The sequence below is a fragment of the Leucopleurus acutus genome (genome assembly GCF_964270905.1).
Source record: "Leucopleurus acutus genome assembly, chromosome: 13".
Classification (NCBI taxonomy): Eukaryota; Metazoa; Chordata; class Mammalia; order Artiodactyla; family Delphinidae; genus Leucopleurus; species Leucopleurus acutus.
In genome coordinates, this window is record NC_139155.1 from 88,249,889 (window position 1) to 88,394,067 (window position 144,179).

The following is a 144,179-nucleotide window of genomic DNA, read 5'->3' on the forward strand; positions in this document are numbered from 1 at the left end:
CTAGGTCGTTTGCATTTCTGTATAATTTTTTATTCAGTTTATCAGTTTCTGGAATAAGCCTGCTGGAATCTTGACTGCCATTTCACAGAATCAGTAGATTTACCGGGAGGAACTTGGCATTTAACAATACTGAATCTTCCAAGCCATTAACATCTCTTGTATCTCTATTTAGGAGCTTTTTCATAGTCTTTAGGCAATGTTTTACCTTTTTCAGTATATAAGTCTTGTATGTATTTTGTTAAATTTGTCCCTAAGAATTTCATGTTTTTGATGCTACTATAACTGCTTATGTTGATTTCTTCCTTTATTTTATATCAGTTATATCTATATTTTAACTTCTGTCTAATTGTTCCCTGCTGGGGAGATTGATACAAAATATGCAATTTATACAGAAATACAATTGACTTTTGTATGTCGACCTTGTACCCTGTCAGCTTGCCAAATTCACATATTAGTACTAACCGCGTTTTGTAGATACCCCTTAACATTTTCTGCATGCAGTCGTGTCATCTGCAAATAAAGACTGTTTCACTTCTTCCTTTCAAAAGTGTATGACTTTTCTTGCCTTATTGCAAGGCTAGAAACTCCAGTATAGTGTTGAATACAAGTAGTCAAGTGGACGTCCTTGTGTTGTTTTTGACATAAAGGGCAAGTGGTCAGTCTTTCATCGTTATGTATGTTGACTGTTAACTTTACCAAGTTGAGGTAAATTCCTTTCTTTTCCTGGCTTCCTGACAGCTGTTGATCGTGCCCAGTGCTTTCCTTGCATTTATTGAAATGACTGGGCAGCTCTTCTCTTCTGTCCTGTTAATACAGTAAAACACCTTGATTTTCCTTCAGAGTGTTCAACCGACCTTCATTCCTGGGTTGAACCACAGTTAAATATAGTGTATCGTCCTTATAGACTGTTGGATTCAGTCTGCTAATGTTTGGTCAAGGATTTTTTTTTTTTTTTTATCTACATTCATGATGCTGTTGGTCTGTAGTTTTCTTACAATGTCTTTGCCTAGTTTTGGTATCAGGATAATGCTGGCCTCATGAGTTTGGGCATTTTTCTTTCTTCTCTCTTCTCTGGAAGAATTTGTGTACAGTGGGCCGTATGTATTCCTTAAATGTTTCATAGTATTCACCAAAGCTAATAAGTCCAGTTCATTATCACTTTGGGCTTGCCTACATTTTCATATTTTAGGAAATCTGTAAATGTGTTCAAAACGTTTAACCCTGGCTACTTTTACTGATTTTATTTTATGTTTTTGGAGAAACTGTCATTAATTTCTTTTTACTGTGGTAAAGTATATGTAACATAAAGCTTACCATTTCAACCATTTTTAAGTGTGTAGTTGCATTAAGTACATTCACACTGTTGTGCGGACTTTAATTTCTTATACTGGTATTTCTTAAACTGGAATATTTTTAAATTAAAGACATTCCATTTAATCTAGCATTTCAGCTTTTTTTTTTTTTTAACTTAAGATCTCCAGAATGGATATCATCTTGTGTAACTGAAACTTTGTGCCCTTTGACCCACATCGCCCCATTTCCCCCACCCTCAGCCCCTGGCAACCACCATCCTACCCTCTGCTTCTAAGTGTTTTTGACTGTTTTAGGTTCCACGTATGAGTGAGATCATGCAGTATTTCTCCGTCATCAGTTATTCAAACATCACCTGTTTTGTAAATGCGTTAGGTGAAAACATAGTTCGACGTGAATGACATTATGATAGCGGTTATTTTGTGTACTTGTGTGCAGTTTCATCAAGTTACGCGTTTGAAGTATATTTGCACCTCGCACGTTGGTTTTACCTCCTAATGATAATAAACCCTATTATTGGGAGAGTTTTACAGTAATTAAGGATTTCAGGAAAATGCTCTGTATTTGAAAAATTAAGTTGTGTTTTATTAGATTTAGCTGGTGTAGCTCTTTATTCAGATCACTTGAATTCTGGAGTTGCCAAAGGGAGATGTTATGAATATGGTTTGAACTCACTCTCGACATCTTTGGTGCACGTGCGTAGTACCTTTCTTTTGCCACTGAGTGGATTGTCACCAACAATGCGAGAGTGACAGCACTTTGTAAATGACTCCCAAAACACAGGTCAGAATTACTTTAGAAAAACAGGAGTGCCAGAAAAGGTAACGTTATAGAGTTTTTCTTGTACGTATAGGAAAAGGAATTCAGTTATGCTGCTATGATTTAAAAAAAAAAAGCGTTCAAAACAAACACAGAACAAATGGCGTTGTATAAAATAAGAAATTTTATTTCTATAAAATATTTTACACTAGCTGTACACATGCACACACCCACACAGAACTTAACCACACATTGAGTAATTTCCTTTTAATAAATCTACCACATACTATTATATTACAATTTACAATATAGTTTTTGAAGACACAATGGGGAAAGCGTCATCATTCATTTATAAACCTCCCATAAATTACAAAAGAAAGGCAGTCTGAAAAGTATGTATAAAGAGTAAAAACAATTTACAAGTGGACAAGGATTACAAAATAGTAACCATCAAATACGTCTGCCAGCAACTCTGTAAATCTTTGTTGTTGCTGTTCGGGTGCCAATGGTGAAGACTGGTGGGGAGTCATTTTGAACAGACTTAAAGTTAGTATGTTTTCCGTGTGGCTTATGCATTATGTGGATTGCTTTACGTGTAGGCTGTTCACTGTTGATTATCTGTGTATGGCATTTTGACAAATAATGAAAGTAACGTAAGTCCATATGCCACAAAATGTAACACTGAAAGCAATGAGTATTACCAGCTTTTTGGCAGGTTGGAGTAGTGGTACTTTACCAAAGTTACTTCCTCTCCTCTTTTTTAAATGATTTGAATAAGTAAACATTTCCTGTGTGTCGCCTGGCTTGCTTCGAAAGACAGAAAACCAGGATCTTATCATTGCACAGCCTGTGCAACTTGGTCTCAAAGCACTGTGTCTGTGAGGGTGGAGGGCACTGAATGCACAACACATACAACGTGTACACTGTAGCTTTTATTGGACAGTACAGATCACTGTGCATTTATAAGGCAGGACATCAAGGCGGTTAAACTAGGAATTTCAAGACCAGAGTTCAAGTGAGAGTTATGCGTCATGAGGCAAGCATTTTTGAAAAGGGAGCGAGGTTGGAATCATTCCTTCAAGGGCAGATGACAAATGCACAAAGGCTGGGGCCCCAGGTAGGGAGTGAGCTACAAAGAGCTACTGGCCGCCCTGTGTGCTCACGAGACAGCCCAGCTCCCGCCAGGGCCCGGCAATAACAAGAGCGATGGGCGCGGAGGCCCGGCGGGAGTACCAGCAGCTCTGTGTCCTGGCGCTGGGTTTAAAGTGGACGGTAGTGCAAAGAGCATTTCTCTACTGGTGTCAGGGGAGAAGATTGGTTTTTTAGGAAGTACTTGAGTCATGAAAGCCCTAGTTTGGAATTAAAGAAAATTACATAGATTTGGAAGTTGTCCGGAAGCACGTGAATCATTTCACTGCACCCAGCTTTTTCAGCAGTTTCTTGCCTTTGGAAAGCAGCCCCTTTTTCTTTCTCGAGGACATTTCCCTGCCTCTCCCAGGACTACCAGTACCCATAGATGACGTAGGTGGCCCAGAATGGAGATGGGCTGTGGGAGATGGTACTCTCCTTGCTGTACCTGAACCCTCAGGAGGAACCTAGTAGGCACATTGGTACAGGTCACTGAGTGCGCGAGCGCCGGCAGCACCCCTCCGCTCGCCGCGCAGCATCAGTGACGCCACACGGCCCCGCTTCCCACCAGGCAAGGTGAGCGTGGTTCGTTTCTTCTCTGAAGGGTTGAAGTATCCCGTGAGAGGCACACGGCCCTCCCACGGCATAGCTCAGAGAGGGGGTCTGAGGGCCCCCAGACAGGGCCAGCAGTGTGGGGTTTTCGGTTTCTTTGCGTTCGGGGGAGGGAGTGGCCATTGCTCTGGCAACACAGAGCTGGGTAATCACTGACTTTGTAACTTAAGACCAGAAGCAGGAAGAAGGAGTCATTTTGAATTAGGTTGAGAGTAAGACTGGCTGAGTACCCGTCAGTAATCTTAAAAGCAAAAGTTCTTAGGGGGAATTTCGAATTTGAAAACTGCTTGGGCATGTGAGATCCTGACGTTGAGTACATTCCTGGGTTAGTATACTAGAGAAATACTGGAGATGGCGCACCGGTTGAAAGAAAAATAAATAAAAAAAATAAAATGAACCTTAATTTCAATCAAAGAAAGCTTAAAGGCCCTTATTGTACGCTCTCATTATTTCCAAGGTATTAAAGGTGCGTTTTTGTCGATACAGAGCACATGGTAGGGTTTCCGTGCACTCGAGTGCTTCCCGGTGCCTCACAGGAGCGGAACTGTATTCTAACGCGGGCATGACGACATGGGCTCACCCGCGTTTACGGTCGCATGCATGCCTGCGATTACATAACACCACCTTTCCTCTTGCTCCCTTACCCCACCAGAGCAAAGCTCTTTCTAATACGAGGACTCGTTATTCATCAGGCAGACAGGAGCCCAGGGGCTTCAAGCTTCCTTGGATTTAAAATCAGGGTCTAATTCTAATGGAGAACACCTACTAAATCATCCCAAAGTACACCTGAAGATACCATCTATTCCATCTAATGCAATCATTTGAGCTGCATGTTTCATTAAACTTGGTATTGCATTGGTATACCAACAAAGCAGTCTTCCAGCCAAACGCCTGCGTGTTCAGGACACTTGCTTGTGCTTTGAGGAGACGCATCAGCTCTCCCGTAAGGTAGAGGGACGGTCACTTAAGAAAAAGCTGCCTGCCATTCCAGGCAGCATGGGGAGCGTTCAGAGGCAACTCTAGATCACCTCGTGTTCACTACTCATCCGCTCGATCTTGAGTTGCGGGGTTTTTTTTTAGGTAAAATTTCCAGAGGAAACATTTTATTAGGTTGTGCTTTTCCCAAGAGTGGCTAACAATGCAATATGCAGCTTGAATTATGACTAGACATTGGAACACTGTGTAAACAAACAATTAGCCTGTTAAGAAATATGTTCCCAATGTTGGCCTCTTCCAAATATTCTTAACGTAAATCGTAGGAAATGATTATCAAAGCTGATTTATTTCTCTACAAATTCAGTTGCTTTACAACTGAGACCAATAACACTTTAGGTCCAGTGAGCTTTTGAGACATATTTCTTCTTTTTTTTAGCCCCCCAGTGAAGCCTTAAGTCTACCGCATTGGTCCACTGCAGGTAGCTTAGGTTGCTATGTTTACAGGTATCTTCAGTTGCTCACTTACGTGAAGGCTACATTGCCTGATTAAGGGGTGAAATGCACACTCTTCTTCTGTTTCCAAGCAGATGAGCAAAGAAATAAAATATATATAAAAATATAATATATAAAAACTCGCAGTGATGAAATAAAATAAAAATGAGACACCAAACAAACGTAATCGGACAGTTACATGTGGCCGAGAAGTTCTTTGGCCTTTGCTGAGAAGATCTGCTAAAACCCTGACAGGGCGGACAGCCATTGCTGCCCACCGAGTCTAAGGACTATCGCCATCCCCGTTTCACTCTTAAACTGGACTGTGCGTCTGTGACGTAGGATGGCAAGTTCCTTTGTGAGCAAAGCAGACTGATTAGATTGAAAGGGGCATTTTGGTGAAACAAGTAAACTTGATTTGGAATTAGGAATTTTCAGGCACAACCCCCATGGGAGGGCAGAGGAAAAATTCAGGGTATATGCTTTTCGACCTAAGACATAAAAAGCAATGCAAAGACTGCAGTAGACCGTCTGTGGCGGAGTGGGACAGGGGTTAAAAGTGCTGAACACACGTGCTTACCCTTTTCGTCTTCGAGCGCGTCGGCGTGTCCTGCGGGTAGTGGGGCGGCGCGTCAGAAAGATAGACTTCTACGTCATCGGGTACTTCTTCTAGGAAGTTGGAGGGTACGAGGCCTTTCTGCCCATTAAGCTCCCCCTAAAAACACAGGGATGAGAAGAACAATTGACTGTTTTTCCAGAAACCTGCTTCTTGCTTTAGGTAAAGGAATACAGCTCAGAGCAGCGAGTTTCTTCTGGCTCAGAAGTGGCAGACACACCGGGACGCCAGTGCTTCCGGACTCCCCTGACCACAAGAGTGAGCTCGGCCACGTGCTCGAAGCGCAGGGTCCCGGCGCCTGCCCTGAGGTCTCGAGCTGGCCTGTCTGGAGCGGAGCTGAGGACCTGTTTCGGCCAAGGGGCCTGGGTGGTTCTCAGGGTCAGGCACGCTTAGGAACAGTCCTGGGGAGCACCTCACTTAGAGGTTCTCAGCCCTGACCAACCTCTGAGTCCCAAGGGAGCTTGCACAAATAGCGTTGCCTGGGTGCACTGAGAGAGGGGAGTGGGGGGCGGCTGTCACATGCGGGGGCAGGACTGAGGGGGCCGACCGGTTCCACCTGGTATCTTTCATCCTGTGCGTCGCTCCAGCCTCGCTGTAAGAATGCACCCAAGAGGGGAAGGTGAAGGCGTTGGCACCTCCTCAAGGTGACTGCTTCAGGTTGGTATATATCCTTCCGGACCTTTCTACGCAGTCACGTGTCCATGCATGGAACACAGTTCCAACTGCCCACTGGACGTCAGTCCCGAGCAGCTCACAGCCCACCACATCAACCCCCCCAGTGCCACCTTGCCCCACAGAACCCAAAACCAAGCTCAAAACTGGCCCCAGACAACCTGGGAGTGTGTTTCTCTGTCTAGTAGGTGTAGGAGACGGTGGCAACTTGAAAGAGACAGCCTACAGCATCAAAATGAAAAACTGTGCATCCAGGAACGTGATGAACAGAGTGAATGGGAGAAAATGCTTGCAAGTCATATATCTAGTAAGGGGTTATAAAGGATATATAAAGAACTTCTACAACTTAACAAAATAAACAACCCAATTAAAAAGTGGGCGAAGGACTTGAACAGATAATTTCCCAAAAAAAAAAAAGAAGACAGATGGCTAAGTAGCACATACAAGATGCTCAGTCAGCATCACTACTCATTAGGGAAACGTAAATCAAAACCTCAAGACACCACCTCACATCCATTAGGATGGCTACTATAAACATATTTTAATGTTGGTGTAGATACGGAAGAATTGGAACCCTCGTGCACTGTTGGTGGGACTGTGAAACGGTACAGCCACTATGGAGGAAACAGTACGGTGGTTCTGCAAAAAATTAAAAATAGAATTACCATACGATATGATCCAACAATTCCACCTCTGGGTGTTTACCCAAAAGAACTGAAAGCAGAATTTTGAAGAGAGAATTGTGTACCTATATTCATAGCAGCATTCCTCACAATAGCCAAAGGATGGAAGCAACCTAGCTGTGCATCAGCGGGTGAATGGATAAACAAAATGTGGTACAGTGGAGGGTTATTCAGCCTTAAGAAAGGAAGGATATTCTGACCTATGCTACAACAGAGACGAACCTTGAGGACATTATGCTAAGTGAAGGGTCATAAGCAGACGTATACTGCGTGATTCCACTTACATTGGTCCGGAGAGCAGTCAGAGTCTAGAGACAGAAAGGAGAAGGGTGGGCGCCAGCAGGAGGGGACAGTGGGGACTTGGTGTTTGATGGGGACAGAGTTAATCTTGCAAGATGGAAAGAGTTCTGGAGATGGATGGTGGTGACGGTTGCACGACAGTGTGAGTGTACTTAACGCTGTTGAACTGTACACTTAGAAGTGATTAAGATGGTAAATTATGTGTATTTTCTCACAATTAAAATTAATTCTTTTAAAAGAGGCAGGTCCAGGTACCCCCCACGTCTTCCTGTGCGATAATCCCTCCTGAGCCCGACAGCCACGTGCCCAGTCGCCCGCCAGCTCCTTCTGCCTAGACCCTGAAGATCCCACCCTCCTGTTTACCTGTGGCCGCTTCAACCCTTCTTCCTCAGGCTCCACCGTTAGCTTGTCTTTCTCCGTTGGTGTTACTTAGGCACTCTTTCTAGGACAGCTTTGCTTTTTGCTGTACATGTCTCCCTGGTGATTTCTTCCACACCAGCGCTTGCAGACAACATGTATATATGCAAAGGCGCTGGAACGTCTGTCCAGTCCAGACCTCTCAGTAGGTCCACCAGCCAGATTTTCCCTCCAGCACCAGAGGTAAGCACCAGACGGAGTAGCTGGCTCGTGGTGGGGGCTACATTCTATGAAAAGGCACAGCTTTACACACACATCCCCATCAGCACCGTGTTCACATCTCAAGAGGCACCTGTGTGAACCACGACCGACAGGGGCCTGCGTGTTCAGGCTCCCGGGCTGAGCCCTGCCCTGGGCTCCCCGATCCAGCGGTGGAGGGAACTGCCTGTGCTCTTCATTGTTTCCTCTCTCCTCTTGAGCCTCCCAGCACAGTTCTGCTAAATCACACGTCAAAAGTGCACACGACACGACTTCACTGTTGGCGTCCACCGCCACGTACCCCGGCACAGGACGTGGTCGCTAGAATCACGCTCCTGCGTGAGTCCCCCTCCACGTTGGAGAGGCTCTGTAGCCCCAAGCTCAATAGTTTCTAAGCCGTGTTTTCCTCGCTACCGTGTCCTCATTTCTGTGTTCCCAAGGGCACCCATCGGCTGCGGCAGAATCTGCAGACCCTCCTGGAAGATGTCACAGCTACAGATCTGAGCCCTGCGCGGCCTCGAGCCTATCTCTGTCAGCCTCCCCCGTCACCGTCTCAGTGCAGGCCCTTGCCCGTCACCTGGGCCGTTCCATCGCTCGTCGCCTGGCCTCTTGGGACTCGCACCTCCCTTAAACGGTCCACTTGCGAAGCCCTTGACCATAATAACATCTCCGCCACTTGCAGACCCTTCACAGTCTGATCTCTGCTCCTCCTCAAGCCTCATTTCTACCGCTTTTGTGTGTGAGGCCGGATACGAACCGTGTGAAGACCTCACAGTTTGAACAGAATTGGAATCCGCTGGGCTGGGCTGAGCGGCAGAAAACGTTACAGTCTACCCGGCCCCTTTGTCCCCATGCCCGGTCAGCACAAGGCCCCATCACACTTGCACACTTCTCCTCCTTTGCTTCCTTTAATACTTTAGAATGCTACTGTACGGCCTGCTTCCCTCTGACCTATCGAAGTATATGATTTAAGAGTTTGGGTGTTGAAACACTGGGCACTGCAAGCATCTATCTGGCTAACACAGCGTGAGGGTTAAAGCATTGTGGGGTGCTGGGAGTCTCAAATGACTGGAGACAAGGCAGGGACTTCACTGGGGATGCCGTGAGTTGTGGAGGGGAAGGCCCAGGTAGACAGCAGAGGCCCCTCTGTCTACACTCTGTTCATTATGGGATGTGGTGGAACCGAGGAGAGACTAGGAAGACATGACAGGACGAGGTCCCATGAAATAGCTGCAAGTTAGCTCTCTCGAGAGCTTTTAAGATTGCACATGATGTGAGACAACGCAAGTGTGGCGAAATTTAAGATGTTTGGTATTAAGTTAGGTATCCGCAGTTCTTGTTTACCAAATAAAAAATAATAACTGCACTGGGCAGTCTACTCAGCAAATTTGACCAACAAAATAATACTAAAGCCATCTGGTGGAAAGAACTAAAACGTGTACATATCAATTTAGATCTGATTCCTACTATCATATAAAATTTAGGTAGGCTGTTCAAGAAAATAAAGTAGATAAAACAATGTAGGAATGGGAACATGCAGATCGTATTAGAAAAATATGTTTAAATTACCAGAAAATACTATGTCCAGTTTTGTCTATATGTTTGAAAATCTAAATGAAAGGCATGGCTTTCTAAATATATATAAAGTATTAAAAATTGACTCAATAAGAAGATAATTATTTAAGCAAGTGAAAACTTTTGTACAACTGCATCCTAAAACGACACTGGACCTATAAGATTTTTAGGTAGGTTGTAATAACCTTCATGTAATTGTAGGACCTTAACTATGTCATTTAATCTGTTCGGAGCATGAAAAATACTGGAAGCTTACCAGTTCATTCATAATTCTAGCATAATCCTGATACCAAAAGCCACAAAAAAGATACTCCAATAAATATAAATCAATATAATTTCTGGAATATAAATATAACTTCTGAATAAAATGTTAGCAAATCAAACCCAGTGCTTTAAAAATAATTGTAAAAAAAAAAGTTGTACACCATGGTCAGTAATTTACTGACCAAAAAAAAATAAGTTCAGCAAATGAAAAACAGGATGCTTAACATGATAAAGACCACCTATCTTTATCGATAATCTAGCCTAACACACAACAGTGTAAAGATTAGTGATATTCCTACTAAAATACAGACTGTCAGGGATCCCCCGTCCCTGTCATTCAGAATTGTTTTCAATGATGCAATAATAAGACAATAAAAAGAGATGACTGATAGATACTGAAGAAAAGACAAAATGTCATGATTTGGGGAACCCGAGAGAACCAACTGATGACAATGGATATAAATGCATTCAGAAAAAAGATTTGCAGGGGATCATAAACACACATGCACATAAACAGGCACACAGTGCATACATATGCATGCACGTAAACACACGCACACATACACACACATGTGCACACACATAGGCACGATATATACAATGCATGCACATGCATACGCACACACACGTGCACATAGGCACACGATATACACACATACATGCACATGCACACGCACACACACGTGCACATAGGCACATGATATATACACATACATGCACACGCACACACACGTGCACATAGGCACACGATATATACACATACACGCACATGCATACGCACACACACGTGCATGTACATAGGCACGTGATATATACACACATGCACATGCATACGCACACACGCGCACATAGGCACACGATATATACACATACACGCACATGCATACGCACACACACGTGCACATACATAGGCACACGATATATACACATACACGCACATAAACAGGCACACAGTACACACACATGCACACACATGCATACTCGTGCACATACATAAACACGCATGCACATAAATGGGCACACAGTACGTGCACATAAACATGCACACACATATGCGTGCACACGCAATATACACGCGCACATACAATTCATGTACACATGTACAGATACATGTATACATATGCACACACGTGTACGTTGCACACACACTCATACATACACACATACACACACACACATTTCCAACATATTTTCTAAATAACCAGTAAAATATATACCAGAAAAAAATCATAACAGCAAGAACATAAGAATGAACTTTGAAAGATATATAAAAGGATGTGCAAGAAGAAATTCATGAACCTTCTGACAGATGAAAGGGAAAACTTAAAAAATGTCAGACACACCATGTGTCCAAATCAGAAGACAATATTATGTCAAGTTCCCCCCAGTTTAACCTAAAAGCTAAATGCACCTCTGAACAAAATACTATGGGTTTGTCGTAGGCAGGCTCTTTACAAAAACGGTTCCTCCCAAATATGAAAATGAATTATAAAAATACAATAATTGACATAGTGTCAAGTAGCACTGAAGTCCAGAAACACTCTAGGTAGGAATGCAGTTCATAGGAGAAAGATGGGCTCTTTAACCAGCGGAGAAAGGACGGATTATTTAATAAGTGGTGTGGGGACATTAGTTTCTCCAATTAGAAATCAAAAATAAAGTTAAACACTTGAGATTTACATGTGAAAATGAAGCTATAAAAGTGAAGAACCAAAGCAAGATAACTTCTATCAGTCGCCTTGAAGGACTTTTTAAGCATGACTCCCAGGGGCAGACGAAACTGACTACGGACGCGTTTAAGAACTCCTGCTTCATAAAGGAAAACAAAGCAACAAAACCACACACACACACGAGGAAAAGCTACAAAGCGGACCGTGACCTAGAAAAGAACGATCTGCAACATACGGGACAAAGTATCGAGACAGGCTGGGACCTGGGACCTGGGACCCTTTGCTGCAGGGCTTGTACCTGGACAGATGTCATCTCCTCAAGCAACAAAATACAAAGAAACTATAAGGGACTAAGAATAACCGCATGCATGCACAGTTGGGGCAAATTATGGACAACAAGGTACAAAAAGACCAAAAAAAAAAACCCCAACTGCCCCTTCTGAAGATCCGGGAGCAAAAACAGGGTGTCAGGAGCAAAAGCAGGGCACCGCGCATGCCCCCGGCACTCAGCACCACCAAAGGGGTGGGCAGACCTCCTAAGCCACGCCTCCAGCCCCACCCCTGGACACACCCCCATCCTCACCCCATAGAAGGAACCAGCTGGCCCCCCGCCCTCGGGGAGTGAGCGAGCAAGGGAAGCTGTTACTGGTTCCCGCTCCCCCCGCTGCAGCAGGGGCCCCAGTAAAGCCTTGCCTGAACTTCTTGTCTGGCCTCTGATCAATATCTATTGATTAAGGGGGCCGAGAACCCTGGTCGGTAACGGTATGAACAGTCTCACTAAAAACTATACTCTTAAAACTCAGAAACTGCGCAGAGAGAGCTTTCAAAGGCCACGTGTGCCTGAGTTTGTAAAATCCCTTTGACCCCAAGAGAAACCTGCCATAGAGTTTCTCAGCTACTTTGATTATTTTAGAAAAAGAAAAGAAAAAGGAGGAAGGTTGGACTCTGATGCAAGATGGTGACCCCACTCCCAAGGCAGGGGACAGCGGTGGGTGTCTGCCAGGCAGGAGCCGCCAAGATGACCACCTTCTCTTCCTCGGGGATTAGCGGGAGACCAGCTCCTCCACGGGAAGGGGAATGAGAAGGAAGGAGGCTGGCGCCGGCGCAGAGCCAGCACTGCCCCCCAGAGGCTGGGTCCACAGGGCTGCGCGCAGGAGGTCAGCGAGGAGGCTTTTAGTTAATTAATTATGCTTCTTTGTATTTCTTCCTTTTCCTATTTGAAAATGTATTTATGACCTACGCAGTAAGTAATCCAGAACATTAAACTGTTTGGTAAAGGTCTGGATGGAGGAAATTTTAAGTGTAAACACGTGAATACCCTTCCTTTGCTGACAGCTTGTATACGTCGAAAATACCCCTGTTAGAAAAGAAGGAACCGTGAAGATTACACGACTGCCGTCCTATAGTATGTCCTCAGGAAGGGAGACAAGCAAATTAGCCAACCCGTCAGCAAGCCATACAGAGTTCATACACGATTTCAGGGGAAACAACAGACAAGCAAAATTATATATATATACTTGACGCTTCAAAACTTACATAATAAAATCCATCTTCATCAATTTCACCGAAAACAGTAATAATATCTCCAGTGCAAAATGTAAGTTCAGCCTGTAGAGATAGAACATAAAGTTAAAAGTGTTCTCCTGGAGACAGGAGTTGCTTTTTAAAAAAAAAAAAAAAAAAAAGTTCTTCATGATTTCTGGTATGATTTCTCTTTTTCTCTTATTATTTTGGTATGAACCTATTCTTTCAGTCAAATAAGGAGGAAAGGTACAAATCTGATGAATGCCTCTGTCCCTAGCCTCTTAGAAAGTAAGGATATGTCATGATGACTCCAGCCTACAAGAAAAGGGCTGCCGGGCTCTGATTCTCGGCCAGAATTCAAGGTCGTCCCCATGTTCTGCTGGCGGCACGTCTTTAGAACCAAATAGTCAACTTACAAAACCCGGAGCCTCAAGGAGATGTTCTCTGCAGTGTAGGGACCACTGCACAAACAGCCTTTCACTGAGTGTAAAAAGAAAATCAGTAATTAAATGTCTATTTATTAAGTGTCTACTCTATGCCAGGCTCCAGGCTAGAGGTGGGTGCACAGAATCCAGCAGAGGATACCAGAAAAAATTGCATTTTTATCTCTCGACGCGGAAAGAGGGACTAAAGTTCACACGTAAGAGCCATCAGGCATCGTACGCGCATCAAGCCTGTAGAGATGTGAATACACCTGAGCTCTGAATCGGAGCCACGAGCTGCTCGCCCGTCAGGCGGAACAGAAATACCGAGGACCAGGGATCGGTACACATCTCGCCATCTAAGAAAGCGGCCCCACGGACTGGAAACCTAATCGTTCATTTCTGAAGGCAAATCCTTTTCAGTTTTCACAAGGTTCCTAGGACCCCAAAACTCCATGCACGGAGAACACCCATCCTTTCTTCTCTATCTTCCTTGAGTGTGTGTGTGGCGGCCATGAGGGTCAGTGGCCACATGCAGGGGGCTTTGCTTTCTCTCTCCAGGACGACCCATCACCACCAGGTGTGGGTCACAGGGCTTGCCCGGCGCTGGTCCAGGGAAACCCTATGTCAGTGGCTGCCATGTCCTGAGCGTGTCACCAGGCTCACGACCTCTCTCCTGCCTGCCTGGGTCCCTATTTACTGGTCGGGTAGGCCTGCCCTCGGACGGGTCCAGAGAAGGCAGGGAGGGAGCAGTGCTGTCAGCAGAGGTGTGGGGCGCTCGGCCGGTACCTCGACATCGATGTTGGGCGAGCTCTCCCTCGGGTCGTAGTCGTACAGGGCAACCATCCTCCGCGTCGCCACCGAGGGCTGCCTGATGCTCCTTCTGTTTCTCTCTGTTCCCGTCACAGGAGAAGAAGAAAGACACCATGAAGTGATTTCAGAGCCGGGTCACAGATGGCCAGTGTGGCCGAGGCGACCACTGGGCACTAGTGCCAGCAAAACCAGGGCAGCTCCCACCCCTTTCTCCAGCACATCCGTGAACAAGGGACACTTAGACTGATCCTCTGCAACAGCCGATCTAAACCGTTCGGGCCGGCACCGGGTGGGTGCAGCACGGGCAGGACCACCGGGCCGGCTGGAGATTGGCACCTCGCTCGCAGGAAGCCCCGCAAACGCCGGGTCAAAACTGCTGCCCGTGTAGCTGCCGTGAAGCCACAGAATCAAGTCATTCTCGCTCAGACCAGAGGCACGGCCACCGGCCTGGCATCAAGAGAAGCAAGAGACCATAGAAAGCGGCACCCTCTCTACCCATCGCAAGGGTCCCTCCCACCGCTTTCCCCTCCAGCGCCCTGCCACTGTGCTTTCAACAGCTGCCCCCGAAACGATGCCGCCTGTGGGGAAGGCTCTGGGGAGGCCCCCTCCCCTTGCCTGGCTGTGATCTGCCATAGACGGAGCCCCAGGGCACTATCCCAGCACACACGGCAGCACAAGCCGGGAGGGAAGAGGAAACCCTGTGCAGAGCAGAGGTGAAAACTCTGAAAACAGCCGTTTATAAGGGTCCGTGGAGAACCGTGGGATCTGGCCTAGACTGTCGAACTCCCTGGCAAACCCGCTGTTGTCTGGAGTTCTAAATGATATTTCTCCTGGAGAAAGCCGGCATTGAAGCATTTCTTCTAAACACAGCTGCTTTTCACCTACAATGAATTTTTGGAATTCAAAACACAGAAATGAAAACTCTCAAAGGCAGGTGTTTTGAAAGCAACTAACGTTAGTTACGTGGCTTTGCAGTGGTTTGTGGCAGGTATAGGGCCTGCAGTGGGTGTGCAAAATTCAACCCTCAGCTCCTGGTCAAGAATCACTGCTTTCGGGGCTTCCCTGGTGGCGCAGTGGTTGAGAATCTGCCTGCCGATGCAGGGGACATGGGTTCGCGCCCTGGTCCGGGAAGGTCCCACATGCCGCGGAGCAACTGGGCCCGTGCACCACAACTACTGAACCTGCGCGTCCGGAGCCTGTGCTCCGCAACAAGAGAGGCCGCGATAGTGAGAGGCCCGCGCACTGCGATGAAGAGTGGCCCCCGCTTGCCACAACTAGAGAAAGCCCTCGCACAGAAACGAAGACCCAACACAGCCCAAAATAAATAAATAAATTAAAAAAAAAAAAACACAGAAGAATCACTGCTTTCATTTAAAATAAGCAAGCACACCTTTGCAGGACCTGCAGGACATATGTTTCCTTGAAGCAAAGTATAGTGGTAACCAGAGGTTAAGTACAGTGCTGCTAAATATTGCTGATTTCACGGGGGATGTTTTCTGCAGGGATGAATTTCTGAAGGGGGCAATAACAATATGCACGTTCTCTACTGAGGCGTAGTTTACATACAATACGATTCACTCGTTCTAGTGCCCACTTCAGCAAGTTTTGATAAGCTCACGCGGTCTTATAACCACCACAGCCGTCAAGATACTGAAGCTCCGTCACCCCCCAAAATTCCTTTATGCCCCCTGTTGTCACCTCCAGCCTGGGTAACCACTGGTCTGTTTTCTGTCCCAACAGTTTTGCCTTTTTCAGAATATTGTTTAAATGTCATCACACAGATACAGCTTTTGGAGACTGGCTCTTTCCTTTGGACAATGCATCTGAGATCCATTCATGTCACTGCATGGATCAATAGTTTGTTCTACTTTTAGCGGTGAGTAGTATCCCGTTGTACGGATGCACCATAGTTATTTTATCCATTTACCAGCTGGAAGACATTTGAGTTGTTTCCCCTTATCAGTGATTATTAGTCAAACCACCATAAATACTCACGTACAGCCTTTTGTGTGAACGTGTTTTCATGCCTCTTGGGTAAGTATACAGGAGTGGATAGGATTGGATTTTAAGTGTAGGTTTAACTTTAGAGGAACCCATACCTGTTTTGCAAAGTGGTTGTAGCATCTTACACTCCAGGGAAACCGAGCAGAACTCTACAGGGCCTTCCTGGGGACAGACCCCACCCCCTGCCACATGGTGTCCCCTGCCTCTTGTTTGTAGAAAAAGCTATAGCCTCCTAGGCCTTCCCCAAGTTCCAAAGAGCAAATGTAATCAGAAATGTGAGAAAATGTGGAAACAAGGGAAAAAGGTCAAGCAACACAAAATAACAATAGTTTAGCCAGAAAACAATGTCAAGGATCCTTAGTTCCTCCTCAAGGGTTATAGGTACTATTCTGAGAGCTGTTTTACAGATACTAAAACCTCCACCACGTGGAAGTAGTTAACTGCTGACCACCAGCACGTAGACCCCAGACTGGTTGGAACCAGAAGACTGATGATGTTGATTCCCAATTACCTCACCACCAACCAATCAGAAGGTCCACAAGCTGACCAGGCACCCTGAAGCCCCCTCCCTCACCTTGCTTCAGAGACCCTTCCCTGAAAGCCACTGGGAGTTTGGTTCATTTGAGCATGAGTTGCCTGTTCCCCTCGCTTGGCGCCTGCAATAAATGCTGTACTTTCCTTCACCACAACCTGATGTCAATAAATTGTCTTTGCTGCACATCAGGTGAGTGGACCCAAGTCTGGTTCAGTAACACCGCAAGCAAACGAGAGTTCCAGTTGCTCCACGCCTGCCAACACTTGGTATGAGCAGTCTTTTTCATTTTAGCCATTCTAGTGGGTGTGTTGGTTTCTCATCATGGCTTTATTCACTAATGATGTTAAGCATTTTTCCATATGTTTATTTACCATCCAAATATCTTTTTTGGTAAGGGATCTCTTCAGATCTTTTGTCAACATTTTTACTGGGCTATTTTTTTATTTGTTAATTGATGGTTTTATTTATTTTTTATGATAATTTTTTTTAAATTTTTTATTGGGGTATTAGTTGATTTACAATGTTGCATTATTTTCATGTGTACAGCAAAGTGAATCAGTTAGACATATACATATATCCACTCTTTTTTTTTTTTTTTTTTTAAGATTCTTTTCCCATGTAGGCCATTACAGAGTATTGAGTAGAGTTCCCTGTGCTATACAGCAGGTTCTTACTAGTTATCTATTTTATATATAGTAGTGTGTATATGTCAATCCCAATCTCCCAGTTTATCCCTCTCTCCCCATCCCCTGGTGACCATAAGTTTGTTTTCTACATCCGTGACTCAACTTCTGTGTACTGGGTTTTTTTTTTATTGTCAAGTTTTGAAAGTTTTCTCTGTATTCTAAATATAAATCCCTTTCTGCCGAGTTACTCGCAAATATTTTCTGCCAGCTTGTGGCTTCTCTTTTCATCCTCTTAACGGTGTCTTTCTAAGCTGAGAAGTATTTGATTTTGATGACGTCTAACACAATTTTAAAAATATATCATATCAAAGAAATTGTTGCCCTATCATCACAGTTTTTCTATGTTTTCTTCTAGAAGTTTTATAGTCTTTGTTTTTATATTTAAGACAGTGTTCCATCTTAAGTTTTTTAATATGGTGAGACTATGGCTTGAGATTGATTTTTGGCCCGTGGATGTCCAATAATTCCAGCACCTATTATTGAATAGACTCTCCTTTCTCCACTGAACTGCATTTTTACCTTTGTTGAAAATCAACTGACCGTGTATGTGTTGATCTCTTTCTGGGCTCCATTCTGTTCTGTTGATCTGTGTGTCTGCCGTTCTCCAATACCACATGGTCTTGATCAGTTTGCCTTTATAGTGAGTCTTAAAGTCAAGTTACATTGAGTCTTCCACTTCTGTTCTTCTAAAAAACTGTTTTAGCGATTTTAGTTCCTTTGACTTTTCATATGCATGAAAGATTTAGCTTATGGATTCTACATAAACCTTTGTGCAGACCTTCGTGGCAGTTGCGATGAAATCTAGAGGTCAGTTTGGGGATATCTGACATCTTAATATCTTAGCAGTATTAAGTCTATGAGCATTCTGTCTCTATTGACTCAGGGACTCTGATTTCTTTCATCAGTGTTTTATAGTTTTCAGCATACAGATCCCGCACGTATTTTGTTAGATTTAACCGTAAGTATGTCACATCTGCATCGTGTTATTGTTAAGTGGTATTACTTTTTAAATTTAAATCTCAAATTTTTCATTGCTAACCTATGGAAATACCATTGCTTTTGTATGCGTTGGCCTTGCTAATCTCACTTGTGAGTTCTAGGAGCTTTATTTATAGATATGTGAGATTTTTAAAGTAAAGTTTCATGTCACCTTTTCCTTCTGTGTACCGCTGCTTCCTGGCTCTCCCCATACTGCATGCTCTGCGCGATGCTGGAAGGAAGAGGTGAGGGCAGACATCGCAGCCTTACTCCCAGTCTTGGGAGGAAAGCACTCGGTCTTTCACCATGAAGAAGGCTATTTCCTAATAATAGAACCAAGCAGATATCTCAGCTTGGTTCCCTCAACTAGTCATATTTAGAAAACTAGAATGGAATAAAAAGACGTTTAATCTAACTGATCACGTAAATCAAGTGTCTGTTTTTTAGCAGATCACTCCTAGGCTCCCTGGGTCTGTGGTGCACAGAGCCCGCTCCCTCTAGGAACACTCACTGTCCACTTCAGGAAAGAAGACAGCAGTGCAAGGGAGTGGATGGTGTGAGGGGCTCAGAGAGCCGCAGTCTCGTGGATTTAATCTGGGCAATTTAATCACATGAAACCTCGACTATTCGACGTGGATCGTAACTTGAGACCACGAGCTCATGAATACCAAAAAGTCTGAGGCGTTTTATTTGACTTTGTGTTTATCCTTAAAACCACGCATATTCTTTAACCACTGAATTCTGTCTTTGGAGTGTCATTTAGAAGCGAATCTAATGTTTTGAAGTATTAAAACTTTAAATATGAATGACATAAAACAGGTATATCTGTCTACAGCTATTTAGAAAAAGTAGAGGCCTTTTGAATGAGGAGATTTTCCTTGCACAGGGGAAAATTTAAAGATCGTAAGTGTAATGTTGCTGAAAACAGTTTTGCTATTGGTTGGCTCACTGGTGCTGCAGAGTGGTTCAAGATAAACGAAGGCATTTAGTATCCAAATTAAAGGGTAAAAATCTTTTATGCCTTTTGGATAAGCAAAATTCACCTGAAGAATGGAAGGCATAACACTACCCCATCATCCTTTGAAATTTATCATAGATACGCAATGTTCAAAGTATATTACCAGTGTCTTAGTCCATTCAGGCTGATATAACAAAGTGCCACAGACTGGGTGGCTTAGACAACAAATATCTATTTCTCACAGTCCTGGAGGCTGGGGGTCCAAGACCAAGGTGCTGGCTGACTTGGTGTCTGGTGAGGACCTTCTTCCCTCCTTCCTGGCATACAGACGGCTTACTTCTCACAGTGTCCCCACATGAGGGAAGGGGTGAGGGGCCTCTCTGCGGTCTCTTCTATAAGGGCACTAATCCCATCCAGGGGGCTCCACCCTCATGACCTCATCACCTCCCAAATGCCACACCTCCTAATCACACTGGGGGTCAGGATTTCAGTGAATGAATTTGGGGGGGACACAGTCAGTCCAGAACAACCCAAAAGCAGTTGTTTATTTTCTAGATGTGATAAACCTTTAGTAAGCAAGGCTGTACTTCATCTTCCCTGAGAAGACCATCTGTGGTTTCATAAATATTTAGATGCCTATACGTCCGTATCGCAGCAAGACTATTACAAGCCTGGTTTACCGAGTGGGTTTTGCCCAAGAAAAGCCAATGGTTAACACTCGGATTTCCCTTGACACATTCAGATGGTGCAGGTGGGATCCTGCGCAGCGCTGTCTCCTGCTCTGAGCTGGTGTTTTTGCTATGAAACCCTCAGGAGGGCAGGAGCCTCGCAGCCTACAGATTCACGGGTGAGCCAGGGGTTACCTCTTACCTATTTTCTCCACAGGTGTGTTCAGGGGGAGGAAGCCTTGTCTGAGGAGCTGCTCCATCACCTCTTCATCGTCTGCCTGGATTTCAGAGACCATGTTACAAGGGATAAGGCCAAGCCGGGCGCAGGTTTCCCCGCGGTAGAATCCATCAGCATCTTTATCACCGTAGACCTGGAGCCGTGGGAAGAAGTTAAGGCATTGGGATGGGCTGGTTCAGAAATACATCAGCTCTACTCACGGTAGTCACACCTAGTCAGAACCAGACTTGAAGGACACCCAAACGGCCGGCACGTGGGTGTAAATGTGTACACGTAGCCCTCGCCCTACACATCTCTACCTCTAAGAACCTGTTTCTCCTCCAGGGTGTGGACAGCCCCTGGGCCTCCCATCAAGGAGGGGGGCTGCTGGCTGAGGCCAGGTGATGAGACCCCACCCCACTGAGAAGTACAAATGGTTCTTCCATAAGAAGACAGTGCCACTGTCGGATATTCTAGAAGTGAAAAAATCTCAACTAACAGAGATTCTGCGGGTACCATTCTGTGGGGTAAGCATCACCATCCTTTAAAGGCCCCGTTTTATCAGACACACATTAGGACCACTTTCAAAGGCGAGTTGTCAGTGCCCTTTTGGAAATTTGCAAACTTAGGACTCAAGGCTCTTTCCCCTCTCCCGGGGAGCATCCTGTTTCTTCGTTCCGACTGCAGACTCAGGCCCCCTTCCTCTGCTGAGAGGAAGGCTGAACGTCGAATGCAAAAGAAAGCAGCTTGTCGTGTGATGTGTGAAGGAACTTGGGTCTGGCGAGAGCCCCTCCCCATCCTTCCCCCTTACTCCCCCCTCCACCGTGCCCTCCCCATCACCCCCAGCCATGCCCCCACCTTGATGATCTGCCCTTCTTTAAAGGGAAGCTCCTCTTCCGCAGCATCTGGGTTCGGGGACATGGTGAGGGGATCGTAGTCGAAAAGAGCCACAAAGATCCGAGGTGGGAGCTCCTCCGCCCCAGGGTCCGTCTCCGACTCTTCGTAGAAGTCTGGAGAAAGCCGGTTCCGCCCACCGTACTCATCTGGGAGCGTGTGGGATAAAGGACAGGGTGCTAAGTAATTCCCGCGGCCACCCCCCAGCTTTACCCAGAAACATGAGCTGTTACAGGAAGTGTGGTTTTAGAAACGCCCACACTTTGGGAGGCTGTGGCACTTTAACTTTTGTCTTTTTAAAAACATGGGTAGCTTGGTATGCAGGCAGAAGTGGATCATCTCAACAGAGATGGGTTTGACAAGCAAATAACTAGCACACAACACAGGCACCAGCATGACCCTAGGTGTGCTGCGCGTGAAGACAGGGAGAGAGATAGAGGACTTTGTGTCAAAGACCTCCCTGCAGGGCAGGCCTGAGCGCCAGGGGCGGCAGGTGGGCGAGCCCTTGGGATTAGGACGCGGCCGCACAGGCCTGTTCAGGGGCCAGAGACCCGGAGCCCCTCTGTGTGTTTCCGTAACAGCCGAGCCAGAGTACCTGGACGCTGAAACGCATCTGTGTATTAGTCCAAGTTTGATATAGGTGACCAAGCTGATCACTTAGCCCCAAATAGCTAAGTGGCAACAAACGCATTACAGCAAATTAATGACTTCCTAGCGGGATTGAGTTCCAAGTCTACCTACCATCGAGCTTCTAAAGAGCATTCTTTTTGGAATCCTTATATGCACATGTATTATTAGATATCATCACACATATGCATATATCTCACTACATATGCATACATTTAAATATAGAGAGAGAGAATGAACATCTGCTAGTAAATTATACTGTTCTGACCACAAAACAAGGGCTCAGAACACCAGCGTCTTTCCATGAGTGGCTGTGATGTCACTGCACTGTTTCCTCCAGAGAACGTATACTAGAGGCTGTACGAGAATCAGACCTCGTGGGGAGAGAATAGTGGCCTCCGTGGAATGTGTCCATGGAAATCTGTCTTCTCAGGGACCAAAGTGGGCGACCGAGAGGTCCTTCTCCTTCTTGGTGGCAGGCTAGACTCAAGGAAGAACTTATCTCCAGCTGCTGGTCTGACCTGGGAGTGGGCGCTCCCCGCTCTGCCCTGATGTGGAATGTCCTGGCCCAGGGTGGGAGGGGGTCTTTGTCAGGAAGGAGGAAGGGTCCGCACGCCATGTGCCAAGCCGGGGCTCGTGACTGGCCCGTCGGCTCCCGAGGCCACCTGTGCTGCGAATAAACATCGTCCTTTACAGGTGAACTGCTTCCCTCACTACCTGACCAAGGGCACTGCTTCCACTGTCACTTCTACGGAGGGAAAGGGGGTCACCTATGGAACATACTTTACAGCTGTTCATCTTCTCCTTGCAGGGAAACCGGGGAGAAGAGTCTCCTTTCTAGAGGGCCAAGTTTTGTTTCTTTAGTTATTCATTTTTCTCATCTGGACACAGAGAAAATGCGTTCCATTTCCTTCTGCTCTACAAGGTCAGTAGCCAAAATAACTGGGGAAGATGGGGCGGGTGGGAGGGTGGAGACCTGCACAGTCGGTCAGCAAGAACAGAGTCCTCCTGTTTAGAATGGTATATACCCTCGGGCCTTTTCACCTGACAGGTAAATAACTAGATAAATGCAAAGACCAAACATTATAGAGGAAGAAACCAAACCCAGTGAAATCCTCCTTTGGGGTCATTGATCAATGTTATGAGGCCTTCCTAATGCTAATTACATGATTTAGAATTTATGAGATGTGGAGCTACATAATTTTTATCTTTTTAAATCAGAAGGGGCATTGTTTTCTTAATTTAGGAAACCCAGGGTATATTAAAAGTACAGTATATTTTAATTGTGAATACATTGCGTATTAAAAATATATTTAGGAAGCATATGGTCTACAGACTTCAGTTCCTCTGAAAAAGAAAATGGATCTCTTGGAGTACGGCAGGTTTCTAAAGTATTAATCGCTGACATTTGCACAAGAAAAATATAACTGAACAGGTGAAACAGAGCAGGGCCCTATGGTCCTTGCCCGCCCCGCCATGTCCTCCGCCTGCCTTCTGTCTGCGGAAAAGCTTTTAGCAAAAGAAGTTTAATCAGAGAAGTGAGAAAATGCGGAAGCAAAGGAAAACAAAGGAGACCAAATAATAATACTTCAGTCATTAAGCATAATCAGGGACCTTCAGTTCCTCCTCAAGGGCTATAGATCATATCCTGAGCCGTGTCCTGGGAGCCGTCTTGTAGACATGGAAACCCACACCAGGTGGAGAAGTGAACTACACGATGACCAGGCTGTAGCCATGACATGAGCTGCCACAATTCCGAGAACTGGCCTCAAGGAAATGGGAACAAACCGACCCTGGAACTGAAGACTCACTGTACCTAAAACCATCAAGATGACGCTGGTCAGACGACCGATGACCAAGTTCAAGATGCCTGTCGGGGCTGCCTGTGCTGGTTCTGCACAGAGCCCCCTCCCTCCATCTATAAAAGCGCTTGCCCCTGACTGTCGGGGGAGGGGGGAGTCGGCCTTTGGACAGGTGTCCCCCGCCACCACCTGGTTGCCAGCTTCCAAAATAAAGCAAACTTTCCTTTCCACCAACCTGGCCTCTTTATTGGCTTTTGAGCAGCGAGCGGCTGGACCCCACTGCCGGTTACACAGGGACTAGATCGAGGAAAATAGTCTGTTCACACGTCACTGACTGTTCACTTCCTAGGGTTTGGGGCATGATTCTCTTCTTTTTTGGTAGCTGCTGAACACGATTCACTTTTTTTTAAAATATATAAATTAATTTAATTTTGGCTGCGTTAGGTCTTCATTGCTGTGCATGGGCTTTCTCTAGTTGCAGCGAGCGGGGGCTACTCTTTGTTGCAGAGCGCAGGCTTCTCATTGCGGTGGCTTCCCTTGTTGTGGAACACGGGCTCTAGGCGTGCAGGCTTCAGTAGCTGTGGCTCGCGGGCTCAGTAGTTGTGGCCCGCGGGCTCTAGAGCGCAGGCTCAGTAGTTGTGGCGCACGGGCTTAGTTGCTCCGCGGCATGTGGGATCTTCCCGGACCAGGGCTCGAACCCGTGTCCCCTGCATTGGCAGGCAGATTCCTAACCACTGCGCCACCAGGGAAGTCCCACGATTCACTTTTGTCTTCTGAAATTATAATAGGTTCTTCAGTCTGTGTATGTATATATGTGTATGAATATATAAAGTATTTGATATTAATTACGCCTTTTACATGATTTCTTGCATTTCTCCATGATGAGAAATCAGGTACAATGAAAGCAACTGTATCACGGATTTATTTAACATGTTTTGAATTCTATTATTAACAGACCTTTTGGCTGAGCTGTTACCACAGCACTACTCTGTTTTTGCCAACGTAGCTGGTGTGTTACCGAAATTAAGACACGTGTGCAGCCTTCTGCATTCTCTACCTTAAGACAACACTGACTGAGTGAGTGTTAGAGACTCCGATGGGGAGGCGGTGGGTCCGCCGAGGTTTTCCTTTACGCCCCTGCCCAGCTGGGAATTTGTAGCACTGTTATGTTCAGTCCTGTGGACTCTCCTTCTCCATCCTAGGAGACCGGAGCAGGAGACCCACGGGACGTCCTGCAGAGCACACCCCTGCCTGGTGCCGCGGCATTGACCTGCAGCCACGGGAAGGGTGGCAGCTCACGTGATGAGCATTCACTCGTTACAGTCACAGTCGAACGAGGACTCAGGAACCAAGCTCAACAGGAAGAACAGTCTTGAACTGGTCCCCACCTCGCTCCTCAGGACAGTCAGTCTGGACAAGTCATTTACTCTGCAAGCCAGGAGCACCTCCTTGACCTCCGTAATTGCTACAGGGGGAATTATACACACATCAGATGAAGCTCTGAGCGACGTGGCAGCAGCTTACAACACTCGAAACCAGAGCGAGCTCAGGACACACAGGACGCTGCTAGTGCGTCTGCAGTAAGTGAAACGCGTTTTCCAGCTGATTTTGTTTATATTTCGGCTTATTTTGCTATTTTTCAGCTAAATGAATACGCTCCGTGTTTTCAAAGGTCGGTTAACAGTCTGAAATTTTTTACTGATAAAAATAAAAACATTCTAGGGCTTCCCTGGTGGCGCAGTGGTTGAGAGTCCGCCTGCCGAGGCAGGGGACGTGGGTTCGTGCCCCGGTCCGGGAGGATCCCACATGCCGCGGAGCGGCTGGGCCCGTGGGCCATGGCCGCTGAGCCTGCGCATCCGGAGCCTGTGCTCCGCAACGGGAGAGGCCACAACAGTGAGAGGCCCGCGTACCGCAAAAAAAAAAATAAAAAAAAAAAAACAAAATAAAAACATTCTAAAAACTGTAAAGATGGAAAAGGAAACTTTTGTTTCCCTATTGTTTGGACTCCATGAGGAAGACACGCCTGAGAGAAGGACGAAACTTCAGGGGATCTGTATTGCTGTATAAAGTCTTTAATTATTTTTGGCTGATGTGAACAATTGTCTTTTAAACCTTAGCTATTTAAATGTGATTGGGGCTGTGTTTTCAGGTGTCTGGACCTCCATGGGTGGTTTTCCTTGAGCCCCGTCTCGCCAGATCAAGATGTTTTGCTCTCGTCTACTTCTGTTCCATGAGTGGGTCTCTTGCTTTGTTTCGTGTGTGTGTGTGTGTGTGTGTGTGTGTGTGTGTGTGTGTGTTTTCACACAAAGCTAGTTTATTTGTGCTGATTACCAGATTCCATTATCTTGTGCATAATACTTTCTGGAATTGTTTTGCCGGGGTTCATTCCAGTAGTAGAAAGATTCCCATCTGACCTTCAGCCACGTTCCCCTCTTAGCGGACTGATTAGAATGACTACAATGACAGCTTTCAGCACGGCTGGCTGAATTCCAAAAAGTCATTAAGAGAATGGAATTGGATGCCAGAGGATGACTCATGCACAAGGAGGTGACCAGATGGACGGGGTCAACGCACAGGTCAGGGCACACATTCAGGCCTCCTGGCGTTTTTCATGACTTTCAACCCCAGTTGCCCAAGGCTTTCACGCACACAGATAACTCTCCTTTGACTCAGGGCTTGTTTAGATATCTGGAGTTTGGCCGCCATCCCCGCCTCTGCCACTTTGACCATGAGCAACTCACGAGCATGACCTAGGAGGTGGGGAGGTGGCCCGCCACCGTCTCTTCAGTGCCTATCATGGCAGCCTCTGCAGTGAAAAAAGAAAAACTGGTAGGGAGAAGACTGCTGTCAAAAGTCAATATATTCTGAGAATACTTTAATTTCGGTTATATTTATCTTGTGCTGTTTCTGCCTTCTTCTGCCATAAATAACCGAGGGTGTTCTGTATTTAGTTGAAAATGCTATTCCTAATGACTTTTTTTTTTTTTTTTTTTTTTGCGGTACGCGGGCCTCTCACTGTTGTGGCCTCTCCCGTTGCGGAGCACAGGCTCCGGACGCGCAGGCTCAGCGGCCATGGCCCACGGGCCCAGCCGCTCCGCGGCATGTGGGATCTTCCCGGACCGGGGCACGAACCCGTGTCCCCTGCATCGGCAGGCGGACTCTCAACCACTGCGCCACTAATGACTTTTTAAAAATATTTATATGGAGGACCAAGCAGCCACGTGCTCTGTGCTTAAAAGAAAGAGGGAGGCCTCCATCAGGCCCACTAACCGGCAGACGGGACCATCATTGGCCGGGACCTGTGGCGGCTGGCACTGCCGTGGGGAAACCTCCGGCCCACGTGATCCACCCGATCAGCCCGTTCAGCAGTCACCGGGTTTCCTAAAATCTAAAGACAAAACAACAACACGGTCAGGAGGCTTGCCAGCCGCGGGAAGGAAAGAATTGTCAGCCAAATCAGTTCAACTTAGAAGCAGAAGCTCTAAAGGCAACTAAACTTAGCTTTTAACTGAAAGGTTAGCTGAATAACCTGGAAGAGGAAAAAGGGCTCACCCCAGGCACCCCGTCTTCTACAGCACACGGGTAGGGGCGAGAGAGCGTCCCTCGGGAGGCACCTTTCTGTTGCTGCTACTGCCGCTGACGCCAAATCTTTTGAGCCACAGTGAGAGTGGCTTAGAGACGACTCGTCACACCTTCGTCCCCCCTTTCCTAGTCTCAGCACAGCCCCTCCAGAGACCGCAAAAGCAGGGGAAACACTGCGTTTCCAGATGTCCCGCTTGGGCAAAGTTGCACGTGAGGTTACCGAAAACTCAAAGACAGAAGTTTCTGTGTGTAATCAGCTTGGAAGCTCATGGCAACGTCTCGGCCCTAATCCAAAGACACCAATCCCATTCCAGGGCTCACCTGAACGGTCCTCCTTTACGGGTAAGTCTGCCTCTGATTCACACTACAGGTTTGCATCGCATCATCTATGAGAATCAAAGCAAAACCTCCCGCTCACTGGTAATTTGAGTCAGGAAGTTTTCAGGGACACAGGGAAGGAACCGGGGTTGGGAGTGACGGAAATTAGTCTGTTACAGGCCGGGAACAGGGAGTGAGCTGCAGTTTGCTGGTGTCAGTGGGCTGTGGATCGGCGCCCTCTAGTGGACATATCACAAACTGCACCGGCTCAGACCCAGGGCCTGGAGCCCCGGGATGTCTCACCTGTGTTTTCATGGAAAAGTTCAGCATGACAGGAGCAAGTGTTCTGAAAAGAGGACACAATATAGAGATGAATGAAGCCTTGAAGGAATCCCTACTCTTGAAAACCACTCACAAGCCTGGAAGACAAGGCAGGGGGATGGGTCTAGAGCTGATGATGGAAAAGTCATTCTGAAAACTGGTCGCAGGAAAGAAACCGGGGGAAAAAAGAAAAAGAAAACCTTTGGACACAGATGCAAAAACGGGTCTCTTCAATCATTGTTCCCTATTTTTTTTTCAGTTATAGATGAAGGCCAAAACCAACCACAACCAAAAACCAAAACCACAGCGAGAGGAAAACTTTCAGTAATACCAGTAAGTCATAAGTAAGTCCCCACGGTTCGCTTTGCCAAGTACGTGTTGCCAAACTTTTGGAGAATCGTAGTTCAGCTAACCCTTAATTAAAATTTAGATTCAGTTGTCCTTTAATTAAAGCAGCCACACTCATCACTGATTTGGGGGTAGGCGGTCATCATTCTAAAGCAAAGTAAAGAAATCATCAGCGTGCTCCAGACGGGGAAGCTGCATAGATCAAAGATGCATGGGAAATGCAAGAGAGCCAGCAGAGAGCGTGCCCGGGATGGACACCAAAATAAAAGAAGGTGAAAAAATGAAAACGGATTGGTTTGGCAAGCGGATGTGAGCGGGAGGTTTACTTCACACACCAAAGGACCGTCTGCAACCCGGGGAGGAGGCTGGGCGTGTCGGGCACTGGCCCTACTGTCGGACATTTTTATGCTTTTCTTCCAGACATCCCGGAAGTCCTCCTGGCCCGCAGGCTCGCCCCAGCTGCACTTGCTGGGGGTGGACCGCTCCGGGCTCGGGCGGGCCTCACTGCTGCAGACGACATGGCCGGGCTCCGCTGGCTCCCCGACATCTTCTTCGACGCTGCTCTGCCGGGTCAGCGTCCGGCGCCGGGCCAGCAGGGGCCTCAGGCTCCTCCTACAGGGGCAGTGCCCGGGGCCGGGGCTGCACTGGGCAGCGGGGCTTCTGAAACTAAACCGTGTCTCCTCCTCTTCGCTCCCACAGTCCAGGCCGCTGTCCGGGCTCCTGGTGGCCGAGCGGCTGAACCGACAGCCTCTATCTTCGAACACGAAGTCCTCGGCCTGGGGGCCCCTGGGTCTGGCAGGGACCCGGGAGCCAAGCGGGGCCTCGTGCCCCTTGCAGGGCCTGGCGGGCTTGGGCTCTCTGGCCAGCCGGGTCCGGGCCCTGAAGCCCTGCTTGTACGAGAGCTCACAGGGCTCTCCATCCTCCTCGGCTACTTCAGGGATACTGAAAAGCTTCTTACTGTGCTGGGTCTGCTGGGGATACTCGGGCAGCTCCAAGAAAGCACGTTCAGTGGTCCTATTCTTAGAGCACTCCTTAAGGGGGTGGTGTGTTAGAACAGGTGCCGGGAGTCAGTGTGTGATCAGATATGAAGTGGGGCAGAGGGAAGGAAAGAAAATACAGACAGAATTAGTCTCCGAGGCCATGAGGGACAGAAAGCATGCTTGTAGTCGTGGCGGGAGGGGAGCGGAGGGGAGGGCGGATGGCATGCTCTGGCCGGGGCTCTGGAATGAGAACAGAATGGGTTAGACGGATGGGGCCGGAGCAGGGTGGGGTGGGCAGAGCACACGCAGAGCGGCCTGACACCCTCAGGACCAGCCATGCAGCCCCAACAAGGGAAGAGTGGCAGCTGGGCCGCGGGTGCAGGGAGGATGGTGGCAGGAGGCCTCACGCTGACCGAGGCGCTAGGATCTGTGACACGGCTACACCCAGAGGCAGGGACGTCTGAGTCCGCTGGCTGCACCTTCAGAAACTCGGAAGGCAGCTGCCGTGGGCCGCCGGCAACTGGAGATGATTCACAAAACGGGGACCCCAACCCGGCCACGCCACTGGACTCTGCACGTCCCTCTAAGCTCTCAGCACCCTCTGAAATCCATCCTCATGTGCAGTAACCTACGGCCTCTCTCCCTGGCTCAGATCTCAGGCTGTGAACGCGGGGACCTTGGAACCGGGTGCCCCAAAGTCACGGCTCTGGGGACGGTCTTGCTCTGTCCGTGTCTGCAAAGGCTGCCTGTCTCTCCGCCAGACCCCGGACCTCGAGGCCCCCAGCGAGGAGCCGCGTCCCCGCCAGTATGGTGGCTGGCCCACCCAGAGGGGCCTAATGGACATCGAGGGGCGGACACCCCACGGCCACCGTCCCGGATGTGGGTCTCTCTCCGGATTTGCCCTCAGCCCCCTCCTCTGGTCCCGCTGAACCGGCCCGCTGGACGCCCCTTCCGGGACACTCCAGCGACTCCACGAAGCCGTAAGCCCACCGTCTGCCCTGCCACGGGCCTCCAGGGGTGCGCGTTAAAGACGCCTCCGCGGGGGAGCACCGGATTTGCTTCCCTGCCCCCTAGCCCACTGGCCTGTGCGCCCCTCGCGCACGGGGACCTGGCGGGGTCGACCCAGGGCCGCGTCTGCCGCGGCTCTGGAGCCCACGAGGGCCAGGCGAGGAGGGCGTGGCACACACTTCGCTCATTTGCTCACGAGCGCCCCACGGAGGCCGTCTACTCCGGGGAACACGGAGGTGGAGAGGGAGAGCGAGGAAGCAGCGACCCAGCCCCGGGCGCCAAGCGGGGCGCACGTGAGCCAACGGGGCTGCCACGTGGGAAGGTAAGCCCGCGGGCCGGATCCCCAAGTTAAGTCTTGGAATTTCTGAAGAGAAACTAGAAGTCCAGATCGCTGAACTTGCCCTCTAGGCCTTCTCCCCGGGAGCCATGGTGACCTTTGTTTTCTCTGCTAACGCGGCGCTGGAAGTACCATCCCAGAAGCGTCATGGGGGAGGGGAGGGGAGGGGAAGCAGATGCGCTTCGCCGGCCCAGCTCGTGGGGAAGCATGGGGAGCGGGTCAGGCTGGACCGCGGGCAGCTTGGGACCTTCCTCCAACAAGAAAGGTCACGGTGAATCCTGCTGGACGGCGGCCCGGGGCGGGGAGGAGGGGGGCCGGTGGGGGGAGTAGGAGCTGCAGCCCGTGCGGGGTTTGCACAGGCATCTGCAGGTTCTCCAGCGACAGCGTCTCCGGGGCCCTGCGGGGGGCCTCTGCGGGGAGCTCGTCAGGCAGCCTGGTCTATGCAAGCGGGCACTGAGCGGGCAGTCAGATCTGGGTGTTGCCTTCCGTCCACCATTCAAAATGCGTGGCTCTGTGTTCCCAGAGGAAGGCCGGGGTCGGGCGGGGTTTTTCTCTCCGAGGCCTTTTTCACGTGAAAACTCCACAGCGGCCCGACCAGCTCTCCGGCCCTTTGTGTGTCTCCCGCGCTGGGCTGGGAGCAGCTGGAGGTCGGAGGTCATGTCCGTACTCATACCCCAGCCTGGCGGAGGGCCTGGCGCACAGGAGCGACCAGCTCGTGCCGAGTGAACAGATGCTCGGCTGGAACGGGCAGCGGCAGCAGCAGGACGGCTCCTGGTGCGTCCTGGGGCCTGGAGCGCGATCTCGGTCAAGGTGACCCCGCGTCAAACCCTTGGCTGACGGCTACGCCAGAGGCGGAAGCAGAGGATGCCGGGGCCCCTGGTGGGAGGTGTCTGAGAAGGGGCTGGTGTGTGGACGCCGCTGTCCTCCAGGAGGAAGGACCCTCCTCTGACCTCCTCTGACAGCCCCTCTCCCTGGCCCTCCCGCGGTCCAGCAGCGTCCACCTCGGTTGAGAATCTTTGCGCGACTCGCTCCCAGTCTCCAGTCTGCCTCGGAGGCGGACTCGCGCCCTCCCAGGCCCTGCCCCTCTGCGGATGGCCACGGAAGCCAGGGCGTTGGCAGGGTGGGAATCTTCTTTGTTCTATTCTTTCCGATTCAGTTCTTGACGCAGAGCTGGGTGCCCCTGGGGGTGCCCAGTGGATTCTCCCAGACTCCTTCACCCAGAATTTGGGGAAAGAGGAGGGACAGGAGACCCCGAGCGCAGACTCAACAGTGAGCGAAGCCCGTGCGAACCTGTGGACTGTGCTTGCAGGACCAGGTGCTGCCTCTGGAGCCGGCCTCGTGGCCTGGCAAAGGGACAGGGATGGGGCGGCTGTGGGGACGGCGGGGAGGGGCCTGGCGCCCCGGCACTGACCTTGAGGGCACTGCGGGCCGCACCGCCGGGCCGCCTCCGGGCCGCGTCCTCCAGCTGCATCTCCGAGCACAGTTCTTCCTCGTCTTCCTCCATGATGTCCGAGAGGTCGGACCCCCGGCTGCTCTCCGTGTGGTACTCGTCTCCATGGCAACAGTGTGGCTGGGCAGGAGAAGGGGATGCAGATGGAGGGGCAGCTCCAGCACGCGGGAGTACCCGGGGCCCCTCCTGGCTGGCCCTCCCCTGCTCTGCCCACTTCTGAGCTCAGAGTCGTGTCTGGGTGTCTGGGTGAGAGGTGCTCACCCCAGAGGTGAGGGAACCACAGTCCTCAAGCCCGTGGCGAGCTGGGATGGCAGACAGAGGACCAGCCCAGGCCTCCCAACTCTAAATCCAGACGGGGCCAGGCAGAGACCCCTTGGGCTCTTGGCAGGACAGAATGCCAGGGGGCTCACAAGACACACAGGAAAACATCGCTTTTCTGGGTACCGTCAGCCTCTCCAACTTCGTGGCTGGACAAAGGCTCAAGCGACAGGTCGTAAACTCAGGTGGCAGCATGACTCGAGGCCCCCTGTGAGCGTGTACGTTGCATCTAGGGTCAGGGAGCAGAGACTGCTGGGTGGCAGGGGTGCAAATGCACCATTAAGGGCGCCTAAGAGTTTTAAGAAAACTGTGCAGTCTGAAATTCACACACGTGCACACACTGGGTTGTCAAAGGACAGCCCGGTCCGGGTGGGGTGGGACCCCCCACCGTGTGGTGTGCCCACTCTGTGCCCAGTTTGGTCACTGACACCGGAGAAGGCCCGCTGCTGGGGGTGCTTGGGGAGGAGTCTGGGGACGGCGGAAAAGGGTCAACAGAAAAGCAAGGAAAAGTAGCTTGCTAACATGTAAACTGAACCACCAGCAGCCCTGATGGGGTCTGGGGATTTGGGGGCTGGTCCAATTCAGCCGTCCCGTCCCCACCCTCAAAGCAAGCGCCCATTATTCAGCGTCTCGAGTATTTGCAGCAACTCAAACTGCACACCCTACGAGCTCAGACTTATGAGCCCCAAACATGCATAAAGCTATTTTGTTTCTGCTGGATGGTGTCCATTAAAAGCAATTTCTTTATTCTCCTGGTGGGCGACCAGACAAGTGCCTTTAATAGCATCTCGAGACATGTTTATTAAAAATACCCCAGTTTCAATCACTCCTCTAGATAAAGACATGTCAGCACCTGAGTGGCACTAAGTTCCTGGCCCGCTGATGGGAAGGCAGCGTGAGTGCCCAGCTGGGGGTCCTGACCCAGCCGAGCCCTCAGAGAAGTGGCCCAGATGCTCTCAGCCTGAGAAGTCTGTGTGTCAGCATTTGAGCTGCTCCAGCCCTAATTCTTTCAATCAGGCACTGCAGAGAAGACGTAAAAGTGAACTGATTTTAAATGAATAAACAAAGATCAGGCTGGTTTGAAAGAGGTCTCCCCAAGGCAAATGGGAAGGAACTCTCCTCGAGAACACAATCTCACTGGATTCAAACTCAATGATGAGTTAGTAATAAACCCATGGGATGGAAGGAGGTGTCTGCTGTTTCCCAAATACATCATGGATAAGCCATTCATAGGACTCCTATTCCTCTCTTCTGCCCAGTGAGATGTCATGGGGAGTCTTGATGGAGCTTCTGGAAAAGATTTTTCTACCAGTTAAAAGAGATGTGCCTGAGGACAAAGCCCCCCTCCTTTTTCCCTTCCCTCCCTCCCTCCCTTCCTCCCTTCATTCCTTCCTTCCTTCCTTCTTGGGGTGCTGTCATATGAAAATGTGACGACTGGAGCAATGGCAGCCACTTTGTAACCATGAGAGAAAGGCTAAAAGAATGGAAGATTCAGAACCTAGAGCCAGGACACCACTGAGCAGCTGAATCAACCTTGCAGCCTCCTACCTGAGACTTCCTGCGATGTGGGAGAATGAAATGTCCTTGTTATCTTAGTCATTATTAGTTGGGCATTCTATTTCTTGTGTTTAAATGAATGCAGATAGAATTATTTTAATCTTTTAGATAAAGAACCTGATGGTTGGAGAAGCTGAGTCACTTGCCTCCTACTAGCAGTGACAGAGCCAGGAAATGAGTCCAAGTCTGTGAGATTCCAAGGCCTCTTCCTGGCTAGGTTGTGACACTGCCTTGCTGCAGAGCTGTGTGTTGAGGGAGCTGGAGGATCTGACATCTGAGGGGTCTTCAAGCTCTGACATCTCAAGATCTCAGGACTCTCCAGGCCCCACTCTTCCTGTTGCCCAGACTTAGGTCTTGACACCATTAAAGGACATTCCCATTAGAATATGCATAATCAGAAATTGGAGACCAAACCCACATTGGATGGATTTGTCACTTGTGAGCCCGGTCTGGGACAAGAAGCCCTGACATTTTTGTCCCTCCAAGGGTGGGATGCTGACCGTTTAATTTCTGAATCTCCCATGATGCTTAGCACTTAGCAAACACTCATCACACATCTGCCTGATGAACGAAAGTAAAGAAACGAACGGTAGGTTTTGCCTAAACTGAGACCAGGCGGTTACCTGGAGACTCACCTGAAACACAAAATCAGCCCATGAACGGATACTCATACAGGGCAGTCAGGGAGGGCAAAAACCTCACATTCTGACTTTTGAAACTGTCCCCCGGTGAGGTCACAAATGCACAGGCACTGTGCAATCTAAACTTTCCAATGGACTGTGACTGCTGTCATCCGGGACTTGGGGCCGTGCACCCAGGAGCTGCACTCACCGGCTTGCCTAGCTCCGAGCCTTTCAGAAACTCGTCCACCGACGCGCCCCTCCTCTTGGCGTCGGGGGACTCGTAGCTGTCTTCCTCGTCCGAGTTTGCGTACTGCCCACTGCTCCTGTCCAGGAAGACGCTCCTTTTCTCTAGCTTGGAAGAGAAGAGGGGAGGTGTCAGGGCAGAGGCCGCCTGGCCCTGGGGATGGGTGCAGGGGCAGGCGGCTTCCAGGCCCGACAGGGCTCCATCCTTTCCTCTGCCTCCTCGGAGCCACGGTGTGAAGGGACTTGGGGTGAGTGACCCGCACAGGCTGGCGGGCGTTTTCTGATGCTGCCCTGGGTGCCCGCCGCCCCTCCCATGCCCACCAGAACTAGCTCCTGCCTTTGCAGGAGGTAACGCATGAGTGCTGAGGAAAGGCTCCTCTCCCTCTGTTTGCCACCCTGGCCCGGCTGTTAATGTGACCAGTTAACCTTTTCTTGAATATGGAAGCTCAGAGGTTTGCTTTCTCTCCACACCTTCTAAAAGGGGAAGGCAGGCCGGGGGGAGGTGGGGAGGTGGCGGCTGTCCCAGGCATTCCTGGGCCCAGCCTCTGGCTCCAGCCTGCTCTCGGGGGTCCTGTCTGGGAGCTCAGGGTGGTGGGATGCATGGCTGCTACCTGAGAGGGCGGGGGTGTGTGTGTGCAGAGCTCCCCCCCCCCCAGCCCCTTCCTACACCAAAGCACCTGGGCTTCTGCTTTGCGGGAAATCAGGGCGGAGTGCCAGGGTGCCCGTAATAAAGGTGCACATTCTGAGGCATTTCCTTTAGTCAAGGGGACAAACTGCTGTGTAACTATTAACAAATCGGGAGATTCCACAGAAAGCCTGGATTTCCAGTTTCTCAACAGGCACTGAAGTGCTGTCACGGTACCTCTTACCCCTCCCGGTTGCCTGGCCGTGGCCCGCCTACCTCAGCTCTGACCTCTAGGGGTCTGGCCTCTCCTCAAGTTCCCGACCCAGCCTCCAGCCCGGAGGGGGCCTGGCCCGGGCCCGGGGATGCCCAGGGAGTGAGGGTCTCCCGGCACCCACATGGAGGTCTCCACCTGCATCTCAGAGAAGGCACTGCCAGGGGCTGCCGTCCAGGAGAGACCCCCATGGGCTGGCTGGGCAGAGCTGAGAAGACCACTGACCACCACTGTCCCCTCTGCCAGGGCCCTGACCTCGGGCTTGCAGCAGACAAGCTGGGCGCCCTGGTAGACAAGCGCACCCAAGGGAGAAATATGGGGGTTTGGCCCAGGCAGGGAGGGGCCCGCGGCCTCGCCCAGGTCCACACCCTCCTCTGCGGCATCACTTCAGGCTGCTTCTCACAATGTCTCGGCTCATTGCACATTTCCTCTGGGCCGTGGCCACACGGTCATGCGAGTACTCACCCCCACGGTCCAGGCGATTTCTAGCGATAGGCATGCAAATATACTTATGTGCATGCATTTCTACGTGTAGGTATCTATGTATACATACGTGTATATAAATGTGTGCGTGCATGTATGTATGTACACACACGTACGTACATATGTCTATCCATGTGTATACACACACACACAGGCACATAGCCACATGCGCAAACACACACACAGCTAGAAGTCTGAAGTGAGCCAGCCAGGAGGTGACCCTCGTTTAGGAAGATGTGCCCCAAGCCCACTCCCAGGCGGCACCTCTCAGATCCCCGGACACAGGCCAGTGCCTGGTTAGCGCGTTGTTAGCTCGTCTGCTAAGCCAGGCTGGTGGATAACCCTTTCCTCTGGTTATCTGGGTCTGTATCTACGCAATGGAAACACACGTTGATTCCGACAGGCTCAGGCCTGGAATGCCCTGGAATGCAGCCCTAGGGGAAAACTGGCGGATGAACACGGCATCCTTCTCCCCACGTCAAGGCCGCCACTCCGGGTGCTGAGTGTTCGGGCCGCGTCTCCCCGCCGACTCGGAGTGCCGATGGAAGGTCCCATCCCCGCTGGGCTGCAGGGACGGACCGCACGGCACGGGCAGCGGTACCGGCGAGGAAACGCCCAGCCTTACCCTGCTGCTCTCGGCCACCCTCTGCGCGGCTTCCCGGGCCATGGCCTTGGCGACGGAGGTGGAGACCGGGGCGCCCTGCGGCTGCGGAAGGATGCGGCTGGGCGAGGGCGACCGCCGCCCCGGGCCCGAGCCCTGCAGGCCGGGCGGCTCCAGCAGGTGCCCGTGGGCCGGAGCAGGCGCCCGGCCGAGCTCCCAGGCCTCATGCGCCGCGGCGTGCGGACCCAGGTGTTCATCTTTGGTATCGGGGGCTCCGGCATTTGCTAATGGCTTCGGTGTGGGAGCAGTTCTCAGGTGGGGGGCAGGAGGCACCAGGAGGTCGGGTGGGATGGCAGCGGCGGCAGAGTCTACGGACTCGCCCTGGGCGGAGAGGGTCCGCACGGTCACACCCTTGGCTTCGAGGCTCCGCAGCCGCACCAGCTCCACGGCCGTGCTGTCCGCCGTGGGAGAGATGATCTCAGCCACCTGCGCGCAGAGAGAGCGGGGTCAGGGGTCAGGGGTCAGGGGTCGCCCGGGCGCCTCTCCAGCAGCCAGGGCCCTGGGCCCCGCCTACATCCCCCTCAAACCACCCCGCCCGGCCCGGAAACCTCGCTAGGCGGCAGCCCCGCCTCCCGCCCGCCGCTGGAGGCCTGCGGGCGCCGCTGAGCACACCCTCTTCTTCCGCGTCCACAGCCAATCCGGAGCAGCCGCGGGGCCGTAGAGCAATCAGAATGCCGGGCGCGTTACTGCCAAAGCGTGGCCCCGGGGAAGTGCCGGCAGAGGCCAAAACGGGCTTCCGGCGTGGTGGACACGTGGCTGCGGCCCCTCCGGGCCCTGCCTGCTGGGCTTCTGCGGGGAGCGGGGAGGAGAGAGGGCCGTGCAGCGGCCGCTCTCACGGGGCGAGCTGGGACGCCGCCCGCGTCTGATGCAGCAGCCCCGGCCGTGGGGCTGCGGGGAGCACGGTGGGGAGCGGCGAGCAGGCAGAGGCTTGCTCCAGCCCCGCCTCCCAAGGGCAGCCGTCTCTGTTTCCTGTGCCCGGACCGTCTGGGGCTTGAGATTGCGGGCTCCCCTACAGCGGGCATTAACACTTCCCTGCAGCGTTTCCGGGGCATTTGGACTACCGTCTCGCCAAGAATCGGTTTGCTGGAATCTACTGAGTGGGCCCTGACATCGTGGGGCTCGAAAGATGTGAATTTTTGGTACCCAGGGGAGAACAAGAAAGGTCCGGGGCAGGACAGGTAGTCACTGCGGGAGGAGAGCAGAGAGCACTCTGGGCAGGAGGACGGCGCAAAAAGGATGGAATTCTCCGTGTCCTGCAGCCGAGCCCGGGATGGCGGCGCAGGGGGTGCTTAAGTAGCTGCTGGTGGGTCTTGGGGGCTGAGGAGAGAGGGAGAGTCGCGCGTCACTGAGCGGAGAGTGCTAGGGTCTCTGGGGCGAGCACTGCCCCCGCAAGGACTCACCCTCTGTCCTTTGGCATACACGCCGTAGCCGGTGACGTTGGCTCCATTGGACAGCCCCGTGGCCGTCAGCGCGGGCGGCTTCCAGGAGACCTGGACAGTGGCTGGGGTGGCCGCGGCCTGGACGGCAATGTCCTGGGGAGGGGCGGGAGGACCTGGGGGGCAGAGCAGAGGAGCTTTCAGGACGCGGCCCTCTGGCAGAAGAGCTGCTACCACGCCCGGCTGGGGGCGCCCGGAAACGAGATCTTCTGTCAAAGCCTCCAGGGGTCGCGGGCAGAACATGAAGCGTGAAAGCAGGGCAGGAGGGTGAGGAGGTGGCAGCTACCGGACACGCGCGGTGCCCTCCTGGAACCCCGCTCACGGGTGCCCCGTCCCCAGGGGAGCCCGTGACCCGGGCCAGGCCAGCCGGCCACGAGGACCCAGCGTTTGGCAGAGGAAAGAAATCCCTGCCGCCTCTCCATCCTCTTCCGCGCCCCTCCTCCCTCCGCCTTCCCTCTGTCCCTCCGTCTCTCTCTTCATCAGACTTGGGGGCAGTGAGCTGGACCGCACATCCCCCGTCTCACCGCCTTGCGGGACAGGACAGAACCGGAAGCTGGAGAGAGACGGTTCTGATGAAGCCAGCCGGCCCTGGACACCGGCTCTGCACACACCCTGCCCGGCTGACCAGCTGGGCCGCTTCCTTTGCCCCCGAACCCGTTTGAATCGCGCTCACCATGGAAGTCTTGGGCAGCTACTTCAACCAGCAAGGAGGCCAGGGTCATGTCGCTGGTCCTTCCAGGTGGCCCTTGGGGACAGCAGCACCACCTGTCTGCCCTGTAACCCACAGGCAGCTCCTTTCCCCCCGGGTCTGTCTGGTGCAAAACCCCCATAACTAGCGTTCTATTTGGAAAGGAACGTGTAACTTTCCGGAGGAAGGTTATGAGCTTCATCCTCCAAGACGCGGCTCCGGCCCGTGGATTTCTGGGGGGGGGGGGGGGGGGGGCAGTGGCGTTTGCTGAGGATTTTCTATGTGCAGCTCATTCTGCTACTCACTTTGGACTCTTTACGTCACTTGATCCGCACAACAGTCCTGTGGATTCAGCGCATCCTTGTTTTGCAAATGAGGAAGGTAAGGTTCGGGGGAAGCTGCTGGGCTATTGTGTGTTGGAAGCGCCGGCCTGCAGCTCAGTGCAGCTCATGAGAAGGGCTGATGCAAGCCACCCTCAACACACTGCAGTATGGGGCTTCTGAACTTCCCTACAACCGGCTTCAGAAGTTAAATTCTACCTGGACGGTCCATTCAAACATGACAGATGGGTTATTATTCTTAAGGGCGAAGGTCAAGAACTGAAACTGGCTTGGGAGTTTGCTGGGTGCCCACTTCTACCACAAGACCAATGACAGCGGAGGGCCGGGGTTTGTGGGTGGGGAAGACTTGTGTAGCTGTGACCTGCCAGCTCCAGCCCATCCCTCCAGTGGCTGAGGTGAGGGGGTCGCACTGACGTCCATCACGTGGGGACACCTGGTCCAGCCACGTGCCCGATGACGCGCTCACGCCGAACGAGGTTCAGGGGCTGCCCTCCCCATGCCTCTCACTTGTGACATTTCCACAGTCCAAATCCTCCTCTGCCAGGACAGGCAAAGGCACTAGTCTGCTGTGGACTGCATGTTAGCGTCACCCCCAAATTCGTATCTTGCAATCCTAACCCCCAAGGGGATGGTGCTTGGAGGAGGGGCCCGTGGGAGGTGATCAGATCATGAGGGGGGAGCCCCCATGAGCGGGATTCGTGCCCTTATCAACAAGGCCCCAGAGAGCTCCCTCACCCCGTCCTCCAGGTGAGGACACAGTGTCTTCACCGTCTAGGAGGCAGGAAGTGGGCCTCAGCAGACACTGGGTCTGCCCACGCCTTATCTCGGACTTCCGGCCTCCAGGGCTATGAGAAATAAGCGCGTGTTGTTCACAGGCCACTCAGTTTACGGCCTTTCGTTACATCAGCCCGAGCTAAGACAGCCAGGAATTGGGCGTGAACCTATGGGGACAGGCCCTGGGCTCAGCGTCTTCTCCTGGTCCCTCTCCATCTCGACCTGAGCTTCTCCACGAAGACTCTCCCGGCTGTCCCAACATATGTGCTCTTGCCTCTCCTCGGAGGCCCTGGGGTCTCTGGGTTTGGTGTCTCTGGTTTCTTCACCCCCCAGCACTGACCACAAGACTTCACACCAGGAACCAATGAAAAGCTCAAGTCCTCACTCGCCCAATATCCACGATCTGACATCCCGATAGGCAGGCGGGAAACCCAGCATCACCTTACAAGATGAATGAACCGACCCTTCATAAATGAGTTCCTACTCAGACCTGCTTCCTCCTTGAAGTAGTGTCGGTCCCGCCTGCCCCTGACCTTGCTGCTTTGTAGGTCAGACTCTAGTTGATGATGGAGTTCAAAAAGACGGGAGAGCACCATGGAATTAAAAGCAAATCCAGTTAGACGGAGATGGAAGGCTTTCGGCAGTTAGTGGAAATGATCCTGGAGAACCACTGGATTGTTTGCCAACCTGCTGACAGATGAGGTTGCGCAGAGCTGGATTAATTAATCACAGAAGACAAATCCGAGGAGAGTGACAGGCATTTTGCGGGAATTCTGTGAACATCACAGGACTAAAATAAGCCCTCCAGGTATCAAAATATGCCCTCACGTATCTCTGCAGACACAACCTTCTTTGCTCCAGGAGGGCTGCTCTTCTCCAGGTGTCCGGGCTCCCATCCTGCGCACAGCCGCCTTACTCAGAAGGGCTGCCCTGTACACGAGCCCCAGGCGAGATCAGCATGACGGAACCTCCTGGAGACGGCGGTGACGGCTGCCCCGTGGATAAATCGGAGGATGTCCATCTCAACCCATCTCTTTACAGTTTCCTGGGAGAGAGTGGGGGAGGGATGGGAGAGGGGCGCATTCCTCCTCCTGTTACAGCTGGGCGTGCAGGGAAGGAAGCAGACGGGTGCCCGGAACCCAAGATAGCATCCACAATGGAACATGTCTTCGCAGATTCACCCGTATGTGTGAGATATATATGCGCATATGTATGTATAGCAAAAGCAGACATGAGAAGAGAGAACAATTCTGAGAGCGCTGTGGGCACCCCCTCCATGGTTCCTCTCTGTGAGCGCACGGCCAGCAGTGGGTGACACGGGGGAGACGGAACCCTCCAGTTGCCCAGGGTGCTCTCATTTCCCCCGGTCTCCTGTAGGACGAGCCTCTTACAGACGCAAGCATTAAACATTTCCGACAACACGGCCCCTGAACAGAATCCAAGGTTTCTCTTTCCCTCTCTCACACACACAGGCGTGCGTGGGTGTATTCCGTGGTCCCCGGCTGATGGAAGGATGCTCTGGGACGGCGCCAGCTGTCGGCAGCGGCTCCCCTTCCGCTCCCCCCGCCCCTCCCCTTGCACAGGGTGACATCCCGGTGTCCCCTCCCTTGGGGACTACCTCCTCCCCAACCCCCCACCCCGGGAGGACAGCTCACCTGCCGGCAGCGTGGAGAACTCCACGAAGGCCTCCTTCCTCTCCCTCTGCTCCAGGGGAAGTTGCCAGGGCACCTGGTGGGGCTTGGCCAGGACCTTCACTTTGTAAGCCACATTGGGCCTGAGGTTGCAGAACTGGTACTTGTAGCTGGTGGCCCGGACAACGTCCAGCTCCTGCTCGTTGAGGAAGATGACATGGCTGTAGTTGCTGTTGGTGGGCATCCAGGAGAGCTGGGCGGAGACCTGCGTGATGTTGTCCACACGCAGGTGGGACGGTGCCACTACCACGTCCTTGCCCACCAGCAGCGTGCAGCGCAGCTCGTCCGAGCTGCCCCGGCTGGTGACGCACTGCACGGAGATGCGGTAGGTGCAGGCTGCCGTGTCCAGCTTCTCCACCAGGGCCTTGGTCCTGCCACCCAGCGCCAGGCTCAGGCGCGTCTCTGCGTCCACCAGCACATTGTAGGTGCCCACAGTCCCCCAGCCCGGGGGCACCGCCGGGGGCTCCCAGCCCACAATGACACTTTTGGCAAGTTGTTTGATGAGGGTGATTTTCCGAGGGTAAGGCACGATGTCTTCTCCGATGTCATCGATGTTCGTGTCCAGCGTCCCCGCCCCGTGGTCGGAGGGGCCGGAGTCCGTGTGCGTCGGGGAGTGGAGGTCCAGGATGCGCTCCCCGTCCGAGCCGACGCCGGCATGGTTGATGAAGTTCTGATCCTGGTCTTTCCCCAGAGTGCTTGCCAGTCGAGACTCGTCCTGGACAAAATCCACGAAGTTGGAGGGCACCAGGCCCCTCTGCCCGTCCAGGAGCTCGCCTGTGGGGTACGAGGACAGGGTTACCGCCCAACTGTCCCACGGGGGCCCGAGGGCCTGCAGTGGAGTCTGCGCCTCCCCGCAAGGGGACTGCTGTACGGAAAGCAGCAGGGTCACAGTGGATTCCTCAGCCCTTTACAGGAATCACTCCAGCATCACCTCTTCAGGACCCCCGCCCCTGCGTCAGCACCCCGCAACCTGCCATCTGCCACCCCACCAGTGAGGCTGGCTTCCCCCCTAGCGCCCAGCACACCGCGGCCAGCCACCCGCGTATGTGTGTCAACGCCCCCCTTCCAACGGGGACGAAGCTCTGGGAGGACAGGGAACTCTGTTCCCTGCTAGACCTACAGGCACACCTGGCACAGAGTAGGTGCTCAGTAAGGGTTTGTCAGAAGGACAGACAACATGCAAACTGCATGGGTTTGGAGGCTAGAAAAATGACACACCTTACTCTGATTTTTGATTAGGTGATCACACAAACAGGAATTAAAAGGTGAATTTCCTCCCCCCGCCCCTTGCAGAGCAATGTGTCTGTCTTGGCGAAATTCCCGACATGTGTCCGTTTGGTGAGAGACGATCAATTTGGTCCCAGAACCACCTGGAGGCTGAGTGGCCCGAAGAATGCCACCACACTAGCTCTCGTGGCTGCGGGCAGTCACGGCGGGGACCGCTTTTTATTTCATGAAATAGATCTCGTGGCTGCGGGCAGTCACGGCGGGGACCGCTTTTTGTTTCATGAAATAGCTCTCGTGGCTGCGGGCAGTCACGGCGGGGACCGCTTTATTTCATGAAATGGTCTAATTTCTTTGCGTTCTCTTTATTCGTGGGGCTTGGAAGCCTGCTGAGAGCAGAGCCGTGGAAAACTGAGACGCGTTCGGAGGAGCTTCAGAGATGACACCGTTTGGGTGACCTCGCGACACCAGCGGGAAAGGGCTGTTTCCCCTGGCGCGTCGCAGAAAGGGCTTGACTGGGGGTCCGGGGACCCGGGAGGCTGGGCAGCGTGGAACGAAGGGTGGGGTCTGCTCCCAGTAGACACACGCACATGTCAAGGGACGTGCGACGGGCCCGGGCGACAGGGATGCTGACCACTGAGTCAGTCCCGAGTCTCCCAGGATCAGTGAGGATCTGTTTCTGCTCCTGTCCCCAGGGGCCGGGTCTTGAGACGTCAGTCTTTGCCTCGAGGATGCTCGGAAAACAGCGTCATTTGACACAGGGAACACCGAGGAGGAGGAGGGTGGGAGTGACAGCAAGTCCTGTGTACCAGGCCGCATCCTCAGACCCCACGTCTGCTTCCTCATTTATCGCCACAGCTGCCCCTTAAGGTGGCCACCGCGACCTTCTGCATAGTGAGGGGAGGTGAGCTTGCCACTGTCACGTGGACAACGGAACGCTGAGCTCCGCCGCCTGCCTTCCATCCGGCCTCTGGAAAGTCTATGTGGGCACAGTGCCTGGCGCAAATACTCTAGAGAACTCCAACAAGGGTTACCTGGCAGCCGCCTTGGGCACACAGTTCTCCCCTGGTGCGCATATGGGTGACGGCAATGTGGATTTGTGTTAAGAGTTCAAGCAGCTTTGCCACCGGTTGTGGTGAAATTTCTCGGGAGGCCTACCCACAGCTGTGCCACTGTTTTTCCGGTAACTAATGGAAACCAAGAATTTCAATGACCCCAGTCTCTGGCACCTTCAGAAAAACAGCCCAGGCTGGGCTGCCGCTCACCGACCTCAGCGGAGGCCACCTGATCTCGGAGCCCATCAACCCCAGGACAAGAGTCAAGAGTGTGGCCATCAGCTCCAGGGAAACTCCAGGAGGTCACGCAAGAGAAACCTGCTAGTTTAGCAAGAAACAATTTTTTTCTGCTCAGAGGGACAGGAGGAAACCGAGACCCTTCTGTTAGGGCAATGGGAGAGTTTAGGGAACGGAGGAATCTGGATTTATGAAGCTCCTGGGGATGTCCCATGTTCATCCTCTAGCTACAAAAGTGACCAAGGTTATGAGTTTTGGGCAGAGGAATTCCCATTTCCTGATCTCACACTGCGCAAGGTGCAGGAAGTGGTCAGGCAGGACACGGGGCTGGACCACCCTAGGTTAACAACAGAGGCTGAAGGTCAATGGGATCGCTGTGAACCAGACGAGGTGCCCTGAAAGGGTCCCCGGCCCTGCCTCGGAGAAGGTGCTGGGCTGTAAGAGAGGCGGGGAGGAGGAGAGACCCTCATCTGTCAGCCCCACGTATCTGCGGGAGCTCCTGGGAAGCTCTGTGAACGTGAACATGAGAAGGTATCCACCCCGTGTCAGAGGGCTGCTTGGGGTTAAAAATAGGAAACCCCACTCAATCAGACAAAAGGGGAACAAACACCTCGTAACTCCCGAGGGCGGGAGGGTCAGAGCAGAGGCTGGGGCGGCCGAGAGTGATGGGCGGCCTGGCCCTGGCCTGGCCTGTGTGCGCCACCTGCCCGCCACGCTCTCACTGACCTTCATAGAAGCCGTCCTCGTCCATGTCTCCATAGACGTAGAGGTACTTCCCCGCCGTGAGGGGCAGCTCAGCCTCTGGGTTCTCATTTGGCCCGTCAAAGGGGTTGTAACTAGAGAGAGAGAGAAAACCCATTCAGTAATGCTCTGGATGGAGACTGACCCCAGCCCGTCCCTTGCAGAGCTCGGGGCCTCCTCCCTGCTGTCGCCAGGACACTTTAGACCCACGCGATGGTTCAGTGCTCGTGGATTGTGAATGCACTGAAAACTCAGGCCATCGGTAGCTCAACTCACACAGATTTCATGCTGAATGGTAGTTCTGGAAGCAAGCTGTACACTGAGTCCTTTGTATCAGATGACATTTAAATGACTCCAAATTATATTTTTAAATAAACTTCCAAATCAGCAAGCAAATAAAAAAGTAATTAATCCTATCATTGTTCAATATATATTATTGATCACAGGTAGCATCATATGACATATACTCTTCAGTCACCTGCTTACTTTTTACACTTTGCAACATGACATGATTATGTTTCCCCTCATGAAATATTCTATCATATCCTTTTTGATGGCTGTATAATACTCCACCGAAGAGATTAACATACTTTATTTAACCAATTTCCTGTGTTGGGCATTGATATTTCTTCAAACTTTTGGCTGATATAATCAGTGCTGCATCCAATATCTTTATCAACATATGTTGCACACCTGCCCACTTTCTTCCTAAAGATAAGCCCCTAGGTAGTATATTTGTTTGGTCAAAGACCTGCACATTTTAGAGGTCTTAGGCATGTACAGCCAAAATGTTCTAAAAATGGATGCACATTTTATCTTCCCCTCCCCACTAGGACTGTAAAATGCCCGCTTCTCAAATCCTCCAAATATTGGAATTAACATTTTTTTTAAAGTCATGTCCAACTTGCAGATAAAACATGTGAGATGAATTTTTCATTTTCTAATTAAAGGGTCAATTAATTTAAAATAACAGGAAAGGACTCAACAAGAAAATCCAAGTGACATCAGTGATCGTGGGAGATGATCACGTAAACAAAAAGAACAAAGGGTGTCACTCAGTGTCCTGTCACACAAAGGGTGAAGCCGCAGCAGCTCCCCTGGGGGCCAGCAGCCCCGTGAGGTACCAGCACTTTCCTCTGCGTGTTTTATCTGATCCCCACCGACGCTCAGCGAGGAGAGCAGAGATGATATTATTCTCATTCCCAATTCTCATGGCCAGCTGAAGTGCAGTGACTTGTCCAAAGCCACACGCTCATTAGGAGGTGGGGGTGGGAGCAGAACGAAGGTCTCCTGACCCTCACCCTGCATGGGTTTAACCACACCACGTCGCCCTGCCCCTCGGAGTCCAGAGGTCCAGGGACGCCGTCCAGCGCCCTGAGGGTTTTACTGAGTCAGTGACTGCTGGGGCATCTGCATCAGGATGGAAAGCCAAGCAGACGGATGTACGACGTGAAAGTCCAGCGGCTGGAGTGAAGCCAAACGTGGTTTCTGGCAGAGGGAATGGCACGTGCAAAGGCCAGGAGGATGGGAGCGGGGTCCCCTCAGCTGCTGGAGAAGGACGGGTGAGGGTAGGAGCGCCGGGGGCCGTGGGTCGGAGGGGCCACATCAGTGTGGATTTAACCTCCAGAGCTAACAGCTATCGGGAAGGAGGCGTCACCTACGGAGTGACGTGATCGCATTTGCGTTTTGCACAGGGGTCCCTCTGATGCTGTGTGGATGGGGTCTAGCTGGGCAGGGAGTGTCCTTAGAGGAGATGGAAGGGGGGGCTGCCTGGGTATGAGGGCAGGGGTGCAGGGTCCCGGAGGACTCGAAGCTTTCTGGCCTCAGGAGGTGCAGATGTGGGTGCAATTACTGGGCAGGGGCTGGCGGGAGCGGGGCTGGATGCGGGGAGACGGGAGGCCCAGGGTCCAGTTCCAGGCGCCTTACGCTGCCTAGGCTCAGAGAGGCTGTGGCTGCAGGTGGAGCCTGGAGTGGTCCACGTGCAGAAGAGGTCGCCCAAGGCGGGAGGATGGAGCAGGAAGACAGGGGACGGGGCCCAGGCTTCAGGAGGCCGCACATCACTCTCAGGAAGAGAAGTCTCAGCTGGTGGGAAAGAGGGTGGAAGAGGCCAGCATGGGGAGGGGACCGTGGGCACCGAGGGGAACTGTGCACCGACGACGGAGTCCACATCCATCGGGGGTTGACGGATAAAATACGGTCTCCCCGGGCTTCCCTGGTGGCGCAGTGGTTGCGAGTCTGCCTGCAGATGCAGGGGACACGGGTTCGTGCCCCGGTCCGGTAGGATCCCACGTGCCGCGGAGCGGCTGGGCCCGTGAACCATGGCCACTGAGCCTGCGCGTCCGGAGCCTGTGCTCTGCAACGGGAGAGGCCACAACGGTGAGAGGTCCGCGTGCCACAAAAAAAAAAAAAAATGCGGTCTCCCCAAAGTCCGCTGTGATCCGGGTATAGAAGGGGACAGAGCTGCAGCGGGTGAGCCTTGATGACACAATGCGAAGACGGGAAGGAAATGTCCAGAACGGGGAACCCACAGCGACTGAAAGGTTAGTGGTTATTTGCGGTGGGGATGGAGGGGATGGGCTGACACCTGAAAGGGACGGGGGTCTTGGTGAGCGGACAGGAATGTTCTCAACTTGACAGTGGCAAGGATGGCACGTACTGTGCGTTGCATCCAAAGACCGTCATACAGGGTGAAGTAAGCCAGAAAGAGGAAAACAAATACGGTGTCATATCGCTTATAGGCGGAATCTAGAAAAACGGTCCAGATGAACTTAGTGGCAAAGCAGAAAGAGAGTCACAGACGTAGAGAACAAACTGACATTGACCAAGGGGGGTCGGGGGGTGGGACGAACTGGGAGACTGGGATGGACACAGACACACTACGCAAAACAGAGAACTAACAAGGAGCTACTGCAGAGCACGGGGAACTCTGCTCAGTACTCTGTAACGGTCTAATGGGAAAAGATTCTAAAAAAGAGTGGGTACGTGTATATGTACAACAGATGCACTTTGCTGGGCAGCAGAAACTAACACAGCATCGCAAATCAACTGTACTCCAGTTTAGAAAAACGGGGGGACTGTAAGGTATGTGACTGACCCCTCAATAAAGCTGTTTAAAAGGAAGGGTGCGGGACGCCTGCATCGGGTGCCTGCAGAACTTCTGGAAAGGGGCCCCCTGGAGCCTCAGCGGGGCTCGTCCTGCTGTTGGGGGAGGGGACTCCGGGCTGAAGAGGAGGCAAGAGATGGGGAAGCAAGGCCGCTCCACAGGCGGCTCCTAGAGCAGAGGTGGGAGGAGGGGACAGGGCCACGGGGAGCAGGGCTTCTCCTGTTTCGAGTTTGGGGAAACTTCGAAGCAGGGTGCTGAGTAAGGACAGTGTTTAGCTCTGGGGGGGAAACACCCCCAAACTCCCCTTACCTTCGAGCCACTCCTCCAGGGATCCGCAGGGTGTTTGGGGAACTCAGGTCCGCGCGACTCTGTCTGGGACTATTGTCTGCGCTGCTCACCATGTGGTTTGATGTGGCTGGGCGTCAGGTGGAAAACACCCAGAGCGCCAGCAGAGGACGGAGGTGGGGCTCACCGAGCGCCCTGGCTGGGGACCGCGCTGTCGGCTGTACACCCGCTGACCGCCCGGGCTTTCTCTCTGCCTGCTTTCACGCTGGCTGTGGATCCAGCCTCTGGGTGCCTCCGCTCATGGGCACCTTCCCCAGAATAAGGTCTGGCCTCCCCAGGAGAGCGGAGGGAGGGCGTGCCCAGGGAGCAGGGGGCCACCGCAGCCTCGAGGGACCAGGCTCATCGCTGGGAAGGGCCCAGCTGGCGAGGGAGACAAACCTGGAAGGCAGATGGGCATCCCGGCCGCGGCCCCAACTGGCCGGCCCGGAGGGCTCTGCCTGAACAGCTGTGCCAGCCCAGCTCCACACACACAAAGGCGGAACCGACCTCCCAAGAGACATGGGGCGGGGCTGAGCCCTCCTTCCTGGGCCCCAGGACTGGCGTCCTCAACGCTCTCTCCAGTGATGTGGCGATGTCCCCAGGGACCCTATGAAGGATGCAGGCGGGGGGCATGGGGGGGGCCCTCCTCAGGGGCCGGCTGGCGTCCTCATCCATGACGCCCCAGCCCAGGGTGGCTACTCCACGGGCTTCCATTATCTGGACGTCAGAAGTGGGTTTGCATTGGTGAAATTAGTGGATCAGCGGAAAATAATCCACGGACAGGCAGCATAGTTATTAGAAACGGTTCTCACTGGAGAAGGCACACGGCACTGAAGGTGCGCAGACGGGCTCAAAGGAAGCTCGCCCCACCTCCTCCACGCGGGAAGATTTTAAGGATCTAGTGAGGGAGGCATCCACCCTCGGTGACGGCTCCTGAGGTCTGATTCCTCGACAGCTCTGTGCACAGTCCAGTCCCCTCACGGGGGACTCTGGTTGCCCGTCGCCCACTAAGAGGGCAGTGGCGTCTGCCCCCAGAACACTGCCCTTCCTGCCCGGCCAACCCAGGAGGCAAACAAAGGGTCACTGGGGCATCTGGAAACACAAGAGCCCAGGTCCTCACTGAGCATACAGTACAGGAGGTCTGACTGTTTTATGTCTGCTTTTGGTGACTATTCGATTCATCCGTGTCTGCACACCCGGCAAACTCTGGGCATTGTAACGCCTGTCGCATTATAACCAGGCAGGGAAGCTGCAGGGAGGTGGCTAACCTTCATCCACCTCAAAGTGTTCAGTGGTAACACAAAGAACCTGCGGGCCGTGCGTGAGCAGCCTGGCTCACGTTGGTGGACACAGACACCCAGGTCCTCCAACGGGAGCTCAGCTCTGCAGCTGTAACAGCTACGTGACGTGGCCCAGGCACCGGGCGGACAGGGACGAGGCCGGAAAGGCACCGAGCAGGGGGCTCTGGGCAAGGGGGCCCCTCTTTGAGTTTCAGCTTGCCGCCTGTCATGGGGTGAACTGCGTCCCCCAAAAGAGACGTTCAGGTCCTGGCCCCTGTGGAGGGGAGCTTATTTGGAAATAGGGTCTTTGCAGGTGGGATCAAGTTAAGATGAGGTCATATTGGAGTAGGGTGGGCCCTGATCCAAGGACAGGGGTCCTTATAAAAAGAAGAGGGAACACACAGAGACCCACAGAGAAGAAGGGCACGTGAAGACGGAAGCAGAGATTGGAGCGGGGAGCCTACAGCTGAGGGACGTCAGGGATGCTGACAGTCAGCAGAAGCTGGTCGTCCCCACAGCCTGACTTCCCACTTCGGCCTTCCAGAACCGGGAGAGCGCGGGTTTCTGCTGTTTTTAAGCCACCCAGTTGGTGACAGTTTTGAATGGCAGCCCTGGGAAACTAACACGCTATCCAAACGCTTGCTATCAGAACAGACAAACCCTTGCCACCCTCCAAAGCCCGGATGAACTGGCCGCTTTCTCTCGGCACCTGGGAAGGGTCCCCTCAGCTCACGGAGCGTTCCCACCCCCATCACCCCACCTGCCCAGAGGCTGCCCGTGCTTCCGGATGCTCAGAGGATGTGGAGAGGACCGTCGCTCTTACCTATAGCGGGCGACACACAAGTGGACCTTCCCCGAGTATCTCTGCTTGGCGGTACTGGAATTCCATTCATTATCCATCTGTTGGAGACACAATGGACGTGCAGGTCACTGAAGCTGTAGGCGTCACATTTCATGCCGGAAGCACGCAGGAGATCCCTTCCACGGTCCCCCTGGGCTTTTCAGCCTCAGATGGTGGGACCCCCGTGAGATGCGGCCACACCCAGGTTCTTGGTCTTGGGTGTGACCCAGAGATGGGGGCGGGGTCCTTCCCTTCGGGCTTCTTGGTCACACAGAGGACAGTTAGAAAGAACTTGTCTCCCCCAATACTGTATGATATCACTTCTATGTGGGGTCTAAAAAATAATACAAATGAAGGTATGTGCACCACAGAAACAGACTCACTGACACAGACGACAATTTTGTGGTTACCAGAATGGGGGAAGCGTTAGGAGTATGGGATTAGCAGATACAAACTACTATATATAAAACAGATAAGGATTTACTGTATAGCACAGGGAACTACAGCCATTGCCTTGTAAAAACTTACAATGGAGTATAATCTGCAAAAATACTGAATCACTATGCTGACACTGACACAGTATTGTAAATCAACTATACTTCAATCAAAATTGATGAATTAATTAAAAGCTACTTTTAAAAAGACCTCATCTTCCCACACCCAGATTGGACTCAAGGTTAGGACCATCCCCCAACATAATTTAAGGCCTGAGATGTCACTGCCCCAGACCCTGCCAGGCTCCTCGGAGGACACATTTAGGTAATGCTTTGTGCCCTCAGCCCTCAAGGGCTCCGTGCAGGGAGGGGAGCACACACGCGTGGATGGTGCCCGGTGCCCCCGGGAATCCTGATCAGGAAAAGGGACACGGGGGCTGCTTCCTCCCGATACCCCCCCGCCCCGCCCCGCTCCTCTCTGCTGCCCGAGTCTGCCGGGCACCGGGACGCTGCCTATAGGGGTTTCCTTACACCGGCTACAACTGTCTTGGGGTCGGGAGAGGGAGGAAAGGGCACCAGGGGAGGGTGGGAGTGACCATGAACCCCGCCCACCCCGGGAGAAGAAGGCCAGGTCCCTCCTGACACTCCCGCACCGGGGAGAGGGCTCTCCTGGGGGTCACAGCACGGCACTCCCCGTCTCAGGGCCTTCAGTGGTTCCCCCTGGACTTGAACCAAAAGTCGAGAGCTTCCCTGAGGCCACAAGCCCCCTCCCCAGCTCCCAGCTCCTCTCCAGCCCCAGTGGGCTTCCCCTGGGCTCCTTCTCACAGATAAACAGACCACGAGTGGCCAAGAAGGGCCGCCCTGTCCTTCACCTCGTCCCTCCGGGTCACCGGCTTGTTGGGTTCACGACATTCGCTGTTACCCGACTTTTAGGTGTTGACTTACTTATGGTCATTCAGCCCATGAGAGCAGGGACTCCCCCTGCCCCCATCTGTAAAACTGGGGCCACACGTCCTGGCACATAGTAGGTGCTCAATGAACGGGGGTGAAGGCAAGAAAAAGGGGGGCTGGGGAGAGAGGGGGAGGGCCGCCAACACCCACAGCCCGCATCACGGCGCACTGGGGCAGCTGCCTCAGCCAGGACAGGACTCACGTCGGATTCAAAGCTGCATCTTGGGCCACCAGGTCTCGACAGAAAGGTGGGCTTGATGGACAGAGGTTCTGGCTTGTCACCTGGGAGCGGGAGGGGCCGGATAGATTCACTGATCACAGTGCGGCTTCCAGCGGAGCTTTCCTGACCTGTACACCAACATCGGAGCAATTTGAGAGAAGACACGAAGGAAACAATCAAAGTGCACTGGTCACTTGCCTTCCCTGTGGGTCTTTCCCTGTCTTTGGCATCAGTCTTGGACTTTTATTTTGGGACCCACCCATGTCCCACTCTTAATCTACACCCCCGGCTCTGGGCTGCCCATCCGGCAGAGTCCACGCCTGGCTACACCAATTGTTTGGTGGAGATGGTGGTGTTGCACATGAGACGGGAAGGCCCAATCAGAGAGAACTTCATGGGAGTCACGGGCAAAGAGGCTCTCTTTTTCTCTGGCTTAAAATGGAGAGGAGATGAGACTCAGTGATACTGCAGCCACATTGCCACCAGGAGGAGGAAAGTCCATCTGAGAATGGAGACTGCTCATAGAAGGAGGAGCTGGAAGACGGAGAGGGAGGAACTGGATCCCAGTGGCATGGCTGGAGCCCCTGAATCCAGCTGTACCTGAGGCTAAACCCAGGCTCTTCACCTACTCTACGGGATAAATAAATTCCTTTTTGCTCACACCAGTTTAGGCCGGCTTTGCTGTCACTTATGACTGAAAGGGACCTGACTTACACACAAAGTGGCCAAATGGTCAGGTTTATGGCTAAAAATTATTCTTGAGACTCACTAGCACCAGAGCAGATCTGCCCATCCTGTCCTCACGGGGCTGCTGAGCCCCAGCCCAGTGACATGTGGCAGGGCGGGGAGAACTGAGCACCTTGACCAATGCTGGCCCGGACTGTCGGGTTAAGTCAGGCGTGTTTCTTTAGGACCGGATGTGAATTACAGAAGCAACCATTTCCCTTCCCCACGTTCTCACTGCCTGGTGGCCTGCGGATGCTCCTTTCTGGCTCTGTCTAGTCTCTGGCTGGCTGTGGCTCTCCCATCACAGGGACAGCTCCACTGAGGAAGACCACGCGCTGAGCCCAAATCAGGAAAAACATACAGGGTGAGAAGTGCTCCCACAAAGGTTGTGTAGAAGTCACCCCCAGAGAACCCCCACTCCCCTAGCTGATTAAGAGAACTGAGAACCTTGGGGGACCATCACTGCAACAAAGAATTGATGCTGCAGTGGACCCGGGGTCCCTGCTAGGAGGCCATATCTCAGAGCGCAGCGGCCTGGCTCTGGTCACTGCCCAGGACCCCTAATGACCACAGCAGCCAGTGCTTGGCATAGCAGGTGCAAAGTCAATATTTACTGAATTAATTGACTCCCTCAGAAAGCCGGCGGAGGGCGTGGCCTGGCTGCAGGGTGCTTCAGTGCTGCAGGGGAGGTGTTTCACCCCGACACAGGACTCGCCCAGGCCAACGAACTGTGAGTGGAAGAGACGTGTCCTGCTTTGGGGCAGAAGCCTTTTTGAGCCAGTGTCTCATTTGTTATGCTTCCTTTCCCTTGCCATGGAACATTCCAGATGGGAAAGGCTCAGCATTCCCCAGTGAAGAGAGTGTGGAACCCATTCCCTGAGCCAACCTGAGACGGATGTGCAGTGTGATCGAGAACAAGACTTGTTCTCTTTCAAGCCCCTGCGATTTGGGGATGTTTGTTACTGCAGCTGAACCTAGCCCATCTTGACTGATACACCGCTGCCGGGAATAGCAGGGGGTGACACCACCAGCAAAGGTGAAGTGAGTATAGCAGAGTCGCCTCACATTCCCATTTTAACTTGAACAAATCCAGTTGTCTAGAGCAAGATACTTTGTGGCATGTGGCATTTTACCTGCCCTTCTGCTCTCTGAGTGAACGCGAGATTAGAGACAGAATCATGCAGTGCCCTCAGCTGCACACCCTTCACGCTCGCGTGTTTCAACATATGCATTTTCTGGGAAATACGGCCACTAAGGTCAAATCAATGACTTTATCCAGTGTTTCACCAAAACCCAGCTCCAATACTGGAAGGAAACTGGCTGTGTAGGGGCAGCCCTGGGAGGTGGCGTGCCCCCTCCCTAGGAGATTTCTGGGGATGCTTCTGTCGCTGTGTGATTTCTGCCTTGCTGGTTGCAGATGTGACTACTGCACAGAAGGCGAGTCCCTTAGGGACTCACGGTCAAGCGGTCCTTGTCTTCCTCAACCTTGGGAGGACCCAGCCTCAGGCGGGAGGCCCCCAGGGGATGCACGGCACGCCTGCCGGGTCCTGCTCTGACCCTGCACTGGCCCTGCTTGCTCCTCTGCCCCCCCACCCTCCCCTCCTGCGTGAGGAGGAAAGGCCAGCCCAGCGGCGAGTTCCCTGTCACTCTCACCCTTAAAGGGGCCCCTGCCATCTGCCGTCAAGGAATGACTTGGAGGGGGGCTTCAGGCCTACCAGGCATTCCTCCCACGACCAAGTGATGCTGGCACACCAAGGATGCGGCAGGGAGGATGCCAAGCCTGTCTGGCTTTGCCAGCAGGGGGCCCCCGTGGGCGAGGTAGCGTTTATCAAATGAGCTGGTCTGTTATCACGATGGCTCTTCCACGGGGCTGAACGGAAGCCTCGGTGCAAACCTATTCTTCTACCGGGATCGGAGACAGCGTCCTGTTTGGGTTTTGCTGGTTTTGTTCTTAGCATCCATTTTCCTCCGTCGTGAATTAGATCCTTTCTTCCAGATCCTCTCAACACCGACTGAACCAGGTCAATCACTGCTCTCCTCCCCACCCCCGCTGACCCACGAGCTCGCCCTGGACTAACACATTCTCACGCTGTGCTGCAAGGAATTCGCGTAGGGGGCCCCTGGCTGCCACTTTTAGAAGGGGCCGCTCGCAAGTTGGGCTGGGCCGTATCCGGGAACACAGCTTCTGAAGTGTTCCTGCACCAATAGGAAAGGCTCCCTAAGTGACGGGGTGCTTCCCTGTAACCAGCCTGTATGCGCGGCCCGGTGTGTGCCGAGCGCCTGCCTCGCCCTGGGGGGCCTGGGGTTCCGGTGTGTGCCAGGCAGAGGTGCCCACGTGCCCAGCCCCCAGTGCACCCTGGAGGCTGCATCTCTACTGGGCGTCCCTGGGCTTCACCACCGCACGTGGGTGGCTGCTCGTGGGGCGCTCTGGGTGGTCCTCCCAGAGGAAAAAGGTACCGACTGTCTGCACGTGGATCCCCCCGGACGCCCGTCTCTGCGGGCCCACCGTGTGTCTGTCCTGTGTCGCCAGAACCGTTCTGAGCCAGGAGGACACAACGTTATGCTGAGTCCCGGGGCTTACCGACTGCTCGCGACCCGGGGACCCTGAAAAGCGTGCATGGCCGAGATCACGTGAACCTGCAGCCCCGAAGCTCTCACCCAGTGGGAGCTGGAGAAACGGTCTTTCTGGGAGGCAACCTTCTCTGACCACCCCGTCTAAGTGGCCCTGGGTCACATGCTCTCGTCACCTGACCTCCCGCGTCTGTCTGAGTGGGAAGCTGCCTAGTCACTCATCTGTCCCCTTGTTTCTTGTCTGTGCTCCCCCCACCCAGAGGGGCTCCACCCAGGGCCTGGCCATCTGCTCAGCATCGCGGCCTGGGGGGGTACCCTGTGCTCAGAACTTGTCTGTTGGGGGGGTGTCCAGACCCCCCTCTCCCCCTGTCTTGTGTTTCGTGGCCACTTAGCATTCTCCTAACGCATGAGCAGCGCGGGAAGGGAGCAGGAAGCCAGGAAACATGATTTATCAAGACACAGGCAGCATCGCCTTGTTTTCAAAATGAAAAGCGTCCAGAGAACTTACCCTACGTTCTGACAAGACCCAGGAGAGATGTGGGAACTCTCTCTCTTTTATGGAATTCCAGAGTGAATATCTGACACTCATCTCCAGTAAACTTGAAAACATCGACTGTTTTACAGGAGGATAAAACTGGGCCTGCGACCCGTTCCACCTTCAGTGGAGAGAAAGTTCCCTGACTGAGCAGGGTATTCTGTTGCCTACACTGGGAACCTTCCATGACGTTACATTCGATGCCTCTGGGATCAAAATTCCCCTCAACCAGGCAAATTCAAACCTCCCTGCCCCCCACCTCTGCATCCTAAACACAAATGTGATGGGAGGGCATTGAAATGCACCGCTGTTAGTACCGCTGCCTTTGTCAGAAGGGAGGTTCCAAGTACATCACAATGTCAACAAGCGGCCACTGGGTGAAAAGAGGGGAAACGAGGGAAGCTGAGAAGCCCACCTGGCAGATCCCAGCGTAGACCCCAGAGCCAGACCCCTGGGGCCGAGTCCCGGCTCACCCGCCCGGCTGGGTGGCCCACTAAGCCCCCCCACCCGTGTTGTCTGTAGAACGGGGCTCAGAAGGTGTGCGGAGCCACGCTGGTCGGCACCGTCAAGGGCTGAGGACGAGGTCTGGCGCGTGGGGTGGACGTGGGAGACGCCGGCTGGCCTGTACCGCCCCAAGGCCTGCTAGGCTGGTCACCGCCCCGGGTGTGGTGAGATGCTCTGTCACACACCTCCACCCCCGACCCTTGCCAGCGCCCCTTCTCCATCCCGGCCGCCGTGCGAGGGAGGGAGGGAGGGAGAGAGGGAGGTCGGTCGGTCCAGGCGCTTACCTTTGCCAATGGAGGGAGCCAGTCCGTTCATGAAGCTCCGGAAGGGCTTGCCGGGGGACGAGGGGACGTCCAGGGAGCTGCCTCCCTGCAGGTCGATCTCGCCCGCGTGCTCCCGGAGCCGACCCAGGTCCCGGGACAGCAGGCTGAACTGCTCACTCTGCGCGCGGCATTTCTCCTCTAGCTCCCGTGCCCTGCGCTGCGCGCGGAGACCCGGACCCGCGGTCAGCAGGCGGCCTGGCCTGCTGGGGCCCCGCGTGTCTGCGCACAGGTGTGCGTCTGTGCGTGTGTGTGCACGCGTGTGCACAAGAATGCATGCCACGTGTGCATGGGGGGATGACAGTGCGTGTGCGTGTGTACTGTGTGCATGTGTGTTGCATGGGTGTGCACAGGACTGAGTGCCGTGTGTGCATGTGTTAATGACAGTGTGTGTGTGTGTGTGTGTGTGTGTGTGTGTGTGTGTGTGTGTGTGTGCAGGAGGGCTGCCTCTTTCCTCCACGCGAGAACGGTGTCTGAACAAACTAAGCTTCCTGTGCACCCTGGCCGTCGGCCAGGTTTCCTCTCAGGGCGAACGTGGGAAAGCACAGGAGCCGAGAAACCTTGCAAACACTCAGATCCCAGCAGCCAACTGCGGGTTGTTCTGGGCTCTGTGTACAGCCCGGGCACTTTGCGGTTGGCACGCCTCACTGTAGCTGCTTGAAATTTGCAGCGTGAGGCGGTGACACAGCCCAGCTTTGCGGACAGCTCAGTTGCTAACCCCTGGATGCAGTTTTCTTGTAAGCTGCAGAACCCCAAAGCACCCCGCTTTGGCATTAAAGGGAAGTGCTGTTTGCTGGACTGGCTTAGCAACATCGCTGCCATTTGCAGACATCGGAGACATCTCGGGAGCACCAGGGAGCTGGGAGCGTCCCCTGGGCACACGCGGCAGGGAAGGGTGCCCTGGGCAGCTCCCCCCATTAACCCCCATCTCTCCCTGCTCTGGGTTCTCAGCTGGGCGGGCGTGACCCAGCCACTCTCCTCTCCCTGGGGAACCGTGGTGCACACTCCCTACACCTCCTCCCCTGGCGCCCTTTCTCCTGCTGTCAGAACTCCCTGCCCTGGGCCACCGGAGGAGGGGCACAGGGAGGGTCCGCTCTGCCCCCTCCCCTGCAAGCTCCCTTCCTGACACATTCCAGTAGCTCCCTGATTACGTCTCGTCTGCCTCCGTGACTAGATCATTTATGCACCAAGCTTGTGCTTTCTGGTTCCCTGAGACACCCACGACGCGCTGCATAGCACTGGCACATGGCAGGTGCTCTGTAACTGTTTGCTGAAGCAGAGAAGAGGGGACCCCCTGACTTGCAGGCATCACGTTCCTAGAGGCAGCCGCTTCTTTCATCTGCATGGAGGTCCTGCCTTGTCTCCCTTCCTCAGTCTGTGATAAGTGGAAAATCCCATCTGCTGTATTATTAACCGTGGGCATCGTCTGGCTTCCTCCACTAAAATGTCAACTCCACGAGGGCAGGAATTTTTGTCCGCTTCTCTACCGCTGTGTCCCCAGCACTCGGACTAGAGCTTGGTACCAAGTCGGGGCTTGAGAGATGTTTGGTCTCATGGCGGTGTGCACGCAGGGATGCAGGACAGTGGTAGACCGATGCTCTCTTCCTCTTCCCGTCCCCCCCCTTCCCTGTCCCTCCTCCACTGGTGTTAAGCTTTTCAGCTCCTTAGGCCAGAATGAAGTGCTGTTTATGTCTGAGATCATGGAATTCTAAAAATAGACCTAACAAATCCCAAACCAATAATTAATTTCTTCGATGCATTTAACAAAATCAGCAGGATTCTTCTCTTAAAAGGCTGAATGAGCTTGGCTACGATTGCTGTCACCACCGAGGAAGGCACAGAGGTGAGGCCAGGAGCCCCTGGGCACAGGTGGGGACGTGGCGAGATCCGCCTCCCGCCCGGGCACCTCCCATCGGGGAGACGCGGCACCCGCCCAGGAGCAGCGGTGACCCCAGGATGGCGGCATCGGATGCCTCAAGGCCAAGGGTTCTGGCCCTCCCTGCTCAGCCCTGAAGACGAAATGTTCGCTCCAGGGCTGAGCGACAGGTCCTCAGGCAGGGAACAGTCGCCAACAACCCAGCCTCAGGCAGGAAGGGCATCAGAAGAGCCCTGAGCTCACCTGTTCATCCAGGTGTGCCGCCAGGTGCCCTGGTGGCGTGTGTGGGAGGGTGTCAGGTGAACGTGGAAGAACACAAATGCCACTTAGATGGCCACATCCTCATTGTAATGTGCACAAGAAAAAGACAACTGGTAATCAGGTCCTTCATGTCACGCGGTGTGTGAAAAGTGAACCAACCCAAAAAGCAGATAGATTTTTCATTGATGTAACATTCGTGAAATGACGAGACTAAAGCAGTGGAGAGCTGATCAATCGTTGTCAGGGTCTGGGGTTGGGGGGAAGGTCCGAGTACTAGGAATTAAGATGAGGGCGTGTCTTTGGGGGGTGGAGCCATCTGTATTCCCGGTTGCGGTTCATGAATCTCTATGTACCATCAGATTCCACAGAACTAAGCGCCGAGGGAAGGGCAAAGAGTGAGTCTCTGTGGTTTGGTTACCGATAACTGTGCCTGCGTCAGCTTCCTGGTTCCAACAATGTACTCTGGTCACCCACGACGCTGTCCCTGGGGAGGTGGGTGAAGGTACACAGCGACCATCTGTGCTACTTTCGTAACTTCTCGGGAGTCTCAAAATTATTTCAAAATAGAGAGTTCTAGAAAGTGAATGGATTTAAAGAAAATACGAAATAATCACGGAGAAAATCTCCAAGGCGGTACATGAAAAGCTGGCGTTGTGGGAACATCAGATCAGGAGCCTTGAGCGTTAGAGCGGCCGAGGTCTCAGGAGCCCACGTGGAGGTCGGGCATCCGAGGCGCCTGGAAAACAGGCCCATGGCGGGAGCCCTTGATTTACTGGGGCCGGGCGCGGGCGGCACGGAGAGGAAGGAGGGCAGGCTGTGCGCTCCCAGCAGGCCCTGTGGGACTCAGACCAAAGCAGAGAGAAAGGTCGGGGCTCATGCAGGGGTGCTGAACCGCTGCACGTTTTAGGTGCTACAGTGAACTCCGTCTCCTGGGCACCACTGCCGGCCCGCCAGGACCCCAGCTCTTGGAGCGCCTCCTTCCAGGGAACGGTTCTTTGTTCAGGGTCCCCTTCACTGATGGGGACTGTGGCAGGCGGTTCTCCCCGGCAGCTGGCACAGGACGTGCCTGTAGAAAGGGGGCCGGCTCTGACGTGAGTGATGAGGGGAGGGTCCTGGAAGCAGGTGGATCGGAGCTGACGTCAAACCATCTTTAAATTGAACATCCCCGGAGGTGGTGGGAGATGCCCATGGGAGGAGGAGCGAGGCAAACCCCCGGGATCTTGGGGACCAGGGGGCTGGGGGAGGAGGCCCCTCAGGGGCAGAGAAGAGGGGTGTGCCTTCTCGCCAACAAGCGTTTCGTAGCACACGTCTGCACACACGCGACAAGTGGGCTGGAGACGTGCTTCCATTGTGACCCGGGAGCGAAGGTGTAGCGCTAAGCCTCTCCCACCTGGCATTTCTACCCCAAAGATTCTAAGAGTCCTGCGTGATCACACCTAATTCTTTGCCCCTCTCTTATCAATTCCTTGTTTTGTTTCTCCTCTGGGTATCCGAGGACACGGCTTCAAGACAGCAGGAGGACAATTCCCAAAAGTCAGGCAGCTTCCAGATGCCTCTTCTCACTAATTTCAGGGGGGAAACGGTCTGAACAACTAGGAGATGAGGCGCAGGGACCCGTTAAACCGGAAGAACATCCCACAGGTGAGCGCTCCCTCTGGAAAGTTCGCCAAGCTTCCCTGCTGTTGCCCCCTTCCAGGAAGGAAGCAGGTGTCCCTTCCAGAGCCTCCATGGACACCCTCTCCGGGCCTGGCTGCAGCTGGCGGCGGCTGGGTCTCTGATGCTGAGCCCGGCCGCTGGGGCTAAGTGCCTCCGATGGTCCCCAAGCTGCTACCAGAAGGAACTGCTTCCAAGTGATGCAGAAAGCAAACAGCAAGCCCACTGCTGGGGCCGGCCGGCTTACTGGGGTGTCAAGATTGATTTCAGGATTCAGGGCACCACCAGCTCCTGGCTGGGTGGCGACACCGGTGGGGCAGAACCACGCCCGCTTGAATTAACCAGTCTGCTTGAGTGTCCCCATCCCGGTTTGTCCCGGCCCCGCTTCTCCTCACCCTGACCCGCCACCTGAGCATCAAGAGCGGAGGGCGGCTGCATTCTGACCGCAGCGGGGACAGACGGCACCGTCACCCGGCAAGTAAACCCCGACTGGAATCCACAGCAGAGACTTGCAGATGTGGCGGCGGGTATTTATAAAGACGAAGAAAACACGTTCAAAGATGCACCTGCCAGCATTCCCAAGGTCCTCCACTCTGTATGTTTCATCTGTTTTTGTTTCTGTTTTGCGGTCCGCGGGCCTCTCACTGCTGTGGCCTCTCCCGTTGCGGAGCACAGGCTCCGGACGCGCAGGCTCAGCGGCCATGGCTCACGGGCCCAGCCGCTCCGCGGCATGTGGGATCCTCCCGGACCGGGGCACGAACCCGTGTCCCCTGCATCGGCAGGTGGACTCTCAACCACTGCGTCACCAGGGAAGCCCTGTATGTTTCATCTGACTTCCAGGCTTCATAAAAGGGAGCAGATGAGTAGGGCACTGTGCCCTGTAATTAGTGTCCAAACCAGGACAATTTTGAGGGTCCAGGGATGCTGTGAACACTCACGCTAGCACAGCCAAGCCAGGGGCGTCCTAGGCAGTGCAGGAGGGATTTGGGAGTAAGTTGTTCTGTGCGGTGTCTTTAGGGGTAAACAAGATTTGTGGTGCTATTTATTGCTTAGTGAGTACCTACTGTGTGCCAGGGCCTGCCAGGGGCTCTCTATGCATGAGTGCTGATGGCCAGAGAGACTCCCTGGGGTAAGCTGGTGTGAGCCCATTGCATGGCTGAGGAAGACCAGCCCAGATGGACTAAAGACCAAGGTCACACACCCAGTAAGTGGCAGGACACACCCAATCCTCTCTGACTCCAGGCTCTGGGCTGTGTCTAGATCCCAGACCCCCCCACTCTCTGATTCACTCAGAGGGCGTGGAGGAAAGTCACATAAGCTCACTGGGCCTCGGTTTCTTCATCTATAAAATGGGAGAGAAGCTTCCTTCCAGAACTATGGAAAATTGTTAAGTCCAGACTCTGGTGGGCATGGTAGGGGCCCCATAAGATCTTTTGTCCTCTGCGGGCAAAGGACAGCGCCGGGGGGATGGCTAACTAGTGAGCCAATCACCCTCGCCTCTCAGACGGCCGAACTTCTGCTTTCAGCAAAGGGGATGGTGCATTTCAGCCCATGCAGGTATGTTAGAATTTCCCCACTTTTTATCATCAGCGGGAGACACGGAGAGTCTCTCCATACTCCTTCACGGTGATTCCCAGTTAAGAGAGAGCCTCCACTGCCAGGTGAATACCCACCCCCCGCGCCCAGCTCTTGCCTGCAACTGTAATGTACCCGGAAAACCCCATCAATTCATCTGAACCGGCTCTGAATTCCAGGATCTTGACAAATAATTGCTCTGAATCTTTACAGGACAATGCCATCTTGATACTAAAATGTAACAAAGTAATAACCAAGGGGAGACTTGGGTGAAGGTGACTTTTTAATTAATGTTTCGCATCCTTTAATGTGTGTGGAGTCAGCACTATTAAAACACAAGTGTCTTAAACGTTTGCTTTGGTTCACACGATTAATGCCTTTATCAAATTGTCCAACCAAAGCACAGTGAATTCTGCTGCTGGTGGGTCTGGGTCATTTGAGACTTTTGTTTCTGTATAGACGAGCATTAGTCACAGAGGCACCCTGTGCGCAGATAAACACCTTTCACTGATGAGACTTCAAAACCTGGGGCTTCCCGTTGACTGTGGCTTTTGTCCTCCCAACTGCGGTTGGGAAGGGGAGCGTTAGGGAGATAAAGCTGGAGCCAGAGGTGGTCCTGGGTGGCTGAACCCCCAAATACCTGCCCCAGTTTCTTTGTCCCTAACAACCTCGCCCTCCAGCTAAGACTCATGGGTGCAGGGCAGCCAAGTCTACCCTAGGGAGGCAGAGGCCCCATCCCCACACTTCCCGGAGGACAGAGAGTTCTTGCGAGAGCTAAAGGCAGAGCATTAAGTATAAACTTCTTTATCTGCGCACGTCTCAGATTCTCGACTTGGCTAATATCTGTCTGTCCACTTCAGTATCAAAACTGCATTGCTCTGTAAAGATTCGAGAATTCAGACGTGGCAGAGCCAGGCCACCAGGCCCCCACCCGGGGAGACTGCACTTCCCAGTCTGCCCTGCAGCGAAGCGGGGCTGGGTCACTAGCTCTGGCCAGCGGCCTGTAAGCAGAGGTGACACCCGTGCCTTCTGTAGCTGAGACACGGAAGAGGTCTCCCTGCCGTGGTGACCAGGAAGCCGTACGCTCCGGATGACACAGCCTCAAGATGCAGGGAGCCTGGATCCCTGAGCCACCATGTGGAGTGGAGCTTCGTGGAGTGTTCCTATATCTGCAGTGGCAAGAAACGAACCTTTGTGCGTTGAGTGCGAGACTTTGGTGTTTGTTACTGCAGCACACCCTTGCCTAACCTAACACGTGCACCAGAGACCAAGTTCATCTGTCTGATGGGACCAAACATATTCATTTGCTCACAAGCACGCTCCCTTGCCAGACGGTCACTGAGCATCTTAACACAAGCCAGGCAGCAGAGGGTACCTGAGGCCTTGTTTAGGGACCCACAGAAATGGTTTCATGTTAATTTCCTTTAAACTCAGAGGAAAACTGAATATAACAATAAAGAATCCAACCTGGATTATATTCGTCTTTGCACCTAAGCAGATGTAAAATATAATTTTAATGTTTTTATGGAAGAAGGGACCCATGAAAGCAAAAGGAGCCCGGGGACCAGGAGAGTCACCGTGCAACTCAGATGCTGGACCCTTGCCTCCAGATGAGCCCTGTCTCCTTTCGAATGAGACTCAGGGATGAATGGAGCCTGTTCAGGCTCGTCCTGGCATCGCCCGCAGGTGGATGCCTTGGTCCAGGAGGACGGCAGCAAGTGCTGGGAGTGAGGCCATAAATACCTAGGAAGGAGCCCTGGAGAATCAGCCACAAAGCATGCGAGACGCACATGCGAAGCACTCAGCACTGACACGCTGGCGGGAAGCAGCTCACCACGGGCGAAAGTCCCCTGGCAACGGACCCCAGAACTCGCTGCCTCCTACCCAACAGGATTTAGGGTTCACGGGCCCCACAGTCACGGGCCATCTCTTCTCAGCACGGGCCATCTCTTCTCTTTTCTCAGTGACTTGAGATGGTGTTACCCGTGGACCCTCAGGGCCTAGGCTCTGCTCTTAGAAGCTGTGTGTCCTTGGCAGGTGGATCAGCGTCTCTGTGCCTTGGTTTTTGATCAGCGAAATGAGGAGGTTGATACCAACCTCCCTGGGTGGTATTAAAAGGATGAAATTCCATCACTCTTGTCACTTGTGGCCGCGTGGCATGCGTTCCTGTCTCTGCTGCTGCTGGGGAAGGGCAGCTGGGCTGCTCGGCCAGCGTTTCCAAGTCTGGCTGCTGCGGGAGCTGATCCACCTTTTGGTACAGGTTTGCTGGCAGGAGACCTGACCCCACCTCGCAGGGAGGTCAGGATTCCGAGATCAGAAGATGCTGCCGTGCAGTGGTGGAGGGTTTGGATTCTGACGCCAAACTCCTGGGGCTTTCGCATCCAGATTCTGCTCCTGACTAGCTCCGAGGCTTTGCGGAAGTCATTTCTCCTGCCTCGGTTCCCCTGGTTGTCATGGAGACTGAGAGGGACAATACGTCCGTTATCTCCTAGGTAACCCGCAGATGCACCCTTAGAACAGTGCCCGGCTCAGAGAAGGGTTCAATAAACATTGCTGTTGGCACCGTTGCTGTTGTTATAACTATTTTCTTTTGCTTCTTTGTCTTAAACTCACTCCCTCATAAAGTGCCAAGGAAGCTATGTAGGCTAGTACCTGCTCTTAGGCTGTTAGGTCTGCAAACAGCAAACCTGGATTCTGATTCCGGATTCTGAAAAGCTCTGTTCTATTTTCAGTTGACTCCTGACCCCTGTCTTTGCTCAGCCCCCAAGCCAGCCCAGATCGGTCCTTGGGTGTCCTGACCAGGAATAAAGACACCCCACCCCCCCATCTCCAAACATCCTGGCCAATCATTCATCAGCAAACAGCACTGAGAAACGTCCACAGACCCGGATGTGCGCGTGTAGGTGTTTTGAGGGGTTGACCTAACACGTCTTCCGGGGCAGCCCTTCTCCGTCACTGCGTTCTCTCTAGCTGCGCAAGGAGGTGGGTTGTTCTGCTCGGTAGAATATCTGACTAAAGGAAGTCACCAGCCTGCCAAGCAGGAAGCACAGAGAACGAGAACTTCCAAACGAAGACTACACTGCCTCCTAGGGATGCTCGGAGGATCGGCGGGCGGGGTCGCACTCGGGTTATTCTTGGTCAACAATTCTGGTTACTAAGGTGCTGAACCAGGATTGGCCAAGATTCCCGGGGGGCTTACCCCTTCAGACATAGTTCTCCTTCCTGTAACCAGCCTGGCACTCTCCAAACAAGGCTTCTCGAAATACCCGGAGGGCTGGTTAAAACTCAGATTTCAGTCCCCCACTCCGGGTTTCTGACTCAGTGGGTCTGACAAGCTCCCCAGTGATGCCGATACTGCGGGTCCCAGAACCCCGCTTTGGAAACCACCCAAGAGTGAGAAAAGTCGTTGGTTCTACAAATTCACGGCCAAACTCAGAGTTTTGGAAAAGGCTCAAAACCCTGTTTGGAGGGACAGCTCATTTCTCTTCTTCCCCAGGCGGACGCCTGTGAGAACAAGCAAGGGTCCCCAGCTGCTGGGAGGGTCGCCGCCCTCACTCGACACAGAATGGGAATGGGACCGCTCAGGTGCAAGGCTTGAATTCCGATGACGGACCCACCAAATTCTGGGCTCTTGGCCGGGCTCGAAAGCACGTGGCTGACCCAAGGGTAGAATCATCCCGACAATTCTCCTCCCCGAGGTCATCTGAATTCACAGAACGTTCTTCCAGCCTGAGAATGGAAGCCGGCTTTGCTGGCCCCGCTCATCACTTCAGAGGACAGAGCCCTGGGCCTCAATGCCCAGAATAAAGCACCTCCCTGGGGTGGAGCCCCCAGGGGCAGCTCCTCGGCTGCCCTGGCCCCAGGGAGCCCCAGGCACCCACGACCGCATCAGAAAGCTGCCCATTTTCGGAAGAAGGAGCGGATGGAGCGGGCCCAGGGGTGCGCGGCTGGTCCACGAACGGGGAAGCAAACCAAGCACACGGGGAGGGGGAGGGGCAGACATCATTCCCTAAAATACCTGCATGCTCTCCAGCGTGTTCTGGGTGAAAAGCAAAGCGAGACACAACGACAGGAAGATGTTGTGAATAAAAGAAGACACAGATTCTCAGTGCATCTGCACTGCCTTTTCCGTTTTTCCAACCGAAGCACGTTACGCCCCTCCCCACGTGCCGGGGCACGCACGGCCGCCAGCGCCGGGGGACATGACCTCTGCGGGGCTGTCACAGAGCGGCAGCTCAGAAGGCGGATAAAAACAACACGGACGATCAGATCGATGGGCTTGGGGTGATGGGAAAAGAGAAGTTGCACTTCCAGCCAGGAGACTATGTAAATCAAAGTGCGGTGAGTGATGCTGGCGGGGGAATGAAGTGATTTTTCAGGGAGATGTACGGCCCTTTGGAGGCCTGTTTCCAGTCTCCTGGGTTATATATTTCCCACTCTGCTATTTATTACCCTCAGCTCTCCAGATATTCATTAGCTAATGGACGCTTTCAAAAAATCAATTTTAATACCTATGACCATAATGATGAAACCTTTTCCTGGGGGAGGAATAGATTTTAAAAGGCAACGTAAGAGATGAATATATTCTGTTTTAAGTGGCCGCTGGTCCCCTGGGGACGAGAGACAAGGTCATCTTAAAGAGGACAGGTGCTTCCCCTGTGCGGAGGTGGCAGCCCGGCGGAAAGGCCCTTTTGGACTTTCTTGATGGGACGGAACTAGGGGAGGAGGCCTCGTGGGGCCACACCAGCTGTGCAGACACAGCCCGCTGCCGTGTCTGTAGTGAGGAGTCAGGAACTGGGTGACCTCTGTCTTCGGCAGGGAGACTCCTTACGTCCATTTATCATATGCATGAGGAACGCAGACGGCAAAGGCCCCGGGGTGATCCCAGGAGTTCCCCCTGCTCCCGAGGATGCTGGCAGCAGGCCATCAGCCAGGGACAGAAGAGTGGTCCAGACATGGCCCCCACTTCCGGCCAAGCCCCCACCATCAGGGCCAGTGAGGAAGGCCTCTGGGCAGCTGGGGAGGGTCGCTCCCGCTGTGCTCATGGGGACGGTGCCCGTGGCAGCACCTTGATCGTGTTCACTGCTGTGATTCCTGCCAACGCCCCCCTCAGATGCCAAGTGCTTCCTTGGGCTTAGTGCTGTCACTTACAACTCCCCCATTCATCTGTCACCCATAGGAATGGCCCATCCCCCGACCTTTCTCCTCGAGGAAATCATGCCCCCCAAGTGAGCGGGCTCACCCTCCTTGCTTTCCATGCAGGAGGAGCCAGCAGAGGAGAGCAGACCACCTCTGAGACCCACAGTTCTGATGCTGGCTGTGTGGCCATAGGAAAACTGCTTAACTTCTCTGTGCCTCACTTCCTCACGTGTAAAATGGGGACCATAATGGCGCCTATCATATAGGCTGCTTGAGTAACCGGTACCCAGTGGGCACTCAGTAAAGGTTAGCTATTGCTTCCATGAGGCATTAACGCAATATCCCCTGACCTCGCCCACCCCCAGGAAGAAAGCCGTCATGGCCGGTTCGCTTACCTCTAGCAGCTGCACTGCGCCTTCGTGTTCTTTCTTAGCTTCAACCTGAGCCTTTGTTGATGATAAAAAAACAGAAGAGTGAACGTTTAAAGGGAGAAAAAGAGAATTAAAGATTAATGTCTAAATTATCAGGGAGTGTGGGTCGTTGATTTTTATTCCTCTAATAAACCCCTAAATTCTAAGGGTCTAAAGCAGTTCTCATTTGTCTCTCCCTTTGGGCAAGAGGAATGGATTCGGGTTTGATGCTCTTTGTCAAAACTGGAAAGCGCCCCTGATGTGGCAGAGAACAGGGAGGCTGGTGGGATACAGCTGGTGCATGAGGGGAGGAGCCGGGTTCTATTCTTGAGAAGGGGCCACACACACGGTCGGAGGCTGAACCCAGACGGCAGGATCATTCTTCCCAAAGCCTCAGGGAGCACCATAATTTTCTCAAATGTCCTTAACTGCTTGAGAAATAAAACACAATCATGCGAACTGGACCCCTAGATAAACGAAGGTCTGCTGAAATCCCACCAGGTCCTGAGAAGGAGCTGCCCGGGTGGTCCTGAGCGCCCAGGCTCTCAGCTGTAGCAGGGGGGCTGCCTTCTTCAAATTACCTGACATAAAGCCATCAGCTCCACAGAATAAGAAATTGTACAAGTTTCACCAAAGAAATTTCTCAGGACGGCTGCTGCCCAGGCCACACGGTAAGTTCACACAAACCTGAGATGCAACATTATTATTTCCTGTCCTCACGGACCCTGAAGTTCTAATACTGTGATGACAGTAAATATCTGTTGTGTTTGCCTGCCTGGAACTATGTCCTGGGAAGAGGTCCTGACTTTGCTGGGGATGCACTGAGTACATGAGCAACGTCCTAGACTCACAGTGATGGGTTAGTGGGTGAGTGCATGATCCAGTTACAATGAAGAGACTCTGCCTGGGAACGCTGGGAGGAAGGGAGGCCCCTCGCCTTTGGAACTTGAGGTCGAGTGGAGGAGAGTCTGGAGCAGCTGCAGCCACCTTGCCACCATGAGGGGCAACCTTGGAGCAGCCAGGGGCCTTGACGTGGAGACCGGAAATGAAGCCAAGGGAGAGCAGAGGCAGGAGAGCCACGGAGGTCTGATGGGATTCGGGAGGTGCTGGGTTCAACCACGCCTGAAGCCAGCTTGATCTGGGCCCTGGACCCAACCGCATCTGAAGCTAGATTTTCAGTTGCGTGTACAACCGAAATTCTCTTCTTGTGTTTTTTGTCACTTGAAACCAAGAGTCCTAATGAGCACAACCGTCAATGGCTGAAGGCACGACACCCCCCATTTTAAAGTTGGAGACACCAAAATTTAGTGAGAGGGTGCGGGTGTCATAAGACGGAGGAGGAAGGCCTGTCCCCACATCACCACCTTGATGCCTCCCATCAGACTGGTCTCCCAGGTCTCACAAACGTTTAGAGATGTTCTCCTGACGCTATAGGGTAGCTGCCTCTAAACACTGAGCACTAAGGAAGAGTCCATGTATTAAACTGAGATTCACATTTAGAATTCTCATTTCTGGAGGTATACTTTTCTCCAGGTGCCTGGAGAATAATGAGAAGAGTTCACACCATAAATAAGCCAGTGAGCGCTATCTTAACAGCTTCTGCTTCTCACTTGAAAACTTCCGTGAGTCGGAAAGAGGGAAGGGCTTGGCTTCTCCAGCACAGACTAAAAGCGAAAAGTAGCCTGAGATTTCCATAGAGTTCATTCATATGCATTTCATTCTCACATATTTCCAATGAGGCTGTTAAGAGCTGGGGAAGTGAATAGAACCCAGCAAATTAACTAGATCATTCTTGAATTCAGCTCCGTCTTCAAAGGCTCAAAATTATTCCTTTCAAAGCAAAAACAACAAGAGGGACAATAAATCACGAAATAGGAAAAAAAGACAAACAACCAGAGAACGTACAAGGATTATATAAATAACACCATCATTGAGCCACTTGAGGCAAAGATAGTTTTCAAATGGCAGAATGAAGAACAACTAAAAACGCCATCGCAGGCTGTTAAGACAGAGCCAAGCTGGCAGCGACAACTTCGTTTCTGGCTTCAAGTGAAAGTCAGGAGTTCGTTTTTGTAGGCTACTTGCAAGCTGGCCATTTGGGCATCAGAATAGATGGTTAAAATTAACAGTTAAAACTGGCAGCACTGAATCCTTGCAGGATCTAAGCAACAGCCTAAGCAAGGCTCACTTCGGGGGCCACTGCCAGCGCACGGGGGAAGCTGAGATCTTCACGCAGACACGGTTTCCTACAGAACACGGTGAATTTGAGAGGGACCGTGACTCCTAGGGAGGCCCACAGTCCTGCTGTCAGAAGAAGGGGCCCGTCATCCAGGGGATCAAATGTCCAGGGGGTGGGTTGACACCGCAGTGAACACATTTGTTTCAGGGGAGGCACAGCTGTGTAGAGTGGATGTAGCTTTCCCGCTGCCAAAGCTCTGGACATGTGGCTCAGACAGACTGGACACGTAATACTCAGAATAATAAGGACCCAAGCACCTTGGTGATGGGGTTGGGAGTAGGCATGCTGGTTGGTATGAGCAGGGGGACGGTCATTTGTGGGTGCTGTTAATCTCAGCTCCACAGAAAAGTGAACACGATTCATGGACTCAAGACTGAGGGCTACACAGACCCTCAACTCAGGTCCCTGAGTTCCATAGAGCTGAGGAAGCCATGAACCAATATTCCAGGCATGTGTCATAGGAGAAAACAAGAACTGAATGAACTCGGAGGGTCAGCCTGCGATCTCCCCTCCCACCATCCACGTACAACAACTAAATCCAACACATCCAAGGGGAGCACTTGCCATGGAGGCAAAGCGCTCTTACGAGATGTGGGGGCAGTTTGGCTTCTTTTAGCAACCCACGTGTCAGTAATGGCCTTAAACCTGGAGCCTTCATTTCCCACACGGGAGGAATGTGAAAGGACAGTCACATTGATCAAATCTGCAGACGAATTTTAAATGTGGAAAAACTCTTTTGCTCATACATCTGGATTATTATAGCTGCTAATTGTAATAAGACAAAGATGTAACCCGCACAAGAAACTGGAAATCCGAAGCAGCTAAAGCAGCTGGACTCCGGTCGCCGTTTCCCTAGAGACGTCGGGGTCGGAGTCAGGCCTCCAGGTCCTGCATGTAAGGGGACCCGCATCCCACAGGTTCCGGGTGACGGCTGACCGCTGCTGCCACTCATGCATTCAACAGACATTCATAGAGGATTGCCTAGAACTTAACCATCAGTTATCCTGGTAATTTCATATGACCACGAACTACATCAGTGGATGGAATCTTACTAGGTCTCCCATTCGTTCATCCATTCATTCATTCAAAGTTCCCAAGCATCTCCATTTATTCATTCATTCGTTCCCCCACTAGTTCATCCATTCATTCAGTTGCCAAGCATCGCCTGTTGAGTACCTGCTCTGTGGCAGGCAATGTTCTGGGAGCGCAGGCAACAGGCAAATAGGTACATCAGAGAGCAAGTGGCACCACTACACGGGCTGAGGCGGCAGAGAGCAGCAGCGCTGGCGGGAGGCCAGGTGGAGACCTCAGTGACAGCAGTAAGCCAGCTCTGCCGTGATCTGGGGACCAGGCATTCTGGGCGGAGAGTGACACAGGACAGGAGGAGACAGAGGCAGGCGGGGACTTCAAGACGGCGACACGTGCATTCCAGGTACTGGGCCCAGAGCGTGCTGCACTTAGAGCAAATGTTCACGGCGTAGCTTTTAGTATTATCGCCATGGTGCACAGCCTCGCGCACGCTCACGGCTGTGCCTTAGCCCCTACGCGTGGCTGACACGGGATGCTCAGGAGCTCTTTCTGAATGAATGGAAGTGAGATGCTTGCCTCAGCCCCTGGCACCCCGATCTCCACGAGCAGGCGCCCCGTGGAGAAGTCCTCGTAGGTGGGACTCGCTCTGCTTGGACCTTGAATTTTTAAGCTATGCCTCCACCAGCTACCAGAGACAAGGGGTGGCTGATGGCCCTATCTTACCTTGATTCCCATTAGAATAGCCGCGGGCAGTTTGATCATTCGTTCGTTCTTTAACTGAACAAGTGTTTCCACTTGCACATTCCTTCACCTGCTTCTGCCAGCCACCGTATTGAGCAGAGGGATGAGCTGAGCCTCCACGGGGAGAGGCTCCCTGGGGAAGCTTCCGGGCGCCTGACCTTCCAGCTGGCTGAATGCCCAGACCTTCCTTAGGGTGGCCAGGTCCAGAGGTGAGGCTGAAACCACAAAGGGATCTCCAAGGAGTGTAAAATGTAAAACAATCCACCTACATTTCGTGGGAAAATAGCTTCCTTAGACACATCCTGTACATCAAGAAAAAAATATATTATGGGATCCAGGAAGCAGCGGATCCAACAAAGTACAGAAAGGCGTGAAGGGGATTCCCAAGGTGATGGCGAAGGGCATTTCCAGGCCCAGCTCGGATTTGGCCTCCGGAGCCACCAGCCTGCACAGGAGGAGGAGGCCGGGCTCCAGGCAGGACGTCTCAGGGGGAAATGGAATTAAAACGTCCCCTGGAGCAGGACATGTCGAGAGGAATTCTACAGCTCTGGCAGAAGGTTTAGGAACAGGGGAGTGATGGGTACACAGAGGACGGAGCAAACACACAGAAGGAGGCAATTCACTCCAGGGAAAAGGAAAAGCGGTACAAAAGGGAAATGCTGCCCTTTGCAGAGCCTGACAGGTCGTGTGCGGAGCACGCGTTGCGGAGGATGGAACAGAATTCAACTGGGGACATGACGCTTGAGATCGTCCAAGCTGGATGTCTAGCTGGACAAAAGAAGTGGGGTTCAGAGGCAGAATGTGACTTGGAGAACCGAATCTGGCAGCTGGCACACAGGTGGCATTCAATCCCACGGGGACCTAGCGAGTGTGGGTCAAGAAGAGACGTGCTTCTTGGGGATGTTCAGAGGGCGTCTGTGGGGAAGGAGGAAAGCTGGAAGAGGGTGGGGCCCTGGAAGCCTGGGGGGTGGGGAGGTGGACCCCCTCAAACTGTGCCTCTGGGTCAAAGAGGATGAGGGCAGGGCACTAACCACTGAGCAGGGCGTCCCGGGTGACTGAACAAGAGCCACGGCACTAGGGAGATGAAGGTGGGGCCCATGGGAGTGGGTTCAAGAAATACTGGGATTTTCAGCAGCACGGATGCAACTAGAGGTGATCATACTAAGAGAAGCAAGTCAGACAGAGAAAGACAAACACCATAGGATATCACTTACACGTGCAATCTAAAATACGACACAGATGGACGTATCTGCACAACAGAAATGGACTCACAGACCTATAGAACACACTGGCGGTTGCCAAGGGGGAGGGCGTTGGGGAGGGATGGAGTGGGAGGCTGGGATTAGCAGAGGCAGGCTCATCTATGGCGTGGGTAAACAAGGTCCTACTGTAGAGCAGAGAGAACTATATCCAGTATCCTGTGATAAACCATAATGGGAAAGAATATTAAGAAAAAGAATGTGCGTGTGTGTAACTGAATCACTTTGCTGTGCAACAGAAATTAACACAACGACGTATATCAACTATACTTCAATTAAAAAAAAAGAAATAATGGGAGTTGTAGTCAGAGAGAAAAGGCGGCCCCTTGGAGATATCTCACACTGTGGTCTCATGAGAATCAAATTGGAACTCAGAGAGCTCTGGTGACTTTTACTGAGGTGGGGGGACAAGGGCTAGACTGTCCTTCCATACGACGTGAGCACTTGCATGACGGGTGTCAGCCACACATTTCAACTTCACCCCATCTAAAGCCGTTGCCCTCATCAGTCTCTCACTTCATTCATTCTCTCATTCATGGGTTTTCCTTCATGCATTTTCTTGATCTGAACTTATTGAATTCTTCATGTACTTGTTCACTTACTCTCACTCTGTAAGGCAGAGGTCTTGTCCTACCCTGAAGGAAGGAAGGAAGGAAGGAAGGAAGGAAAGAAGGAAGGAAGGAAGGAGGGAAGGAAGGAAGGAAGGAAGGAAAGAGGGAAGGAAGGAAAGAAGGAAGGAAGGAAGGAGGGAAGGAAGGAGGGAAGGAAGGAGGGATCAGGGCAGCAGGTGCAAACAAGGGCCATCCATGCTGTAAATCAAACGGACGCGCAAACGCTGGAGAGAACTCATCGGTCTTTGCTCCATTCAAGTCTCAACCTTTCTCTTCTAACACTTTTTTTAAAAAGAAAATCAGAGCTCTAAGAAATTACGAAGTTGACACATTCATCCTTCATTAGTTTTTCTTCCTGTGCTCCCCCACTGATGAAGCATCCGTGTGTCCAAAATAGAGACAAGGATGAACACAGGGGCAAAATGAAGCAAAAGAAGCTGGACGGTGCTCAGGGGACACTGGGAGCTGAATGACGGACCTGGCTCTAGTGCACTGTCCCCGGCATCAAGTGCTTCGTAAATGAAACTCCAAGCTCGTGGAAAATGATGCTCTGCTGAGAAAATTCGACCTGTCTCCCTTGCTGGACAATACTTGTATTTCTGTCGGCGTATTGTCTGTCCTAGAAATTCCCAGCCTGGGGGCATGGCTTCTGGGGAGGCAGTGAAGGAGCGCACATACCAGGCAGGTATCTCCAGGCACCGAAAGGTCCCTCACACATGGCAGGAGAAGATAAGAGTAACATCACTGTCTGCATCTCCCAGCAATATCCTTTCTGGATAGCATCTAATGAAACACCGCTGCTCAGCGGGCCAGCCAACTCACTATGACAGGTCACAGGGACTGCAACTGTGTCCATCGCACCGGCCCGATGAAATCTATCCTTAGCGCGAGGTCTCCATAAATGATAACAGAAACAGCATCAGAAGTTACCTGCCCGATGCCACACGCTCCGCTAATAAACTCGGGAGCAGAAAAACCACTCTGACAGATAGGGGTCACCACCCAGGCAGGGTAAGCCATCGTGTCCTTTATTTGAGATCAAAGACCTGGAGGGACTGTCGGGGGATGGAAGGACCCACCGACTGGAGGAAGAGGTGTCTGCTGCGCATCCCATCTGGCGCCGGGTGGCGTCTGGGACCAGCACCTGTGCCAACGGTCACACAGTGCCCTGGATGGAAAGGCCGGCTGCCCTCCCACGGGTGGGGGGCACCGGGCTTTGGGAAAGAAACGCAGTGAGAGATAGACACAGGGACCCAAGACCCATGGCTCTGAAAGAGGAATCCTCAGACGCATTTGGAGAGGGCCAAGAGGACCGAGGCCTGTGACTAAGGATGGGGCAGGAATGAACTTTCCTGGTCCCCAAACCATCACAAGTGACGTGGGGATACACATTCTGAACCGCTCAGTGCCCCAATCCCCTCCCCGCCTCCCTCCCTCTGGTTTCTGTTCTTTCGTCTTCCTCCCCTCTTCTCTCTCCTTATTTCTCTCCTTTTCTTTCTTCTTTCTGTGTTACCTGTCTCTCTCTTTCTCTCCCCGTCTCTCTCTCTCTCCCCGTCTCTCTCTCTCTCTCCCCGTCTCTCTCTCTCTCTCTCCCCGTCTCTCTCTTTCTCTCCCTCTCTCTCTCTCTCTCCCTCTTGTCCTTCGTTCATGAGATCACGCTGCACATATTTCTCTGAAATTTGATTTGCTCACTTAGCAAACCGTGATGTAAACCTCCCCAAGAGAGCAGCTGCAAACCAAAATGATTCCTCCCAAGGCTGTCGCGCTGCTCTGTGGCATGGATGCCCCGCGATTCACACAGCCACACCCTGGGGTGAGCATTCGATCTAACCCCGTGACCTGTGCCCACACTACAGGACTGCAAACCAAACCAAACCATCATTGTGAACGGGTTCCTGTGTCTCTTACAGGGCATATTCGGCATATCCCCAGAATGGAAGGTTGCAGGGTCAAAACAGACCCGTGTTTTTAGCTTTCATTGACGCTGTCCGGTTGCTTGCCCCCAGAGCTGAAGCAATTCATACCCTTTTCCATAATCCACAGGCGTGCCATTTTCCCTACAATTTCGCCAGCATCGACTGTTCGAGCTTTTCCTTTGGTTTTTTTGCAGTTTAGAACATAATCGCAAGTCAACCTAGGAGAAACTAGAGAGCACAGGGACTCGTTCCGCGCCAGGAAGGAGAGGCAGGCGCTCCCTAGCCTGCGAGCAAGGGCTCAGGAGAGCAGCCAGCCACCCGCACCCAGGTCCCCTCCGCCGCCCGCGTCCCCCCAGCCTCAGCCCGGCTCACCTTCTGCAGGAGGTCGATTTCCTGCTGCTTGGCGCTGAGGACGGCCAGGGCTTGTTCATGCTCCAACTGCAGCTGCTGCCGCCGTTCCGCGGCCTCTCGCATGTGCTGCGTTGGGGGGAGGGCAGGTCAGGTCAGCCCAGCGCCCGGCAGGGAGCTGCGTCCTGGGTCCCCACGGCCGGCTCCCCGCTCTGACTCACCGCCTGCATCCCTGGCTTCTCCCGAGGGCAGCAGGGACCAGCCGGGGAAACCCTCACACCCACAAGCCTCCCTCCCCCGTTTTCACATTTTCTAGTTTACATGCCAGGAGCACGTGAGCAGAGCTGCAGGTTCCCGTGCTGTGGAGGTGAAGCTCTCTTCTTCCTGTTCGGAAAAAATCCTCCCTTCTCTCCGTGTTTTTCCCCCAGGTCTTCTGCAAATACCAGCCAAGACCTATGGACTTTTCCCTACATAGGGGTACTGTTCCAAGCTGTTTACTACCATTTAACTCATGTCATCCACAATAATCGTAGGAGGGAGGTACTGTAACTAGCCCCATTCTACAGATGGGAAAACTGACACACCAAGTTTTCCTTGTTTGTCACACATGGTGAGTGGCCGTCTGGGATTCAAATCGGACGCCTCCGTGGAGCCTCTGAATCTCAGGGTTTGGTCCTGTCCGCTCGCCCTGGGGAAGCGGGGTGCTCAGCCCCAACAAGTTCAAATGCCCCCTCATCTGTCCCTCTGCAAAGGTCCCACCGAGGCAGGGAGTCCCAGGGCTGGACCCTTCCTCTGATCGGAGCATCTTCTCCCCACCTCTGATGATTTCCTGTCACCCAAAGTCATCCCCCAGGAGAACCCACCAGCAAGCATCCCAGGACACCGGGACCTCCCCGGCCCTAACAGTGACCACCTGTGAACCCTGGTGGGGAGGAAACATGAGAAATGACACCACGCAGAAAAAAGGCGTGGGTGGGATAGACTTTCACACAGGCAGAATCACAGGGAATGCACAACATTTGAATTCAGCTTCCTCCCCTCCCCTCCCCTCCCCTCCCTCCCCTCCTCCCTCCCTCCCTCCCTCCCTCCCTCCCTTCTTTCTTTCCTATTTCTTTTTTATAACGAGATCTATGCCAAAGATGGCTTAGCAATCAACATTTTAAAAATCTGGATCTTTTCCCAAAAGTTTTAGCGATGTGTCCCACCCGGAGGGGCTGGCAGAGGCTGAGTCAGAGCTGTTCCCTTCCCGAGCACACGCCTCCTTTTTGCCGCTGTCCCTGCAGACCCAGTCTCACCTTCCTGTGACCTGACATCCGAGGGCATGACCCATGTTACACAGACAGGAGATACCTTGATATAATGGGGAAGGGACCCTAACATACCTTCTTCCTTAGCTTGAATTTGTTGATGACTTATTATTATTACTTTTAAATTTTAATTCTTTTACTTATTTTTATCCCCCAGGCTGGGGAAGGGGTCTCGGAGAGATAAGGGCAGAGAGGCAAATTTATTCTCTTCACCATTTTTCCCCAGTCCATCCCACCCACTGCCACCAAAAGCTCTTTCCTTCTGGGAAAGATCTTGGCACTCAACACTTTTAACCACAGATGGGGAAGCTTTGCGGGTTCACATCCCAAAGTTCTACTTTTTTTTTTTTTTTTGCATTAAAAAGTGAAGTCTTCCTGCAGCCCGTGTTGCACGTGTTACATGCGTGGCGACATCACGCTCTGGCTTTGTCTCCAGTTTGGGGCTAAACAACCTTGCAGCCCCTCTGCTGTCTCACTTCCCTGGGAAGTTGCAATTTCTTAGCCCCTCGGTGGACGAGTGCTGGTTTCACTGTTGCTATGGAAACTCTCACCAGAACCCAGGATCCTGGAAAGTTAGAACCCCTCAAACATGAACCAAATCCCCTGAAAAGGTGGAAATGGGTGTGTTTGTCAGTGACTATAACCTGCCCCGAGTTGGGACTGGAATGGGTCGTTTGTGTCTGTATGTGGGCGGGAGGAGAAACAGCACACATGCAACTTCTTGCATCTGCTCCAGTCTCCAGCCTTCCTGGTCTGACTGCGCCTCGCCTTCCTGGACAGGAGAGGGGTTTTTGCTACGTAGCTTCCCAAGAGCCAGTCTTGAACACAGCTCTCCCGGCCCTGCGGAGCTCTGATTACCAATTTGGGCCTAGCAATTTCTAATGACCTCTTGTGAGAGATTCGACTGCCCCCTGCCGACCACCAACCCACCCTGATTCCCCGACCGGTGGCCCAAGGCACCTGGCATTTTCAGGAACACTAAGACGAACCCCCAGAGCCTTTAAACATGTCAGGAATTCTCTGAGCTTCCAAGAAGCTTTGGAAATTCTTCCACAAACACTTCTCACTGACTCAGAGGGATATTACTTTTGTCTGGTATTGGGTTTCTTCTTAAGGGCACTAGAGCTCATTAATACTTATCCTCCACCAACTTTCATGGGTTGTCAGAGGGTCGATGGGACCGTGTGTGTGTGAGGCTTTTCGCTCTAGAGAGGAGTATTTCTGTTCCATTCCTTCATTCATTTACTTCTGTATATTTAGTCATTCAACCAACATTTACTGGGTACCTGTCATGTGCCACGACGCTGGGCATCAAGAACAACAGGGTCCTGCCTCCACGGATGGACATTCTAATTGGGCGAGCGGGTAAGAAAGGACATAGCAAAGCAAATAAACAAGGAAATGTCAATTGCAACAAGAAGCGTTAGGCTGAACCACTAAAGTTGATATGCAATCATTTTGACCTATAAGACTGGCTATTTCACATAGCCTAATCCTGTGATGAAATGCCAACCCAATACTATAATGAAGACTCACTCATTCACTCGCTCACTCGTTCATTCATTCAACAAACAATTACCAAGTACTTGTCATGTGTCAGTCACCACCCTGGGCTCTGAAGGTGACGGCAGTGAAGACAAACACACAAACCCAAGTCTCTTGGACTTTACACTCGAGAGGGAGAGACAGACCCTACCCGCGTATATCAAACAACGTGGAGTGTGTCAGGTGGTCCTAAGTGTTATGGAGAAAAACACGGCGTGGGACGGGGGCTATGGAGCTGCAGGTGTAGCAGAGGCTGGCAGTATTCACAGGTGGCCGGAGCCTCCCCAAGAAGGAGCGCAGACCAGAGGCTGGTGACGGAGCTCCGCCCCGCTCCCCGAGGAAGGGCTGGGGGTGCAGTCCCGGCGTGGGAACAGCATGGCGCCTGGATGCCGCCCGTTCCCACCGAGCCGAGGCACTGAGCCAGGCTGCTAACAGGACTGTGGAGCACGGGGGCTGCACTGAGCTCCTAGGAAGCTTCCAGAAGCTTCCCTGCTCCAGACACCGCTCTCTGGTGCGGACAATGTCCCACAGGAGGGAAAGGGAGCCTTTATCCTCCATCACTTCAAGGAGGAACGTCTTTCCAGAGTGTGCCTGACGAGTTCCCCTTTGGTCTTTTTGGCCCAAACTGGCCAGATGCCCACCCCGAGGCCAACCTCTGGCCGCCGCAGGCTGAGGGGTCTTTGCACCCAGAAGGTGGGTTGTGCCCCTCCTCTGCTCAGAGCCCCTCAGTGGTCCTCATGACACAGAGTAAGACCACAGTGCTGCCGTGGCGGTGAGGCTGCACTCTGCCCGCCTCTCCCACTCTGCTACACACACCCGGGCTTTCCTACTCTTTCCAAAGACCAGGCAAACTTCCACCTCAGGGCCTTTGCACATGCTGTTCCCTCTGCCAGTCACACTCTTCCCCCATCCCCAATACTGGAAGCGCTTGTTCTCTCAAAGTCCAGGCTTTGCCCAAATACCACCTTCTCAGTGAAGCCATATTTAAAACTATAACCAACCCCCCTGCAGCATCCTTTTCTCCACCCTGCTTTATGTCACTCCAGAGCACTTCTCACCATCTAATATATTTCACACTTTACTAGCCCACTGTCTGCTTCCCCTCCCTAGGATGTAAACAGGCTCCTGTCTCAGGCTGTGGTCCCTGCCCTGGACAGGTCACTCAGTAAATAAGCCATCCGTTGTGATCTTCCCTCATGACTCCTTGGACTCAGCTCTGACCACCCAGTCTGTTCCAGCCACACTGGCCTCGGCCCAGCTCCGGGAATTTTCTGAACATTCCCCAGCAGATGCTTTTGCAGGTGCTTTTGCAGGGACAGTGATGGTGGAGGTGTGTTTCCGGTATCTCAGGTCAATAAAAGGGCAGGGTGAGGTGATCAAGAACCAGACTGCCTGGGTTCAAATCCCAGCTCTGCTGCCTCTAGCTAGTGACTTAACCTCTCTGGGCTTCATTTCCTTCTTCGGGATGAACTGTTTATTAGCATATGGATCAACTTTTCGATGGGTAGTTAACAATGTTGATTAGTTAATTAGGAATGAACACCTGCTTCGAAAAGGGGTTTTGAATATGACATGACTTAGGGTAGTACCTGGCATCTATGAAGCCTATTACCTTTCACTCTGAATATAAGAAAACCCCTTCCCATGGACCTCGTGCAGCATCATGTAAGGCAGGACCCTGTAATGCAGCTTCGTGTAATAAAGTGTCATGTGATACAGTACCATGTGGTAGAGCATGATGTAATTTGGCATTGTGTAACAGAGCATCATGTTATAAAGTATCATGCAATTCAGCATCATGTAATGCGGCATCATGTAACGCAGCATCATGTAATGCAGCATCATGTTATGAAGTATCACGCAATTCAGTATCATGTAACGCAGCATCACGTAACGCAGCATCACGTAACGCAGCATCACGTAACGCAGCATCATGTAATACAGCATCATGTTATGAAGTATCACGGGATGCCACTTCAGTATAAAACTCAAGGTGCACGGGGCAGGGGGGTCGGGGTAGAAGGTATTCGGTGACCAGGGACTCTACCAGCAAGGCAGTGAGTGACTAGGATGATGGCACTGGTAAGATGGTGCAGTTAAACAAAATGTGCTACCATTCAGTAAGCACTTACTGAGTACCAGGCCCTGTCTCACCCAGTGCTGAGAGCTCTGTGCTGTGCTCACTGTTACAACAGGCCACAGACTCAGGGAAGCTGAGCGCCTTGCTTAAGGCCACACAGGGTGCTGCAGCAGAGCCTGGAAGCCATCCCAAGAATGGCAAACCACAGAGCCAGGGTCCGCCCGACCACTGACCCTTTGCTGGCCTTAGGCCACTTCTCCTCCATGGCCATCTTCACCGTGAAACTCTACCAGGGGCAGATCCACTTTTTCAGGCTCCCAAAGAGCGAACCTGGTTGGGATGGACAGTTAGGTAGCCGTTCCAGCTAATCTTTGCGCTTCTGTTTATTCCGGAAGTGGTCAGTGCCAAACGCAGCCTGTATAATCTTTATTTAGCTTTGAGGGAAGTTATTAGTGGAAAGAAGGAAACCATCTTCCTTACGAGGATTCATTAGAAAGACTAACTGAATACAAAATTGCTCCAGGTGTGCTGTCGCAGGCATCGGGGTCACTGAAGGATAGTGGGGCCACAGACACTTAGCGGGCCCCTTGCTTAGAGGCAAAAGGGAGACGGGGGTGTGTAGGTCAGGTGCATGGAACAGCTGGGATGGAAACAGCTGTCCTCGGGCTGAGAGACCAAATCAATATAAAGTAGTTTTCAGGAAAGGAAAATGTGTAAAAATCTATGCCCCTCGGGGGTGTTACAGATCAGGGTTCTTGGCGCTCCTTAATCAACAGAAATTGATAGAAGGCCGGACGAGAAATTCCCGCAAGGCTCTAGCAGGGCCTCTGCTGCAGCAGCGGGGAGCGAAAAACAAACAACAGGTCCCCTTGCTGGCTCCTTATCTGGGGTGAGGGTAGGCGTGGGTCCAGGTGGCTGGGCAGAGGATAGCTTAGGTGGTATGTGCACCGCTTAGGTAGTGTTGAGGGCAGGGGGCCTGCGCAGTGCCCTGCCTTTGCTCCTGACACCCTGTTTTTCCTCCAGGCTCTTCAGAAGTAGCAGTTGGATTTTTTTTGGGGGGGGTCTTTTTGTATCTTTTTATCCATAATTTGCCCCAACTGCAGATGCACACAGTTATTTTTAGTCCCTTATAGCTTCTTTGTATTTTATTGCTTGGGGAGACCTTTGTCCAGGCGCAGGCACTGCAGCAAAGGGTCCAGGTCTCAGCCTGTCTCAGAGGGACATGGTGTTTGAGGTTAATTATGATGGGCGTCGCAGCTCCGGGGACAAGATTAGCTGGGAACTTTTTTAGCTTCTTTTGCATCTTCCCACATCCTACCTGTCCCTTCAAAGCCATGCTCCCCTCCAGCAGCTGCCCATGTATCTGCTTCTTTTCTCAACACACTGCTTACGGGGTGTCTCTACTCACTGTCTCCACAACCTCACGCCCCACTCGCCCTTCAAAGCTTCTTCACCTTGGCTCCCCTACCACCACTCAGCCGGCAGCCTCCTGCCAAGATGACCAAGGGGCTCCCTGCTGTCCAAGCCAGCGGTCACTTCTCTGCCCAGGGACCCCATGTCTCAGCAGCATGTAACACGTAACATGGCGGAGGGTCATGAAACACCCTCCGCTCCTGGCCCGGGGATCTCCACGCTGGCCCGGTGTCCCCTCTTCCTCTCCACTCCTGTCTGATCTCTGAACACTGGAGTGGCCGCTGCTCTGTCGACATTCTTTCCTCACGGGATCTTATCCCACATCGCAGTTTAACTGCCGTTTACAAACTCACGCTGCCAAATGAAATGTTTCTCTCTACACTCGTATCCAACGGTCCACGCCTCACCTCCGCGTGGACGCACAGGAGGAAGCTCACACTCAGCCTGCCCAAAACAGACTCTGACCTTCCTTCTCCAGCCACCCGTGTCCCCAGCTGCCCCGTTCCAGCAAGGACCCCGCCAGCCACTCAGTTCCTACAGCCCAAAAGCCAGGAGTCACTCTTGCCCCCTTCCCTCCTTTGCTCGGCGTCCAAGGCTTTAGAAAATCTTGCATTTGCACCAAAACCCTTCCTGGATTGGCTCCTTTCTCCGTGTCCACTGCCGTCACTGCCCGACCGGCCGCTGTCACCCCTCGGCCGGACCATAAGCAGACTTGGAGTTGGTCTTCCTGCCATCGGTCCTGCTACCCGACAGGTCCCCAAGAGAGGCCAGGGTGCTCTCTCCCAAACACGGCCATCTGTGATGGCTAATTCTGTGTCAACTCACCTGGGCTGAAGGATGCCCGGAGAGCTGGGAAAGCATGACCTCTGGGTGTGGCTGGGAGGGTGCTTCTGGAAGAGACTAGCATTTGAATTGGGGAACTGAGGACAGCAGATGGTCCCCCCCCCACCCCCGTGTGAGAGGACACCATCCCATCTGCCTAGGACCCGAACGGAATGAGAGGCAGAGGGAAGGAGGGATTCACGCTCTCTGCTTGAGCCAGGACATCTATTTTTCCTGCCCTAGGACATCAGCCTCCCGAATCTCGTGCTTTGGGGGTCAGACTGGGACTTACGGCATCAGCCCCTGACTTCTCAGGCCTCTGAACTCGGACTGAATTTACACCACCAGCTTTCCCGGTTCTCCAGCCTGCAGCTGGCAGGCAGATCGTGGGATTTCTCGGCCTCCATCATTGCACGAGCCGATTCCTAGAATAAAGCTCCTCTTGTATCTACATGTCTCTCTCTGTATATCCGACTGGTTCTGTTTCTCTGGAGAACCCTGACTAATACACTGTCTTCTGCTTCCAGCACTCATTGACTGCCACTGCACTTAGAACAACATTCAAAATCTTCGCTGCAGCTGATGGGTTCCTCTGTGATGGGGCCGCTTCTCTGCCTAATCTCTTACTTGCCCCCTTCACTATGCCTTAGCCATGCTGGCCTCTCTGATCAGCTCCACTGTTACGTCAAGATCATCCCCACCCCCATGTCTTAGCATATGCCATTCCACTGCCTAGAATGCTGGTCCCTGCATCTTCACATGGCTGGCCCTTCACAGCACGTATCCCCTCCAGAGATTATCTTGTTTATTTATATGTTTATTTATTCTATGTCTTCCCTCCCCCTGCTAATCTGTGAGATCCACGAGGTTAGAGAACTCATCTCCATCTGCTGATACGCCCCAGGGTCTAACACAGTCTCTGGCACACAGTGGGATGGCATAAATGACAGGACAGTGAAGTCCCTTATGCAGAACATTTCCCCATGGCTCCAGCCCACCCTCACCTCTGGCCTCTCCATCACTGATGGTATCTATCATTATTCTGCATATAACAGATGTACTGTCATCATTATATATGCATTATTATTATTCTGCATATAATATATGCATTATTATTATATAGGCATTATTATTCTTCTTCTGCATATAGACTATAATCAGCTTTGTACTGTTCTGAGTTATTTTGTGTAACTCTCACTTTCTCAGTTGGACTCTGAATGTCTCATCCATGCCCACACTCCACAGGCGGTAGAAGCCGGATTCACGTTTGCCAAATGGAATTCAACCAATGCTTATGGATGGAAGATCCACCCTGTGGCTGTCAGGAAACTAGATTCTGCCTTTGGAGAGACTAGAGGAGATACAATTCTCACCACATTCTAACCAAACTGTGAACCAGATACATCAACTAACTCTCCCGGAGGGAAACGATGCCGGTAGGGTGCGTGTCATCCATTTGTCCAATGTCCTCTAGGAGGTGGGCTTTGAAGACTGAGGAAGAGTAGAGTTAAATGGATGGTGAGAAAAAGTGTAAACTAAAAATAAGAGAGAGATTGGTTTTTAAGGCTGAAATCTGTGGAGTTAGGTGGACGGTGGAGAGAAAAAATAATTAACTCAGGCGACGGATGGGGTTGGACCTGCGAGCTGAAGGTTAGTAAGATCTGTGAACCAGCTAAAGCGGAGAGACAGGCAAGCCTCAAAAACACACGCCCGCACTCAACATACTCATATGTCCTGGCATAAGGATATGCTATTGCTTCGTCCAGTACAGCACTGATTTTCCAAATAGAGCCAGCAGATATGCCTACGTTGAAACACACATAGAAAACCACAGCGTTACAAGGTTAATATTTTTGAGATATTAATCAATATTTCTTTCTGTCTCTCCTTCCATTTCTCCTCCACTCCTCCCTCACGTCCCAACCAGATGGCAGGTCCATTCTGCACTCATTGCCTCAGGGAGGGTGCACAGGGTGAAGGGCAGAAAAAAAGGACTGTCCCGGGCTTTGGTGCACAAGCCCTACACTGATGAACTAGTGGTGAGAACTACCTGAGACTAGAACTTCCCTCCTCCCCCACAGAAAAACAGTGCTTCATCAGAGGTTGACAGACAGGCTCACACGTGCATAGACACTGGTGAATTCCGGAGAGAAGGGCTTTGGCTCTGCTTTCTGGAAAGTTCCAGAGAGGTGAGACCCTAGAGAACTTATGGCTAACAGGTGAGTCCAGAAAACAAAGCTTTGAACCAGCCGGCAGAGGTTTCTGCACTACACTGGCATAACCAAGAGTCAATATGAACTCATACGACTAAACAATTAATCTTTAGTCCTTTTGTTAATTATACCTTGCAAGTTGCTAAGAGAGTAGATCTTAAAAGTTCTCATCACAAGAAAAATAATTCTGTAACTATAGGTACAGTGATGGATGTTAACTAGACCTATGGCAGTGATCGTTTTGCAACACAGACAAATTTCAAATCATAATGTTACACCTGAAACTGATACAACCCTTTGGTCTTGTATTTTACAATGATGTCATGTAACTTTAAGCCTTGTCTCCAAAATGATGGGAAAAAACTGTTAGACTGTGGCTTGTGGATTTTTAAAGCCTATATGTAAATAATAAGAATTGGACAGAATGGTGGAAATCTCAGCATATGCATGCATGGGTGGGTGGGAGATGAAATCCTCCACCTTTTGGTATCATGTGGCCCCAGCCCCAACTTAGGTGTAACCCTGGTGTGTGCCGGTAAACTGTCCTAATGCTCTCAGATCCACTTCTCCCCCTTCCCTGCTTTGCTCACAGAGAACTACATTTCCCAGACGGCCCTGCCCCTGCTTCTTGGGGACTGGCCAATCGGAGGCACCAGAAGGTGGGAAGAAGAGAGAAGCCAGGTACCATTTCTCCCTCTCTCTGCTTCCCGTGTTGTCTGCAGAGGTGGCTCTTCCTCCCCTGGGGCTCTAGCCCCTGCGGGGCAGCCCTCACCCATGGCTTCAGCCTCTGGCCCTTGGGAAGACCATCACCCCGTCCCCATCTCCGCAGCCTTAGAGGTGATATACCTCCAAGTGCGTATTTGACTTCTCAGCTCTTCTACTGCCTGTGTAACTAATCCTCTGCGTTAAAGTCCCTCCACCTGAAGACACCTAGATTGCTGTCTGCCTTTCAACTGAAATCTGGCTGAGAGACTGAAGGAAAAGGATGAAGCCAACTCCAAATTGACATTACATTTCTAGCAGTCTTTCAAAATGAGCGTCTTAAGGGAATTAAGTAACTTTGGGGGGAAATGTTATATTTCTTTCACTTGAGTTTTTACAATTAGATTCAAATCTGCTTTATAGATTTACTGTGACAACTGGAAGAAAAAAATGAAAACCCACTGAAATCTGAAGTCTGCTGACACCCTGCAAAGTAAAGATTAATCAGTCCAGGAACACTTACAGCCTGAGAATGGCTTCATTTACTAACCCACAATTTCACTGGTTTGTTTTAATATCCCTTCGTTACTTTGCTTGAAACTTTTCCTACCAAAAAACAAAAGATGGTTTTGATGCTTCTTCCCAACTAGGAAAAGTTGTTCCTTTCATTCTCAGTGTAGTTGATCTTGGACTGAGAGCTGCTTTAATGAGTCTGTATTATCTCCTTCCCTGGAAGGTAGGGCACACACATGCAATCTCAGTGAGCCCTGAAGCCTGTGGCTTATGCAGAGTGGTGGGAAAAGTTCAAGGATGACACTCCCTGGGTCCAGGCCCCAGCCTTCTGTCCAGGAAGTCTTCTTGCCCAAACACCAAAGGCTGAAAGCCCAGCGGGCTGAGAGCTTACTAGAAATGGGACAAGACACAAACACCTTTCCATTTTATTTCTGACATACACCCATCTGCTGAATACTGGACACTTTAGAAATGATGAAAAATGGAAACAAATACATCCTTCTGTCTCATTTTTCACCTACCCTTCACAGTTACTGTGAAGATGTCCAGTGGATGGATGGATGGATGGATGGATGGACGGATGGACGGATCGATGGAAGGATGGATGGATGGATGGATGGACGGACGGATCGATGGACGGATGGATGGGTGGCTGAGTGACTTTGACACCTGTAGCTGTCCCCAATCAGCCCCTTGGCAGGCCACCAAGTACCCCAGGGTTGGGCTAGCTTTCATGTCCCAGTAACGTTTCAAGGTCATTTCTGCCTCCCTGACTTCAATTAGGAGGTTCCCTCTTCCCTTAATGGTCTGATTTCCTCCTAAATATTCATGAATCCCCCTGTGCCCCAAGCCTAACTCAAACTTCACTTTCTCTAATTTGTCCCAATTACTCTCATCCTATTGACTTCCTGTTCTGCAATGGACAGCTGCTAATCTTCTCTGCCCCGCATGTATTTCCTGTTCAAATGAGAGCAGTATCCTGAATTATCCCAAGGACATCAGCCTTTCCCTACTCTCGGCCTCACGTTTTTCAGGGAGTAACCCCAACCCTTGGCTCCAGGGTTTGCATGTGATCTACACTCTTCTAGGCACACGAGCCCAAAGCTAGACCAAAGGGACAAATTTTGGTTTCATGAGACATTTACTGGAAATATTAGGAAAGAAAGAGACATCCTCTTCCGTGGTGACTAAATTGGTAGGATGCAAGCCAGGAGATGTTGGGTACCATCTTTGACGTGACTTGGTGAGAGCCTGCCTGTGAACTGGACTGACAGAAAAGCAGAGATAAAAGATGAAGAGAGACTATTCTTGGTGACATCACCTGGGCACCTTGATTCAACCTTGCCTGAAGCCTAACCTCGCTCATATTTCCCACTTTATAAACCAATTATTTCTGTCTCTTAAAACCATTTGACATAGGTTTGCATGAACTTGATCCCAAATGGTCCTCACTAAACTATTTTTCAACAGCATTGCGACTGCCACAAAACTTACTTAATTCTATAGCGTCTCATTATTATGCACCGAACCTTCATAACTGTTTAGTCTTGTTTCTCAAAATAAAGAGACAGCTGGTGGATCGTGACAGTTTTGGAGTCCTTTCAATTCCCTGTTTTGGGGAAGAAGCAGCCAGAGACCCAAAGGAGCTTTCCAGAAGTAGAATGACAACTTCTCAGCAGCAGAAAGAGGATAGACTGGGGTGCAAGGGCACGGGGGTGGAGTGGGGTGCAGTGAGGTGGGGCTGGGGCAGGTGCTGGGTACCATCTCTCTCCTGGGGCCAGGAAACAAAGTCGTAAGATCAAAGTCACTGGCAGCAAGTTTCGCTATTCAAGGGGATCACTCTTATCCACAGGGTACCTGTGGTGTGTAGAGGTTGAAACCCAAGAGTCCAGCATCTGAACCACCCAAGGGGGTTCCAGTGAAACTCTGGGCTGGATGGTGGCCAGGCCAGAGGATTGAAACAGAGACCACATTTAAACCCGCACCGGAGCTCTGCCACCCTGGGAAAGGGTTCGGGTGGAAGGAGGGAGAGACGTGGGCAGCCGTGAGCCTTCACGGGAGCTCCTGATACCGTGTGTGTGGCCCCCGCGGTCAAAGCCTCCTTGGTGTTTATTGCAGGTGGTACAACTGGTGGACATCGACGTCCTTCTTGTTTCTATAAGCAGACTGCTGGCATGCCTTTCCCAGAGTGTCCTGCCCGAGGTCCTAGCCCCAGGCATCCCCATCTTCCTTCTCATCTAAGCGTGTAACCTTTACTAAGTTCTCGAGTACTGTTGTGCTAAGTATTTAACACGTATAACATATTGAATCTTCACAACAACACTTGAAGCAGGAAATATTTTATTCCCATTTACAGCGAAGGAAACCGAGGCCCAGAGAGGTGAAGTAACTTGCCCAAGGTTGCCCAGCTAGTAAATGATGAGGCCGTATTTGAACACAGATCTGTGCTCACATTCTCTCCACTCATCCGTCTGCTCTACGGGAGATTTCCGGCAGGACCCCACCCTTATTTGTGGGATGTGCTGACATCCAGCAGACTTGGCAAGAGAGTCAACGCAAGAACATTTCCTGGAGTTACTTCAGGTCCCTCTGGGGTTCTCAGGCCACTGAAGACACGCTGCCCTTGGCCACGTGACCAGTGCGCAGAGCACTCTGCGTTTCTCCAGGGAGGAAATTTACATCATCATCACTGGTATCAATTCCACAAGCCGTCATGATCCAGGCTGTCCCTGGGAGAACGAGGGGCCCATGGGTCCTTGCAGAGAGTCTGGAAACCCCCGGCTTTCATTCCAAGACAAACTCCCACCAAATTCCTAAGGTTTGGCTTCTGCTTCCTTTTACAATCCTCTTCCCAATTCCAAGGGCACAGGCCACGTTCCACGGGAACATTTCCCATCTGAAAAGTCCTGAAGATCGTGCGCCCCAGCGAGAAGTGCCCGTTTGATATGCTTTGCCTGTGGCAGGATGTATTTTTAAAGCGGTGATATTTATAGCCGGATGTCGGCACTAACACGAGTGCTTAAGTAGCCTCCAAGTGTCAAGATGCTGCTTCCCCGGGAAAGCTCAGACGTGACACGGGGGGAACGAGTGTGGAGCAAACGGAGTCATCTCAGCCGCGTTAGAGCAAAGGGGGGTTTGTCTTCTGCTCTGGCTCCTGCCCTGCCTGGTGACGAAATGCAGGAAAGAGTCACTTCCCTCAACAGGAGTTAACAGCGATGCTCCTAACGTCACATTCATGGGATCTGGTGCTCCTGGTGGAAGTAATGAAGCATTTCCGCGCCCACGATTCCCTTTTACGAGACGCCCGGTGGAAAGAACACAGCTCTTACTGAGTTCATGTCTTCACAACCAAGGAGGAAGGCATTTAAAGCTGTGTGTTTTCTATGCCTTATGACTCCCCGTCCCGTCTGTGGAAGTCAGACTCATTCCTAATGAGGATCGGTGTGGAAAAGAGCCATGGAAGCCGAAATATATTTTAGCCGAAGTGTCTTCGTTTCTCAAACTGGAAAAAATTAGGAAGTCAGGAGCCCCCTTATCAAACACTGGAGCTCTCCTGATTCCTGATCCGTCCTTAAGCCTCCAGACAAGCCTCTCTCTTGCGCATCGGACCCTGACGGATTCTGGAGACACGGGGACAGTGGCACTCAGAGTTATTAAGGTCATCTTTCCGAGGCACGGTTTTCGCCATGTGCCAGTGGTCCCTGCCTGCCAGGCCTGGGGATTGAGGCCAGCCAGGTGCAGGGCATAAGGCCAGCCAGACCTGCGTTCAAATGTCGTTTCGACCCCTTATAAACTGTGTGCTCTGAGGTGAGGTGCGTACCTCTTTGAGCCTCAGTTTCTTCACTTATCGAGTGAAGGAGAAGAATCCAACCTTCCCAAGGTCATTGCAAGGACCAGATGAAATATAAGCTTCAAAGTGACCTGCACAGTAATGACCTTTAATGCAATTATGGGTCAGTGTTGATTTTGGTTTTCCCTTTTTTTTTGTTTCCTGTTTGTTCCCTCTCCTTTCATCGCTCTGTTTCGCCTTTCCTGCTTTCTTTCCAATGATCTGAATGCTTCGTAGTATATCCCATTTCAGGTATTTATTGGGTGTCTGACTATGTATTTTTATATACCTTTTAGTGGTTGTTCCAGGGGTCTCAATATACGTGTTTAAATTAAAATAATCTATTCAGAATTAAACTGTGCCACTCCAAGTGGAATGTAGAAACACTACCACTGTCTCAGCATCTTTACTTTCTCTCTGTGTCACCGTCTTCCCATGGATTATTACATCCATACACACTGAAAACCCTCAGTGTTATAATTTTTCTTTGAACTGTCATACATATTTTAAAGGACCTAAGAGGAGAAAAATAGGCTATTACATCTCCCCAGCTACTTACCATTTCTGTTTCTCTCATCCACCCAGGACTTATTGAGCGCCAAGTATGTGACAAGTGCTAGCAACACCGTAAAGACAAAAACGGAAGTGGTCCTGGCTTGTGTGGAATTCACCTTCTAGTGGTAAGGATAAGGGTTAATCAAATAAGGATATAAAACTGCAAACTTGTGACAAGTGTCATGAAAGAGAAGTGCTGAATGCTGAGAGTCTTCCATCACTAAAAGATGAGCCCTGGGGACGTCAGCTTCCCTGGGGAGGTGACAGACGAGTGGATTTTTGAGGATGCATAGGAGTTGGTTAGAAGAGGGAAGAGCAAAGCGTTCTGTGCAGAGGGAGCAGTATGTGCAAAGGCCCTGTGGCAGAAGGGATCAAAGCGAGGTCAAGGGTGAAGGAAGGCTGGTGTGACTGGCATGGGGGGAGAGATGCAGAATGTTGGAGGGGAAGCCAAGGGGGCCGACAGGGACCAGACCATCAGGGCCTTGAAGGAATGTCATCCTCATTCTCAGAGCGATGGGCAGCCAGGCAAGGATGCAAGGATGTGGATCAGGGTATAACATGAGAGGATCTGTGTTTGCAAAGACTGTGGTGTGGAGAAAAGATCAGAGGGGAGTCAGAGCAGAGGAGAGGAAGAGGCAGGAAGTTAGGAAACATTTAATATAACCTGAGCAAGCTGTGTGCTCTCAGGCAGCAGGAGTAGAAATTGAGGACAGTCAGGTTGGCTCAGGAGGTTTTTGGAGGGCTTGCTTTAAATCTATAGGACTTTCCACGAACTGCACGGCCAGGACGAGGGACAGGGAATTGCACACCTCCGGATGGAGCAGCTGGGTAGATGGTGAGACAGGGAAACAGAATCCGAGTGGGCTTCTTACTTCAGGGCCTGTGGGTTTGTGCTGAAATGGAGTTTACCTCCTGGACACGTGCTTTCGTTCATGCAAAAATAATTAATAATTATTAATTATTTAATAATCGTGAAATTATTCTTTTAATAATTATTGCATTAGTAAAAATAACAATCTAACTCTAACCCTAACTGAACACTTAACTCTGTGCCAGATACTCGATGTCTGGGATAGAATAACGAGTAAGTCAAAGGTCATCTCTGTTCTTATGAAGTTTACATTCTGCTGGAGAAGGGTATGCAGAAACTAAACAAGGAAGCTGGCAAGTAATAAGAACTTCAGAGATTGATAGAGGAGAGAAAGCGAGGTGATGTGCAGGGGAGAGAGGCAGGTGTACCGATTCTACTCAAGCCGGTCAGGGAGGTGACATTTTAGCCGAGACCTACATGATGACAAGCAACGTTTTGAGGAAAGCTCTGGAGGCAAGAGCCAGCTTGGCGTGTGTCCACTGGCTGCAGGGTGGCGAGGGGCTGGGGGTGGTGAGAGGTGAGGCAGAGGGGCAGATCTGGGAACAGATGAGGTGATCGCCCTGCTGTGGGTTCAGTTCTGGACAGTTCTGGACAGCAGGGGTCCAACTGCTGTGGGTCCAAATGGACATGCTGAAGCCCTCACTTGACTACATGTCTTAGTCACTAGATACGGACGTGACTCACTTTTAAGTTATTGCCTGAACGGTCTGCTTTTGGTGAACATCACGGTTGCATGGCTAATGCTACAATAAAGATCTGGGGCACACAGTGGGAGCTTTATGTCTCTGTACGCTCCCAGAAGGGAGACTGAGGGAGAAGAGTATGCTGAAGCTGAATATGGACAGTTCCAGAAGCCAGAAAGACTTCACCTTCGGCCGGCATCGTGTAAGCATGCCTGCTCCCCACTCCTCACTGGCCCTGGGCACTGTCACTCCTAAGAGTTTCTTCATCTGATGAAGAGATCGGCATCTCGCTGTCGTTTTAATTTGCATTTTCCTGATGATCAGTGAAGTTGAACACTTCATATGCTTAGCAGCTCAGAATTTTGAAGGGCTGGGTGGGGATCCCAGCAGAGGACAAAGAACTGGGCTGCCTGCTGCACGGAGAAAATCGTCAACTCCATGGTGGGGTCCAGTGGCGGGGGGGGGGTCCGAGCCTCAGAATGAGATCTCGTCCCATCCTTTTGCTGGATGCAAAGAAGGCACGTGTGTGTCCCACAGCACCAGCTGATGAACTGGCGGTGCCTCTTACCTAAATCTCTCCCCATGGAGACAGGAGCGGAGAATGAAGATCAGTACATTTCCTGCTTCTCGCCCGTCTCTGAACATCTAGATAAAGCTATCATCTATTCACATCAAGGGTTTTGCTGGAGACGGAGCCCTAAACATTATTCTCATGTTCAGAGAACGCTGGAGGGTTTTATTGGCATTTGAGTATCAGCACATAGAAAATGAACTCCAAAACCTTAATTAAACCTGACAATGACCGCAGGCAGGTTTGTGTTCGTAGGTATAAGGATGAATCTCTGTGCACAGATGCAAAGTAATGGGAGGGGAAGAGGGAAGGAGCTGGAGATAAGGGAAGATTGTCACCTCGAGAGTTACTTATTCATCCCAGATAATCAGTTGTTCATTAACACAAAATAAGCGTCAGATTATCTTCGCTGAAATTGACTAATCTGTTGATTGTGAGAACAAAATCTGGTCCAGAATACTTTTTCCCTTGTCTTTGAATCATAAACTATAATGGATTAAGTTTAATTAATCAAAAATATTTTTACAGCCCTGGGTCAGATTTCTAGAATTTGCACTGCGTGCTGGTCAGATAACCGGAAAGGGGGCTGCAAAGGTTCCCTTGTAAACCTGCTGCCAGCACGGCCGGTCGACAAAGTGCTCAGGGGTCCTTGAAGTCAAGGAAAAGGATGGTCCTGATTAACTCATGGTTTTTTAAAATTAAGTGAAAGTCAGCCTTGAAATACCTCACTCCACGGTCTTACTGGAGATGTCCAAATACTTAAATGATTTGGGGCTTCCCAGTGGATCAGTAGGGATGGGACGGAATAACACACACTCTCTCTCTCCAGGAACTTTTTTCCAAAAAAGGTGACACTCACAGCTTCTGGGTGGATGTGAATTTGGGGGACGCTCTTCATCCCCACACAGAGCCGTCCAGTAGCTTCTCCGTGACTGCGGTTCCCACTGAGCTCCAGGAACTGCCCGCAGGCCCAGGGAAGGGGGGGACAGCTGCCCGCTCTGCTGGTCTCTCTCTGCCTTCCCACCCCTGTCGGTTCCCCCGGCCCACGCCTCTCGAAATGGTCTCTGTGTTGAGCTCTCTTGTGTAAGTGAAACGCTTGGAGTGTGGCATCGTTCCCTGCCAGGATGCTAATGCTGTCCTAAAATAGAGACACACGTCTCTGTTGCATCTGACAAATGCAGCCATCTTTCGGGTCCTGAGTAAGAAGACGCAGGGAAGAGAGGCAGGATGCGCTCCGATCATACACAAAACCCGGAGCTTCGCACGTTCCTCTTCCATTTCAGCGGAGCTGGTAAGATGCTAAGGATGACGATCCCAAATATCCGGCAACAGGAAATTGACATGAAAACACCAGCTTTTTTTTTTTTTTTTTTTTTTTCCAGAATCCTTGAGTCCAAGAAGCTTGGTTTACTCCGTTCATCACAAGGTTAGACACTTGTGCCAAGACCTAACCCAGGGGTTGCTGGGCTTGACGGTGGGGAGCTCCGTGGGGGGACACCCTTGCCAGACAGTCACCCAGCCCGGGCCGAGCAGGGGCTGGAAATCACCAACTCTCCTGTGGTTTGTCCTCTTGGAGAATCTCGGTCTCTGCCAGAAAGAGGCTGCGCTTGATTTGTGGCTGCGTTTTTACAGAAGCACTTGTAAGCCCCAAAGAAGTGACCCTTCTAGACAAGCTTCCTCGACCACAAGCCTTCACCTGCTCCATTATTCTCCACGATGGCAGAAGGTGTCTGCAGTAACAGACAGTAACAGGCCGGTCTCTCGCTCACACGTTCACTCATTCACTCATTCATTCATTTACTAATTTAATCAATCAATCAATATTTACCAAGTGCCTTCTAGATGTCAGATTTTGTCCTACGCACTGAAACAAAGTCTCTCTCAAAGAGGCTACATTTTGGTAGGAGAAAACAAACAATATACAGATAATTAAAACCAGAAAGATAAGTTTTCTTGGAAGAAAATGAATTGGAGGATGTGATAGCAACTTCTTATCACAGATAAGGTGGCCAAGAAAGTCATTGCCAACTAAGTGACATGAAACCAAGACCTAATTAATTGACCCAGAGTCAGAAACACAAAGTGCTGAGGGAAACAGCCTTCCAGGTGGAAGAAGCAGTAAGTGCAAAGGCCCTGGGGTGGACGTGAGTGCAGTAAGTTCCAGAAAGACAGGGATGGCCACTGTAGCCGGCTCCAGGCTGTAAGGGGTCATGGTAGGATGAGGGTTGAAGGATTACGTGGGGGCCAGAGAGCACAGGGTCCTGCGGGAAAGAGTCTAGATGTTCATCTCTGTGCAGTAAGAGGCAATTGGTGGGGCGGTAAGCAGTGAGGACATGACGCAATTTCTGTTTTATCAATGTGGCGATAGCCCATCTTAGGAAGGGCATATATGCCTGAAGGCTTTGCAAAGCGGAGGGCTCACCTCTTGGCTATTGTAAGCAAGGCAGACTTGAGACTATCCTACCTCCCTCTCTCATTCGTTCAGCCCACAAACATTTATCGTACGGTTTTTCTACGCCAGGCTGGGCACTGAGGATACAACGATAAGCAAAAAAGATATGGAACTTGCCCATATTGTGCTTCTCCTGGAGGGTAACCAGGACAAAAGCAAGCCAGACAGCAGACACAGCAAGTGCAAAGGCCCTGCGGTGGCTGGAGCACCGCAGGAAAAGACCAGAAAGGAGGAAGTGTGTCTGGTAGTGGGGCTTGGCCTTCCACACCTCAAGTTATTTGTCTCCCTGGCCTCCTCTTTTAACCTTCTATCCCCCTTTTCATTCTACTTCTGCAACTCTGGCCTCTGCTCTGCTCCTCAGACATGGCAGGCCCTCTGTCTCAACCCTTTGTATCTGCTGTTCCCTCTGCGGGAACATCCTTTCCCCAGACTTCTCACAACTGTCTTCTTCCCTTCACCCAGGTCTCCATCCACATGTCACATAATCAGTGAGACCTTCCCAACCACTGAATATAAAGTAGCACTTTCATCTTCATCACCCTCTAACCCCTTGTGTTTGTCACCCCCTGATACGTACATCAATCTGTCTATCAACTCTCTGCCAGAAGCAAGGACAGCACCTAGGAAGTGTTTGCCACATATTAGGTGCTCGATAAATACCCGTTGCATGAATGTGTCTTTTTTTTTTTTTAATATTTATGTGGTTGCGCTGGGTCTTAGTTGTGGCGTGGGGGCTCCTTAGTTGTGGAACGTAAACTCTTAGTTTCAGCATGCATGTTGGGATCCAGTTCCCTGACCAGGGATCAAACCCGGGCCCCCTGCATTGGGAGCACAGAGGCTTAACCACTGGACCATCAGGGAAGTCCTGAGTACATCTTTATGTGTGGGTTTTCATCAGGGCTATTACACTGGAAGGTCTGCAGAAAACCAGTGTCTGAGGCATCTGGGACCCATTTCCTCTGAATATCACCATATCTGGTCCTACTTTTCTGGCTGTTCAAGTGCAAAGTTACTTGGCAGCCCCCCTGATAGAGCAAAACAGGACGCTGAAAAAAAATATTAACATATCGATGTGCTGCTGCACTCCTGCTTTACATAACCCATTACAGACCTTAAGGCGCACGTTGTCTTTTGCTAAATTGAATTATCAGTATGAAGACACGTGGCCCATCAGTGATATTTGGAAACAAAAAGCCAACATATGGACGCGATCAATGGAGTAATTATCAGCTCAGACAGACGCGTAACGCGTGTTGGCCCAACTCCAGAGCTGCGTGACACCACATCAACATAAAACGCACGCTCTTCCTTTACCGAATGGCATGTCCTCTCTGCCCCCATCACTCTGAGAACCTGGAAGAAGATGGTGTCAGGCACAAGGCAGCACAATTTAGTTGACGACTGTGACCACCAGATGTTCAAAGGACAGGACGCCGTGGTCGCCTTCAGAGCTTCACACTTTAACCCCAATGAACTGTTCCTGCCTTTCACGTCACCTGATAACTGAACGAAGCCGCTTCCTGAGAATTAGCAGGGTGGTCCCCAGCATGAGGACGGAGGTTCTCCCGCACCAAGGATCCCCTGCTCACGGTGCACTCCGTCTCCAACACAAGGGGGTTCCCTGACCCCCAGTCCAAGCCCCTAATGATCTGCATCACAGCCAACGGCTCCATCCCTCACCCAAATACACCTCCGAGCCCTTGGCATCATCCTCAGCCCTTCCCTATCACACCCCACGGCCAAGCTGTCAGCAAATCCTGTTGGTTTCACCTTGAAAATATACACAAACTTGACCGCTTCTCTGTCCCCTCTGCTCCTGCCTTGGGGGAAGCACCCACATCCCGTGTCTGGAGAATCCCTCCTAATCCACCCCCTGGCTCCCACCCCTGCTCCCCGGCTTCTTCTCTCGGTGCGGCCACTGCAGTGACCCTCGACAGATGAAAAGCGGATGCGGTCCATCGGCTCTCCAGCACCCCGCCCCGGGAGCGTCGATCCCCTCGCCGCGTGTATCCACTGGCTTGGTAAGGGGACGTCACACCTGTTCCTGCATCTCGTGAAACCAGGCCGGCCTGAAAGTTGCTTTGGCCGATGGGAGAGAGGGAGGGAGGGACTTGCACCCTTCCGGCCTGGTCCTCCCGCGCCCTCCCGCGCACCCCTCTCCTTCCTGGCCCGTTATGCCGCTCTTAGAAGCCTTAGTCAGCCTGCTGGGGGCTGGGACAGCAGGGAACAAAGCCAGTCACCCTGACCCAGACCGTCCGGCGTCAACCCATAGCCGGCCAGGTCCAGCCAAGACGACAGCACCGGGCAGCCAAGCCACGGCCTCGGGGACCGTACAAATCGTTCTTGTTTGCAGCCACGGGCTTTGGGCTGGTTTCTTATGCAGCAGTTTTGTGACAAAGGTGTCTGACGACACTTAGAGCAAATTCCAAAACCCCTGGATTTCTACTTGGGCTCATAAGACTGCCAGACCTCACCCCAACCTCAGCTTCATTTGCGCCCCCCCGCCCCTTGGTCCCTGTTCACCAGCCACCTGGCTGATACTCGGACACGTCGAAAACCTGCCCAGCTCAGCTCCTTGCACTTTCCACCTGCCTGGTGTTCCTCCCCTGAACGTGGACAAGCCCCCTGCACCCCCTTCACTGAGAGGCCCTCACTCTGCTCAGCTGATGTGTCTGGGAGAAGCCCCCTCCCAACCATTCTTTATTTTATTAAAGTGTACTTGATTTACAGGTTGTGTTCATTTCTGCCGTACAGCACAGGGACTCAGTTATACATAGACAGACCTTCTTTTTCTTATTATTTCCCATTATGGTTTATCGTAAGATATTAAATATCGTTTCCTGTGCTGTAGAGTAGGACCCTGTTGTTTCCAGCTACTTTTAATTAATTAATTAATTTATTATTATTATTATTATTATTTTGCGGTACGCGGGCCTCTCACTGCTGTGGCCTCTCCCGTTGCGGAGCACAGGCTCCGGACGCGCAGGCTCAGCGGCCATGGCTCACGGGCCCAGCCGCTCCGCGGCATGTGGGATCTTCCCGGACCGGGGCACGAACCCGTGTCCCCTGCATCAGTAGGCGGACTCCCAACCACTGTGCCACCAGGGAAGCCCTCTCTCTGGGTTTTAAACGGTTGCCCGCTCTCTGCAAGAGGAAGAGAGCAGCACCTGGGCAGAGAGAAGCCCAATCTGCCGGGAACCGGGCCTGGTACACAGGCAGTGCTCAATCAACATGTATGAGTGAGTGAGTGAGTGAATGAATGAATGAATGGTCATGTAATAAACACTGTGGGCCAGGGACACCACTGTTTGTCCTGACTACGCAGACCCCTGTTGAGATGCACGGGTACAGCCCTTTCTCTTGGTAAGGCCGCTGGGTGTGGGGTGATTCCCAACCAGATAAGGTGGACAGGCGAAGGGGAGCCTTCTTATCCCATCTTTGCTCAAACTCTGATGTTTTCCATCTCTTGCTATTTTTAATTCCGAAGAACAGGAATGGGTCCAGGAACATTACTTTTCCTATTCTTCAATTCCCACCACGAAGAACTCTTCCTGGGTTCTTCCTAGGTGTGGGAAATCTGGCTTTAATGATTCCTCCCAATTTTCCTTGCTAATAGCTCAGGAAAACGGCCTTTAGGTCTGCTTGCCCAAAGAAACCCCCAAGAAAGACACATGGGAAAATGGCTCCTCAGTAGCTATGAAGATGCTACTGAAGACATCTTCTACTGCATTGTTCTGCATCCCCCTCTGAGATATCATTCCAAGTAAGAAAATCACGTTTAGTCCTCCATGCTTCGTTTTCCTGGGGAAACAGTAGGTTCCCCTCTCTTAGGGAGTGAGAATTACGTAATTGCCCGTATTTCCTTTTATATCCAGGCTGCATGGAAACACAGGCCAAATTAGAATCTTAGAGTAACTGTGTCTAACCTCCAGGCTGGCTACTTGAATTCTCCTTTCTCTTTATCTGAATGTTTCACTTCCATTCATAGCATTTGAGCATGTTCCATTACATGTGACAGTTTCGGTGATCTGACGGTATTCTTGGAAAGAAGCATGATAAAAACATATACATAGATAATGAACTCATCAACTATTATTTTTAAAAGTATAAAAATCAGGATGAATTCACATCAGGTTAACTATTTTTGGTTTGGTTCGTGCAGGGGGTATTATTCTCATTGGATTGTCTTAGAAAACAGCCCCAAATCCTGTCTTCTCTGTTTTAGGAATAGTTTCTGTATTTTGAAGGAAAACAGACATTCCATTCACAATCTGGTAAAAACCAGTGACAGTGTGATTCTGCGGGCCACTCACCAGTCCCTACCCCAAACTAGCAGCTCAGCATTTTTGCTTCTCCCAGATGAGGGTCAGGGGTCAGCCAGCCGGTCCAGGCTCGGCGGCAGACAGGTTGAGATTGGAATCACGCACCACCCAACCTCCCCCTCACGTGGCCCCCGAGCCTGGGGAAGTTCTCTTTGGTTCTCAGCAAATCATGCTGATCGACACTGGTTTGGGGATCAAATTCCATTCCAATCAATGACAACTAGAGACCATATATCACACTCCGGGAGTTCTGGGGATGTCCAGGCAACTTCTGGAAATGCAGGGTCATCATTTTGCCCAAGTTTACAGCAACGACAGGATTTTCTAAGCCAAGTCAGCTGCATCTCCGCCCAGCACGGCAATCACCTCCTCCCTTCCCCATCGCCCACTGATGGGCTTTGCCGCTCAAGAAAAAAAGAAAGAGGCTTCCCTGGTGGCGCAGTGGTTGAGAGTCCGCCTGCCGATGCAGGGGACACGGGTTCGTGCCCCGGTCCGGGAGGATCCCACATGCCGCGGAGCGGCTGGGCCCGTGAGCCATGGCCGCTGAGCCTGCGCATCCGGAGCCTGTGCTCCGCAGCGGGAGAGGCCACAGCAGTGAGAGGCCCACGTATCGCAAAAGGAAAAAAAAAAGGCTAAGGTGGAGTGGGGAGGGATGGATTGGGAGTTTGGGGTTAGCAGATGCAAACGATTACACTTAGAATGGATAAACAACAAGGTCCTACTGTAGGGCACAGGGAACTCTATTCAATATCCTGTGAAAAACCATCATGTAAAAGAATATGAAAAAGAATATATACCTGTATCACTGAATCACTTTGCTGTATAGTAGAAATTAACACAGCATTGTCAATCAACTCTACCTCAGTGAAATAAATTTAAAATAGAATTAAAAAATAAAATACAACCACCAAATTGCAAAACAGAAAGAAGGTTGACCTTGAATAGCCCTCTTATTATCATGACCAAAGTATCAGAAGGAGAACATGGAAATCGCTGTGCTTTCAATCGGTCCAAACTGAGGCGATGCTGGTACAACGTGCAGCTACCGCGCGTGGGGGGTTCTCTGAAAGCAGCAGAGTTCGGCAGGCTCTGTCCCGGAGCCCGGGGAGCTCAGCCACTGTAGTGCAATCATCACCTCCCCGACCTCTCCCTCCTCGCTCTCAGCCCCACAGGCGCTCAGTGCTGGGTGTGGGAAAGGGCAGATCACACAGGGTTTCGCAAATTTTCAGGGCATGCGCTTTCCTTCGCCCGCCATGGAATCAGCCCCTGGCCAAGGACATGCCTCTCCTCACCTCCGGGTCTTCTTTCTCTCCCTTTTTGCACAGAGCGAAACTCTTTGAGAAAGAGCTCCGTTTGCTCCCAACAAGGCCCCTGCCCCAGGCCGGCCTGGCTCCACCGTCAGTCACTCACTGAAATGGTACTGAGAACTGTAGGGAGAAGGCGCTCAGGGCGTGGCTTTGCTCCGGGATCAGAGCCGGGAAAGGGGCGGGGCAATGGGGGCGGACGGAGTCGGGCGGGAGGGGAGGACAGGGCTCCCGAGAGGCAGGGCAGCTGCAGGCTGCAGGGCTGTGGCCAGGGAGGCGCCAGGCTTTGGGTGAGTGAGCTGGGCTGGCGCGTCCTGCGGAGGGTTTGCGGGTGGTGCTGGGACCTGACTTCGGTTTGGACGGTACTGCTCTGGCCACCCCGTGAAGAACAGACTAGAACAGCACCGTGTGGGGCGGTGACCAAGAGAAGGCGAGGGCCAGAACCCCGGCCCTGTGACGCTGCCACTTGTCCCTTTGGGCCCCTCACAGCCTCCAACCTCTCCCCCCCTTGCTGCTTTCCTGGTGACAAACGTGACCGTGTCCCCTGATGGCTGCTCACAGCCTGCCCATCAGCTACCCAATTCCACCCTTAGAAAGGGGGCCAGAGGGACACGCCCATCCAGAGCCCACACGCTCCCCTCTGGACCACAGTCCAGCTCCCCGGACCCTGGAATGCCCCCGCCTCAAAGCCCCCAAGCTCCCCCGCCAGCTCCTGCACAGGCCCCCCTCCCTAGTCTGCCCCCCAGAAGGGCAGGTGACACCCCTGGGGAGAGGGCTGTTTGCAGGGCGCCATGGGCAGAACCTGGACGTGAACTCGGGGTGTCTCCACGCGTGCAAGGCCCTGGTGATGAGGCTCAAACCCCAGGTCAGAAGGAAGGACGGCGGACCCCACGAGGCCAGTGAGAATGCACAGCCCTTCACCCACTCCAGGTAGCAGGAGAGACGGGCCTGAAGCCCGGCAGGCAGGAGACAAAGACGGGAATTTCACGCCCTGAAATTATACACAGGGCCTCCTCTACCCACAGGTAGCATCAGTGCTATTGGTCGCCTCCTTCAAATACTCTAGAAGTGGGGCAGGCTGAATAATGTTCCCCAAAGATGTCCACCTCCCAGTCCCTGGGGCCTGTGACTGTGTCACCTTACACGACAAAGGGACCCTGCAGATGTGATTAAGTTAAGGACGTTGAGATGTGGAAATCATCCAAGTGGACACCGTGTAATCACAGGGTCCTTGTAAGAGGGAGGCAGGAGGTCAGAGAGGAGAGAAGATGCTCATTGCTGGCTCTGCAGTTAGCAACCTCTAGTGACAGGGAGGGGCTGGGAGCCACCAGAAGGTGGGGAAGGCAGGGAAGGTCCCCCAAGCCCCCCCGAAAGGCAGCAGCTCTGCCGGCACCTTGATTTTAACCCCGCGTGGCTCATCTCGGACCTGGCCTCCTGAACTGTGAGAGCGCACGCTTGTTTTATTTCACGTGGGGACAATTTGTTACAGCGACAGTAACAAACTAATTCACAGAGCTTCTCACCCTCGGTGCCAATGCCATTTTGGGCCACTTATTTCTTCGCCGTGGAGGCGGTCCTGTGCATCGTAGGAGACTTAACAACATCCCCGGCCTCTGCACACGTGATGCTAATAGCCCGCTCCCTGGTCCCAGCCAGCAAAAATGTCTCCAGATTGTCAAATATCTCCTGGGGGCATAGTCACGTACACTGTCCTTCATGCTGACTTTACTCCAACAGACCCTCAGCAAAGCCCCCGGGTGCACCTGGATTCCCAGTCCATCCGCCACTGAATTCACCAAACCCTGACTTTCACCAAACCCAAGCTTTACAGGTAGAGAGTTGAATGAAGCATGGTTGCTGCCTCAGAGAACCTGCAGTCAGTGGTCGAGGCAGCTGCTGAAATGAATAATTACATGGTGGAATCTCATCCTTTATGTCTATGTTCTAAACTCAGAGCAAATGGTAAACAGCAGCATGGTCAGGGTAAGCCTTGGCCTTCCCTCCAGAGAGTGTCAGGTGGACACACGGGGGCATCTTACATGCCACCAGCACTGGGTACAGATCTGCCACCTCCTGAGAGCCACACGAGGGGCGTGGTTCCCCTTCAGGGCCAGCAGTGAGAGAACAGGGCATCTTCCCTCTTAAATTGAGATGTAATTCACATACCATAACATTCACCCTTTGAAAGTGTACCTTTCAGAGGTGTTGGTACATTCACAAGGTTGTGTAATCATCACACTAATTCCAGAACATTTTCATCACCCCCAGAAGAAACCCCGTATCCACTTCCCCCCTCACCAAATAGTCCCAGCCAACCACTGATCTGCGTCCCCTCAGAGTTCTAGAAGTTTCCCCCAAATAAGCTATAGATGCAGTTAAAATCACTTCCTGATGCAAGACGGTGGGTGGGTGCAGCATAGCTCTGTTCCATGCGTGTGAAATACAAAGGCTTAATCTAGGTACTAGATTGTAGGATTGCAGGTGATGATTATTTTATTCTTTTATGTTTAAATATTTTTTCCCACTATGAGAATCCAATAAAATTTTAACACTCAAAAAAAAAAAGCGCCAAAGAATTCATTCAGCTTAACTCAGTAACGTCAATAGCAAATCAACCCACCCATTAAATATTGAAGGAGATCCCAGCTCATCAAGAATGCATGAAGCTATCCAATTACCTGTACCCTGATAAAGCAATTTTCTGACTTAGCTATTCCCTTTATGACAAAGGTCGTTAACCATCTGAAGAACAGCTTAAAATTCATGAAGTTTGAAAAACCAAAGGTAGACACCTCTGGTCTTCAACATAAGCCCAATTTCCATTCCAGAGCGCTGCCTACCATCTCTTGTTCAGCCGTGTTTGACATTCCTAAGAAATGGAAACGCATAAGCGGTTTTACAGGATCGCTTCCAGAAACATTCACATTTTCTTATTCATTGCTTCGTATGCCACAGAGAGGGTAGAAGCGGCGCCAAGAGCCCTGGATTCTGATGATTTTGAAACTCAGAAGGAGTTCCAACCACGTTCTGCTTTGGAAGTCCGCAGCCCCTCCTTCTTCGCGCTCACGCTCAGGAAAGCGGAAGTGAAGCCCATCCTACCTTTAGGACCTGTTCTAGGTTCTCCAGCTTGGCTTGGAGTTGGTGTTTCTCCTTCACGGCCAAATCGCGTTCTCTGGTCACTATGGTGAGCGTGTGTTTAAGTCGAGCATACTCTGCTTTCACCTACAAGTAGCAAGGATGGAGAGAAGGGGCTGTTTACAACATGCATAGGAGCTGCGGCGGGTATTTGTCCCCAGCTGTCATCTGTCACCTCCCCTTTTTGGAGACTCTTCCCCTCTGTCATCCTCAGTCATGGACTTCATGGTGGGTCCACTCCTGCTGGGGTGAGTACGTGTGACCAAAGGCTGGCCAGTCAGCACACAGCCTCCCTCTTCATCCCGCCCATCCTCGCCACGGCCACAGTGATTGGCTCGGGACTGGGAATGTGACCCAGGTCTGGCCAATCAGTGTAATCCCATGCCCTGGATATGGTGATTGGTTGGGGCAGGGCACAGGACCCAGGCGCATCCGCGGAGAATGAGATATTGGCCTTGTGTAGGAATCCGGGAAGAGACTCTCTCTTTTGCCCTCTGGACTTGGAAAGTTGAGGACAAAGGCTGGAGCTACTGTGCCATCATGAGGGAAGAACTCAGCTGAGAACAGAGCCAAGAGAGGCCGAGGGAGGAGTAGGGTCCTGATGACATCACTTGAGCACCTAGATCAAGCTGTGCCTGAAGCTAACACTTTCCTTTCCTGTTTCTTGGGCCAATAGATTCCCTTGGTTTGCTTGTACCAATTTGAATTGTCTTCTGTCCCTCTGAACTGAAAGTCCTAACAGACAAAATGTTACCCAAATTGTCGAGCCATACTAATTTCGGTCGTCTAAAATTTTCACCCGTCTTAAAAGTGGACAAAAGGGGCAGCAAGGCTCCACATGGATTAGAATGGTAGGTGTTCCAATAACCTCAGATATCACGTCCACCCTAAGCCCACAACCCCCAGGTCCACGTTTAGAACTCATCTGGGAGGCTCCACCGATTCTCCATCTCTCCTCTAGCTCCTTTGAAACAGATGAGGGCAGCCATTGACGGGAGAAGTGATCTGATTTATTTTCCTTTATTTTTCATTGTGCAGCGTATTTTAACCCAGCCACGGGATTTTAATTTCTTTCCCTCCTCCCCAAACATTACAACATGAATTATGTCTTCAATAACAGACTGTCACAAAGTCATGTTTTTTTTTTTTTTTTTTTTTTTAGCTACAGAAGTCCTGCTTCAAACGCTTTAGGTACAGAGTGTTCGTTTAACCTTACAATTTCTGTGGCATAGAAAGAAAGGAAGGCGCCCACTTGGCATTCCTAAATGGAACAGGGTTACACGGAAGCTGTTATTAAGAGGTCGTAGAGGGATCTGATTCCCGGAGGTATTTTCACGGCATTTTGCTACAGCATGATGCATCAGGCAATGAACGTGGGGAAAAATTCACACGCTCCCTTGTGAAAATGTCATGACCTATAGGAATTAAGCAGTACCCGCACTTGAACCTCAACACTGGGTTTGCTGGAAAGCCATCACTTCTCATGTTCTGGCTAATCAAGGAAACTAGACTTGGGACTAGTGTTCAAATACCCCAGGTCCAGTCTCACACAGTAGCCAGCACTAGCTCTCCGGAATAAAAAGCAGATCTTGCTGCTTCCTGACTGAAACCTCCCGGGGCTGCCACGGAGATCAGAATAAAATCCAGACTCCTGGTGTGGCCCCAAAGTCCTGTAGCATCTTGCCCACCCACCTCTCTGATCTGACCCACAACCATTCACCATGCTCAGCCACCCTGGCCTCTTTTTGTCCCCTGAACAAGCCAAGCTTATTCCCGCCCCAGGGCCTTTGCACGTGCTCTTCCCATTGTGGCACATCCCTACCCAGCTCCCACTCCACCCCCTGTCTCTGCCAGTCTGGCTCCTTCTCATCAATTATGTCACTCCTCAGACAAGCCCTCGGGTACCAAAATCCTCCCCACCTGTCTGCCTCCTTTCCCCTCACTGCTTTGCCCTGCTTTATTTTCCACGGGCATTTATCAGTATGTGAAATTATCCTGTGAGCTGTTTACGTTTTTCTTGGGGTTTCTCCTCGTTAGAATGTAAGCTCTGACGGGAAAGGAGTTTTCTTTTGTGATCCGATTCCCTGTCGTCAGAGAGGAGAAGCAGAGTGAACAGCCAAAGTCCACATAAGTCAGGTGTTTCCAAAAAACTCAGATTCACGCGTTGTAGGGAATCCCCCGACTTGGGTTTCAGGCTCCGTTTGCTGACCTCATTTATTTCCGTACATTTAGTTTTTATCCAGTCCCTTGTAAGAGCACCGGGCAGTCAGGAATCACCCTCCCGAGGGCACTGACCAGGCCTTTGGCCAAGAATAGCCAATCCCCAACCTGCAGACAGACCACAGCCCAGATGTGAATCTGGTAACTGACTGGCAGGCACCAGACCTGCTCTCCCACAGGGATGTTGCCAGCGGTGGTTAGGACAGACGTTAGAGGGTCAGGCCCACCCATAAATCCCGCTTACCCCACATGGAGCTAAAATGCTGTGCTTTTGTTGTGGGAAATACTGTGTTCGTTGTATATAGTAACTTCACAGAAAGCAATACTGTTGGGGGAAAGAAACAAGCTTTATTTGTCTTGAAGACAACGCTTTAAAGGACAGCAGCTGTGGACGAGGAAGAATCTACCAGAGGACTTCTGGGCAGCTAAAAGGCTCCGCAAGTCGTTGGCATTTGCACTCTAATACATCTAATACACGTCACCTCATGCCAAGATTGTGGTTTTGCATTTCTTTGACTTAAAATTTTCCCTTGTGTCCCCTTTATGTTTATCGGAATGATTAAGGTCACTTCCCCGGTTTGCAACAATGGAAAGAAAGTCTGCTGGTAAGGAGACAAAAGGATAGATTTGGGGAGAGACTGAGGCAGGCTGAATAGAGACCCCACAAGGACGTGCACATCCTAACCTGGAGCCTGTGAATGTTACCTTACGTGGCAAAAATGACTTGGAAGGGGTGATTAAGATAAGGACCTTGAGATGGGGAGACTGTCCTGGATTATCCTGGTGGGTCCAGGGTAGCAATGGCAAGGGTCCTGATGAGAGGAAGGCGGAGAATCGGGTCGGAAAAGAGAGATTTTAAAGATGCTGTACTGCCGGGTTTGGACAGGGAGGAAGGGGCCATGAGTCCAGGAATGCGGGTGCCTCTAGGAGCTGGAAGAGGTGAGAACGCAATTCTCTCCTGGAGCCTCCAGAAGGAATGAGCCCTGCCGACACCTTGATTCTAGGACTTCTGACACCGACCAGTCTGGTTCCAGTGACTCCACAATTAAGAAAGGAAAGGAAAAAGAACGTGTTGAAAACATGAGGTTAAATTGGTCTTGGAAATCTCAAAGACTAATCTCTCACATGAAAAAAATACCTGTTTGTGAACATCTCTGCTCTTTCCCAAGAAATGAAAATTCTCCACTGTCACCGGTCACGTCACCCTCCAGCTCAGCTCCCTTAACTCACCCACACCCACCTAAATGGCCCTTAGTAACGCTCCCCATTGCTTTTCGAGGTGTGTCATCTCTTTCCGGCAGGGACCCAGACTGAGATGCCGTGTGACCCCATTCTCCGTGACAGGCCAGCGGGAATCTCTGGGGGGGCAATGACCCCACGTGAACACGATGCTTTATAAGAAAGGCTGGGCTGCTCCAGCTGCAGCGAGGATGGGACCCTCAGCAATGCTGCGGTGACCACAAGAGCCGCGGTCCCCGCGGGACGGCGCTGCAGGGGCGCAGGAGCCTGTGTCCCCGTCCGTCTCCAGCAGGTGCCTCTGCCCTGGGCTCTGGGAACTGCTGGTCGCATGAGAACAAGAATGCCCCCTGGGTGTTTACGTCACCCAGCCTGGGTCCCTGCTACCTGCAGCTGAAAGAACCGCCGCTGACTCTCGCAGAGAAGGGGGCTCTCTCTGATCTGGTAACAGCCGATCCCGTCTGGAAACAGGACCGAGGCTCCGAACGAAAAACGCTAAATGCCGGCTCGACGGGCTGCTTGCAGCGCTGGAGTCTCAGGACCCCACGCCACTGCCCCGCCGGCCTCTGCAGCCCTGCCCGTCCCAGGAGCCTTGGAAGAGAGGCCCATCGGCTTACAAGTCCCTGGTCCCCGGCTGCCCAGTGTCCGGAGCTCAAAGCCGGTCACTTTCATGACCAGAGAACCCCACAGAGCCAAACCTATGTCCTGGCACCGGGACTAGAACATTCTCCTGGGAATCAGCCAGGTTATCTACTGAAGGAGAAGGAAGTCTCGGACTAGCAGAAAGGATGGGAAGAGATTTTCACTAAGACCTATAAACTCCCCTCCTCCACAAAAAGGGAAAAAAAGTTCTCAGATGTTCAAGCTTAAAAGCCCAGACAATTCCTCCTAAGGTGGAAAGCTATGAACAGTGGACCCTTACAAGATTTTGTTTTTTAATAAAGGAAAAATAGATAATGATACTCAGCTGTGCCCGCTGGGCTTTTCCAGCCAAAGGTGTGTGGCTCCACGAATCCCAAACGTCCACGTGTGGCATCCGACAGATGCCCAGTTTTCTCAGTAATGCGATGAAGAAGAGAGACCACCAGCTAGGGAGTGGCATGACCACTGTCCATACCAGTCATTTGTAACCGAACCCGGAATTCCAGCCAACCTCAGATTTCTGGCCAGCAGGTAAAAAGAGTTCACAGGTCATAGGTTCACAGGTCATGAACTTAACACCCCACACAGTACCTGGCTTCAGAACACGGGTACCACCGTGTCCTGCTTGCTGCCCGGGACCTCCCACCGCACAGAGGCACAGCGGCGCACTCCTGACTCAGGCACCAGATCCCGCCACTTGACTCGTCTCAGTATCAAAATACAGATTTCGGGGGCAGCCGCAGTAGCATAAGACATTAGGCAACAGTTACTCAGTGAGAAAGCCTGAACCTCCAGTTAGCTGCCCAGTTTGGGGGGTGGAGCTTAATGGGCTCCTTTGAACCCAGGCAAGTAAGAAATTTGAAATCAGTTTAAAAGAAAAAAAAAAAGTTTGGTGTGCAGGCTTCGAGGGCATTGACCCCATCCTTTGCGCTGTGTCCTGCATTCCCAGCTCATTTGTTTCCTTCCACAGGGCTGCCTGCCCAGGGGAATTCAATGCAATATTCCAGATAGTCCAATATCCAATTTTGCACCTAAGAGGCAATCCCTTCTGGGCAGGCTTCAGGAAACACACTGACTGCGTCCCTTTGCCTCAATAATTAAGAGCTCTGAGCATTAAATTTGCTTATTTAATCAAGGCGACTAAAAAGCAGACTGCAAATCCAAGCCCGAATCAGCGGGGGGAACTGGGAATTCCCAGACGTCTTCCAGAGAACCAGGAAGGCTCCTTGTGTTTCTACAGGTCACAGGGGTGGCCCCCCCAGTGGATCTGGTGCTGTGGTTGTATGTTTTCAGCAGCAGCACAAACCGACCTGCCCCTTGCACATCCCCAAGTTACCCTGGGACACAGACGCTGGTCCCTGAGGGCAGTCTTTTTTTTTTTTAACATCTTTGTTGGAGTATAATTGCTTTACAATGGTGTGTTAGTTTCTGCTTTATAACAAAGCGAATCAACTATACATATACATATATCCCCATATCTCCTCCCTCTTGGGAGTCTTTTAATGCTGAAGGGAGCTCATTTTCTGGGCCTTGAAGCTTTGTTTAAAAGGCCACGGTGGGGCTTCCCTGGTGGCGCAGTGGTTAGGAATCCACCTGCCAATGCAGGGGACACAGGTTCGAGCCCTGAGCTGGGAAGATCCCACATGCCGCGGAACAACTAAGCCCATGAGCCACAACTACTGAAGCCCGCGCTCCTAGAGCCCGAGCTCTGCAACAAGAGAAGCCAGCACAATGAGAAGCCTGCGCACTGCAACGAAGAGTTGCCCCCGCTCGCCGCAACTAGAGAAAGCCCGTGCGCAGCAACGAAGACCCAACGCAGCCAAAAATAAATAAATAAATAAATAAATTTATAAAAGGCCACAGTGTGGAGGCAGCAGGGGAACACGTTTCAAATCTTAAAGTGAAAAAATAATGTCGGATTTGGTGAGAGTTCTATGGGAGCAGGGGTGCCCCTCAGGGTAGCTAGAGAGACAGGTCCAGGAATGAGACGGTGGTGGTACCCACCACCTGGGTCTGCTCTACGAGAACCACGCTCCGGGTGTAGGAACCCAGCTTAGGAGCGGACAGATGCGCACATGGAGTGAACTGAGCGAAAGAGAGAAAGCCGAAAAAAAAAGGAAAAAGAGAAAGAAAGAGAGAAAGCCATCCCAGGATCAACCCTTCCTCCGGCCAGCGTGCCCAGCCCTGTCGTCAGCCCGCCTCCGATGCCGAAAGCACCACCATTTTTTTTCATCTTTGTTCCTGTTTAAATAAAAAGACTCTTGGGCTGAGAAGGTCACTAAGCCTCATTATGGATTCACACTTCAGCGTGAGTGAGTTTATCAGAGACTTTCCTGTTTGGAAGGAAAAAGGACAGAGGACACAGGGCCTGGCAGGAATAGGAGGCAAAAGGGGAACTAAAGGGAGAGTTGGGGGTGTGGAAAAAACACATCTTTTTTTTTTTTAATCGTGGTAAAATACTCATGACATAAAATTTAACGTCTTAACCATTTTTAAGTGTACAGCTCAGTGACGTGAAGTACGGTCACATAGTTGTACAGTCATCACCACCAGAACTTTCTCATCTTCCCAAACTGAAACTCTGTCCCCATTGGACACTAACTCCCCATCCCCCCCTCCAGCCCCGGCACCCACCATCCTGCTTTCTGTCTCTAGGAATCTGACTGCTCTAGGGACTTTATATAAGTGGAATCCTACAGTGTTTGTCCTTCTGTGACTGGCTTTTTTCACTGAGCGTAATGTCCTCAAGGTTCACCCGTGTTGCAGCACCGCTGTCAGAGCTTCCTTCCTTTAAAGGCTGAGTAACAGTCCATTGTACGTATATACCACCTTTCGTTATCCATTCATTTGTAGATGGAAACGGTGGCTTCCACATTTAGGCTATTATGAATAATGCTGCTATGAACAGGGGTGAACAAATACTGCTTCTCAGTCCTGCTTTTAATTCTTTTGGGTGTATCCCCAGAAGTGGAGTTGCTGGTTCATGGTGTGACTGCATTTTTAATTTGCTAAGGATCTGCTATCCCGTTCTCGGTGGTCCCTGCACCATTTTACATTCCCACCAACACCTGCTATTTTCTGAAAAGCACAACTTTTGGGGGGGGGAAGAAACAAAAAAAAAGGCCAAACAGGAAGGCAGGAAAGTAAGTGTGTAATCAAGAAAGCTCTAATTTTTATAGTAACTGAAATACGCTTTAGTACATCTGTGAAATTAGCGACTCCAAACCACCAACCAATCGTTAACTAATATCTACTCTGAGCACCCACGATGTGTCCCGTAAGATCAGGTGCTGGGATACAGTGATGGATATGAAGGCAAAGACCTCTGCTACCTGGGAGGTGACATTCTTACGGGGGGGGTGGGGACAGACACACACATTAGTGAAGACACATGATCGACCAAGTAATAGGAGACACAAGACCACAAAAGCCAGGTGAAGCCACATGGTTAGAAGGAGGAGGAGGGAGGGACGCAGGTGGGAAGCAGGGAAGGTCTAGCTGAGGACGTGGCTCTTAGGCTGACATATGAAGAGCGAGAAGCTGACGGCCATCGGAAAAGAAGGGAGTAGAGCTCTAAGCAGGGAAAGTCATGGCCTGCCCAGGCAGGCCTGGTGGTCAGAGGAGCAAAAAGAAGTTCAGGGTGGACAGAACTTCAGGAATCAAAGGTCGAGAGGCAGGTGACAAGGCTGAGCAAGGTGGCGGCTGTGGGGAAGAGATGCATTCCTATTTGGGAGGAAGTGTACTTAGAGGGGCAACACCGCCTGGCGTGAATCACCAGATCACTCTTGATCCTGCCAGAAAATGACTGTCGGATGTCAGGAAGGGTGGTAAGCAGGCCGTTTCAGCATCTGCGCCAGAGGAATGGCGGCCTGCATTGGTGGGACACAGTGGGGATGGGCTGCTCAGAGCGAGGTGCAGGGGTGAGGAAAGGAAGAATCCTGGACGGCTCCCAGCGTCTTGGCCTGAGCAGCTGGGCGATGGCCAGGCACTGGAACGAGAAAACTAGGAGAGGCAATGGTTTGGGGATCGGACATGGGAAGTTTTGCTCCGGCCCCGATGTGACCGAATAGACGTCTAAGTAGGGATGCCTAGCAGACAGCAAACGAGACGTTTCCCAAGTGCTTCGGGCAGTGGCCGCATGATGAAATAGAAGAGGCGGGACCCAGGGTCCCGGCCACCCTCCTTTGGGTGGGCTGCAGTGAGTCTCCCTCTTCGCCTTCCCCAGGTCCCTGCCTCACAGCCCCCCTCCCGGTGGCCCGTCAATAGTGGCTGTCGGTTACCTTGTCCAGCTGCCGGGCCCTTGCGGGAAGGCCTGCATGATGGGGTCTCAGGCGATGGTCTCCCTGGGCAGCATCCTTCAGTGCATTTTCCTAGAACAAAAGGAAAGGGCACGGTGAGATGAAGCCCCAGCCTCCAGAGACACGCGGAACACAGGGGTGAAGGGCTCTGATTCGAAATCAGACGTGGGTTGGGTGTGGTTCTGCGATTCACAAGCTTGTGGCATTGGACCGGTTTCTTCTCTTCTTTCCGGACCATGAGTTTCCTACTCTATAAAACGGGAGGAATGACACTTTACGATGACGTTACAAGCAGATGATAAAATAATATCTGCAAAGCCTGTAGTGAAGTGTGAGAAGGTAATTCACATCCGATACACGGCGTGCTGACCTGCATTACACGTTTGTGTCCTGAAGCGGCAACAGAACCGCTCTCCAACTGCAGTTTATCTCAAGCTTTGACCCGCCCCCTCTCCTCACAAACACTGCTCCAAACACATTGCCATAATAAACGGTAGATAACTGTCTTGCTCCAAGAGAAGATAAAAATCTACGAGGACTGTGGGTGGCTGGAACACGTGTGGTGGTGGAACTCCCAGGACCCGCCAGACTCTGAGTCCAGAAATGGGCAGAGAGAATGAGGACCCCAATTTTTCTTGCTACGCAGGACTGGAGGCGTCCCACTTGAGGCTAGAGACCTGAGCAAAGGTCACCACCTGACCCGAGACTGGGGTCAAGTCCCCAACCCCAGAGCTCTAGCTCACATAAGGGAATTCCCTGGAGAGGCAGAGGGACCAGACCCCCTGGCTCAGTGATATCACCTGTGCAGGAAATCTGAGCTACCAGTAGTAAAACTGGGAGCGTCCACAGGGTGGGACAGGACTACAGAGAAGTAAGATGAGCACAGAAAGAGACAGATCGGGGTAAAAATGTCCCATGAAAGGTGAGTCTGAAAATAGAAATTCCAAAACCCAGAAAGAAAACTCACACTACTAAAGAGATTTAACAAAATTGGTAACCAGGGTGAATTGACTCCAGAAGAAATAAAAATGACAAAGCAACCTGACAATGACATCAGTGAGCAAAGTTGAGGGTCCTCGCAAAGGTAAAGGAAGGGATGACGTCCACTCAGAAAGCATAAGGAAGCAGCAACAGGGACGATTAGTGGCCCGCTGTGGAAGGGGACGGCAACGGCCACCAGTAGTCAGGTCTGCAGTTTTCTTGTTTGCTTGAAAACAAGTGTGTTCTCTGTTCACCTCCTAAGTGAGTTACTCTCCGGGGCGCACCCACGTCTGAACTGACCCGGGAATCTGCTCTGCAATACTTCGAGAGTTCTGAATTTGGGCTCATTCCCACTCGCGATAGGAAAGGGGCAGGAATCACACGGTTTTGAACACCTCCCACAGGAAGAAAGGCTCCTCCTGGCTGTTTTCAGGTCCCGTATTTCAGTCAAGCCCCCTTCCCCTCGGCCACCGTCGTTACCATCTCCTCCTCTCCATGGCATCTCCCAGGTTTCCATGGTGATGAAGCACATGGAAGCAATCCCCACGCGCCTCGCCCGCGGGGTCTGGTTCTGGAAAACAATGGTCCCCAGCCCGTGGGAAAGCGCCTCGCTCCTCTGAGATGCCCCAGCGGCGTAAATGCATGGTTGTCTTTCTTAAGTCAAGCAGTTACAGTGGGGTCCCCTGCCAGCTCCTTGAAGGACCTGGAGACGTTCTGAGATGTGCCACGTGTGAGGGTCACCAGCAATCACAGGGATGGGTGCACTGATCCAGACACCTGACGCCTGGCCTGGGAGGGCTTGGATGCCCCAGGGTGAACTACGGTGGCCGTGTCTCAGGGAGTTACAGGAGCAACTTTAAACAGGGTTAGGATGTCAGTTCTGCGGTCAAACTGGCTCAATACAAACTCTAGCTCCTCTGTGTGTTGTCCTGTGACCTCCGGCAGGTTGTCCGATATCTCTACACTCTCTAAGACGGAAGGATGTAGAAGTGTCTACCCAAGCAGCCTTTGGGAGGATTAAAGGAGATGGTTCTCGTAGAGCACCAAGCACTTCCCTGCGCACGACGGCAGCTCAAGCAGGGGTCCCCTTCCCCACCGGAGGTACCACTGTCACTGTCCACACCTTCCGCATTCTGCCATGCCCGCCATCACCTCCCTCTGCAACTCCCCTAGAAAAGTGGATTGCAAGAAGGGAAGGTCGGGAAGAGGAGCAGTGCTAACCCTTTCATCCGGTTTTACGGTGCTTGTAGAAAAGTTATTCATCTATTTTACCTATATTCCATCTCAGTGATCAAGGTCAGCTGCTTAACCTGATAAAATCAATCTTCACAAGAAAAAAAGCCCAGGATCTAAATCCAGTCCGGGAAGCACCGATCCACAGTGTCACCAGGCAAAAGGGGGGACACGTGGCCATCGCTTCCCCAAATCAGTCCAAGCATGAATCGGCAATTGGGGTACAGCTTACTGTACTGGTTCCCCAGCCGAGAGGAGCTGGGAACAGAAAGAGCTGCTGAAAAGCAAACTCATCCCCAGACGAACAACCCTGCACCCCACAGAAAACTCCTCAGCAGAAGGCAAAGCCCCTCACACAGTGATGCTGAAAGAACCCATCCAGCAGTCAACACGTCCAGGTAAAAGCCCGAAGAAGGGTGAAGATGCCACGTAAGCCACGCAGACTATGCGATTTCTTTGCCCGACTATAGCATCTCATTTATCCAGACTTGCCGATCACCACTGAAAAAGCTGAGAGACGAGCATGGGGCAGGGGACACATGTGGTCTCGCCCTCAGTGTTGCGGTGGCGGCAGACGTCGGTCCTCCCGCCCTTTGGAGTAACAGAGCACGGACGCTCCTCAGACATGCATGCATCTTGCGTGGCTCAGGGGAAAATTCAGAAAAAGCCTACGGCTCACGCTTCCAGTCCTACTGAGATGCTGAGGAGCAGCAAGACTTACCCTGGAAGCTTTCATCACTGACACCGTGCAGGACCAGAGCTGCCCACCCGGGGAAGCTGTCACCTAGCCCTTCTGGATTAATCGGCGCCGCCAAAGCAGGGCTGTCAAGCAGGAGACGGAACACCTCACGTACTGGCCGCATGCTTGAGACCAGAAGGCCCCCCAAAGATGTGGGCTTTCAGTTGCAACACGACAAAATGAGACTCGCCAACAGGCGCGGGTGCACAAGCTATGACAATTCGCTGGAGGAGGGGGACGGCGAGGACTTAATATAATCTGACACTCCTGCTGAGTGACGAGGTTCTTCACAGCCTGGGGTAAGGCGGCCGGCCACACCAGCGCCCAGATCACAGGTGTGCACACACACCTCCCCCCGCCACAGTGTGATCTGCGCCACGCTGGCTTCCCCGGTGCTGGGGGTTTGACACTGTTGACTACTGACCACATCTGAGGGCCCAGGAATTGAATCTGACAGCCCACGCCCACCGCCTGGAGATGCAAAGCCAGTGACTCATGCATCACTAGGACTGTGATAACAAAGAACTTTCCGAACACCAGCTGTATGAAATCACCCTTTAAGCTCCGTCTTCCCGACCTGAAATAACGATTGTTAAGAGAGGAAAACCAGCCTCTGTGTATCTGTTCACTTCTTCGGAAACGGTACAGCTTTCCTGTCCTTGGGAGACTCTCAGCATCGTGATGGGAGCAGATTGAGTCTTGGATACTTTACATTTAAAGCCATCCAAGTAAGAGGGTTTAGGGTTCACCAAACAGTGGCTGCACGAGACAGGGTCTACCCTGTAGGAATCAAAACACACAGTTTGTCAAATCTAGTTGTCTGCAACCACAGATAGAAAAGGGCACAGTCCTTTTTTTCCACTTTGCAGATGAACATTTGGAGGTTAGGACCAGCTCCCAGAAGGCTGATCAGAGAGCTCTGGTACTGAGCTGAGGACACCTGGGACCAGTTACCCCTGAAGCTTGAGTCCCGGGAGTGAGTGCCATCTGCCAGTGAGACTAAAGGGAGGACCCAGGACAGAGTGAGAGAAACACAGATACTACAACGGGCAGAAGAGGCTCCTGCAGAGGGCTGGGCAGGAGTGATGGGAACAAGGAGTGTGACGTCCTGTAAGCTAAGGAAGCACAAACTTGAGGATGAGGGTCCACAGCATCAGATGCTGCCCAAGCCAGGTGAGGACCATAGGATAGACGTGGTCTTAGTGGGTGCAGCACTGAAGACGTCCCCCATGACCTTCAAGAGAGGTGCTGAGAGAGAACCCTCCTACGATCTTGATGGGAATGTAAACTGGTGCAGCCACTATGGAGAACAGTATGGAGGTTCCTCAAAAAACTAAAACTAGAACTACCATATGATCCAGCGATCCCACTCCTCGGCATATATCTGGAGAAAACTCTCATTCAAAAAGATACATGCATCCCAGTGTTCCTAGCAGCACTATTTACAATAGCCAAGACATGGAAGCAACCTAAATGTCCATTGACAGATGAATGGATAAAGGAAATGTGGCACAGATATACAATGGAATATTCCTCAGCCACAGAAAAGAATGAAATAATGCCATTTGCAGCTACATGGATGGACCTAGAGATGATCATACTAAGTGAAGTAAGTCAGACAGAGAAAGACAAATATCATATGATAGCACTTATGTGTGGAATCTATAAAAAAAAGTGATACGAATGAACTTATTTACAAAACAGAAATAGACTTACAGACATAGAGGACAGACTTATGGTTACCAAAGGGGAAGCGGGGGAGTGATAAATTAGGAATTTGGGATTAGCAGATACACACTACTATACAGGTAAAACAGATAAATAACAAGGATCTACTGTGTGGCACAGGGAACCGTACTCAGTATCTTATAATAAGCTATAATGGAAAAGAATCTGAAAAAGAATATATAAATATATATGCGTAACTGAATCACTTTGCTGTACACCTGAAACATTGTAAATCAACTCTACTTCAACAAAAAAAATAGAAAGTTTTAAAAGAGTTTTCAAAAATAAAATAAAAATACAAAGACAGGTGCTGAGGATGGAATAGCAGAGGTCACCGTGTGAGACGGGAGAGGTCCGGAAACTGAGAGTCGAGAGTTCTTGGAAGAATACTGAGCTGAACAGGAGAAGCGAGCCCAAGATGAGCCTCCGACGGATGTGCGTGGGGCGGGAAGGCGGAGGAGATGCAGGCTCCGGCAGCAGCAGTGGTAGGTAACAAGACCCAGTGGCTCCACCCTCCTCCCGCAGGTAAGTGGCTGTTGGCGGGTGATGGGAACAGGGACACTCGCGGGAAATCCAGTTAAGGCCGCAGGTGGTGACGCTCACGCGAGCGGCAGGCCACACTGGGAAGGAGCGATGGCAGGAGAGAAGCACAAAGCACTTCGGGGATGAGACCACGTGAGGGGAGACGAATGCACATTCAATTACATCACGGCTGCAATGCACAGAGCTCATACTCTGAGCCAGGAGCTGATCTAAGCTCGTTGCTTCCTTGTTTTTCTTTTTAAAAGCTCATCCAATTCTCACAACATCTCCGTGAGGTGGACACTACTATCCCCACTTGGTATACGAGGAAACCAAGGCACCAGGGGTTAAGTAACCTGAACAGGTAACCTCCACGTAGCAGGTGGGGCAGCTCCCGAGCATTGGACCACGCTGCTCCCTGAACCCCCGTCGCCCCCAACTCTCTTTCTGAAGAGCAAAAAGTCCTGCAGCTTTCCTGGTCCCGGGAGCTGCCAATGGGCTCAGAAATGCCTCCAGCTGGGAGGAGCGGGTGTCCTGGGAGACCTGGGACAGCGTTCCTCAAGCTGGGGGCTGAAGATACAGTCTTGGGGGGTGGTCTATGAAAATAAAATGTTGGTATTTTTTATTTCCATGAAATCTAAAAGGAATAAATATAAGCATATCCCTTGCCTCCTTACCACTCTACTGAATTTCAATGCCTGTGTGTGTGTGTGTGTGTGTGTGTGTCTGCACCGGCTTGAAGAATTACCATCTTGACTGCCCCAAGGTAATGAAAAGATAACAAAGGCTCACGTAAATGGTGCTTTCATACCAAGTGCGAGCCACATGCCTTCACGTGTGCTTAAGAATCAAAGATTTTGCAGGAGTTTGAAAGAGATCAACGGTAGGAATGTTGAATCAACTTTCAGGCAGCTGTCACCATCTGCCTAAGTAAAGTTACGTAAAGGGCACCATCTTTACTTACAGAGGAAAATTCAGTTTAAATAAAATAATATTATCCGACACATTAAATTACAATAAGTTTGAATTTTGAACTTTATTGGCTTCTCTCATTTGCTTCTTTCTAACCTGTTCATTTGTGTTGGCTGTATGGTTTAGAAAAGGTGTAAAAATTTTATAAACCAGTTTTATCACTGTGCACATGTAATTACATTATGAATTATAAATATATAATCATACTATGTTTAAATATAATAAAGACTATGTTGTTATAACGTGCAAGTCTAGTAGGATCATATTGTGCAAGAGTGATATAATTACCAATGATAATAATATATAGTAAAAATTATGAAAGTCAACACTGGGATGTGCTTGATAATATTTTCCTTTCTGAAAAGTCTTCCTGAGTGGCTCTAGCCTAAAGGCATGGGCAGGGAGGATGGAGTAGCACAGGAGAGAAAGGAAGGGGGAATAACAGGATGGCGTGGAGCGCCTGGGGTGAGAGAGCCGGAAGGAAGGGGGAGGAGCTTGCTTTGTTCCTGTCCAGGGTCCTGACCATGGCTGAGCCCCACTCCTGCCTCTTGTGGTCAAGGCCCAGGACAGCGTCTAAGTCATCACATGCTTTGGAGAAATACTGGGACTCGGGAGACCTGGGTTTGAGACCTAATTCTAACATTTACCAAGTGTGATTCTGGGCAAATTCTTTAACCCTCTGAGCATTCCTGGCAATTTAAATGAGATAATGCACGTAAGCACACTTTGCAATCTGTAAAGGGCAATTTGAATGTGAAAGACCGTTATGTAAATAAAGGGACTGCCTCTGTTTTCCTGTAATGCTCTGGGGGTCGGGGCAGGGAGAGAGAAATCCAAATCTCTAAGTCCCCGTCTGTATTCAGAAAAACCCATAAATGTGCACTTGGAATACTCGCTATTCCTTGACCTGTTTGATATTCAGGCATCGTACATATGCCAATAATGCAATTACGGAGAAGCACTCCGTGCTATTTGAAAGCTATTTTTCTAATATAGGTTAAAGACGAGCTGAAATGGAAAAATGTAACACACCAAGCAGGTTGTAATGCTAAGCTCATGACCCAGACAGACACTTGTATTTTCAGGAAAGCGTCTCTCAGTGGTTGTATTTCATCAGTTTCCATGTACTTACTATGTGAGCTTGGTCCTTCTAATGGTTAAATATAAGCACAGTGAAATTTATGCTTGGTTCCCATTGGTCACTATCGTCAGTACACAGGCTGGCCCCAAAGACAGCTCTTCTCTACCAAAAACGGTGGGACTGGACCTAGGAGAGTTATTCGACACGGGATTAACAAGGGTAGGGGAGCACGGGGAGAGGAAGAGAGGACAGTTAAAACGTAGAAGAGTTGGAACTCTCCTACATTGCTGGTGGGGACATAAAACGGTGCAGCCGCTGTGGAAAAGAACTGGATGTTTCCTCCAAAGGGTTAAACAGAATTACCTTATGACCCCGTGATTCCACTCTTAGATATATACCCAAAAGAACTGAAAGAATCCTTGTACGTAAATGTTCACAGCAGCACTATTCACAATGGCCAAGATGTGGAAAAAACTCAGATAGGTGTCCATCAGCTGAGGGACACATAAACAAAATGTGGGCTCTCCACAGAACGGCATGTCATTCAGCCATAAAAAGGAATGGAGCACTGACACACGCTACAAGGTGAACCTTGAACACATCAAGCTAAGTGAAAGAAGCCGGACACGAAATGTTACATACTGTGTATATTTGGTATGAAATGCAAAAAGTAGGTAAATCCAGGAAGACAGAAAGCATGCTTCTGGTTGCCAGCGGCTGGGGGGAGGGGGCAGCGGGAGTGATTGCTCAACGGATACGGGGTTTCCCTCTGGGGTGATGAAAATGTTTTAGAACCGGATAGAGGTGGTGGTCGTATGACACTGTGAACGCGCTTAAATGCCACTGAACTGTTTACTATAAAACTGTTAATTTTATGTTGTATGAATTTAACCTCAATTTTTGAAAATTGTCATCAGTTCCTCCAGCAACAGAGCCTGAAGTGCTGTGAGACAAGAAAGGTTATTCCCCAACTGTCTCTCCACAAGCTCTTCCTGGTGGAAGTACCTCCCGCATTGAGACCCACTTGGGACAACTGGTCTCCTAGATGCAAACAACACTGCATCTGCTCCTCAACCAATAAGCAGCAGTGCCCCCCCCCCCCCCAGCGCTAGAGGGAAAAGCTGAGACCTGTTAGGTTCGTCTCCAATATGGCTCCTGCCAAAGGGACCTTCAGGAACCCTTTTTCTATATATGACTTCGGCATAACCTGCTGGCTTTGGAACTGAATGCTGGCATAAAATGCAACTCTTCCATAGGCTTGTTCGGCATACACAATGCGTAAGAATTTTAAAACCATCTTCCACCTACTCTCCAAAAAGAATTTAAAGATGCCTGTAATAAAATATTTATGCAATAGGGTGGCTAAGAGTTAAAAAAAAAAAGAGAGAGTACAATATATAGAAAAATGTATAACCAGGGAATCACACACAGGATTTTACCCATTGACTGAACATCACATTTGAGCACGGAGCTTGCCAGCTACGAACTGGGAGGACAAGTGATCAGATAGAAATTTGTTCATGGAAAGGATGAGCCTCCTAGGATCCTTCCACAAATAACATGGCGATAAAAAAATATTTAAGTGCCTTTTAAAAAAGTGTTTGCTTTTTCAAGAGATAGTTTATCAGTAACCATATTGTTACAATGTTGTTACAAAGTGGTACCTCTCCTTTAAGAGCTTCAGCGTCTTACACGCCTGCCAACCTAGGGGCTTTCCTTCCTTCACCACATTCCAAATTCTTGATCATGGAAACTTGGAGTTATACAAGCAAGTGGAAACAGTCGTGCTGCAAACTGGCCCAACCAGGCAGAGCCAGGCTGTAACCTTGGGCAAACTGAGCCGCCACTCACTCAGTAACACCAAGTGTCTCCCCCCAAGACCCATCACTCCGATTGATTAGTGACCGGATTTGCCTTACGACTCAGAGACCTCCAGGTGTTAGAAAAGACATATTTGAGTTTAGGTCCAAATCTGTCTTCTGTCCACATCATGGTACGTCAAACGTCATAGAAAACAGACCAAATTCCTTTCCTACCTGGACGTTTCAGATATATTTTTTTTTTGGCTGTGCCGCACGGCACGCAAGATGCAGAATCTTAGTTCCCCGACGAGGGATTGAACCCGTGTCCCCTGCAGTGGAAGCGTGGAGTCTTAACCACGGGACTGCCAGGGGAAGTCCCTGGATGTTTCAGGTATTTTTAAGATAACTTTTTGTTTTGTTTTGTTTTTACTGAGTTATAATTAACATGCAATATTATATTAGTTTCAGATGTATAGCATAGTGATTTGATATTTTTATACATAATGAAATAATCACTGCAATAGGACGAGTTACCATCGTCACCATACAAAGTTCTCACAGTATTACTGACTCTATTCCCTATGTGTACATTACATCCTTGTGACATCTTTCTCTTATACCGGATGTTTGTACCTCTTAATCTCCCTCGCCTACTTCATCTGACCCCCCAAACCACCTCCCTTCTGGCATCCACCTGTTTGTTCTCTGTATCTATGAGTCTGTTTCTGTTTTGTTTGTTTCATTTGTTTTGCTTTTTAGATTCTACATATAAGTGATACCGTATGGTACTTGTCTTTCCCTGTCTGACTTATTTCACTCAGCATAATACCCTCCAGGTCCGTCCATGTTGCCACAGATGGGAAGGTTTCATTCTTTTTACAGCTGAGTAATATTCCATTGTACACATTCCACATCTTCTTTATCCATCCATCTATTGATGGGCACTTCATTAACTTTTTTTTTTATTTAAAATCTTTTTCTTTATTTAAAAGTTTTTTTCTTTCTTTGTTTCTTTCTTTATTTTTTTGGCTGCATTGGACCTTAGCTGCAGTATGCCAGATATCTGTTGAGGCATGCGGGATCTTTCACTGCGGCATGGGCTCTTCGTTGGGGTGTGCGAGCTTCTCTCTATTTGCGGCTCGCAGACTTTCTCCCTCTAGTTGTGGCCCGCGGGCTCCAGGGCAGGTGGGCTCTGTAGTTTGCGGCATGTGGGCTCTCTCACTGAGGCGCGCGGGCTCAGCAGCTGTGGTGCGAGGGCCTAGCTGCCCTGCGGCATGTGGGATCTTAGTTCCCCAACCAGGGGTCTAACCCGTGTCCCCTGCATTCGAAGGCAGATTCTTCACCACTGGATCACCAGGGAAGTCCCTCATTAACTTTTTAGATTGAAGTTAAAAACACATACACAAAAGTGCACAAATCATAGGCGTACAGCTCTGTTAACTTTCAGAAAGTGCACGCACCAGCACGATCACAGCCCAGGTCACAACACAGAACCTTTCAGTAGCCCCCCAGATTCCTCTCCTGTCTCCTTCCCGGTCAAGATTCTCCCAAAAGGTAACCACTAATTGTTTTGCCTCCTTTCTAACTCTATGTAAATAGAATAAAAATAATTGACAGAGGTAGGGGTGTCTGTGAGCCAGAGAGAGAGGGAGAAGTGGGGAGGGGAGGGGAGGGGAGGGGAGGGGAGGGGAGGGGAGGGGAGGGGAGGGGAGGGGAGGGGAGGGGAGGGGAGGGGAGGGGAGGGAGACAGCAGGGCTTGCTCGTGGGGCTGGAGGGAGGTTCTCACCCACAGACATTATTTTTGGTCAAATAAATATCATCCCGTGGTTACTGCCTTCTGAAATGCAGGTGATCCTAGAATAGGTTGGCACTTTTAGTCCCTAGGCTTAATAATGATTGACTCAATTTATCCCCAGATAGAAGCTCAAGAAGGAAAACCAAACTCTTTGTTGATTTTATGAATCCTCCCCTGGGAGCGGTTCCCGAAAGGGCTTGAGAATCCTTTTTAGGCATCAAAAAATTCACAACCAAGGGAACCTTCCTACACTGTTGATAAGAATGTAAACTGGTACAGTCACTGTGGAAAATGGTACGGATGTTCCTCAAAAAACTTAAAATAGAGTTGCCATATGATGCAGCCACCCCACTCCTGGGCATAGATCCAGACAAAACTATAATCCAAAAAGATACAGGCACCCCAGTGTTCACAGCAGCACTATTTACAACAGCCAAGACACGGAAGCAACACGAATGTCCATCGACAGATGAATGGATAAAGAAGATGTGGTACATATACACAATGGAATACTACTCAGCCATAAAAAGGACAAAATAATGCCATTTGCAGCAACGTGGATGGACCTACAGATTATCATACTAAGTGAAGTAAAGAGAAAGACAAATACCATACGATATCACTTATGTGTGGAATCTAAACTACAACACAAATCAACATACCTACAAAACAAAAACAGACTTACAGACATAGAGAACAGACTTGTGGTTGCCAAGGCAGTGGGGAGGGGAGGGAAGGATTGGGAGTTTGGGATTAGCAGAGGCAAACTATTATATATAGGATGGATAGAAAAGAAGTTCCTACTGTAGAGCACAGGGAACTATATTTGAAATCCTGTGACAAACCATAACGGAAAAGAATATGAAAAAGAATATATATATATATATATATATATATATATATATATAAAACTGATTCACTTTGCTGTACAGAACAAATTAACACAACATTGTAAATCAACTATGCTTCAACAAAATTTTTTAAGCATTCAAAATCAACACTCCAATTACATGATTGCACCTGGACTTTCATTTATTTGGGGCATTTATGGATTGGCTGACTTTGGCAATAATCTATCCCCCAGCCCACCTCCACTACTGGAGTCCAATATGGTAGCCACCAGGCACATCTGGTTGTTTAATTTTAAAGTTCACTAAAATCAAGTAAAATTCCAGTATAGAGCTTAATTACCCTCCTCTTGAGTATGGACTGGACTTAGCAACCTGCTTCCAGAGACCAGAATATGTTTAGAGAAGAACAGCAACTTCACAGTGGAGAAACCTGGCCGACACCAGCTTAACCAGGAGATCAAGGTCAACGTCACCCGTGAGAACATCATCATCACATTGACATCATATGATGGGAGGAGATGAGAAGGGTACTTCACCTCTGTGGTACTTTCTCCAAAAACCTATAACCCCAGTCTAATCATGAGAAACCCCCAAACTGGGGATGTTCTAAGCTTCTGAGAAACTCTCAGAAATCTGAGTAGACTACGGAGGCAGGATGACTAAAGGCCATGTTGGGTCCTGAGTGGAATCCTGGAACAGAACACTGGGACACCACCAAGGCGACCTGTGCCCCTTGTACCTAGACACGATGTCAGCTGTAGCTGCATATTTGCAAACGCTGGAATTGGTCCATGGAATACTCCTGGGCAGACAGGAGAACCACCTGACTTTGCCCCCAAAGTTTGCCTCTGCCTCTGTAGCTGACATTTCTATGAGTAGACTTATCTTCCACGAATCCCATTTTGCCACTGGCGATGCAGGATGGAGGGTGCTGGGCTGGGAAGAAGGTATCAGGTCCCAAGTATGAGGTTGGTGGAGATTCAGAAAAAGCACATTGAGACTCGACCTTGGAGGGCCCCCAGCTCACCCAGTGGCCAGCTGTGTTGCTGTCAGCAAATTACTTAACTTCTCTACTTCTCCCTCCCTTCACCTATAGAAACGGGCATCACAACCCATACCCTCGCAAGGCCATTGGGAAGACTGAAATAAACAGTCCATGTGAAGGATCCTGCTACACACTAGAAAGAAAGCAGATGTAAGTTTCTAGCGTCCCCGTGCAGGATTCTCAACCCAGGCGGTACAGCGTATACAGCGCATCTCAAATTGCAAAGGAAAATCTTCTCCTATCACAAATTCCTCAGCCTCGGGGAACAGGAAGCGTCCTGATCTCTTTTGATGGAGGAAATGAGACTCTGCCTCTCTTTCTGGCATGGAGATGTCATTAGAGGGTCCATGTCAGTGCTTAGAGCTAAATCCAGATCACTTTTTGAAATTTCCCCTTTTGCTGAGGCTGGACCCACGGTGAGAGCCTTGCTAGTTTCAAGCACGTTTGCTCTTACTCTGTCTCTCTCTGGATGGGACTGTCAACAGATCTGCCGTCTCCATTTTCATTCACGCAGGATCACTTGACTCCAAGAGCTGACGGAAGCAAAATGTATGCCTGTAGAGTCCTTCAATGTGGAGGGAAAAGGGCTAAAAATTTCTCAGTGTTTTACAAGGCAGATTATTCAAAATGGCAACATATGACTGGATTCGCCCCACCATGGTTTACGTGGCCCAAGTTATCTAAAGAGTCATCAACATTTTAAAATAGGATATTTATTATTACTAAAAAAGGAAGATTTACACTTTCCGGTGAAAAATCAGAAAATTTGGCAAACTTGGGTCTGCATTTCCACATGGTCACAATTAACCATAAACCCCGATGCTTTTTCATCTTTGGTCCTAAGTGTCCTTACTCATCCCTGAGCTCCTCAGGGAGCTGCAGCTCAGAGAGGTCAGACGACGTCAGGAAGCTCACACAGCTGACCCGTGCCAGAGGCTGAAGCTGTATCCATGCCCTCAGCACCCCTCCTCCACACCTGCCTCCCGCCCCCCACCCTCGCCGAAGACTGAGCCCGCGCTCACGTTAGCACACGCTGCTGTGAAAGCATCCCCTCCGTGCCGCCCTGCGGCCAGAGTCTACACACTTGAGCTCTGCAACGTCTGAGCACGTTTCCTAAGATAGAGTTTACAGGATCTGCATCGGTAGAGGGAGTCACGAGCATCGCAGGCCCACTGCCGGGCCAGCCAAGAACTCAACCGACTTCACGTGCTCTGAAGTCCAGGGGGCGACGAACTTGGCTTCTCCCTCCCATTCTTCTATCCCGTTGCCAGGCGGTCATGTTTTGGGGTGGGGGGACCACGACGTAGTACCAAGTAAGGAGGGAGGGGGCTGGGCAGGGTGAGCCCGAGGGTGATAAAAGGGCAGGACGCGCCTATGGCTCTGCAGACCCTCTGGGGCTGGTCGTCAGTTACTTTCAGTGCCTTCCTAGACCAGGCATCAGCAAGCCACGGCCCACAAGCCAAACCCAGCTTGCCTCCTGTTTTTGTGAATAAAGTTTTACTGGAACACAGTCATCCTAATTCATTTACAAAGTGAATTTTTTTCAGAAGCGATTCAATCATGCAGTGCAGGACATGGTGATCTGTGGCTCAGAGATGCTGCCATGTCCGGGGAGAGAGGCCCAGGACACCAGAGGCTCATAAACAGTGAGCAGAAGATATATATAAATATTATCGCCACAGCTCTATAATGACAGAGACTTTTGTAAATATATACACACTTATTTGTTGTCTGCTCGCTTCCTTCTTATTTCCCTAGGCTGTTGACCCTTAAACAACACCGGGGGTAGGGACGCCGACCCTCCGTGCCATGGAAAATCCACATGTAACTTGTAGTTGTTCCTCCTCACGCGTGGTCCCTCCATATCCACACGGTTCAAACTCATGTTGTTCAAGGGTCAACGAACTGTACAGCATTCGCTCATGCTATGAACACTACGTAGGAAGATAAAGAAGGAAACAAATAAAGAGATTTCTAGAAAAATGCAATCAGGGCAAGTGGCTCTGAGAAGGGGGCATCTAAGCAGAGACCGAAAAGCAATGAGGGAGCGAGGTGGACATCTCGGGGAAGGACGTCTAGGGCAGAGGTGATGAAACAGAGCAGGACCCTGTGGGGCTCCTGGGCTCCGAAGCCTTTCAAACAGTTGCTAATCAGGGAAGGGAGGGGATGCAGAGACAAGGGGGAAGCAGTCAGGACACAATAGTGCAGGCTTGGAGCAGGTCCTGGTTCCGCCTCAAGGGATACACAGAACAATAGCTCTGAGCTCTTTTTTTTTTTTTTTAATTTTTAATTTTTTTTTAACATCTTTATTGGAGTATAATTGCTTTACAATGGTATGTTAGTTTCAGCTTCACAACAAAATGAATCAGTTATATATATACATATATTCCCATATCTCTTCCCGCTTGCGTCTCCCTCCCTCCCACCCTCTTTTAAAGAACTAAAACCCCCAACAAATGGAAGTTGTTAGCATTCTTCGTTCCAGAGAAGATCACAGTTTGATAACCTTGAGAAGCTCATCAAGAAACCCCCTGCCCAGAGGAAAGGAGCGCGGGCCCTGCACACACCCTGATTCTCATCAGCAACCCCGCCCTTGAACCATTGCTATAAAACTCCTCACCAAATTCTCCTGGGTTGGGACACACAGTTTTTGAGGGTCACAAGCCTGCTGTGGCCCCCCTTTGCCTGGCAAAGCTATAAAGCTATTCTTTTCTACTTCACCCAAAACTCTGTCTCCGAGATTTGATTCCACACCTGCACAGAAAGGCCGAGTTTTCGGCATCAGTGACAGCAAGTGCAGAGTCCCCAAGCGCAGCACCGGGACAGAGAGTAGAGAACGTGTAGATGGCCAGGCAGCCAGGTGTAGACTATGGCAGGAGCTGGGGTTTTATTCAAAGGTTGATGGAAAGCCCTGAAGGGTTGAGAGCTGGGGAGCTGCAAGATATAGCACAGGTCTTGGAAGGATCACCTAGAAGAGGATGAACAGGGGAAAATGGGTTGTGGAGGGATAAGGCAGGGACCAGGCAGACCTGCTGGAGGCTGGTGCAGCTGGCCAGAGAGAAGAGGGTGGGCTGGGTTAGGGGTGATGAGAGAGGAAGTGACCAGGGGCTGGAGGATGCGTGGGGACCTCAGCATACACACATTTGCAGTGAAGCAAAGTCTCTAAACTTCAAACCAACTCCATCAATTCTCTACCTGAACCTGACATCCATTTTTATCACAAGGTATCGGCTTAATCTCTTGCTTTTGAAAACACACATAATGATGTTGCAGAAAAAGAAAACAGCAAATGGAATTTGAGAAAAGAGGGTGTTGGATGAAGAAGAGTTTCTGAACTCCATGGTCTCAAAGAATTACTAAAGAAATAATCCTGTTGTCAGAAAGGATTCACTCTGTATGACAGTCATATTCTAAAACCCGCAGTCAGAGGTAGGTGAACACCACACACCAGTCCCAGCTAGACACCTGCTCTCCATAGCTTCCTTGTGACGACAGAGCATAATCTCACTTGACTAATGCTATCTGGTCTCAGAAACAATGAGTTTCCTCCACTGGGACCCCAGGTTTCCAATGGGACCTTTTAATTGTAAAGGGGGAAAATAGCCTTGCTCTCGTAAGCAGGAGCAAAACTGATTTAAAACGATGCTTTAGAAGAATGGAAAACCATGGTCTGCCTGGCCATTATTCTTCACTGATCCATTAAAGCAACACCCCTGTGGAGCTGGGGACTTGGTGTTTGGACCTTGAGCCATCACATATCTGGGGGAGGGCGTGGACGCATCACTTCTTCACACGTAAAATGGAGCTGATCCCATCTCTCGGGGTTTTGACGATGAAATGAGAGTATGTCTGGCTGTCTTCCTACACAGTCTCTGGACCCCATGCTTAGTGTTCAGTGCTCTGCCCTGTGTAACACTGTAAGGCTCGGGCTGGAAGGCGGAAACCACATTTCCCAGACTCCCCGGCTGGAACGGGCAGGAAGTGGCAGGTGGGAGTAGGGGAGGGGAGGGGGAGGGGGAGGGGAGGGGGGGGCTCTTTCTGCTTCCTATCTCCAAGTTCCTTCCAGCAACAGCAGCGGCAATTCCAGCATCCTTAACGTTCCCAGCTGGGCAACATTCCCTAGAAAATCTGAGCACTGGCTCCACCGCACCACCCTGGTGGTCCCAGCACAGTAGCAGCCCACGTTCTAGGGGGCCGGATGCTGAGACAGCCCCTCCTCCACGCTCCTAGTGACCCCACCGCCTTCCTTTTGTCCCCCAGGCTCAGGAGTGCTGGCTGCTTCCTGCAGCCACTAACCTGTGGGTTAACTCAGCTCTCCTTCTCGGTTCTTCTAGCTTTGCAACATTGTATCATAAATATCCTATATGAAAACTCCTGTATTGACACTTAGAGGCACCTGCTGGCCTGGCAGCAGCAGCAGGGGAAACCTTTGGTCTGGCCCAGGGGGCACAGCCGCTCCTCTGGAATATTAGCACAGCATCCCTAACAAAGCACCGTGGACTGGTGGCTTAAAACAACAGGAATGTATTCTCTCACAGCTCTGGACGCCGCAAGTCCAAAAGCAAGGTGTGGGCAGGACCACGCGCCCTCTGGAGGCTCCAGGGGAGAATCCGCCCTGTGTCTTCCAGCCCCCAGTGGCAATCCTTGGCTTTCAGCTGGTTCCCTCTCCGCCTCGATTGTCACCTCGTGTTTTCTCCTGTGTATCTCTGTGTCCGTTTAATAAGGACACAGTGATTGGATTAGGGCCCACCCTCATCGTAACTAATTACATCGGCAAAGACCCTAGTTCCAAATACGTAAGGTCCTATTCACAGGTTCTGGTGGACGTGAATTTTTGAGGACACCATTCAAACCAGTACACTTGGCCAAAAGACGTCAGGCAGCCTGGCCAGGGAAGGTCCTTGCTGCCAGCATGCGCATCAAAGCACTGCCCCACAGGCATCAGACGAATCACACACACCAAAATAGAAAAGGCTCCGACCAAGCAACTTGTGCTGGGAACCAGCCAGCGGAAGCAGGCCAGGACCCACGTGCTAAACCTGTAGAGAAAGTGATGTCCGCTCCATCACCTTCCTGTGTCTGAAACCCTCCGGTGGTTTCCGGCCCTGAACAATACAAGGTATGTGAAAGCATTCTGACCATGACAAAGTATGACATGCACACACAGGGGTGTTACTATTTGATTTAGGTAAGTTCCACGTGTTTCCAAATGAAGAAATTATTTTCTTTGAAGACCTGTAGATATTAAGCTAGAGAGCAGAGGCACTGAATATACATTTTAACATATATAAATATATAATACATTAATATGTTTTTGTATATTATATACAATTTTTCTTTTGAAAATAACTTCATGACAAAGGATTTATGAAATCTAGAAACTACAGAGAAGAAAAATCAGCTGTATTTTCAGTGGTACTGGAGATACCACTCTTCACATTATGTTATACTTACTGTCAGCATTTTTTCTCTCAGATATCTAAATATTCATATCTTTTTTTTTTTTTTACAAAGTTAAGACCATATAGCATGCATTGTTTCAAAACTTCAAATGTTACAAGTATTTCCACAGGTCATAATATATTCTCCTAAAACATAATTTGTCATATCTGCAGCCTACATAAGGCTGGCTCTGCCTGCTGGCTCCATGGTCTGGAAGGGTGACGGCAGAGACAGAACAATGGTCTGGCCAAAAAGGGCCCCTGGATCTCAGAGTCATGACATTGGCAGTGACCCAGCTGTGACCTAGTGCATCATGTCCTACCTCCTGAATGTGTAGGTGTCTTGGGAACGTATTTTGGGGGAAGTGTGTTTGGCAGGATAGGATTCTTGGGACTAAATTTTATCTATTAAACGTTATCTTCCAACTGTTTCATTTGTAAATTTTAAAGAAAAACAAGACTGCAAGGTCCTTAAAGGCAAAACTTCTCTTAAAGACTCTGGGACCTAAAAGAATGGTGAGCACACGAGACGCCAGTATGTCTCCGGATCACATCAGATCTTTGCTGTCTGGGGCGGTGGCCTCTAGTGGCCCATGGCTGTTGAGCATTGGAATGAGGCTGGTCCCATCTGAGATGGGCTCTGAGCTTAAAGTACATCCAGATTTTCAAGACTTAATACTGAACAAAATGTAAAATAAAGTATTAACTGTTCTATATTGATTTCATATGGAAGGGATGCTACTGAAATATGTTGGGTGAAATAAAAATATATTATTCCAATTCATTTCACCTGTTTCTTTTTACTTTCCATAATGTGGCTACTAGAAGACGTAAAATTATATTTGTGCCTCACATTCGAGGCTCCTGTTGTATTCCTATTAGACACACAGGATGGGAGAGTGTCAGGGGAAGAAGCCCGATTCAAAATAACCATCAAATGTCGCATCAGTGGCAGAAAAGGGACGTTATCATACTAAAACCCCTCTGGAAAAGCCTTCTTTTAAGCTAAGGAGCCCCCATCTCTGTATCAGCAATGAGTGTCACCTCATCACCAGGGCAGGCATGTGAGAACATCGATGTTTTAATTCCTTTATACAGGTGTTAAAATGTTATGTTCTGTGCCGTCATCCTTCTTCTCTAGTTTATGATACTGTGAAAAGACAAAAAGCCACAGAATTGGGGATTCACCAAAAAGGACTTCTCAGCACAGCGTCTTGGTTGGAAGAAGAAAATTTCACCAAGCTTGTGTAAGGAAATGAATACGCATCACAGAAGCAGGACGGCTTTGCTAGGACACCTTCTCCTGCAAGAGAGTCTACTTCCCTCCCAGGACATCCCTGAGCGCTTGTAGAGATCACTCCTTGTTTCTTTCCATCGGCTTTCTTTCTTCAGCCGAAGGTTAAGAAACCATGAGCATCTTTTTCATTTTGCCCTCAAAGGCAACTCCTTTGAGGGCAAAACGAAGTTGACTACGTCTATGAAAACACGGGAAACCGGCAGCCCAGTGGCTGAATAAGGCCTGTGGATCACTTAGTCCACACAGCATTTTTTATTTGTTTGTTTTGTTTATCTTTTGAAAAGAATTTTTATTGGAGTACAGTTGATGTACAATGTTGTGTTAGTTTCTGCTGTACAGCAAAGTGAATCATTTATACATATACATATATCAAACCTTTTCTTAGATTCTTCCCCCATATAGAGAGTATTGAGTACAGTTCCCTGTGCTATACATTAGGTCCCTATTAGTTATCTATTTTATATATAGTAGTGTGTATATGTCGATCCCAATCTCCCAGTTAATCCCTCCCCACCCCTCGTTATTTGCCAATCCTTCACAAATCAAAACAATTCACATAAAAAATCTGAATTTCTGTCCTCTCCTGAAAAATCAGAAGCACTGGCACCTGTAGTGGATTGAAGGCGTAAGGAGGCCAGCCCTGCGAGATGGGATGCCCACCCTTCGATTTGCCCCAATTCCCAGTACTCTCTACTGTCTCCCCGACCCCGAGGATGATGAGAGGACCAGTGGTTACTTATTATCACACTTGTGCTGTTATCTTTCTCATATTATGAAAACATCTCCCTGTACCCCTACTTCCACAGAGATTATGAAAATGAAATGCAGACTGGGAAATTAGTTCCTGTGTCTGCGTAATTTTCTATTATATTCTTTGAATGAAGATGTTTCTGTTTTCCTCTTATAGAGCAAAACTCGGAATGGTCAAGGCTCTTTATACTGAAGACAATTAAAATCATTTTTAAGCATGTGTACATTCCTATGTAAAGACTTCTCCAAGCCTTGAGTTTCTTTCTTATTACTTAGTATAGTTGGTTTTCCAGCCAAATAATGGGGGGAAAAAACTCTCGACCACGGTTGTGTAGACTGTTTAGAAACACCCGCCCCTGATTTATTAGTATGAACTTCAGTTGTAACACAGAGATCAAAGGCAGATGGTTTTCTCACCATCATATTTTATTTATCATCCTGTTAGCGGACTTAGTATGATGCTAATCAAAGGTCTACATTCCACGCTAACGCTGGCTGCAGAAATTGCTTTCCAACAGTTTTCCATGGGGAGGCCTTGGGACATAATGAAACCCAACAGAAGCAATTGTGGCCTGGCAACGAGGTGTGTGAGATTACATCGCTCCCTGCTGCAGGAGGGAAATGAAAAGCCTGGTTTACTTTCTCACGCCAAGCCCGAAACGGGGAGGATTCAGGATATGGCCGCATCATTAGCTGTTCTCAACCGGCTCTCACTAACTCTCCCGATGCCAGGGGGATCTCTGGGAAAACACGATCACAGAAAACTGCCCAAGCCGCTTCCTGCTCCCAAGTGTTCTCTTGATTTTCTTCCCAGTGAAGACAGACAGAAGAAACTCACTCTATTTCAGAAATACCCATTTCAGTGGCTAAGCAGGAGGTTTCCTCTGAGAAAGACCCAATGCCTCTCTTAGCTCTCCTTCCTTCTCCTAGATAACTGTTTATTCTGCTGTTGACGGTGCCCAGACCTTCCTGCCTGGGGCTCAGATAATCATCTCGTGAGTAGGGGCCACTGTGGAGCAGAATAACTTGCCCTGGTCAGCCTCCAGTAACTGGCCATTATCCCAAAACCACTCAAGACTAAAAACCACTCTCCTTCAAAGACTGAACGGAAGCAACAGAAGAAGAGAAATCCATGACTGGTTTCACTGTGTCATGAAAGGAAGAATTTGAACGTGAGTCATGGACGTGATTCTGAAACATGAAAGATACAAAGAACAAAGGAGGGGCAAAGAGCTGAGGCAGAGAGCTGAGATCCCCTCCTGACCTCCGTAATTTCTGGTTTCCTTTTCTGCCACCTCTTCCTGGTATGAACTCCTACTTTCACTCCAGAGCTGAAGCTAAGATTTTGATCTCCCGTCAATTAGATGACAGAATGTTTTCAAATGCTCTTTTTACCACTTCCATGAAACGTCCCGTAAGATTCCATCTCTGACGTTTCCTGGGAAGGATGCTGTTCACATCCATCTTACCTGTAGGACTTGGTTTGAATCAGGTAAGACCCCTCTTGGGATACCCACTCTTGGGTGGCAGCTGTGTGGTGAGACATCTCTCAAAGGACTTTTGCAAAATTGACTTGGTACCAATGATTCTGCAAAAGTATCTCTGAGAAAACTTCTACATCTGTGCTAATAATTTCATTTCCCCTTTAATTAATTAATTAAGTTATCCTAGGAAACTGGTAAGAAGTGCTGACACAGTACATTTTATTCAATGTGCTCTCCATTTGGGGGAGGACTGGCCAATTCAAACATGTCACCCTAGGCTCATAAGTATTTTGTCATTTTCTGTAAAGCTGAACGAACAGTCAGCATCCTCAAATCTAAATAAAAATTCCCTCTGATAGATGGACTAAGCAGACATCTGATGCCCATTCTGGGGGAATCATGTGAGATCTTGGCCTTATTTATCTATTGCTACAATGAAGAGATGAAACGGCACGCACTGGCAAAGTAATTCAAACACTCCGCAAAACCAAGTGTAGCTATAATTTACACATGGACTAAAGTAAGAGAAAGGGGATAAGTATGCATGTTTATCTTGTGCCAGGGAGGGAATGTCTTCTGCCTCAATTGCCACTTGATGTCATGCCCACATGTGTTCTGCTTCTCTATCTCAGATTCCTAGGGACTTCCACCTCAGTCCCCTGAAAGTTTCAATGTAAAAGACATGCAGAGAGAAAAGTTAAGATGTTCAGAAAGCTTCCTTCCCCCCACCCCGAAAAAAACCAAAAACAGGGTTCTGGGAACACCGTATTGAGATGTCAATTTCCTGGTTTTGATAAGTGTTCGGTGGTTGTGAATGATGTAATCATTGGAGTTAGATGGGTAAAGAGTATACAGGATGCAGCAGAAATGAACACAACATTGTAAATCAACTATACTTCAATAAAATGAATTTTTTAAAAAAGGACACAGGAACTCTCTGTACTAATTTTGCAATGTCTATATGAGTTTCAACTTGTTCCAAAATTAAAAGGTTTTAAAAATTAAACCATAAAATGCTAGACAGAACATGGGTTGTTCTCTGTCAATTAGTCTATGATTTAACAAATAAACACTAAGGCAATGTATTAAGTTTGGTAGGAGATTCTAAAAGATGTACAAGAAGTAGCCTCTGTACAGAAGAACTTTATAGTATACTTGGAAAAACAGAGTCCAGAAATACAGGAAATGTTTAAAACTGATGCTAATGGAACATAACTGACATTACAAGGTTGCACATGACTTATTACAGAATTACTGAGCTGAAAAGCGGATGTAATATGTTCAATGGGAAAAAGCATGTGTGCACATGTTAAAACGATGGCTTGCTGTATTGTGACCTCCCAGACGGTGGTGTTTACAATGTGCCTTTCACTTCTGATTCCCACATCACCTGACACACAATAATCACTGAGTCAATTTTTATTGCATGAGGGATTGGATATGAATGAATGAGGATGCTAAGGTTTAAATGGAATTGAATGGATCAGGAATTATAAAAAGAGGATGACCTGAGTGGGACCTCCAGGTGTGGAACTCTACCTGGGAAATAGAGTCTCTGCCAGTTGGCCTGGCAGGTCACATTTGTAGAGATAGGTGGGAATAGGCTGGACTCAGACCAGAGAGGGGCTTCAATGCCAGAAAGAGAATTTATATGATTGTGTCATTTCCCCAGGACCCCACAAAATATTTCGCATGATTTAATTAATACACAATATTTCTCACTTCATCTCTCCCATCTGTGTACATGTGTACATGTCCATAGGCACTCAGATTTTGTATGAATAAGAATTGTTAATTTAAAAAATAAATGAGTTTTGCTTACTTACTTTTAAAATAATAAAATGCAAAAAAAATGATAATTTTGTTCTTACTTGCCAATTCTTCTATTTCTTAATTATTTTTCTTCTTTTATTGCTTTGGCAAAGTCTGTTAGTCTAATGCTGAATTGTAGGAGCGATGTCAGGCCTAGTGACTATAGTTGTCTATGTCCAATTCACTGAAGTATGTATTCTTGACCAGAAGAAAAAAATCATGAATATAGTCAGGGAAGAAAGGGACCAGAGAAAACCAAGCAAGAACTCCAATATGTAAGCATTCCAGTGGGTCCCTCCAGTGTTGCAAAGACCTAGAGGATGCTTCAAGTAAGATTTCCAGTTAAAGGTAATTCTTTTCCACAAAGGGACCTTCCAGTTATCCTACAGGATTTTATTCATATGTTAAACCCCCCACCAAATACCAAATGGTCTAGTAGTTTCATTTAATGTTAGCAGTAAATTATGAAATACAAGCTTAAAAGAAAAAGTTTCAAATGACAGAAGCACATCCAGTAATTTCAGATCCTACATTAATTACATGAATCATTAAACCCTTGTTAAAGGAGTTTCCAAGGCATGGGTTGAACTGGATAATGGGCTGCTTGTGCTAATAACTGCTTCAACACCTGTAAGATGTGTTCACTGGTATGATGCTAATTCATGGCAGTGACATAAAAATCAGTAACACAGCCTCTAATAAATGCAGACATAAGAACTGATTCATATGTTTTACTGGAGAACCTATGAAGTCCACATTCTCTGAAATAGTTTTGGTTAGTGGGGATGGGGGGAGGGGGCAGTGTGCAAAGTCTCAGTTAAAAAAAATTATTTAAGTGACAATCACATATGCAGAGCTGCGTTTGACACAAAGTATCTCTTCTTTCCAAAGGGGCTTGATAAGTAAATACATTCATGAAACAAAATTAGCATATTAATATATTTTCTGAGACAATTACACAACTGCAGTAAATTAGGACAAGATTTGTGTCTAAAATGTAAGGGGAAATAATAATGGCAATAAAGATAACTAGAGTATTCTTTTCCAAAATAATACTTACTAAAATAAGACATTTTAAAAGCTGTTGGTGAGCTGATAAGGAAAAGGGCATCATTAATCCTGACACTAGGAATTAATATAGCAAGGTCATATTTTCATAACAAATCAACTTGTTGATTCTGCCTGTTTCATATAAAAGTCAGTAGACAACTCAGTGATTAAAAAGCATAAAGTTTGTCTTTGGTCTGCGCTGATCACTGCAACTGATTAGAAAATTGCCCCCCAAACTTGACGGACCCTTGGGCACTGTCCAAGGTGCTGATTAGACGATGGCCAAGGCCATTCCATTCTGTAACAGCAGTTATTTCTGAGTAGATTTGAGGAAAGCGCAGAGAGAAAGGACAACATATGTCTGGCTAGATCCACACCAAAGAGGCATTTGATAAAATCTAACTAGCGTTAATATGATACTGATTAACACTCACTGAATGAATGCCTCTGTGTGTCAGCTTCCGTGCTGAATATTTTCCCAATGTTTTCGCTCTAACACTAACGACAATCTTATAAGACAGGTATTATTGAATGTTAGGGGTTAAATAATTTGACCAAGGTCATAAAGTTACCAAGGGGTAGTTCTGGGACCTAAAACCTGTCTCTCCCCCAAACTCTACACCAAGATGGAGAAGCTGGGAGGAAACTATACTTAAATTCACTTGATTGGTGGTGGGATCTAAGAATACTGAAAATGTATGGAGTTTAAGGACTCCAGAGTTATGACATCACAGTAAAAGTTCCACGGTGGAAAGGGATCAATAATCGTTCATACGTCCAGCAAACGGTTATTGTGGACCAGCCGTGTTCCAAGTTTAGTGTATGAACAGGTGACAGTCTGTTAACCCACTGATCTTGGGGAGCAGAGAGTTGCACACAGACCAAGAAAGAGAAGACACAGGACAAAGGACAGCAGATACAGCGATCCCGGTTTCAAATCCCCACTCCACCTCCTACTTCGCTGCGCAATATTGGATCAGTCACAACTGCTGTCAGCTGTAGTTTCCTCAATTCTTACCCAACTCCTAGGCCTTTTCTGGGCCCTAAAAAATTCATAATTCCGATTAAACACTTGTTACAATGCCTAGGACATAGCAAGTGGTCACAGAAAACACTAGAAGTTACCATCTTCCTGTTCCATCATTCAAGTATCTTTAGTGACTCTCCTGAGATTAAAAAAAGAAAACAACAACCTAGTAGAGAAAGGATATAAACTAGATATGAAATCTCATGTTTGCGGTTATGGAAAATGGATATAATACACAGTCCTCTTAACGTGACCATATTAACATCACTCTCATGACTCAACGACAGTTCCTAGGCTGAAGAATAAAACTGGATGAGAGAAGTTGTTAGTGAAAGCACTACTGAATAGCATTCTTTTTTTAAAATTTCATTTCTACAGTATTCTTATACAGCAACAATATTAGTTTGCCAGGACTGCCATAACAAAAGTACTACAGACTGGGTGGCTTAAACAACAGAATGTATTTTCTCATAGTTCTGGAGGCTGGAAGTTCAAGATCAAGGTGTCCATAGGTTAGGTATCTTCTGAGTCCACTCTCCTTGGCTTGCAGATGGCCCCCTTCTCCCTTGTGTCTTCACTGGTCTTTCCTCTCTGTGTACAGCATCCCCGGTGTGAACAGCATTCTTAAATATTTATTTTATTCATTGGACAAACATTCAGATTCATTTATCGTGTGCTGTTCTGACCATTTTAGAAACACTGATTTATTCAAGGCTCATAATGGCTCTGTGAGGTAGGTGCTATCACCATGCCCATTTCGTAGAGCAAGGACTGAGGCGCAGCAGGTAAGATGGCTTTTGCCTGACGTCACAGAGAGGCGAAGGCAAAGCCGGGACCTGAACCCAAGTAGGTAATCTTGCTCCAGGGCTCGGCGCCTCACCACTACCCTGCCCTGGGTCCTCTTGGCGAGCTCCTGCCTCTGTTAAGATACATCAGGAAAGATTCAGCATAAAGGACTAGCAGGAAAAAAAAATTCCACAAGCCCATTTCAGCCTCTGGTTATGGCAGCCGTTAGGCAAAATCAGGAACAGCAAGGGCTTCACATTCTACATCCCTCACTGTCTTGGACACAAATGACCTTTAATATTTATATTTGAGCCTCTGAAGTTTATTCCATCTAATGAACTCAAGGATCATAAATGCAGCTCTGAGCACACACCACTGCATTTCATTTGATGGCAAAGACATGATCACATTACAGAGAAATACACGACGTGGCAACTAACCAAAGTGTAAATATATCTATTTCCCAAGAAAACAATTTAAATGGCTTATCATTTAACGGGGGACCTATCTTACGGGGGTGGGGGTGGAGGGAGGACCAATATTCAATCAACAGTCTCACCACTGATTTACGGGAGGCGTTTTATGATGTTATTATGACTTTGACCTTGGAAGGGTTGCTATAGAAAACGGCGAAGACACAAAGCTGCCCGTGCAAGGCCACATAAACCAGAGGAGGGAGATTGTCTGAGATCTTGAAAATGACGCTCCATGTCTGGCGCAACTTAACAATCATCTGGTTCCACTGTGAGCGACATCATAAAAGGCCCCCGTGCAGCCCAGCTCCCAGAAATGCACTTCAACAAGCCAGGCTCACTGCCACGCACACAGAGGAAGCGGCGCCCACAGGCACATCCGCGGTTGCCATGGCAACCGCAAGGCACCGCAGGTGAGTTTCCGGGCCCCCTTGTCCTTTGGAAAGGAGGAGAGAAAATGAACAGAATTAACCGCGGTGTATTCGATTCTGACTGGGGTTCAAGGCCTGCTGTACTTTGGTTCCTGGCTTCAAGAGATTCTATTTTTAAAAAGTAGGGTTCTTTGGCGTGTGTGTGTGCGTGTGTGTGTGTGTGTGTGTTGTCATCACATCACAGCAGGACTGCCCTGGTGGCATATATATGCACTCCCTTTGGCCAGATCTTCATTAAGAATAAGAAGCAATGCAGCCATGACCTGCTCCTTTCATTGCTTGCACAGGATAGATTCACAGCCAACAGATCAAGGGGTTTCCAAGCAGCCCTGGAGACTTGTAATCCATTCTAGCTCTTTGCATCAGTTTTCTTTTACCATGTGTCTAACACAAATGATGGGAACTTGGGAAGTGGTATCCATCAGGGTGCTATCTGGAAACAGACGGCTCCTCCAGCTGGGCTTTTAGAGTTAAGGAAGGAACTGTTTAGAAGGGTGTGGGTAGGGTGGATGTCCCACAAGGGAGGGGCAGGGACCCCGTGCTCAGGCACCATGGGAGGCCACTACCAGCCCTGTGCCTGAAGGGACAAGGGGACAAGCTGGAGTCATAAGGGGAGGGTGCAGCCCGGCCGGAAATACCGCATCCAGGGAGGGAAGGGGAGGGGAAGAAACCCCTGACCTCTCTCCCATCGCCCTTCAACCTCGGGGTGGTTCTATTCTTTGGACGAACCCACCTGGAAGGTCCAGGGCCGGGAGCCCAGGTGGGGCAGTGCACAGGATCAGTTCCTGGGGTCACGGGATGGGATGGAGAGGACTGCAAGTGGGTCAGGAGGTCAGGAGGGAGAACGCAGAGCACAAGACCATTGGGTGTGACCCGGCATTACTGGATCTCAAGGGCCAAGGCTTAAAAGACGTATCACCTCTTTGACTCTCAGTGTCCTGACCCAGAGGAAATGGCTTTACCCTGTTATTGTTTGAATTGTGTATCCCCAAAATTCATATGCTGAAGTCCTCGCACCCAGAAACTGAGAATGTGACCCTATTTTTAAATGGTTTCCTTGCAGATGTAATTAGTTAAGATGAGGTCATACTGGAGAAGGGTGGGCCAGATGCAATACGCCTGCCATCCTTACGAAACGGAAAACCTGAACATCGACACACACCCAGGGAGAGCGCCATGGGAACATGAGAGCAGACAGCGGGGTGATGCCTGTGACCAAGGATTGCCAGCCACCCCCAGAAGCCCGGAGAAGCCCCTCCTCAACCTCCTCCGGAAGGAGCCTGCCCCACGGACAGACACCGTGGTCTCAGACTCCTGCTCTCCGGACTGCGTGAAAGTAAATTTCTGTTTAGTTCACCCTCTTCGTGGCCCTTTGTTATGGCAGCCCTAGCACACCGACACACGCACCACCAGCCTGCCTATGAACATGCAGGCAGGGAAAGTTTGTGGATCTGGGTAAAGACAGGAGAGAAGCACCAGGGACAGTAAACTGCATCGGTGAGTGTGGGCGACGTCAGATCAGCATAGAAGAATGTCTGGGTCAGAGAATATGGGACGGAATGTATTTCTCCTTAAAACAATGAAATGCCTACTTTATTATCTAACCCTCCCGCAAGAGAGACAGATACATAGACAGATGATGGATAGATATAAATGATAGATAGATAGATAGACAGATGACAGAATATTTTCAATGGATTCTTCCTCTCTGACTGTGTAAGAGGCATCAGCTCTCCTGTCTACCCTCTGTCCAATTGGAGAAGCAGAAACAATAACTCACAAGCACTGAACCCCTAAGTAGGTGCCGTTCTAAGTCTTTTATCTGTATCTATTTTAAGTTACCAAACACCATAAGGTGGGCACTACTGTTACCCCTATTTTTTTTTTTTTTTTTTTTTTTTTTTGCGGTACGCGGGCCTCTCACTGCTGTGGCCTCTCCCGTTGTGGAGCACAGGCTCCGGACGCGCAGGCTCAGCGGCCATGGCTCACGGGCCCAGCCGCTCCGCGGCACATGGGATCTTCCCGGATCGGGGCACGAACCCGCGTCCCCTGCATCGGCAGGCGGACTCTCAACCACTGCGCCACCAGGGGAGCCCTACCCCTATTTTATGAGTGGGAAAACCAGGGCACGGGGAGAGGGTCCCTCACCCGATGTCACACGCGAGCCGCAGGTGGAGTCGGGTATAAACGGGGCAGCCTGATGCCCAGCCTGCCCTCCCAGCTGCCTCCACACAGCTGCCTGCCCAGCAAAGACTCAACACTGCCGGCGGTGGAAAGCATCCTCTACGGCCAAGGAGTTTGGATAAGCCGATCGTGAGGACACAGGAAGAAATGACCTCCCAGACTCCGCCCCTGGCTTCCCGTGTTACAGCCAGGTGCATTTTTAACTGGTTAAATGAGGACAGACTTGGTCGCCAGGAAGGCAGGATTCCTCTCAGCCCTGAGCCTGGGCCACTCAGACAGCAAAAATGTTTGTTTTCATGATTGCTCTTTTAACAGAAACCTTTCCATCCCCGTCAGCAGCCGGTCCTCCAGCGTGGTCCAGGGTGGGGTCAGTGCTGCCGGGTCGCGAGAGTTCCCTGGGTGGAGGGTGTCACGCACCCAGGCCCCAAGAGGACCAAGCTGATCAGTGCTGGAAGACCCACTCTTTTCCAGCCAGAGCTGGTGGAATGAATGGTGTCCTCCACCCAAGCCATTCCACTGCAGACTGAAGATCCTTTATAAAAGTGCCTCAGAAAGAGGCGGGTCCTGAGAACGTGCGCAGTGAGGTCAGGTCTGGGCGCACAACTTAAAATCTGGGCTTAAAGTCCAAAGGTCAGAAAGCTGTGGCCCCTGCGGTGTCTATGATTCCACCCCCCAGTCCCACACTCATATACACCTTGCCTCAGACGTGGTGCAGCAGTCCGCACTGAACCCCCAACACCGTGGCGCCTTGGTCACCGGACCTCTTCCTTCGCGACTGCTCCCATCTCCCCGTCTGCTGGGGTCTTTAAAGTGGGAGGACGTAGCTCAGTAACTCTCTCCGGGTTTTTTGTCCAAAATTGTATCAATATTGCCCGCTTATTCACCACTCGCACTGTTGATGGCGTGCCACTTCCAAGATTAGGTCATTAAAAGACTGTAGGGCGTCTCCGGTTCTCTCTCTCGCCTTGCGTCCCTCACTCTGGGGAGAAGCAGCTGTCATGTGGCAAAAGGCTTTGTGGGGAGCCCCATGTAGACATCTGTGACCAAGAGCCAGCACGGAGCTAAGCCTGAAGCAGCTGGGAGAGTGAGCGGGGGGCGATCTCCTGACCTGCCCACGCCAGGTGAGTGAGCTGGGGGTGATCTCCTGACCTGCCCCCGGCCAGGTGAGTGAGCTGGGGGTGATCTCCTGACCTGCCCCTGGCCAGGTGAGTGAGCTGGGGGTGATCTGACCTGCCCACGGCCAGGTGAGTGAGCTGGGGGTGATCTGACCTGCCCATGGCCAGGTGAGTGAGCTGGGGGTGATCTCCTGACCTGCCCCCGGCCAGGTGAGTGAGCTGGGGGTGATCTCCTGACCTGCCCCCGGCCAGGTGAGTGAGCTGGGGGTGATCTGACCTGCCCACGGCCAGGTGAGTGAGCTGGGGGTGATCTCCTGACCTGCCCCCGGCCAGGTGAGTGAGCTGGGGGTGATCTGACCTGCCCACGGCCAGGTGAGTGAGCTGGGGGTGATCTCCTGACCTGCCCCCGGCCAGGTGAGTGAGCTGGGGGTGATCTCCTGACCTGCCCCCGGCCAGGTGAGTGAGCTGGGGGTGATCTCCTGACCTGCCCCTGGCCAGGTGAGTGAGCTGGGGGTGATCTGACCTGCCCACGGCCAGGTGAGTGAGCTGGGGGTGATCTGACCTGCCCATGGCCAGGTGAGTGAGCTGGGGGTGATCTCCTGACCTGCCCCCGGCCAGGTGAGTGAGCTGGGGGTGATCTCCTGACCTGCCCCCGGCCAGGTGAGTGAGCTGGGGGTGATCTGACCTGCCCACGGCCAGGTGAGTGAGCTGGGGGTGATCTCCTGACCTGCCCCCGGCCAGGTGAGTGAGCTGGGGGTGATCTGACCTGCCCACGGCCAGGTGAGTGAGCTGGGGGTGATCTCCTGACCTGCCCCCGGCCAGGTGAGTGAGCTGGGGGTGATCTCCTGACCTGCCCCCGGCCAGGTGAGTGAGCTGGGGGTGATCTCCTGACCTGCCCCCGGCCAGGTGAGTGAGCTGGGGGTGATCT

The 144,179-nt window shown here is 50.8% G+C and overlaps 1 protein-coding gene across 7 annotated transcripts; it reads right to left on the bottom strand.

The window, feature by feature from the left end:
• Positions 1-3,392: 3,392 nt before the first annotated feature.
• Positions 3,393-104,337, bottom strand: RIMBP2 (RIMS binding protein 2; the record flags this gene model as incomplete). Of its 7 annotated transcripts, XM_082852995.1 has the most annotated exons (20): positions 3,477-3,665; positions 5,819-5,953; positions 13,170-13,241; positions 14,369-14,472; positions 20,424-20,592; positions 21,297-21,481; positions 27,032-27,149; positions 28,666-29,361; positions 32,067-32,225; positions 34,812-34,955; positions 36,851-37,312; positions 38,287-38,438; positions 41,781-42,590; positions 45,059-45,168; positions 50,604-50,680; positions 52,209-52,354; positions 56,847-57,042; positions 67,782-67,832; positions 75,964-76,068; positions 104,221-104,337. In XM_082852995.1, 19 exons carry the CDS (start codon positions 76,063-76,065, stop codon positions 3,477-3,479), a joined length of 4,077 nt encoding a protein of 1,358 aa, XP_082709121.1. The 7 variants fall into 7 exon arrangements, with proteins under 7 accessions (XP_082709124.1, XP_082709121.1, XP_082709122.1 ...); XM_082852994.1 differs by lacking the exons at positions 3,477-3,665; positions 104,221-104,337 and adding an exon at positions 5,293-5,319 and having other exon boundaries at positions 75,964-76,065; XM_082852998.1 differs by lacking the exons at positions 3,477-3,665; positions 28,666-29,361; positions 104,221-104,337 and adding an exon at positions 3,393-3,419 and having other exon boundaries at positions 75,964-76,065.
• Between the last annotated feature and the right edge of the window lie 39,842 nt (positions 104,338-144,179).